At 43.5% G+C, this 144,179-nt stretch overlaps 1 protein-coding gene across 2 annotated transcripts; it reads right to left on the reverse strand.

The window, feature by feature from the left end:
- Positions 1 to 16,928: 16,928 nt before the first annotated feature.
- LOC132828443 (ras association domain-containing protein 8-like) lies at positions 16,929 to 103,057 on the reverse strand. 2 transcript variants are annotated; one of them, XM_060845573.1, is made up of 5 exons: positions 102,731 to 103,057; positions 69,335 to 69,602; positions 62,743 to 63,647; positions 42,865 to 42,991; positions 16,929 to 20,469 (listed from the first exon to the last, which is right to left on the reverse strand). In XM_060845573.1, the coding sequence occupies exons 2-5, from the start codon at positions 69,435 to 69,437 to the stop codon at positions 20,360 to 20,362; spliced, it is 1,245 nt and encodes a 414-aa protein (XP_060701556.1). In that variant the 5' UTR covers positions 69,438 to 69,602; positions 102,731 to 103,057; the 3' UTR covers positions 16,929 to 20,359. The 2 variants fall into 2 exon arrangements, with proteins under 2 accessions (XP_060701556.1, XP_060701557.1); XM_060845574.1 differs by having other exon boundaries at positions 62,854 to 63,647; positions 102,731 to 103,056.
- Positions 103,058 to 144,179: the final 41,122 nt, after the last annotated feature.

Raw genomic sequence — 144,179 nt, forward strand, 5'->3', positions numbered from 1 at the left:
AAACACAGCACATATACCACCTGCAAGTTCCCCTTCAAGCCAATTAACCATCCTGACTTGAAAATAAATCGCGATTTCTTGAGTGTCATTGGACCAAAATCCTTGATCTCCCTCCTAAATGGCATTGTAGGTTCGCCCACAGCATAGGGACAACAGTGGCTGAAGAATTTTATTGAATTTATTGTCACGTGTACCAAGGCACAGTGAAAATTTTGTTTTGCGAGCAATATAGGTAGACCACATAGTTAAATAGCACAAATAAGTAAATAATAGGTAAACAGCGGCTAAAACAAAAACACAGGTACAGGCGAATGCTAAGACTTTGTTAGTCCATTCAGTGTTCCAACAACAGTAGGATAGAAACTGTTTCAAAACCAGCTGGTGCATGTATTCAGGCTTCTGTGCCTTGTCCCCAATGGTAGAGGTTGTAGAAAAGCATTGCCCGGGTAGGATGGATCTTTGAGAATGTTGGCAGCCTTTCCTTGACAGCAGGCCTGGTAGATGGATTCCATAGATGGGAGGTTGTCCGAGTTGAGTTCACCACTCTCTGTAACCATGTCCGATCTTGAGTGGTACAGTTGCCATACCACCGATAACCCTGTCAAGGGTGATTCGGAATGGGAGATTAATGTTGGCCCAACCGGCGATGCCCATATCCCATGAATGAATAAAAATAAGTCCTGCATGTGGTGAGGCCATTCAGCTCTATCATGTTGGTGTAAGGACTTGTGATTATGCACAACCTTTCACCACTTAAGGACATCTCAAAATGTTTTAATAGCCAATGCTGTAATAACTAGAAGGTAAAACCAATTAGTGTTGATTTAGGAATAAACATTGGCCATGGAGAGCTTCCCTAAAAAGGTATTAAGGCGTTTGGATAGGTATCTGAACAGGAAGATTTTAGAGGGATATGGGCCAAATAAAATCATAGATTCATAGAGATGTACAGCATTGTGAGAAACAAAGCTCACTCACTTCAATAATTTCAGTCCGAGACAAGATCTGAATCAGTAGTGCCCTTTATTTCACACTTGCAAGTGGGTGTGATGTCCACAAGGCAGGGACAAAACACACTGAATTCAACAAATACTCGATATTTATATAATTTGGTTCCTTTTTTTTTCTTATTTCATTATTTCCCCCCCCCTGTTCACATCCTCCACTTCCCTAAGACCGGTACCCATTACTCCTGTTTATCTCTTGTCTTATCTGGCCTTGTCTGTGACAAAATGCTTATTCCTGTTCTCAAGGCCATTTGACCTCATCCTGCTGTGGGCACATCCTTGCCTTACCATTATTTACTCCCTTCATCTGTGCCGCCCTTCTCAGCGTCTTATCATTAAGACTGTTTTAATTGGAGTTTGTTCCTGTGTTTCTGTAAAAGTGGGAAACAGATGTTTATACAGGCATATTTAGTTTAACTGCCTGTCTTCACAGCATCGTATCTAGTGCCTGTATTTTTTACCATTGTTTTGCAGTCTCGTTTCTTTCTGCATACATTTTTAGCTAATACAAAAAAACAATTATGCATTTCCTCCACATAGTTCCCATTCTTGTTGACTTAGCTCCTGGCTGAAACAATTACATACTGATGTGATTTCATTCACCTTGTATCAGAAATTATAATTGCAGAATTGCAGAAGTAATATTAATTTACCTATATCCCACAGCATGGAAACAGACCCTTTATTCCAAGTCGTTCAGGCTGGCCAGATATCCTAACCTATTCTAATCCCTTTTGCCAGCACTTGACCCATATCCCTCTAAGGGAAAGGATATTCCCTCCTGAAGAAGGGCTCATGCCCGAAACGTCGATTCTCCTGCTCCTTTGATGCTGCCTGACCTGCTGCGCTTTTCCAGCAACACATTTTTCAGCCCATATCCTTCTAAACCCTTCCTATTCATGTACCCATCCAGATGCCTTTTAGATGTTGTAATTGTATCAGCCTCCACCACTTCCATAGAATGTGGCAGCTCATTCTATGCACGCACCACCCTCTGCGCGAAAAAGTTGCCCCCTACCGATCCTTATGGCACACTACAGGCCTCCAGTCTGAAAAGCAACCCTCCACCACCATCCTCTGTCTTCTACCTCCAAGCCAGTTCTGTATCCAAATGGGTAGTTCTCCCTGTATTCCATGTGATCTAACTTACTGGCAAATGGGACTAGAAACAGTTTAAGTAACCTGGTTAGCATGGATGAGTTGGACTGAAGGGTCTGCTTCTGTGCTGTATGAATCTAAGACTGTCTGACTGACAGGGTACCATGAGGAGACTGCTAAGAAGAAGGAGCCAACCCAATTTTGTAAATCTTTCAAAGGTTTCAGCACTTTATTCACCAAACTGTTGTAGAGCTGCTCAGAGGAATTTAGCACATTCAGAGGTCAGAACTGCTAGCCTGAAATTTAAATACTCTGAATCTAACCATGATGGCTTACAGCCTCTCTCTCTTTTTTTAACATAATATCGAACCTGAATGACCAACCTTTGTCTTCTTCATTAGGTTTAAGTGCCAGCTTGTGGGAAAAATGGGATTTTGGTCTAATGGTCTGGATGATTATTTAATGTTTTTTAAGAGTTTGTGTCTCTAACATTCTTGGAATTTTGTAAATTACCTTTCATTGTTAATAAATAGCTGGTCTAGTTATATGTAAAACAAACTGTGTCAGAAGTCTTTGAAATAGGTAGAACTCGGGGTCAGATGGACAGATGATGGACAGATCAATTGGGAGATGTTATTGTGATAACTTCACAAAACTTTCATCGCATGCTGCGACCCTGTGGTTCTCCACTTTGTGTTTGTGGTTAATCAGTGTTGTCCATGACAGGTACTAGGTGGCACAGCAACTGTCCATGCACAAAGTCAAAAGTTTTCAGTGCCATGTCACTGTGAAGCAGTGGAATGTCAGCTGCCAGGAACAAAGAAGACTCAGCCCATATCATCACACTGCAAGTTGGTGCTGTTTGGAACCAATACCTGAGCAGTTATTCAGGGCAAATTTAGCCCCAACCTGTGAATAGTAAAAAGGACAGCAATGACTGTGGTTGCAACGCAACTACAACATCAGGAGCACAACCAGTTAACCTGTGACTGCATTTTTGAGAGAATAGTACTACTTTTTTCAAAACTGCCTTACTCATGACCTATCATAGGGTCAGCAGTGCCTTGTGGTTATGTGGATTTAGTTCCAAGACAGCAAACCTCACCTACCCAAAAAAAAATTCAGCTGAATCCCCCTCCCCATGCAAACACTATGAAAGCTTCTACTTAATTCTGTATTTCTGCATGTGTGTTTGCCATTGACCATATATGAATAGTGGCATCTGTCGGCAGTTACTGAAGTCTCCTGGCCAGTTTATGCATGCATAGGTGGTCATATGGACTGACCTATTTTTGTTTGGCCCAATTATTCTGTTTTTAAAGTTGGTGTTTGAGATAGTGCCAAAACAAGAAATATAACCTTATATGAAAATTAGAGCTCAAATTTTCATGCGGGATGTCAGTAGTCTTTCTTGACAAAACATGATGGAAATCTGTAATTCTTTTCTCCAAAAGGACGTTGAAGCTGGGAGTCAGTTGAAAATGTCAAAGTTGAAACTGATCAATTTTTATTGGGTAAGTGTATCAATAGAGATGGAATCATGAAGTTGAGATACCGATCTGGTAAGATGAATGAAAAGTGGAACAGGCCGATAGTGATTGTAATGAGGTTAGCCAGGTGGGCCTCACAGGATGTGAGTTCTCTGATAGGGGCTGTTAATCTCGTCCAATCAGGGAGCCCTGGCTGACAGATACAAACAAATCCTGTCACTCCCAGATCTGGCTCTGAGGGAACTGGAGTAGTATCAAGGACTTTCCATGTATAAATAAAGCGTGACTTGGTGATGAGATACTGGTCTCTGTGGAGTTATTTCAGTGGTGATAGAGTGAAGCATACTCACAAAGAAATTCGCTCGCAACTGTCGTCTTTGAGTTGGGGTAAGCATTTCTGGCATCATCATGTTGTTTGGGAAGTTGAACTCGTTCAATCCTGCCATCAAAGATTGGGCTAGCATGTGGAAAGAATGCATTATTTTGTCTGGGCAAATGACACTGGGGAAATGAAAAACAATGAGTAATTCTCCTGACAGCTTGTGGATTTGCAGTTTTTTTCAGTTATTAGGAGCCTAACTTTCCCAGAGACACCAGATACTAAAACCTTTCAAGAGTTCATGGATTTGGTTAAGGAATGTTACGACCCTAAACCTTCTCTAACTCTGAGACGCAGTCTGTATGAGTTGGCAATTTGAGAACCAAAGAATCAGTATTGGAATTTTTGACGAGATTCAGATGACTGGCAGAGGTCTAGTGACTTAACCCTTAATGAGATGTTAAGAGAGAATTTGGTATGTGGGATTAATGATGTAACCATGCAAAACCGCCTGCTAGCTGAAACCCAACTGGACTCCAAACAGGCACTACAACTGGTTTTGTCATTAGAAAATGTGGCAAGTGGAGCTTATGAGCTACAAGGTATATTGATGGAAGTGGACACCCTCGCCAGGCTAACTGAGCTTGGAGGGATCCCACTTGAGTGAAGACAATAGCATAACCTCAAACAGGACATATCCTGAACAGAGGGACTCTAGGTCAGTCCCCAGTAAAATCCTGATATAAAGCCAAGCCGCAGCCAAATGGTTAAAACCTTCTGCAAGTTCTGGGCCGGCAAGCCATTGCAGTTGCTGCCAGCATGCAGCAAGAGTCCCACAGGACCTAAACTGAGTAAGACAACTCATAGAACATTTTCCAGTAGAGTGCATAATCCTGGAAAATCCACCTATATTTGGTTTGGAACAGTTAAGTTGCTTAGCAACATCCAAATCAGAACCAATCAAATAAGCGTCTAGTTAGATGGTCACCCGGTTCTAACGGATGTCAGGACTGGGTGGCTGTATCAGCGATTTTCAAGTCGATCTTTAATAAAATTCACTTTGGACTCCAACCCTCAAGTTTACACAAGAACTGGGCTAGTCTGAGAGTCTGTACTGGAGAACTTTTACAGATTAAGGATACAACTTCAATTCCAGTCTCTTAGGAGAAGTAGCTGGTTCAGTTACCACTGATTATAGTAAAAGACTCAGGTCTAAGCTTGATGGGTCGAAATTGGTTGAAAAAGATTGACCTTGATTGGCTTAACGTTTCTCGATTTACAAAATGGCTGCCTGAGTGGAGTTCTAATTAAATATCCAAAAGTTTCTCAAGAAGATTTGGGGTCTATCTAAGCAGCCAAGGCTACCTTGCAGATGACCAGGAAGCATTTCCATGATTCTGCAAGGCCTGCCCAGTGCCATTTGTCTTATGGACAAAAGTAGAGCCAGAAATCAAAAGGCTGGGAAGTGAAGGAAACATCAAACCAGTCTTGTTTGTGGAATGGGCAGCACATAAAGGTCGGTTTGCCTTTATGGAGATTTTAACCAAACAGTAAACCCCGTTTTTTGCATCTGGATAAATACCCAATCCCTCACATAGATGATTTATATACAAAACTGGCAGAGAGACTGTCCTTCACAAAGCTGCACATGAGCTATGTGTACTTGCAATTGTGGTTAGATTACAATGCCCAGAAGTATGCTACAATAATAACCATAAGTGTTTGTACCGATATACAAGACTGCCATTTGAGGCATTGTCAGCCTGTGCAATTTTTCAGTGGCCTACCCCAAGTCATGATTTATCTAGACGACATACTAATAATAGAGAAGACCAATAAGGAGCACTTTGAGAGCTTGGACATAGTCCTTAGATGTTTCTCCCAGGTGCATGTAAGCCTTAGCAGGGAAAAGCATGCATTCCAGGCACTCTAAGTGACTCATTTGGGCGACCTGTTGGAAAGTAATGTGAAAGCAATCGAAGGTCCAGCTCCCGCATCTGTACTGGAGCTTAGGCATTTCTTTGGGTTGGTGAACTATTATGGAAAGTTCATACGTCACCTGGCTTCCATCTTGACACCTTTTCATCAACTCCTAAAAAAGGGTCAGCCTTGGAAATGGTCACATAGCCAAGCCATAGCTTTCAGGGAAGTAAATCCTTGAAAGTATTGCCAGTGTATGATCCCAAGCAAAATCTGCAATTGGCATGCATTGCCTCCCATATGGCATCAGGGTAGTATCAGCTCATAGGTGGCCCAATGGAGAGGAACACCCAATAACATATGCATCTAGGACTTTGGCTAATGCAGAGCGTATATATGCCCAAATAAAGAAGGAAGGTTTGGCGGTCATATTTGAAGTCAGGAATTTCCACCAATACAGAGATTTCAGGGAGCTAGGGTGGAAGCTGAGAGCTAGAATAAACAGAGTTATTATCTCTGGATTGTTACCTGTGCCATATGATAGTGAGGCAAGGAATAGAGAGAGACATCAGCTAAACAAGGGCTGCAAGGATGGTGCAGGAGGGAGGGTTTCAGGTTTTTGGATAATTGAGGCTCATTCTGGGGAAGGTGGGATTTGTACAAACAGGACAGTCTTCACTTGAGCCAGAGGGGTACTAATATTCTGGGTGGGATATTGCTGGTGCTATTTGGGTGGGTTTAAACTAGCTCAGCAGGGGGATGGGAACCGAAGGTGTAGCTGCAGTGCACAGGAGGATGAGAGTAGGAAGGACAGGGACAGGATTTCAGGGTCACAGGAATGTGCTGGCAGACAGCAAACTGGTTTGAAGTGTATCTACTTCAACGCCAGAAGTATCCAAAATAAGGTAGGTGAGCTTGCAGCATGGATAGGTACCTGGGACTTCAATGTTGTGGCTATTTCAGAGACATGGATAGAGCAGGGACAGGAATGGATGTTGCAGGTTCCAGGGTTTAGATCTTTCATTAAAAACAGGCAAGATGGTAAAAAGGGGGGGGGGGGGGGGGGCGTGGCCTTGTTAGTCAAAGATAGTATAATGGTGGCTGAGAGAACTTTTGTTGAGGACTCGTCTACTGAGGTAGTGTGGCCTGAGGTTAGAAACAGGACAGGAGAGGTCACACTTCTTGGAGTTTTTTATAGACCTCTGCAGAGTTTCAGAGAGGTGGAAGAGAGGATTAGCAACATTATTCTGGGTAGGAGTGAAAGGAACAGGGTGGTCATTATGGGGGACTTTAACTTCCCCAACATTGATTGGAAATGTTATAGCTCTAGTACATCGGATGGATCAGTTTGTGTCCAATGTGTACAGGAGGGTTTCCTGACACAGTATGTCGAAGGGCTGACAAGAGGGGAGGCCATACTGGATCTGGTGCTTGGTAATGAACCAGGCCAGGTGTTTGATTTAGTTGTAGGTGAGCACCATGGAGAGAGTGACCATAATTCAGTTACGTTTAGTTGAGCGATGGAAAGGGATAGGTACATGCCACACGTCAAGAGGTATCGATGGGGCAAGGGCAATTATAATGCAATTAGGAAAGAATTAGAATGCATAGAATGGGGTAGCAAAATGCAGGGGATGCAGACAATCAAAATGTGGAGCTGGTTTAAGGAACAGATATTGCATGTCCTTGATAGGTATGCCCCTGTCAGGCAGGGTGGAAGCGATAAGGTAAGGGAACCGTGGTTTACTACAGAAATTGCATCTCTTGTTAAAAAGAAGTAAGAGGCTTATGTGTTGATGAGGCAAGATGATACAGATGAGGCGATAGAGAGTTACAGATCAGCTAGGAAGGATTTAAAGTGATAGTGAAGAAGAGCAAAGAGAGGACATGAGCAGTCTTTAGTAAATAGAATAAAAGAGAACCCTAAAGCTTTCTATAGGTATGTGAGGAATAAGAGGATGACTAGGATAGGAATAGGGCCAGTCAAAGACAGAAGTGGGAAGTTGAGTGTGGACCCTGTAGAGATCGGAGAGGTGCTAAATGAACATTTCTCATCGGTGTTCACTCAGGAAAAGGAGGGTATTGTAGAGGAGAAGAATGACGTACGAGATATTAGACTAGAAAGGATCGAGGTTAGTTGCACAGGTGTTATCAATTCTAGAAGGAGTGAAAGTAGACAAGTCCCCTGGGCCGGATGGGATTTATCCGAGGATTCTCTGGGAAGCTAGGGAAGAGATGGCGGAGCCTTTGGCTTTGATATTTGAGTCGTCATTGTCTTCAGGTTTAGTACCTGAGGACTGGAGGATTGCAAATGTTGTGCCCTTGTTCAAGAAGGGCAGCAGAGATGACCCAGGTAATTATAGACCAGTGAGCCTTACTTCTGTTGTAGCAAAGGTTTTAGAAAGGATTATGAGAGATAAGATTTATAATCATCCAGCAAGCAACAATTTGATTTGATAGTCAACATGGTTTCTTCAAGGGCAGGTCATGTCTTACAAACCTCATTGAGTTTATTGAGAAGGTGACCAATTATGTAGATGAGGGTAGGGCAGTTGACGTGGTATACTTGGACTTCAGTAAAGCCTCTGATAAGGTTCTACATAGTAGGCTGATGGAGAAAATGCAGAGGCATGGGATTGAGGGTGGTTTAGCAGTTTGGATTAGAAACTGGCTTTCTGAAAGAGGGCAGTGAGTGGTGGTTGATGGAAAGTATTCAGTCTGGAGTCCAGTTACTAGTGGTGTGCCACAAGGATCTGTTTTGGGACCACTGGTGTTTGTCATTTTATAAATGACTTAGACGCAGGCATAGGTGGATGGATTAGTAAATTTGCAGATGACACAAAAGTCGGTGGAGTATTGGACAGTTTGGACGAATGTTAAAGGTTGCAGAGGGACTTAGATAAACTGCAGAATTGGGCTGAGAGGTGGCAAATGGAATTCAATGCAGCTAAATGCGAGGTGATGCACTTTGGGAAGAATAACAGGATGGCAGAGTACTTGGTCAATGGAAAGATTCTTGGTAGTGTGGATGTGCAGAGGGATCTTGGAGTCCATGTGCATAGATCCCTGAAAGTTGCCACCCAGGTGGATAGTGCTGTTAAGAAGGCATACGGTGTGTTAGGTTTCATTAGTAGAGGGATTGAGTTCCGGAACCGCAATATCATGCTGCAACTATACAAAACGCTGGTGTGGCTACACTTGGAATATTGTGTACAGTTCTGGTCGCCCCATTTCAGGAAGGATGTGGAAGCATTGGAAAATGTGCAGAGGAGATTTACCAGGATGTTGCCTGGTCTGGAGGGAAGGTCTTATGAGGAAAGGTTGAGAGACTTGGGACTGTTCCCTTTGGAAAGAAGAAGGCTAAGGGGGGAGTTTGATAGAGACATACAAGATGATCAGAGGATTAGATAGGGTTGACAGTGAAAGACTTTTTCCTAGGATGATGACGTCAACTTGTACGAGAGGACACAACTACGAATTGAGGGGTGATAGATTTAAGGCAGATGTCAGAGGTATGTTCTTTACGCAGAAAGTCATAAGGGTGTGGAATGCCCTACCTGCTAAGGTAGTCAACTCATCCACATTAGGGTGATTTAAACAGTCCTTAGATTTTGGGATGATTTTGGGATAGTATATGGGGACAAGCTGAGAACAGTTCACAGGTCAGCGCAACATCAAGGGCTTAAGGACCTGTTTTGCGCTGTATTGTTCTATGTTCTATGTCTTTATGGACAAAAATGTGTAATAGTAATGGACCACAGAAGATAAGATTGTGCTGCCCATTCAGTTCGAATTCAGCAGTGGGCTCTAGTACTAAGTGTGTATAATTACAAGTTGGAACACCGTCCGGGAGGGTAATTAGCAAATGCAGATGTATTGAGCCACCTCCAGCTGGCATTTACTCCACCTGTGGGACTGCCACTGGAAGAGTCCACAATGGTTTTAACATTTCTGGAAACCCTTCCAGTCACAGCTGACTATATCTGACGTAGAAAGATTCAGTCCTGGCCAAACTGCAGCATCTAGTGGATATGGCGGAAACAAAGGGCTGTCACAACCAGGATTGAAACGTTTTTGGACATGGAGAGCTCAGATCACGGTAAGAGGATGGCATATTAATATAGAGACGAGTTGGACCAAAAAGTCTTTCCATGCTGTACATCTCTATGACTCTATGACATCTTATAGATAATACACACTGCTGCTTTTGAGTTTCAGTGGTGAAAGGTGTGAATGTTGAATGCATTTGTTTATTGAGTGTTATTGGAGCTGCACTCATCCTGGAATTGGAGAGTACTCCATCACACTCCTAACTCGTGCCTTGACAGGCTTTGTGGAGTCAGGAGGAAAGTTATTCGCTGCAGGATTCCTAGCCTCTGACTTGGTCTTATAGCCACAGAGTTTATACAGCTTATCCACTTTGGGTCAACTCCCAGAATGCTGAGAGATATTCATTACTGAAGATAACTAAATACAAATTGTTCATAATCCAAATTTTAATGGAACAATAGGAATTTCTCAATTGCAAATAATTCTAAAACAGTACCAAAAATGCTTTTCGCAACACCAAGGACCCAGAACCGACACACATAATCTGACATTACACTGAATGTTGTATTATGTCGGAGCATGGTGACATCACTGTGACTTTGCACCAGGGGCTTGGAAGGTGTAATGGATTTAAATAAAGGACTCTATTCACTGGTCTGCTTGCCAATAGGCAATTGAACACTGGGCGAAAGTAAGTACTGCAGAAGCTGGAGATCAGACTCAAGATTACAGCGGTGCTGGAAAAGTACAGCAGGTCAGGCAGCATCCGAGGAGCAGGAAAATTGACATTTCAGGCAAAGGCCCTTCATCAGGATTGTAAATGCGAAAGTGGGCTGAGAGATAAATAGAGAGCTGGGGGTGGGGCTGGGGGAAAGTAGATGGGATAGTGATCCCTGATGAGGGGCTTTTGCCCAAAACGTCGATTTTCCTGCTCAGTTGAACACTGGGTTCTGACAGATGTTTTCCTCTATTACTTCTGGAATGTAAATGTTGACTTGCCAATTTGAAGTAAAGATGGAGTTGCACGTAAGGTTAGTTCAGCCACAGCTGGAGTACTGCGTGCAAGTCTAGTCACCACACTATAGGAAGGATGTGACAGCGCTGGAGAACTGATGCCCCTCCAAAGGTTAAAAAGACCCTTGCTAATTGATTGTAGACAGGTGATAGTACATGTCGTGAAGTGTGACGCTGGAAAAGCACAACAGGTCAGGCAACATCTGAGGAACAGGAGAGTCTATGTTTCAGGCATAAGCCCTTCATCAGGAAAGTGAAGGGGAAAGAAGGCTGAGAGATAAATAGAGAGCTGGGGGTGGGACTGGGGGAAAGGTAGGTGGGATAGTGATCCACTTCCCACACCTCTGCCCTCAAATCACACCCCTCCGACTGCAACAAGGATAGAATCGCCCCTCCACAGTCCTCACTTTACACCCCACAAATCTCCAGATACAGTGCATTATACTCTGCCGTTTTTGCCACAGCAACCACCTATCGCCATCCCAGCCCCACCCATACCCTCCCACTTATCTCTCAGCCCCCTTCCCCCTCCATATTCCTAATGAACACCTTATGCCTGATATGTCGATTCTCCTGCACCTCGGTGGCTGCCTGACCTACTCTACTTTTCCAGCACCCCAATGTTTGACTCTGACTCTCCAGTATCTGCAGTCCTCACTTGCTCCCAGGTAGCAGCATACGCCATCCTGTATGAAGAAAGACTGGATCGGCTGGGCTTGTACTTGCTGGAATTTAGAAAAATGATGGGGAGTCTCATAGCAACATATAAAATTCTATTGGGACTGGACAGGTTACATGCTGGAAGAAATTTCCCGATGTTGGGGAAGTCCAGAACTGGGGGGGGGGGGGGGGGTCACAGTCTAAGAATAAGGAGTAAGCCATTCAAGATGAAGATGAGGAAGAATTTCTTCTCTCAGAGAGTTGTGAAGTTGTGGAATTCTCTCCCACAGGGGGTTGTTGGGGCCAGTTCATTAGACAGATTCAAGAGGAAGCTGGGCGTGGCCCTTACAGCTCAAGGGATCAAGGGGTATGGAGAGAAAGCAGGAGTGGCATCCGGAGATTGCATGATCAGCTACGATCATACTGAATGGTGGTGCAGGTTTGAAGGGCCGAATGGCCTACTCCTGCACCTATTTTCTAATGTTTCTATGTGTGGTAACTGGTCTCAGTAACACTGGGCTGAAGAGGGGAATAATTTGCTTGAGTCTCTGCCAGACTTCACCAGTTGTGAAACACACAGCAATGTGCCCATCTGTGGGGGCAGGGTGAGAGAAAGATTGGCAGCAGCAACCCCCCCCATGTGTTAAATGGTCAACAGCTTATAACCTCACGGGTGAAGAATCATCACAATGGACAGCTATGACAGTATTCTCGTGACCTGAATGGGAAAACAATGGGGATGGGGAAGAGATGAAATGTCCTTCACTTCACGCTGAATTACAAACAAGTCTAAGGGACACAAACAAGTTGCTGGAACAGATGGTATTGTCAGCGCTAACAAAGAGCACCTCATCCATACAGCATGCATACAGAGTTCCCCCATCATTCCCTAGGTTTGGATTTACAGTGGTGGATACAGTAGAATGCCCCATGTACATTACTAGTTCTGCAGGGAAGCATCTCCTGAGCCTTTTCATTGAACACTGCAGGACACCTATTTGTCAGCTGAGATCAGAATGTCAGCCAGTCATCATGATTCTGGATGTTTAATTCAGTTTGAATCTGACCACCAGACTATATTGCAATCTCTCCAAATTGGTCCCGGCAGGATTTGTACCACCTGAACTGTCACTTGGATGTCAGATCTTGGCAACTTCTGTGTCCTATATTGTCTTTAATTAGCCACACGGAAAATGCATCACATGCCCCACTAACTGCAACAGTGAAGCTTCCAGAGGTAAATCAACTGGGGAAAGACTTAACAGTTCATTTGCATATAAGAATGTTAGTGTTTGCAGGAAAGAAATTTTTCTGAGTGCTGAGTCTTTTGATGAGCTGACTTGGCAAGGGCCAAACTCTAAAGTTCTTGCTATGATTAAATGTTAATTGTTTGCTGAACAGCATCATGTGATACATCACCCTCTTGTGCATTTAGACACTCTGTGTTGAATGTTACAGTTTTTTTGGCTAAAGTGCAGGTTGTGTAGAGGTTTCTGGTTGGTTTTTCACTGTGAGACCTGGTGTATTGCCTCATAATAAATTAGTAAACATCCTTCATAATTAGCTACAACCCCATCCCTCCCAAGGTAACTTTTTGTCCAATTCTAGCCCCATCTTGCCACATGTTGTTCCCAGAACAACTCAGTGGATATCTGGGATTTATCAGAATCCCTTGCACCAGCTCCATCTTCCTGACATTTGCCCTAGACTTGACAGACTGGGGGAAATTGTCACCTTTTTCTGAAGGCAGCCATTTGGAGGTACCACTGGAGTCAAGGGATGTTTAGTTCCACCAGGTACAGTAGAGGAGTTTGTGACACCAGTGCATGCCAGCCTAATCCAAAGTTTCCTTCTAGACCAGTGCTGTCTCAGCCAGTTGGAGGAATGCTCAGTACAGCAGGAAGATCAACGATCTTCTCCACTTCACCAGACTATCAAATACCTCATGCCCACTTGATCTCTGCTGCAGTGTCCATCTCTCACGGTTGTCTGTAATGTTTCTCCACATGCTCAACCAACCTCAGTGTCTAATACCACTAACTCTGCATGCCCTCTGTGCTGGCTACCCGTTCACTCAGGACACCTCTGAACCTGCACCAACAGTAACAGCTGTGGCATTCATTCCATCTCCTGTGATACACACCTCTCTCTCTTATTCTGGAAGTAAAGCAGTCTAGAGGAGAGCAGATGAGTGGTGGGCTACTCAACATTAGGCTCCTCACCTCTTATTTGGAGAACATCCTGACTGTGACTGCCTCAACTGACTGACTATGTCCAAACCCCTGTGCTGATGCCAGAGGCGGCCCTGTGATGTGTTGTTTTTGGATTCCACGTACAAAGGCTATTCTTAGGCTTCCTGGAATTTATGATTGTACTAAACAGTAAGGTATGACAGAAAGAATGTGAGTCTAAACTCTCTGAGAGAGCAATGCAGAAAAAGGCAAGACAGTATGAGACAGTGATGCTGTAAGTATCCAGGTTAGCTTTGAGTGAATGCTATGAAAACATGTGAGCAGGCCAGAGATGCAGCCCGGTGCAGTCCATAAGCTGCGTGCATGTTCTTAGATGCACAGTGTTCTTGCTGTAGCATTACAATGATAGTTGCTGGTGCAGCCTAAGGTGCAGCATTGAAGTGTAGAAATAACCGATAAGTGGATTGAAGATGTATCACGAGGGGTCTCACAGACTGGCACATTCCCCTTTGTTGGGGAGTGTGTGTGGTTGGAGCCCATGGAACACGGTCTGATATGTTGGTGCCTGCTGTTCAACATGGAGGTCCTTTGGAGAGAGTGGTGAGTTGAAGTTGTGAGATACCCACCCTGTCTTCCATGTCAAGGAATCTTGATATCCGGCTTGTTTGGTGTGTTTGGTAAGATAGAAAGCTGTTTATTAATGAGATGAGTTGGGCTGTTCATAAGCTATAATCCCATTAATTACAAACTCACTGCTGCTTAGTAAGAAACTCACCTCACTGCTTGACAAATACATGAAGGTTGGAGTGAGTTTTTACAAAAATGAGATAGGCCTCACCTGACCACTTTGGTGATTCTGCCCCAAATTCCACCATAGCTCCCATCACTCCGGCTCCTATAAGATTCCACCTGAGTTTCCAATGTTAATGTGACTGAATTAAGTGGCGGATGTGTTCATGAGTATCAGAAATTACATGTCAGACCTTACCTATGTTCTCTTCAGAGATCTGCTAGTAAATGTGTTTCTGAGCAGAAAACTGCATTATAAAGAGGAATAAAGACAGATTTGTCAAAAAAAGAAATAAGATTGCATCAGTAAAACAGGCCATTCATCCCTCCTGCCTCTTCTCCAGTTAGTCCACATGATACCATTAATCCGCCTTGACTGGTAATCTGTAAGACACTTGCCAAACAGAGATCAATCAATCTCAGTTTTGAAACTTACAATTGAATTGTGTGAAGAAGTGCTTTCTAGTAGCATCCCTCGGCCCCAGCTCCAACTTTAGCATTACACCCTTTGTATTGCATCCTCCCACCACAGGGAATACTTTCTCTTTATGTATCTGAACAAATCATTCTCTATCTTTCACACATTTTAATCTTCGACACTCACAGTTGAATACAAGCATAGTGTGTGCAGCCTGACCTTATTATTTAGCTCTTTTAAGCCCGGCATCATTCTGGTGAATCTGCATAGTGCTCATTTCAAGATAGTTTTCTGTTGGTGCACTACCCAGATTTGAAAGTGGTAATCCCAGTAAATGGAGGTCCTCTTTTACATTACTACATCACTGCAGAGATTGAGGCTGGATCAGCAATGCTGTTAACTGGTGCTCTATAATTGCTCATGTTGTTCCTTTAGCTGTCATTGAAAGTGACTGCTGTCACAAACATCTACACCAGTGGCTCTCATCAGGCTCCTGCGATTATGCAGCAATCTGTCAGTCAAGCATGTCTCGGCTGAATGCAGGCCACTTGTGCACTGCTAATGAGGGCTGCTCAAAGCTTTTCCTTCAAACTGAATGGCAGCAGCCTGCCCCTCAGCAAAGACCTTAAACAAGAGCTGCTTTTAAATGTGAGCCAACTGCAGAGGTGTTGAGACCTCTGCACCTCGACAGTTATTGTGCAAGTGAATGAGCTAGATCTCCAAATAATATCTCTGCAGACATTTTCTCATACTGTGAGTGTCATTACCTTAGTGCCCAACAGTCCTGGCATTGCACATGATTTATTCATTGAAATTTAGCCGTGTATGCCCAGGTTGCTTGTAAGCACACATATGGTCACAGAGCTATCATTGAACATGGAACTCAGTCGTGGTTGAATACTCTGCTATATAATCTACTGATTGTTCGAAAAGTAAGATGCGTACATTTATGAAAATACGGGAACTTAAATGTACATTCAGTTCCCTTGCCAGATCAGATGATGTTTCTCAGTATGTCCTGCAAAAGTTTAATTAAGTCTTTGTTTTGGGGAATTGAGTTCAGCCTTGGCACTTAGATTCTGCTTTCAGTGAGGGACCAGATGTCTGGTGATGGGTAGCATCAGGAAAGGGAATTGGACAGTCCCATTGGGTCTTTCAGGTACAGGGAATATTGTCATGGTCAGGCTGGAGAGGAGCAGAGCCAGAGTGACATAGAGAGTGTTTTGAAGTAGGAGCAGCCTGAGGCCTATGGGAGTGTCTGGGGACTAGATGAGGAGAACTGGAGTAAGAATCCAGCTGTAGAGATCTACAAGGACTGACTGAACAGATTATGGAGTCATCCTGAATCAAAAAACTAGAGATAGTGTTTGTGATCTAAATAGCAAGGGAAAGTGTTTCATGTATTTAAAGAGAGTTTGGCATTTAGAATACTAGGAGTATGATACCCTCAATTTTATTGTTCCAGAGTGTCTCAAGTCCTGTTTTAAAATCAAACCCATGTGCAAATAATGAGGACACAAATAAAGGGAAAAGCTCTGGAATCATAGCCCATCATCACCCAACATCAAGGTGTACTGACTATTCTTTAATGAGCAAAATTGAGAACTTGGCGTTCTCGATTTTGTTTTTGTAGATTTTCAAGGTCAATCAGCAAAATGGTTTTTTAGATTAGATTAGATTACTTACAGTGTGGAAACAGGCCCTTCGGCCCAACAAGTCCACACTGACCCGCTGAAGCGCAACCCACCTATACCCCTACATTTACCCCTTACCTAACACTACGGGCAATTTAGCATGGCCAACTCACCCGACGCACACATCTTTGGACTGTGGGAGGAAACCGGAGCACCCGGAGGACTCTCGCAGACACGGGGAGAACGTGCAAACTCCACACAGACAGTTGCCTGAGGCTTTCTGGTGTGCTTTGTAATTTTTTTAACATTTTAGCATACATGCACATACCATGTCATGTCATGTTTTTATGTTTATTAACAGTCACAATATCACAGATTTATGCACAGAATCTGGATTCTATGCTTACTAGACTTACTGTACACATTGCTGACTGTGTAAAGACACTGCACTGATTCCATTACAGAAAGAATGACGATAGATGAGGTATGTACCTTTATATTAGAACATCATATGTTGTGATGCCAAGTCTCAGGCTTAAAGATACAGGCCTGACTGATCCACAGTCTATGCCAGAATACAACATTGTATATTGTGAGAAACTTCATTCGTTTGAGCTAAGCTTTTAAGTTAGTGTATTGTAAGTTCAATATTGGTGGAGGAAAGATCACTGTGTTGGAACTTCTGTTCTTCCATACTGCATTATATACTGAATCTTCCTTACTGTTCAACTTGGATAAGTAATGCAGCATGAATTTACATAATATTTATTATGGACAGCAAGTTAGGACCAATCTCTAATATTCAATTAGTTTTTTCAGCTACAGTGCAACAACTCCTGGAGGACTGCTCTGACGCTCTGAGACTGAATATTTCCATTGCACTGTTACAGGTACATGTGCCTGTCCAAAACAAAACTTCTGGGCTTTTCACTTCTCAAGACAAGATCTAACATTGCTGGAGATCTTTGGAGAGACTTTGGTTACACTTTAGGATGCCCGGGGAGTGTCTTTGAGGAAGTAAGATGCTCTTTGGGAGAGGTATGGCCTTCTTTGGGAGACATCACACGTTTTTGGAGATTATTAAAGGTAGACATCAATGTGCATGAGAACTGAATAAATACATTGAAACTGTCAAACTGTCAAAATAACTTTCCTGATGAAGGGCTTTTGCCAGAAACATTAATTTTCGTGCTCCTCGGATGCTGCCTGATCTTCTGTGTTTTTCCAACACCACACTCTTAACTCTTATTTCCAGCATCTGCAGTACTCACTTTCGCCCTGTCTAAAGAACTGTCAAGTTGTCAAAGAAACTATGGAATTCATTGGAATGTCAACCTGTCAAGGGAACTGACAAGTTGTCAGAAGAACTGTCAAGTTGTCAAAAGAACTGTCAAGTTGTCAAAAGAACTGTCAAGTTGTCAAAAGAACTGTCAAGCTTACTGAATTAAGTAACTGAATGAAGTCAAATGTAGTAAATGCTTTTTGTTCAATAGGTGTGCTTCATAAATGGTAAATTCACGATTAACACTCAAGAACTTTAAAAACTATTTAAGTTCAGCATGGGTGCGGCAGTCTTCCCATATTGAATATGTGGTGAGTTGGCATAATGGGTACAAAGGGTGTTGCCTGGGGAGGTCCTTGGTTGGCAGGAGAAAATACTATGTTGGCATGGAAATATGAACAGATACGGTAGGCTAAAGGGCTATGGGCAAACAAGGAGGTCATGAAAGCCATGGAAGTGGGTGGGAAACATTAGATGGCATGGGTGGGACATAGGGATTATGTGACGGGTGAGAGCTGGAAGAATATTTTATTGTTTTTTTTAATGCAGGGACAAACTGTTGAAGCACTGAAGCTGGCATTTCAGACAACCTATTTCTACACACAATAATAGATTGCCCCCAAACTCTTGCTGGGGTGCCATCCCTGGCACCAGCAATAACCCTTCCCCCAGGTGCCCTGAACCAAAATCTGACAGGCCAGAGCAATTTTGAAATTTGTAACTTTTTCAACTCTGCACTTGCAACTAAAATAATGAAAATTCAGGCTTTGACATGTGTGAGCTCACTGAATTCCCTTCTCTCCCAAATCCATACTGAGGACAGCCAAGAAATTCCCAACATTTGTTAGAGCAACAGCAATGAAAATCAGAAGGCAAGTGAATGGAATAGAACCATTTCACATGAAGAGATTTATGGATGTTTTATACACTCCTCAAAGTTTCGTCACATCATCTCCTAGTTCCTCCCACACAATCTGAACAAATCTTTTTTTCTTCCAGTTTCATTGTTATTATAACTAATGATAGTTATGTTCAAAGCATGTATTTTGATTAATCTGTCAAAGAACTGGTGGATGGAATGGCCTCTTTCTGTGCTGTTATATGACTTAGGCATAAAGGAAGACTCCAGGACACTCTTGGAGTGTTTCTAAACACACAGTTCAGGAAGACAAGCTAGGCAGACAGAACAGTAGCTTTAAGAATGAATTATACTGACATGTGACTCAATATTTCACAATTAAGCAATCTGAAATGATCCAAATTGTTTTCATATATCAAAGAAATTGCTGGTAAAGTGATAATGTTTGAGCTTTTTTGCTTCCTTTGGATGTTCATCTATGTATTTTTTGTGTCATTAGCACTGAGCTTTCAGCTGCTCTTGTTATAGAATGGATTAACCTTTGGAGTTAATCATGAGAAAAATAAATGTTAACTAATTATTCAGTACATTTTGCATTTGCAGTGTTTTTATACTGCATATCCCCGCACTGGTTTTACATTTCATGTGTTGACAAGATTTGAGCTGATTACAAGGATGTGCAGTGAATAAGAAAATTGAAGCCCTATAAGTCTGAAAATGTGGCTTTCAGTCTGAGTACGTGATTTATGTATATGCACAGGAACTTAGTAAACTGCAGGAGAACAGTGAACCTTCAGTTCCTGATCCTAACACATCTCTGGGTATTCATGTACGATATGTATCCTGTTAGCCTCAGTTTCTGCATCACACTTATAAGAAAACAGTTAATAGATAGACTGTGTTATTGCAATAATGTAATGTTTGTCCTTTCATAAATACAACTTAGAGAACCCAATGGACTAACAAGGTACACACAGTTTCAGATGTGAATGCACTGTATAATTACTTAATAGTCAAATACACACCATGTGACCTGCTATCCCATATCTGTGCACTGTGCTCAATAGAGGCCCCTCTCTATATTTATAATCTTCTCTGTAACCCTCTGGACATCAGCATTCATGTAATTCTGACCCCATGAACTTCCTGATTCTTATTTCTCCACCATTGGTGGCCATGCTTTCAGCTTCTTTGGGCCAAATGCCTGAGTACATTTATTTTAATTAAAGTTATTTTATAAACACAAATCATTGCTGTAGTTGACCCAGTACAGTGCACAATCTCTGTACTGTACTGGTGACAAATGCATTCTACCAGCTTCAATATTATAAGTGTTATGTTCAGATTCATTCTCACGTCTTTCTGGATGTGATTGAACTGCACTTAGGGTCGTGCCCATGCTGTTGTGTGTCCAGCCCAGCAACAAGATGCAACTGGATGCAGGTTACCTTCATGTGGCAGAAGCCTTAAAGCATGTCCCCTTCTAAAGTTTCCAATGCTTCAGTTATGCATCTTATTTGCCTGGAACCTATCAGCAGTATCAGAGCCAAGTCTGCTATCACAGGCTATGCATGCGTTGGAGTGATCTGTTGGACTCATACGAGTCCAGAACACAATAAAATGAAAGTTATACGTAGATCCCTTCTCGGTTAAAACTGGAGACCATTAAATACTGGAGAACCTTGGCCTTGGCAGGGAGTATTTCATTTTCAGGAGAGTTTTGATGCAGCCGAGACTCTGTGGAAGGAGAGAACAAACATGGATGAATATACAAGTTAACACTAATGTCAGGATAGAACAAACAATGACCAAAAGAGGGAAATGCCAGCATCTTTCTTGACTAGTATCAGCAATTTAAATGGAAATAAACATAGTGCCACGGGAGCTTACATTATTCTGAAGAAATGCAAGAATCTCTGATCAATACTCAAAAGATATTGCTGTGAGTGGTAAACAAAGGGTGCCTGCTCTTTGGTAAATGTGTATTTTCCTGTAGAGCTTCTATGGAGTTTTGAACTAAAACAAAAACGCTGGAGATCACAGCGGGTCAGGCTGTACCCATGGAGAGAAAACAGGCCCTTCTATGGACTTTTGCTGAACAAATTGCTACCAGGAAGATATCAAGCAGCATGGTGCTCTCTCCAGGGCTTTTGGGGCCTGTGTAATCAGGGAAAGTAACTACGTAATTTAGACAAAAATAAAAATTGCTGGAGAAACTCAGCAGGTCTGGCTGCACCTGTGGAGAGAAAGCAGAGTTAATATTTCAGAAGAGAGGACACTGGACTTGAAACATTAATTCTGTTTCTCTCTCCAAGATGCAGCCAGAACTGCTGAGTTTCTCCACCAATCTCTGCTTTCCTTTCAGATTTCTAATGTGCGCAGTTCATTGTTTTATTATACAACGGCGTATCTTCCTGCTGACACTGGTGACTGTGTGCAACTACACACATGAGCTCATTTAGGAGTGTGCATGCGCACGGTTCCAAACTCTAACATCATCACATAGACTTTAGGCATGAAATCATGTGTAAATGCAGCACTCTGCATGCTCAGGGAAACATGCACATGTTTGAACTGGAGTTAAGCAGTGAGGTTGGGGACGCAGGACAGAAACCCCAGAGTGAGAAGAGAAGCTGGTAACATAGGGAAGTAACAAGGAGAACCAGTTGCCATTGTAAGCAAACACTGCTGTAGAAAAATCATGAAAGAGCCGCACAGGTTCTGAACTAGGAAGTGTAAGTGGGAATAATTAGGTGAACATCAGATCAAAAAGAGAAAACGTAGCAGAGAGACAAGGAAGCAACAGATTAAGAGATACATAAAATCGACAGAAAGAAGAGAAATAAAAAAAGAACATCTTATAATCTCTGGCATCAGTTAAAACTGATTGAACGGGACTGAGAGCCTGAAGAGTCATATTGTCATACAGAATGGAAACAAGTCCTTCAGTCCAATCAGTCCAAGCCAATCATGTTCCCAAACTAAACTAGTCCCACCTACCTGCATTTAGCCCATATCCCTTCAAAATATTTCTTTTCATGTGCTTATCCAAATATCTTTTAAACATTGTAACTATACCTGCATCCACCTCACATGCATAAAATATCATTTTGAAGTCCAGAGGTTCATTAATTACTTATCTGCCAGTATTTGTCTGTGGGACCTTGATATATGCAAATTAGCCACTATACTTGGGTATTCAGCAATAGTGATTACAGCTCAAAAAAAATGTATTAGTTGTGAAGCACTTCGGAATGACCTGAGGTGTGATAAGGTGCTACATGAACGCACTTCCTCTGAAAGTACATAATGGGCGTGTGCTCACTTTTCTCAAATCCAAATGCTAACCATGCGCATGTCGCCATAAGAAAATTAGGTAGATCCAAGACAGGGAATTGGGAGAAATTCAAAGATTATGGACATGGTAAAAAAATGTAGCTAATGTGGTTCAAGAAGAGTGATCACATGAATCATCATAAATCTCTTATTCAGAATATATGCAAAGACAAAAGCTTACACAGTTCAAGCAAGACAAAATATGTCACCTGTGATACAAAAATATTAACAAACATTATCACATTGCCTCTGCATTGAACTGTTACACCTTCAATGTTGTGCTCAATCCTCTGGAATGGCCTTACATCTTTGAATTCAGAAGCAAGACTGCAACCACTGTGGCAAAGTTTTACTCACAGTGTATTGCATTATAGAAAATGTTTATACTCTTCAGAAAGTCATTGCTTCAGAGCTAGCGCCAGACATTGAAGGTGACAGATTACTTCGGCTAGCGGACAATCATTAGTTGTTGAGGATTGATTGGTGAAACTTTGGATGAACTGCTGCCTGCAGGTTGATGTATGGAGCTTCACACAACCATCGATTTTGAAGCAAGGTGTCACTGAATCAAAGGAAGAGTGTGAATATACCATGCGTGCACACTGTTCTGACTCTTGAGTGAGTCCTTGAAGTGATGATAACTGTTTTGAAACTTTGAACTCAATTCAATCACAGATGACAGCTGCAACTTTGGAGCCATCTCTTACTTGGAATCATTCAAACTGGTTGTCATGCAGAACAGGCCAAGTTACATTAATACACAGGGTAAGGGCCTTCTGAGCAACTCTCGCCTTCTTCACTTCATTATCGGTGACCATGCTTCAGCTTTCTAGGCAGTAATTTCAGATTTTCCTTTCTGCCCCTCCACCTCCTCCTCTCAGGCTCTGTTTAAAACCTACTTTTTCAACCATGCTTGAAGTTATTGGGCCTCAGATCACTCTCTTTGGCTTGGTGTCATTTTTTGGCTGATTTACACACCTAAGAAGTGCTTTAGGATTTTAAATATTGCAAAGTTGAGTTTCCATTTTGCAGCATGCCTTCATGGTGGGAACGCTTGCTCAGGTTCCAAGATCCAAAAATGGTGAGTCTGATTATTGTAGGTGAGGAGCAAGTTTCCCAGGACAACATGTACATGAAAAATTATCCCCTGCCCCCAAATTCCCTTTAAATATAGAGTCACTGGTATTAACATCACAGGGCATCGAGTAGACTAACATGCCAATGCTCGGCCTTCATTGAATTCTATATAAGAAGTGGATCAGAGTTGCAATTTAAACAGAAGCAAACTGTATCATAACCACTGGTTGTGCATTCGTAACTTATCAATTAACATGATGATTCTGAAAACCCCCTCCATTTTGGAGTAATTATGCTGTATTTGGAACAGATGGACATATCCAAATTTGTTGGTGGCTTTACTGTTTGAATTTGGGGAGCAGTCTTCAGTGCTGGGCATCAATGAAAGAGAAAGGGAGAGGTAGCGCTGTCTGCCGAAGTCCTGGCCAGTTTCGACTCTGTAGCTACACAGAATACCGGGGTTCTTCAAAGCATAGAGCCAGTAATGACCGAAAGGCCAGGCTCCTGAGAGCAACCAATTCCAGGACTACTTTGGTAGGCTCTAGAGGACCTCCATGTCCATGCTGGCAGGGACTCCAGTGTCAGCTCTCTTGATGGCCATTCAAAATGCACTCACCCAATTTGTACTTCGAACACAGGATTGAGACATGGCTGTGATCTGCCAGTAGGTGGCAGACCTGCTGACCCATTGTCACAGTGACGAGGGGTTTCTCCAGCATAATTTAACTTCCCGTAGTTTGACATGGATAAATCCTGCCCCAAAACAGAGCTTCATTTTCATGTTGGCCTGTACCTAATTTAAGCAAATGCTAATAAGTCTATGTAAAGCCCAGAGTAATTGTTTAGCCATGGGACACTGCATTAATAGCTGAAAATGTGTTGCTGGAAAAGCGCAGCAGGTCAGGCAGCATCCAAGGAACAGGAGATTCGACATTTCGGGCATAAGCCCTTCTTCAGGAACAATATACATGCATTCTCTTCTTCATTCAAAAGGCTCCATCTAGGTTTCTAGGCTGCAGTGTCCATCTCTCCTGGCTGCAGAGCTCCTGGACAATTGTAACCCAAAGAGTGTGCAATGCCTCAACAGGAGGTTTGAACAGTTTGCTGGAGTTCCTTCAAGAGTGGGACTGGAGGATTCCCGCTGATCCAAGAAGGTGACTGTTCTGCTTTATTAACTTGAATGTGGCTTTTTGGAGGACGCCCTCCCTCACCTTCTCATTCCCTCATCTCTTCCACAATCTTTCTAGAATTATCAGGCGATTGTTTTCTGACCAGCATGGATATGATGGGCTGGAGATCTTTTTTTCTGCCCTGCAGATTTCCAAGATTCTCATTGCTCTTCAGTTAATGATTTCAATTGTTTTATATTTGTGTGTTGTCGGGGTGGGGGAGGGGGTTTACTCTGTGAAATTGACCCCATTCTGACTTCAACAGGATGATGTCATCTGTTGGAAGGAAACCAACACCATCGTGACCGAAAACCCATGCTTCATTATTCTACTGAAGTTGGGCTAGTGTGCAGGCAGTCTACAAATAAAAAGTACCAAACTTTGATGACCTTGCAAATTTTCCATATTCCCTTTTTTAACTGGAGCTCCCATTTTAATACCTGTCATTTAAAATGTATACTCTAACATACACCACATGAGCGTACAACCTACAATAGACTATCTGATCCCTTGAATGTTTTCCACTATTCAAGAAGATCATGGCTGTTTAGATTATCATCTGAACTCCATTTTCGTGCCTACCCTGATGCCCTCAGTTCCCTTGTTAGTCCAAGAACCTCTTTACCTCTGCCTTCAGGCTATTCAATAACCCTGCCGCTGCCACTCAGGAGGTTATATTAGTTGTACAGCCTAACAAAATAAATTCCAATATGCACAACACCTTTCACATGGTTAAATACCCCAATGCACATCAGACCAACCTTATTAGGTGAATGATATTTGGACATTCCTGGAGATATTAAGGAGGAATAACCTAAAGCCTGGATCAAAGATGTCGGGTCTGCTCAGCAGAGACTGAGCCATTGAACATCTTCAAGGTGGAGTTTTAAAATGTGGTCTTTAAAAAAAAGGAGAGAGTTTGGAAGATTTAGGGTAGGAATTCCAGAGCTTAGGGCCTCAGCACTTGAAGGCATGGCGACCAATAATGAAAAGATGAAAAGTAAGAGTGCACTACAATTGGCGCTAGTTTCATGTCCCAAATAATAATAATTGATTTGTAGTCATGAATAGCATGAGCGATAACTTTACCATGGAATATATTACATCCGAGTACAATGTAGATCCACACATTGCAACAACCTATAGACTATGGTCATGTTTGATGTCATTGTCCCTGCCCCATTATCCAAAGATGCTGAGGTTATTTATTATAAATATATAATATAAATATTATAAATAATATCATGTTATCATATAATTCAGCACAGAAGAAGTAGGGACATGGAATAGTTAAAATTAGTACAATTAATATTAACTGAATTAACAATTTTGAAAGAAGTGCTTTAGTTAGGTGGACCCCCTTTTAGCATGATGGGATACTTGACCAAGGCAGTCTACAAACTTTAAGTTTAATAACTTGAGTAAATATGTTATCCAGGTCAAGAGCTGAGATAACAAGGGACATCTGCTGGACTTGCATAATTCAGTTTATTGATTAGATTATGGGCTGTAATGTTGTGGTTGATAATGAATGGCCATTCCAAACATTGTAGTAAAACCAGGAAATTCTGAGCTATAAATATGTGCTGCACACCCCGTATCATTGAGGTGTTCTTTGAGTGACCAAGACCTTTACCTTTGCCTATAACCAAATAAAGGTCTTTGCTTGCTTAGTGCTATACATTTAAGAGGGGTCTTTTTATCCCCCACAACAACAGGCAACTTATTGAGTTTAGAGTTTTCCTAGTCTCTGTGGTTCACTGCCAAGTTTTGCTCATTTTCACAATGAGCTGCTGCTGTCTTTTTTCAGAGGGTCAGTCAGGATGGTGGACACTGTGGAACTGAACCTCGGAGAAGATTAGCCATGATCTGATGGATTGGTGGAGAAGGCTTGCCAAGCCAGATGGCCTACTCCTGTTCCTATTTCTTATGTTCATTTTAATCAAGTCCAGACCATAAACCTGAAGAAGAAAGGTTGAGCAAGTTGAGTTTGGATTCATTGGAGTTTAGAAAAATGAGAGGCCACCCTACTGAAGTATCAGAGATTCTGTGAGAGCTGGACAGGGAGAATGCTGAGGCGACGTTTTCCTTCAGAGGAGAGTCTGGGACTAATGGGAACAGTTCCAAAATAAGGGGGAGGAGAAAGGCTGGAAAATAGAGTTGCGTCTATTAGTAGATCAGCCATTATTGAATGGTGGAGCAGGTTTGAGGGGATAAATAGTCTACTCCTTCTTATGTTTATGCCCCAGTTAATACAAAAGCATAATGATGCTATTGACCACATTTTATTGATCGTATGGATTTATTCTGGTGAAAACAGCAGCACTGGCTGGGTTCAGTATGTATCTGGGACCTCCTTCATCTAGTTACATAGAAATACAACTCAAAAACAAATTGCTCCATGAAATACTCCGCATTTTGCTTAGCTCCCTGTATGTCTTTAGGTCCCTCTCATCCAGCTAGAAATAGTCTCAGCTTCAATTAGTGACATTCCACAGCTTTATGCTCCTTTGTATAAAAGGCTTCTTCTGCTTTCACACCAATTGATGGGAAGTTGATACAATACAAAGCTATCCTGCAGCCAGTTATCCTGTCATGTGACAGAACCAGGAAGTATTATGGTGCAGACCAATGTGCCGGTATTGGTCTCTCGGCATCTTAACATAGTGCCAGTCTCCTGTCTTTTCTCCAGAACCCCACATGTTACCTCTATTTTAGCAATCATCCAATGCCCTTGAATGCCTTAATCAACCTGGCCTCCACCCACGCTTCCAGGCAGTGTATTCCACAACCTAGAAACTCACTATGTGGAAAAATCACCTTTCCTTACCTCACAATTTGCTTCTTTTGCAAAAACTTTAAAACTGGCACTCTCTATCTTGTGACAATGCTGCACCTTTAACAAGGTTATTTTGTCCTTGATTCCTTTTCAGAGGGGTCATAAAGGCAGAGGTTCTGATGTGTCTGGTTTGTGTGGGTTATAGGGCCAATTTAATTATAGCTAACAGGTACTGCCTCAGGAAAATGGTTTTCAAGTTTCTTTTTTAAAAAACTTGTACAATGAAAGGGGAGAGGCCAGTTCTCCCAACTCACCTTTTTTGTGGTTCGTTTTGGTTTTTCGCCGTCTGGCTGTTCAGAGCTACTGGTCAGTTTAAGCTGAGGAATCCAAAGAAACAGTCACAATGGAAGGAGGTGCCATGTTAAATCTCTCTGCCCTCTCTCTCTCTCTCCTGTCAGAATCTGTGTCTGATTTTACCTTTTTGCCAAGGGGGTGTTCATGGGAATTTGCAGGTTTTTGGAACAGCACCATTAAGTTGGGATAATCTGTTAGGTTAAGTTATTCTATATTCTGTTCTCTTTTGTTTGTGTTTCATTTGGTACTCTGTAAATAAATTCTGTTTTGTTTAAAACCAAAGGATTTTGACCAGCTGCATCGTTCCTGGAATATCTACTTCACACCTGCTCAAAACAACTAGAAAAGTTAAGGTCTGGGCCTTCTTCTTGAAATGTTTTGAGGGGGTCTGGCCTGGTCCATAACACTCTCAAACAAAAGAGAATCCAACTAAATTCCCTTGTTATTTGATGCATTGCTGTTACTGACTAACCATCACATTCTAATGAATCATCATTGACCAGAAATGAACAGCATCAGCCACATAAACACTGTTACTACAAGAGCAGGTCAAAGGCTGAAAAAAATGTGCTTACATTTAAGGTCTCACAAGAGATGGTTATGCGACTAAGATGTAGGTGTAATTAACTAGCCATTAAGTATTATGCAGTAACTGTGTGGCTATATTTCCCCATCAGTAATATAGACTGATGTCAATAAGGAGGATTAGTGGCATTCATCTATTCAAGGCAGCTCAGATGGTTCTACTGGTGATGACCAGATGAGGGACAGATGATAGTGTAGTAGGAATGACAATTGACTAGTCATCCATTGGGGCAGGATAATACTCTGGGATTAAACAAAGACCTGCAGATTCTGAAGATCTGAAAGTAAAACAGAAATTGCTGGGGAAACTCAGCAGGTCAGACAGCATCTGTGGAAACCTGCTGAGTTTCCCCAGCAATTTCTGTTTTTGTAACACACTGGCATATGAGTTCAAATCCCACCAACACTGTAACTGAGGAGTTTAAATTCCATTCACGAACCTGGAAGTGAAGGTTAATTTCGGTAATGATGACCATGATAACTATCGATTTTTTAAATTTAAAAACGCATCAGGCTCACTGTGATTTTTTGGGGAGGAAATTAGCCATCCTTACCCAGTAAGGCCATCTTCTGACTTCAAATGTGGTTACTCTTAACTGCTCTCTGAAATAGCACTGGCAAGCAAACCCATATTAAGGACAATAAATTATGGACTAGCTAGTGAAATCCACAACCCACAAAAGAAAAGAAAATTGACTCTGATATCAATTTACAACTTCTCCATTACTTGTAGATCTTCATTACAATAAGGAGGGCAGAGTTTATTGTAGCAAATCAATTACAAACATTAAACTTCAAAGGAATTCAATTTCATGTGAAATGCTATGGGATTTTTCCAGGAAATCTATTAAGATTCCATGCAGATATTTTAGTTTCATTTTCTCTCCTGTGCATTGTAGAAGCAGCATCGTAATCAAATTAATAATTATGAAGATAGCGTTAATCAAATTGGAATTTGGCTGTAATTCTTTATCTTTGGATTTCAGCAGCGAGGTGGTTGTACTGTCCCTTTAAGAAGCCCACAGCCCAAGGAGAATATCTACTAACAGAACAATATATCATTGACCCTGCTGGCAACATGAATATTAGAATAGGGAGAAAGAAGGACCAATCAAGGCGTGTAGCATGTAATCAGCTGAACAGAACTGTGATTGCAATTATTTTTCACACTAGGCCCTAATTCACATTGGTAAGATTTTCCACACTCGATTTGACATGACCTGAAAGGAAAAGCATAGCATGTTACAATCGTAACACGGTAATGTTGAGTTGTGTTGGAATAGGCTTGAGCTCACCCTCTTCACTATTGGCATAATTTCCCTTCAACAGAAGTAGACTGAGTTGAATGGTTTCCCAAACTGCAGCCCCTCAGCTTTGTTAAGTCTGCCCTGAAAGCTTCGTTTTACTCATTGATCGCAGTGTTTGTATCAAATGTGTCAATAATGTGGTTACAAGTTACTGGTACTAAACATTGTGAATTTAGTGTCCAGACCTGGAATTCTATCCAAGTACATCAACTGCTCTGCGAGGACTGTCAGAAACTACAGAGGGGTGTGAACATAACCCAGTCCATCATGCAAGCCAACCTTCCATCCACTGACTCCATCTACACTTCGTGCTGCCTTAGGAAGGCATCCAACATCATCAAAGACTCATCCCACCCCAGTTCCAATCTCTTCCAACCTTTTCCATTGGGCATAAGACACAAAATCTTGAATACGTGTACCAACAGAGTCAAGAACAGTTTCTTCCCCGCTGCTATTAGGCTTCTGAATGAACCTCTCAAATTTCAAATTTAATGTTGATCTCAATCTTTGTGCACCTTCTCTGCAGCCGTAACATTGTATTCCTCGCTCTGCTCTATTTCCCTATAGACTTCGTATAGTGTGATCTGCCTGTACTGCAAAACAAAACTTTTTACTGTACCTAGGTACATGTGACAATAATAAATCAGATCAAATCAAATCAAAATCAAACGTCAGTTATGTGTGCACATGTGCATGTTTTAGTTGTGATTAAGAGCAACTGATCTTAATTGAGTAAAGGTTAGGGGCACAAGGGGGCTTTTATAGCATTGTGGTAATGCCTCTGCCTTGGATCCAGAAGCTCTGGGTTGAAGTTTGATCTGTCACAATGAAAGATGTCATAACATGCCTGAGCATTTTGATTAAAAATAATCACTTTCAAGTGGTTACGGCGATGGATTTCAAATCCATTGGGGTCCCCCTGCTTAGATTGAACGACAGTTGTAACCATTCCGATTTAAGGGGTTATTATGGCACAGTGCTAGTGTTCTCATCTCCCAGGCCTAGACGTCTGGTTCAAATCCTACCTGCTCTGGAGGTATATCATTACATGTCCAAATAGATCTTCACTTGGTCAGTAGTAGTGCCTACACTGGAAGACCCAGTTTCGAGTCCTACCTGCTCTGAAGTTGTGTCATAACCTTATGCAAACAGATTGGTTTAAAATGTATACAAAAGCTAAGGGATGTGCTGCCACCTCTGGCTCGGTGATTCTGGGTTCAAATCTCGCTTGCTACAGAGGTGTTTCCTTCATCTAAAATGATTGATTATTTTAATTTCCCAAAGGGACAGTCTGTTTGCTGGCTGAATGGGTTATTCATCGTAAACTTATAAACTGGCTCCTGTCTCATACTTTGCCAGATGAAAGTTTAGCAGGATAATCCTAACAGTTCTTGTTGTTTTGATTTGGCCCTTAACCACCAGTGCAGACGACACTAGGTTAGACAGACTCCAGGCAGAAAATGAAGATAAAAATACAACGCAGTTTACCACAGAATTCCTCTAAGAAGATGGCCTGTACTTGTGACCGGGGCAGAATATCGGCTACAAAGAACCATGGGTTGTCTTTCCTGTGCATAGGATGTCACATGTCTGCCCTCGTCGGAGTAAACAACACCTCACCAATAGTGGTTAGCAAATTCTGTGAGCTTGGATCTGTGATGACAGACAATCTGTCTTTAAGTGCAGCACTGATCGATGTTTGGAGAAAACAGCTACCACCTTTTGCTGAGTGATGAACTGTGCCTGGAATAACATCCAGGCTGACTGTTAGGACCAGGACAACTGTGCTTCAAGTAGCTTGATGTATGACAGTGAAACATCGGTGACCCACAGCTATTGTGAAAGGAGGCTCAGCAAACCCTATCTCCACTGTCTGTGCTTCATTCTCTGCACAGTGAGATCACCAGTATTTTCCAAAGCTCTAGGCCCAAGCAGTCACAAAAAAAATTAACTATTCTGATTTTTCTGAACACTCAGTTGCCCAGGTTCAAAGGACTTTGAACAAGATTGGCAGCTCTCCAGTTCTGTAAAGCTTTCCTGAGAATTTCAGATTAGGTAAATCTGAGTAAGTGAAGCAAAGGAGATTGGTCCTCCTGTCCGGTCTCTACAAAGCACCATACTTGGACCAATCCATGAACCCTTGGATGGGGCTCAATTCTTGAGCCACTTTAGAATTTCAAAGTTCTATCAGGGCCTATTGTTTTCTCAGATTCACAAATGAAGGTAAAGCTGTCATTGAAATTACCTGGGAGAGGAAGTGAATTTTCAGTCAGCTCCTGAACAGGAACAGGGTGCTTCAGATACTCACTCTGTTAATTTCCTTTACTTCCCAACCATGATACTCCTGCAGAGAAATCTGTGCAGCTTGAGCCATGTCACTGAGTTGTGCTACTTCCACTTATGGACCTGCATTCCCCAACACGACAGACAGACAAACACACACACACCCCTAAGTCCTACTGGAGACAGATTTTGCAAAACTTCATTAGCCAAGCTCAGGCAACTCACTTCCAATTGTAATTTTTTAATTTTTCAGGGATGTGACCATTATCGGTTGAAGCCTTGAGAAGGTGGTGCTGAGCTGCTTCTTGAACCATGACAACCAATTGGGTTTGGACACCCACAGAGGTTATTGCTACGGCCAATCACTCGTGGTACAGTTTAAGGAACATCTCTGGTCCATATGCACCAACCAACCCCTGTGGACATCCATTTCAACCCCCTTCCCACTACCCTGAGTACATACCCATTCTGGGTAACCTCCACTGCCTACACAAGGTCACCCACAAACTGGAGGAAGAACACCCCAACTTCCGCCTCGGGAGCCTACAACCACATGGCATGAACATTGAATTCACCAATTTCCATACCACCCCTCCCCGCACCCCATCCCAGGTCCAACCCTCTGATTCAATTCCACGCCCTTGACCTGACCCGCCCGTCCATCTTCCTTCCCACCTATCTGCTCCTCACTTCCCACTGACCTATTGCCATCACCTCTTACCTTCACACATCTACCTTTCCCCTAGCCCCACCCCCGCATTTATTTCTCAGCCCTCTCCCCCCTCCGCAGTCTTGAAGAAGGGTCCTACCTGAAACATCGACTCTCCTGCTCCTCAAATGCTGCCTGACCTGCTGTGCTTTTTCCAGCGCTATGCTTTATCAACTCTGGAATGCACTGCCAGAGAAAGTGATGGATGCAGATACGGTTACTAAGTTTAAGTAGATAAATAGGAAAGGTTTGGAGGGATATGAGCCAAATACAGGCGGGTGGGACTAGTTTAGTTTGGGAACATGGTCATTGTGGACTAGTTGGACCAAAGGATCTGTATCCGTGCTGTATGACTCCATACCTTTATAAATGTTTACCCAAGTGTAACAAAATTACCTCCACAATCAGCACTCTGGAGTTCCCCTGTTAACCAATCCCCAATCTCCACATTTATCTGAACTATCTTCACACTCCCCCCACTCCATGTACTAAATTCTTGACAGAAATGTTTTTTCAGGCATTGTCAAGATAAAATATTTTCCAGGCATTCTCAGGATGAAAGAGAATGATCTAGAAAGAAACCTTAGAAGAAGATGAAAAACATAATGGTAAAAAATTCTGTCAGAACTTCAGGGATAAAAGGGCAATCAATGAAAGCTAAAAAAAATAAAAGATTCAAATAGACTTGAAAGAACATGAGCAGAAGTTATTTAATATTCTGAATGAAAACGTTGTCTGAGAATTCCCGAAGGAGGTTTGAGCAATGTGCTCTTTCACATAAATGGGCCTGAAGTTGAATTAATTGTTTCAATGTGAAAGAAGTTAAAAGTCCTAGACTGGATGAAAGGGCTGAAAATATAACTTTAGACTAGTATTGTCTCTTCTTTGCCATAAGACTCTCAGTGTGCTTCAGGGGAAAATTCTAGAATTATTAAAGAAGCAACTTAATTCTGCAATGGACGCAGCTGGGGTGTAGATCATGATGGATTGAAGAATTAAGATGGACCAAATGGCCTTCCTTATCATGTGACCAAGAGCTGAATCTTTTAGCAAAGTGTCATTTTCATTGAGCTTCTTCAAAGCTTTCACTCCAACTCTGAACTCAAACTCACCTCATTGACTACCTACCACACCTCTATTACACTTCCCATCTGATGCTAGCCTGATTCTGCCACTTCCTTGTAGCTGGATGCACGCATCAGCACTGGGATATCTCAGATATACTGGCATCACTTGTTTTGGCATTGTCTTTGATCCTCAGCTCTATACCCAGTCAAGCGTTGGCAGTCCAGAGTAGCCCCTCATCACTAATGTAGTGACACAGCATTGACAAAACAACGCTACCTCGTGCTCCTACGAGGAGATTGAACAGTTCGTCCACTTTACTAACACCTTCCACACCGACCTCAAATTTTCCTGGACCATCTCAGACTCCTCCCTCCCCTTCCTATATATACCTCTCCATTTCTATCTCGGGCGACCGACTCAACACGTACATTCAGTATAAACCGACCGACTCCCACAGCTACCTAGATTACACCTCCTCCCACCCTGCCCCCTGTAAAAACGCCATCCCATATTCCCAATTCCTTCGCCTCCGCCACATCTGCTCCCAGGAGGACCAATTTCAATACCGAACAACCCAGATGGCCTCCTTCTTCAAAGACTGCAATTGCCCCTCAGACGCGGTTGACGATGCTCTCCACCGCGTCTCCTCCACTTCCTGCTCCTCCGTCCTTGCACCCCATCCCTCCAATCACCATCAGGACAGAACCCCACTGGTCCTCACCTACCACCCCACCAACCTCCAAATACATCGTATCATCCTTCGTCATTTCCGCCACCTCCAAACAGACCCCACCACCAAGGATATATTTCCCTTCCCTCCCCTATCAGTGTTCCAGAAAGACCACTCCCTCTGCGACTCCCTCGTCAGGTCCATACCCCCCACCAACCCAACCTCTACTCCCGGCACCTTCCCCTGCAACCGCAAGAAATACAAAACTTGCACCCACACCTCCCCTGTTACTTCCCTCCAAAGCCCCAAGGGACCCTTCCATATCCGCCACAAATTCACCTGCACCTCCACACACTTCATTTACTGCATCCGCCGCACCCGATGTGGCCTCCTCTACATTGGGGAGACAGGCCGCCTACTTGCGGAACGTTTCAGAGAACATCTCTGGGACACCCGCACCAACCAACCCAACTGCCCCGTGGCTGAACACTTTAACTCCCCCTCCCACTCCACCAAGGACATGCAGGTCCTTGGCCTCCTCCATCGTCAGACCATAGCAACACGACACCTGGAGGAGGGGCACCTCATCTTCTGCCTAGGAACCCTCCAACCACAAGGGATGAATGCAGATTTCTCCAGCTTCCTCATTTCCCCTCCCCCCACCTTATCTCAGTCCCAACCCTCGGATTCAGCACCACCTTCCTAACCTGCAATCTTCTTCCCGACCTCTCTGCCCCCATCCCCACTCCGGCTTATCACCCTCACCTTGACCTCCTTCCACCTATCGCATTCCCAATGCCCCTCCCCCAAGTCCCTCCTCTCTACCTTTTATCTTAGCCTGCTTGGCACACTTTCCTCATTCCTGAAGAAGGGCTCATGCCCGAAACATCGATTCTCCTTCTCTTTGGATGCTGCCTGACTTGCTGCGCTTTTCCAGCAACACATTTTGCAGCTCTGATCTCCACCATCTGCAGTCCTCACTTTCTCCTAACATTTCTTATGGGATTGACACTCCCTTCTATACACGCCTATCACTGTTGAAGCACCAGACCCTACATCTGAGATGTCCTTAGCCACATCCTTTCTTATCATCCTCTCTAAGCCATTGCTGTTCCTTCCCTAATGTCCACTGTAGTCTAGCATCTTTTCACTGTTTAATGTGGGACCATCACATACAGGGGCACCTTTGGTCACCTCAAATTCAGTTTTCTTTAAAAATACTGAGTAGAAATCAAACAGATTGCATTAGTCTTTCCGAACAGAAACAAACTCTGGGCATGTCGAGCACCAAGGTGTTTCCAGTCAGCGAGTGATCACTGTACCCAGCTCTTATCTACCGGAACTAGGTGCCTCTAAAGTCCTGTCTGCTCACAGTGCCTGATGCTGCTGTGAGGAGAAAGTGAGGTCTGCAGATGCTGGATATCAGAGCTGAAAATGTGTTGCTGGAAAAGCACAGCAGGTCAAGCAGCATCCAAGGAGCAGGAAATTCGACATGTCGGGCATAAGCCGCGCTCCATCTTGCATAACGTGATGTTCCTCCTGCTCAATCTCCACATTCTCCTCCTTGGAGACTGCTCTCCGCCCTCCTCCTATTTCTTCAGCTTCCATCACATCCCCTTGTTTACTGCCCTGTTGTACAGAGACAGTATGTCAGCATCATGAGGCACACCCTTTCTGGAGCAAATTTCAAACAACCAATCCTCCCATCTCCCCACTTCAGATCCATCAACTGATCTACTCAGCTGAACCTTATCTTCAGGAGGCCTATCACCTGCTTCATAATGGCCCTGACTGACGAATGGACTGCACTGTATATAGGCCCAGCCTCGATCGGGGGTGGAGTGTGGTTTGACTACCAGCCGCCAACCATGGCTGCAGTTGTCTCCCAGTAACCAGCCTAGACCCTCAAACACAGCAGAAACATGAGACCTCTGAAAGATACAGGCATCATGGCAGCTCCTGGGGATCACGCACTCATCTCTGTAAAGTTGTTCTGATGATCACTTGCGCGTTGATGGAATGCAGCCCTATCCTGTTGATGAACTCAGCTCTGTTATGCTGTGACCTTCTCAGCACGATGTGTGTATGGTCTATCACATCCTGCCCCTGGGGAAGCCAACTAGAGTGTGTAATCCCACTACCCGGGATGCAGCACTGACCCCGTCACCGGGGATATGGGATGGGATGGTGTGATGTGGCATAAATCGATCACAGTCTCGATGTGTTTGTGGCTGAATGATTTACAGATCCCACACGGATCTCCCGTGGCTCCTTGGAAGGGGTTCATCCCATGAAAGCCACCTAAATGGTCAAGGGGATCAGATGATCACTCGCTCCTCGAGGTCACAGGTCCCAATCCAGCAGTTGGCACGGCGCTGTGACAGTATCCCGGTGAAAACAATGACAGCAGATGCTGGAAACCAGAGTCTAGATTAGAGTGGTGCTAGAAAAGCACAGCAGGTCAGGCAGCATCCAAGAAGCAGTTTTACTGCTGAACTGCTGTGCTTTTCCAGCACCACTCTAATCTAGACTGTGACAGTATCCTGGGTTATCCTCAGTCTGCAGAGGAAATGGCATCAAGGATGATGGACGCTGAGCCATTGTTCCTCTCTGCATCATGGGGGCACTTTAAACTGAGACTTAGAGAGGGACTGGGTGCAACTACTTGCAGGAAAATCACTCCAGAACAGCGAGAAACATTCTGAAGGGTAAGATTGCAGGGCTAACATGTTCCTGTGAATGTTATGGCTGGTACCAACTAGTGCAGGGAATCTGAATGCCAAGGGATGTACAGGATTAGATTATGGGAAAAAAAAAGCTTACAGCAGATACTGAGGGTTCGAAACAGCAGATGCCCTTAAGGAGTATAGAAAATGTGAGGATTGTTTCAACAAAGAAATTTATGGGCAGCATGGTGGCTCAGTGGTTAGCACTGCTGCCTCACAGGGCCAGGGACCTGAGTTCGATTCCAGCCTCAGGTGACTGGCTGTGTGGAGTTTGCATGTGCTTTCTGTGTTTGCGTGGATTTCCTTCGGGTGCTCCAGTTTCCTCACACAATCCAAAGATGTGCAGGTTAGGTGGATTAGTCATGCTACGTTGCCCATAGTGTTCAGGGATGTGTCAGTTAGGTGCATTAATCAGGGGAAATGTAGAGTGGTCGGGGAATGTGTCTGGGTGGGTTACTCTTCGGAGGGTCAGTGTGGACTTGTTGGGCCAAATGGCCTGTAGGGATTCTATTGTATTCTAAATTGAGAGAGTGAGAAGAGAACATGGAAGAACTGTGATGGGTGACAATAAGGAAAATACAAAGGCATTTTTGAAGTTTATTAGAGGTAAGAAAACAATCAGAGAAAGAGTAAGGCCCATTAGGCACCAAAATGGCCCTCTGTGTGTGAAGCCAGAAGACAACACTGGGGTTTAAGTGCATACTTTCGTGTCTGTATTCTCTCTCTCGAGGAGGACAATGTTAGATATAGAAATCAATGAGGGGGACTGTGGTATACTTGAATGAATTAGTATTGAGAGGAGGAAGATAGGAATGATTTTAGTCACAAAGAGACAGTAGGAGATTATAAGTGCTATATGAGCACTGAATCTTTCTCCCAGCTCCACCTCACTCACTAAAAACACCCGGGAATACAGGAGAGTCTTTCATGTTTCCTACAGATCGGGGAGGGAAGGAACCAGTTCCATATCTTGCCCTTCGGAAATGCAGACATTGACTTTACTCACTCTGGCTGTTGTTGCAGCCATTTTCCAGTCACAGGTCACACTCGTAAATGGTCATAAACACTGACCTGAGTCAGCAACGCCTACCTTCCATGAAGTAATAATAACAACAAAAATGTCTTTGAAGCAGCAACTACCCTTTTGACAGATTTAACAATCCCAAGTACATCCTGGCTGGCCTTCCTATGATCAGACATTGTCAACTATTCAGTTTTTGCCAACTAACAATCCCACCCCCTCTTCCAGTTCTTGGACCATCACCTTGTAGGTTACAACACCTCATCTGCAAATTCAAGTACTTTTTAAATGCTATGAGAGATTTTTGTATACATCATCCTCCCAGACCATGACATTCAGCTCTTGATCACCCTCCTGTGAACAAATTTTAAAAAACCATTGATATGAGTTGTAAATAGTTGAGGAGCCAGAATTGGTACCTGTGGTACCCCATTAAGTATAATTTACCAACCTAAAAATGGCACATTTATCTCAACTCAGCTTCCTATTACTTTGTTAATCCCCTCTCCATATTAATATATTATCCCCAACACCATTAACATCTGCTGGGAAACCTTACTTATATTTCTGATTTGGAGATGCCGGTGTTGGACTGGGGTGTACAAAGTTAACAATCACGCAACACCAGTTTATAATCCAACAGGTTTATTGGGAAGCACTAGCTTTCGAAGCACTGCCCCTTCATCAGGTGGTTGCAGATTATAAGATCGTAAGACACAGAATGCATAACAAATGTTTACAGTGTGATGCAACTGAAATTACATATTGAAAAAGATCTGGATTATTTGTTAAGTCTCTCACCTTTTAGAATGACTATGTTGGTTTCAGTTCTTTCATATGTAAATCCCACAACATTTTTAAAGTTACATTCGCAAGTCAATTTTAACAACAGGTACCATGTTGGCCCAGATGATGCATTGAAGGTGTGAGGTGCCCTGTGTGAGGCTGTCTGTGCCCCAATGTTCAGACTGATTCTATTTCTAAAAAAAGAGATTTACAGAATCTCACATGGATTCATGCAGTTTTTGTGCAAAATAAAATGTAATTCCGCAAATACAAATTCACTCCACAAACACGTGCATGCGTGTGCTTGTGTGTTGTCTATCCTATACGCTGCAGGCAAGGATGCTCTGAGGCATGTACATTGGCGAGACCGAGCAGAGGTTTTGGCAAGAGATGAATGGACACTGCACAACAATCAACAGACAGAAGTATTCTCTCCCAGTCAGAGAACAGTTCAGTGGTCTGGGACATTCAACCTCGGACCTTCAGGTGACCATTCTCCAGGGCGGACTTCAGGACAGGCAACAATGCAAAGTGGCCGAGCAGAGGCTGATAGCCAAGTTCGGTACCCATGGGGCTGACCTTAACCAGGACCGTGAGTTCATGTCACACTACAGGTCACACCACTGCACAACACACACACACACACACACACGTACACACATAAGGTTGTGGGGTGAGTTTGTGCTTGCAGAATTATATTTTATTTTGCTCAAAAACTGCATGAATCCATATAAAATTCTGTAAATCCATTTTTTAGAAATAGAATCAGTCTGAACATTAGGACACAGACAGCCTCACACAGGGCACCTCACACCTTCAATGCATTAATTGGGCCAACATGGCACCTATTGTTGAAGTTGACTTGAGAACGTAACTTTAAAAAAGTTCTGGGATTTACATATGAAAGAGCTGAAACCAACATAGTCATTCTAAAATATGACAGACTTAACAAACAATCATTATCAATATGTAATTTCAATTGCATCACACTGTAAACTTTTGAGATAAATTCCATGTCTTATGATGTTATATTCCACAACCACCTGATGAAGGAGTAGCGCTTCAAAAGCTAGTGCTTCCAAATAAACGTGTTGGACTGTAACCTGGTGTTGTATGATTTTTAACTCTTCTAGAATTGGTTTCATTTTCTTTAGCATGAACCAGGAGAAAGAAAAGACCTCCAAAATGTAGAGTTATCAATTCTTTCTCTTCTGATAAAATAAGAAGAAACTTTACAGCGTTACGGATCTCTCTTAGTGAAGACATCTTAGGAACCCAAATATGGTCCTAAATATTATATATCTTACTGTCTCATGAATCCTGAAAACTCAAGTGTTACTTCTACTCAAAGATCTAAATAGAGTAGTTTTATTTGTATTTTCTACCATACAAAGCTGGTACAATAAAAATGAGACAAGGTGCTGTCTGAACGCACAGACTACATGAGATTACAGTTATACACAGGGCAGCATAAAGTGCATTGAAAAGTGCAAAACATGCAAGACAGAACAGTAATTCCTGACAAGACAATAGATAAAATGGTGGACAAATTACAATGTAACAATGAATGATCATTATTAAAACATTATTTTAGCAGCAATTCAAAAAGTCATCCAAAAATTGCAAACAGAATAGAGTGTGATCATATAGCATTAAGGAGCTTGATGACTTGGGGGGACAAACTATTGTACAGTCTGGCCATGAGAGACCGAATGCTCCGGTATCTTCTGCCAGATGGCAGGAGGGAGAAGAATTTGAATGAAGGATCTGTGGGATCTTCCACAATGCTGCTAGCCTTGCAGATCCAGCGTGTGGTGTAAATGTTATAATGGAGGGAAGAGAGAGTCTAACGGATCTCCCATTTGAACTAAAGTCTGGACTGAAAATTTCCCATCATTCCACAGGTATCAGAATGTTCAGCTTGTTGACAGGAACTTGGTGTTTTTATACTATTTAATCCCTCAGAGTTCTGAAGAAGAGTCACTGGACCTGAAACTTTAACTCTGTTTTCTCTCCTCAGATGATGCCAGGCCTACTGAGTTTCTCCAGCAATTTGTTTTTATTTGTTTCAGATCCCCACTTCTTTGTCTTATCCCATTTTATCTTCTGCGTTCAGACACTCAGTGAAAATTTTTTTTCTCCTTTTCTGTGAAAGTCACATCATCTCTGCAGTGATGTATTGCCTTGTATGCCACGTGAATCTATTCATTAGGGCTTAAGGGGACACAGTTTAATTTTAGAATATAGCTTAGTTGTTAACCAGTTTTATCAGTTGTTTAAATAATAAGTTATATTTATTATAAACAAATCATTTTTGAGTTTCTTTAATCATTTTGGTGGAGGTCTCTTTTATTCTGGATGGTAGTAATAATGGAAAACAGTTTGACCATTTGATTGATTGATTTATTGTTGCCACATGTTCCAAGAGACAGTGAAAAGTGTTGCTTTGTGTGTTATACAGGCAGATCATACCACACAAAGTACGTCAGGGTAACACAACAGATTGCAGAATACAGTGTTACAGCCACAGAGAAGGTGCAGAAAGAGAGAGAGAGATCAGAATTAATATTTGGAAGGTCTGTTCAAAAGTCTGATAACAACGGAGAAGACGTTGTTCTTGAATCTATTTATACATATGTATAAACCTATAATCTTCTGCTCGACAGAAGAAGGTGGAAGTGAGTATAACTAGGGTAGGAGGGGTCTTTGATTATTTTCTTAGAATCCCTATAGTATGGAAACAGGTCCTTCAGCCCAACAAATCCATACTGACCCTCCGAAGAGTATCCTACCCAAACCCATTCCCCTACATTGACCCCAGCCAATGCACTCCTGAATATTATGAACAATTTAGCACGACCAATTCACCTAACCTGCACGTCATAGGGCTGTGGGAGGAAACTAGCGCACCCAGAGGAAACCCATGCAGATACAGGGAGAAAGGGCAAACTCCACACAGACAGTCACCCGAGGCTGGAATTAAACCTGGATCCCTGGTGCTGTGAGGCAGCAGTGAGCCACTGTGCCACCCCAGTTATGTTGGTTGTTTTTCCGAGGCAGTGGAAAGTGTAGATGGAGTCAGTGGAAAAAGGCTGGTTTGCATGATTCCTGTCTGAAAGCCTTTACAGTCTTGGGCAGAGCAATTGCAATACCATGCTGTGGTGCGTACAGATATAATGCTTTTTATGTGCATCTATAAAAGTTGGTAAGAGTTATTGTGGACATGACAAATTTCCTCAACTTCCAGAGAAAATAGAGATATTGTTGTGCTTCCATGACCATTGTGGTCCAGATTGTTGGGGATCATCATTCCCAGGAACTTAACATTTCAATGATAAAATGAAAATACTGACAATAATTTGCCTCATAAAAAAGGGTGGCTTGATAATCAAGGCATACTTCTTGTCAGAAATATGACAGATTTATCTTGTACCAAGTCCCCAATTCTGGGACATTATGCTCCTCCATGTGCTGATGATGGTTATCTTCAGTCGGTGCACTAGTGGCTTTTATTTTGGAGCTACAGCAGACTTTGAACTCTCGCTAGAAAAGGTCCGTGCCACTGAACAGTAATTGGGGAAAATGAACCCGCATAAACCAGACATACGCTGCACAATTCACATTAAAAATAGATAGCAGAACGCCTGCTCAGTAAACAGATGGCCTAGTTAGAATAAAAGTAGGCAGCTTGCAACTCAAAACACGCCAAGTCACTCGCTAATCACAATGCTCCTCACACCCAGCACGGCTGCTTTGTTAAGATTGAGCAAGTGCTCTGTCACACCTTCACGACAAGATAATGTAACCGTTGCTAAGGCTCCAAAGTTAGTTGCTTTGGTGAATTTAAAAAAAACTACAGCTTCTTTGTAACTGCTGTGGTTCTTTGCTCCAGTTGAAATTTCAACTTGAAAAATGGTGAAAAAGAATTTACGCAGAATTTACGCAGTTCCCCTTTAATTGGGCTCACTGTTTTCTGGGATACTGCAATTACCTGGAAATGCTGGGCCCCTCCCTAATAGTACTAAAAGTAGGCAGTCCTTTCCTATATCCCAAGCAAGCCTGCAATTCAAGTAGGCAGCTCCCCAATATCTTCTCCAGGGGCATTTGCAGTAATTACTAGCCCAGAATGCAAAGCCAACATCCTGAAGGTTTTGTTTTGGATCACGGCTTTTGTCTTGCCTATTTATAATAGTGATTTTTCTGATGGATTACATGGAAAGAGGAGTGTTACCTGTGGAGAGCAGTAACCTGTAGTTACTCACCAATAACCTGAGTAGGTCCCTCCTGGGCTGGGAGAATGCTGACCTTTGTCCCTGTCTGCTGAATGAACTGGAGCAGGTTTACCTGTCGTAGCTCTCTTGTCAAATCTTCCAGCTCACAGCGTTTCCTCTGGGTGGGGAAAAGATAAATAGTTTGTTTTACATCTATTCAAATGGAAGGACGTGGTTATCCATAGTCCGACATCCAGTAGTGTTCAACTGTTCATGTGTGAGCATGTTTAATATTGATGCTCACTGTGTTTGATTGATTAAGCTTGTGTGTAGAATCAGGCAAAAGTGAACAAACTCACATAACCAGTCACAGAACTAATGAGCATTATAGTCAGCAGAAAAATACTACTTTTTGGAGAGTTAATTTACAAAAACAAATTGAACAGATGTGGGTCATACTCCCTTGAGTTTATTGAGGGTAGGGGGAGAGTAATGATTACAGCATTAGAGTTTTATAAGGATTTGGTGTGGGAGATATGGAGAACTTGCCTCTTCTTGTAGAGGAATCAAGAGCAAAAGGATAGAATCTTCAAAGTAAAGCCAATACACTCAGACGAGAAAACAAAAAGCCACTCTTTCACATCAAAGTTCAAGGAATATGGAGTAGCTATGCACACAGGGAACATTAGGAACTTGAGATTTATAGGTTTTTAATTTTATTTAGTAAAGGTATTGTGGGATTGGTTGTAAAAAACAAACATATGGAGTTGAGATGCAGATTAATTAGGGTCTAATTGAATGGTGGGACATGCTTGAAGGGCTGGATTGTCTTTTCCTGATCCTACGTTACTACCTTCCTTCATTAATTTGACCCAATGGACAGTACTCAATGTTGCCTAGAGACCTGCAATGAAAGCTCATCCTTAGTCGTGCATTCCAGGCAGTTGACATAACTAAGACTTGTCAGATTTTTTAAGAATGGCCATCTAAAGGCAATAGGACTAAAACTATCGGTTTGAAACCAATAACAGAGAATGAATTGGCAACCTGTTTTACACCGTGGCTAAGTTTACATGGAACCACTGAAGACAAGAGGAGGCCATTCAGTCCTTTGAGTCTCCTCTGTCATTCAATATGATCATGACTGATTATTGAACTCAGTCCCCACTCCCACTTTCTCCTTATACCTTTTGATTCCGTTAGCACTAAAAACTAAATCTAACCCTGTCTTAAAAATATCCAATATTTTGGCCCCAACTGTTTTCTGTGGCAGAGAATCCCACAGGTTCATCACATTCTGGGCGATGAGGTTTCTCCTCATCTCAGTCCGAAATGGCCAACCCATGGACTGTGACCCCTGGTTCTGGACTCCCTGGTCATTGGGAACATCCTTTCTATGCTCCCCCCAACAACTCATCTAGAATTTTCCAGGTTTCTATGACATTCTCCCTCAATCTTCTAAACTTCAATGAATGTATTTTCTAAGCAAGCCATAGCATACAAACTGAATGGCAAAGGCTATCAGGATGGGCAGAAAAGTGGAATTGAGATCGCAGCCAAATCAGCCATGACCGTATCAAATGGCAAGGCAGGTCAATGAGGGCAAGTGGCCTACTTTGGCTCTGAAATGTTCATGTGGGTCTTCCTCACTGGCCACTCTAGTGAGTTTACGCTGGTGTTTGTCAGTTCACATGGAAGAACCACACAATTGCATCATGTGAGATACAAGTGTCCACTAATGTCAACGTAAAACCAGCTTAGTGCTGAGCTCTGACAATCTCTTTGTATGAAGCAAACACAATGGCTATAGCCCAGAGAGATAACTGGGTGAAACTGATATTTTTTGTTGAAGACAGTGACAGGAAATCGCGACTCCCAGGATTTGACCAGACACAAACAAAAAGGGCATTTCTACTGAATCATCACAGAACCTGCCATTGGATTGTTAACCCTGCTTGGATTTACACCTGACAATTCATTATTTGGGCCTTATAAATATCTCATTCGTTTGAATAGCCATTTATCCTGTCTCTAACATTTTTACAACTAAAAAGAAATGAAGTTTTGTTTTGTAACACCTGACAGTGTAAAGAAGATTCATTTTTGATTTCTGACAATTTTTGAAAAGTCCTGATGGGAAGTAATTCTGAGTTACTCACATCCATTTCAACAGTTCATTCCCTCCATATCAAATAACAAGAACTGATAAGGGCTGTGAGGAAGGATTAAAATCAACTTTCTAATATATCATATTGCTGCTGATGATTGATACAGAAGATCTCTGTCAACTCCTTCGACAAAGTTCAGTCCACAATATTAGCAATTGGATGTTACAGGAGAAATCCCAAATGTTACAGCAGAAATAGGTTTATGTATTGCTAACCCCGTACATTGCAAATTATCTTTTGATAATTTATGAACTTCCTGCTTTAAAACAGACAGCTTAAAACCTTACTTGATAAGTTGAAGATAGAAACAGTGACCATATAGAAAATGGCGCCTGGCGTGTCGGGTAAAATGGTCAATGTTTGTGGGGCATTGGCTGTATTGACCGACATGCTGAGCGAGACACAAACTGCTAACACTGCAACTTGTAAGGTTCCCTGAAAAAAGTCCGAATACACAAGTCCATAGTACACCCACCAAGTCAAGGGGCAGTCACCAGAACAATGCTGATATCTGAATGTTTAACTTTCGAGTGATTCTGGTATCTGAATGTTTAACTTGAGAGCAGTACAAGAATGCTGATGTCTTAACTAAAGAAAATGTTGATAGCTTATCTTCAGAAAAATGCTAATGTCTTAACTTGAGGTAATGCTGACGTCTGTATGTCGGACTTAGAACATTCCTGATGTGTACGTTTACATTTAAGTATAACTTGATTAACATACTTCGTGATAACCCCATGACACGGGATTCTGCCTTGCGTGAGAAGTTATGTATAAATATGACAACGTTCCCAATTGAGAGCGAGAGACCACTGTCTAGCTCCGGCGTGGGCTAGAGTGGATCTGCTCCCAAGCTTGTTTGTATACGTGTATACTGGCAATCTTGAATAAAGACAGTACTGTTGACTCTATTAATCAAGTGGTGGTTCTCTGTTCTCGGACAGGCGTTCACAAGAAGCCAGCAAGCTTGGGCTGAGCTTCCACATACTTACTGCTGTGTACATGTGAGAAAGTATTATTTAAAATGAAGAAATATTATGGTGAAGGTGCAAGGTAAATAGTCAAAAATTTCAACTCTACATTTTTGACTGTAAGATAAAGATTACGAAGGTGAAGACAATTTGCTTTGAGGACTTACAACCTTCTCCATTGCTTGATTCTGGATGAGGACAAGCCATTGAGCCACTCACACCAGTTAGGAGACCAGTCATCAACAATTACAGTCATCAACAACCTTATTTAGAATTGGTCTTCTTCACTTTTCTAGTTTTCAAGGACCTGCATGCTACAGACCAGCTCCAACAGAGACAATGATGGGGTCAGCTGTAAGTTAATATACAATGCATTTTGCATTGGTATTGAAATGCTGAGTGTAGGGGCCCTAGGCCATTATATGATTTTAACATCAGTTATTTTAAGTAATATATCACCAGTCTATGGGTACCCAGACATTCTACAACCTCTGAACTGTGAGATGTGTTAATTTTAGCATTTTTATGATGTGGAGGTGCTGGTGTTGGACTGGGGTGGCCAAAGTTAACACAACACTGGCTTATAGTCCAACAGATTTATTTGGAAGTACTAGCTTTCGGAGCATTGCTCCTTCATCAGATAACTAGTGGGGCAGGATCATAAGACACAGAATTTATAGCAAAATATCAGAGTGTCATGCAACTGATGTGATATATTGAACAAACCTAGACAGCAGTCTAACTCCCCACAGGAGCACTAACCTTGTCTTGGAAAATTTGACCATTAACATTCCAAAGAATAATGGTAATTCTTAGAATTCAGAATGCTTCAAAAACAGAAAAACACAGACAAAAAAACTGATGAAAAAGAGTAAAAAACTCAAAAGTAAACAAGGCAGGAATATAAAAATTATTTATGAAGTCTTGAAATACAATATTAAAAGGAGGAGGGTAGCTAAAGTAAAGATTGATCCCTTCGAAACAGAGACATGATGAATTTGCATGGGTACTGAAATCACAGAGATGTTGAACAGATATTTTGTTTCCATCTGCACAACAGCAGAAACAAATTACATAATGGAAGGCAAGGACAACTGAAGGCCTCAGAATAGTGAGGTACTTTAGGGGATTCATATCAGTAGAGAAAATGTATTGAAGAAATCTATGGAATTAAAAACCAAAACAAAGTCCCACAACTTGAGAGCCTACATCCTAGGTTTCTAAAAGCTGCAGCCATTGTAGGTGGAACTGGTCGTGACTTTTACAAAATTCCCTAAATTTTAGAATGGTCCCAGAAGGTTAGAAATGAGCTAATGTAACATCAGAATTCAAGAAAGGAGAGAACAAGAATTAAGTGCTACAAGTTGTTTATCCTGACACTAAATTAACTGGGAAGTACGGGAATCTATTGTTGATGGAATCTCAACATTGCGCTTGGAAATTCATAGCGTAATCAGAGTTGGAAAGTGTTACAAAAGAGAAATTTGATGGAAACGTGAGCAGGAAGGAGGACACAAAAAAACTGCAAATAGATGTGGATGGGCCTCGTAAGTAGTACCAAAATGCCAGATGGATTATAATGTGGGGAAACATAAGGTTATTCTCTGTGCTGTAAAAAGACATGGAACCTTTACAATATTGATGCTCTGAGCCATTTGTGTGCACTCATCTAAGGAACACAGGAAGTTGGCGTGCAAGCAAGTACATCAGGCAATTAGGAAGTCAAATCACATGCTGCTCTTTCTTACAAAGGGATTGGAGTACAAGGAAGCTTTGCTACAATTGTGCAGGAGAATCATAAACCCATCATCAGGAATGTTGGGGGGCAGGGAAGCAGGCTGAGAGATAAATAGGAGGTTGGACTGAGGTTGGGGGAAGGAAGCTGGGAAGGTGATAGGTAGATGGAGGTGGGGGGTTGATAGTGATAAGTCAGAGGGGAGGGTGGAGCAGAGAGGTGGGAAGAAAGATGGACAGGTAGGACAGTTCAAGAAGGTGGTGTTGAGTTGAAGGGTTGCATCTGGGGTGAGATGGGAGGACGGGAGATGAGGAAAATGGTGAAGTTGACATTGATACCATGTGGCTGAAGGGTCCCAAGGCAGAAGATGAGGAGTTCTTCCTCCAGGTGTCAGATGCCTTGGATTTGGTAAGGAGGAGGTACAGCACTTGCATATCCTTGGCAGAGTGAGAGGGGAAGTTGAAGTGGTCAGCCACTGGGCAGTGGGGTTACTTGATGCATGTGTTCCAGAGATGTCCCCTGAAACATTCTGTGAGTTGGTGTCCTGTCTCTTCAACGTAAAGGAGAACACATTGAGAGCAACTGACACAGTACATGAGGCATTTAGATGTGCTGGAAAATCTCTGCCATATGTAGAAGGATCCCTTGGGACTTGGATGGAGGTGAGGGGGAGGTGTGAAGTGGAGGTGTAGGCACAGGTTTTACACTTCTTGCGGCAGCATAGTAAGGTGCCGGAAGTGGAAAGTGGGTTGGTGGGGGCCATGGACGTAACGAGGGAGTCACGGGGGGAACGGTCTGTGCGGAACATAGATAGGGGTGCGGAGGGAACTACATCTCTGGTAGTGGGATCTGACTGTAGGTGGCGGACATGACAGAAGATAATGCGCTGTATCTAAAGATTTGTGAGGTGAAAGATGAGGATTGGGGTGGGGGGGTGGGTTTGTGGGGTGGGGGTTGGTGGTAGGGTGTCCTATCCTTGTAGCTGTTGGAGGGGTGGGCTTCAAGGGCAGAGGTGCGGGGTGGAGGAGATGCGCTGGGGGCATTGTTGATTATGTGTGAGGGGAAATTATGGGATGCTGCCTGACCTGCTGTGCTTTTCCAACACTAACTTTTCAACTCTGATCTCCAGCATCTGCCGTCCTCACTTTCTCCTACAATTGCTCAGGCTTTGGTCAGAGCAGAAATACAGAGTTGAGTCCAGTATTGATCTCCATATTCAAGGAATATTTCCTTGTCTGGGAGGGGTGAAGCAAGAGGTGATTACGCTGGTTCCTGAGATGAGAGCGTTGTCCTTTGATGACAGGCTAAGCAAACTGGGATAATTTTCTCTGGAACTGAGAAGGACAAAAGTTGATCTCAATGAAATAAATAGAGCTTGAAGGCACTTGATCATGTTGACATTGAGAAGCTGTTTCCACTGCCTTGGGGAATCTAGAAACCGAGGCAAAGTCTCACAATATGGGATTGACCATTTTGGATCCAGATGAGAAATTCCTTCACTTGGAGGGCTGTGAATTTTTGGAATTGTCAGCCTGGAGTTTTGTGGATTCTCCCGCTGTATAGGTAATTGAGATTGGCATGGGCAAAATGTTAGACATGGAGAGCAGGTGGGAAAATGAGGTCTACACTGAAGATCAGCCGTAAGGCAATTCCTATTGATATGATTGCAGGCTACTAATCTAGAGACCCAGCTAATCTTCTGGGGATTTGCGTTTGAATCCTGGCATTGCAGATGGTGAAATTTGAATTAAATAAATGTTTAGTATTAAGACTCTAACAATGACTGTTGGAAAGAAAAACCATCTGGTTTAATGGTGTACTTTAGGGAGGGAAGCTGCTGTCCTTACCTAGTATGGCCTATCTTTGATTTCAGCCCCACACCAATATGATTGGCTATTAATTGTCCACTGTGCAATCAGGGATGGGTAATAAATGCTGGCCAAGCCAACAATGCCCACATCTGTGAATGAATTTTTAACAACGATCTTATTGAATGTTGGTAGAGGTGTGAAGGGGGTTATGTAATCTACTCCTGCTTCTGTTCCTTATGTTTTATATTGTAGTCAGGTGGCCAGCAGCAGTAATGGCTACTAAACTGGGTAAGACATTTGGCTGAGTGCCAGAGAAGTTTCTGGCAACCAAGTAAATTTTCGAGATAAGTTAGCAGAGCACCTCATGATCTGTATGCATCCTATGGTCTTTGTTTACTATGACCAGCCTGTACTTCTCACAAACAAAAGCTTTTCACTGTAATTAGGTACATGTGACAACAATAAATCAAATTAAACAAAAGGATTGTTTCAGGAGAGATCTTTGAGACCAACATTTCAGAGAAACGTGGCCTGAAGTTATCTTCGGAGAAGACAGAGAACCATGAAAGACGATCTACATAAAGAGCAAAGTTGGCCACTTCACTCCAATTGGGGTAGTATTTGATTCAAGCCAAACTTATAGAGTTAAAGTAAGATTGAGGGCTAAATGTGAATTGAGTTAAAGCTAAGGTAAAATGAACTAAATGAGGTAAGTTAAAGTTGAAGTTAAGTTAGAGGAGGTAAGGAGGAAATGTTGCAATGAATGTTTTTATATTGCGCATTATACTGAGAGTTAAAATTATGAAGATTTGTTTAGTTACATTCTGAGTCATTCCTTGCTTTTTGTCTGCCACACAAGGGAAGAACACCTGGGTAAAAGGTTTAATTACTACTTTTCGCGCAACAATATCTTGTCCAAGTATCTCTTGCTTAGGAGAAAGTGAGGACTGCAGATGCTGGAGATCAGAGTCAAAAATTGCAGTGCCGGAAAAGCACAGCATGCAAGGAGGAGGAGAGTCAACGTTTTGAGCATAAGTTCTTCAGCAAGAATGTTGTGGGGGGAGCCCAAGGGGGCTGAGAGATAAATGAGAGGGACTTGGAGCTGGGGGAAGGTAACTTGGAAGGCAATAAATAGATGCAGGATGGGGAGTGATGGTGATAGGTCAGAGTGGCAGGTGGAGTGGATAGGTGGGAAGGAAGATGGACAGGTAGGGCAATGCCGGGTTGGAGGGTTGGATCTGGAATGAGGTGGGGGGAGGGGAAATGAGGCAACTGATGAAATCAACGTTGATGCCATATGGTTGGAGTGTCCCGAGGCAGAAGATGAGGTAATCTTCCTCCAGATGTTGGGTGACTTGGATATGGCAATGGAGGAGGTCCAGGATCTGCATGTAGGAGGTGGAGTTGAAATGGTCGGCCACAGGGCAGTGGGGTTGTTGGATGTGTGCATTCCGGAGATGTTCTCTGAACTGTTCCACAAATTGGTGTCTGGAGTCCCCAGTGTAGAGGAGACCACATCGATAGCAACAGACACAGTAGCTGAGGTGTTTGGATGTGCAGGAAAACCTCTGCAAGATGTGGAAGGACCCTTTGGGGCTTGCTGTCAATTTCAATTCACACAGGAAGTTTTTAATATGTTAGCGGTGCTTTACAAATGCAGGTTATTGCTATCCATTTGAATACAATGTAAATGTGGAGAGGAAACAGCAAGCGAGGAATTGTACGTTTTGAACATCTGGGTAAGAGAACGAAGGAAAGCTCTGACCAGGCTGACACTGATAGGAGACAAAGAGATTGATATGGGCTTTACAACTCAAATTGAAACCTCATCAGCATTTGCAGACTGCACGTTCATAAAGTGCACAATAACGCTCTGATTGCATTACCATTTAACCGAATGTTAAAATGGCCTCAATGACAGCACGTACACCATGAATAGAGACCATTAGAGTAATGAGCACCTGAGAATACAACACCTCTGAACTAATCAGCGGAGTCCGTTAATCTCCTTTGTAAGCCATTCATTTTATCTGAAGTGCCTTAGGGTTAATTTTCACCTGCGAGGATATATTAAGGAAAGAGATTTGAAATCTTGTGGTAATTATAGATCTGTTGCTGGGCTCCTTGTAGTATGGCAGAAACCTCTAATGTGGTCCTTTGTTCTGAAAGACTGTATCAAAGAGGTCAGTGCCAAGCTATTTACCCTGACATCGGTGATACTTATAGGAGCCAATGGGCGGCTGATTATTAATGTATTTTCAGGCAAAGAAGAAGCATTGAGATATACAAGAAAATGCAACTGCCAAAACTCTTGGTGGGGAAAAATAGTCTAGTTTTAGCACTACTAATGTAAAGAGGAATTGAATTTGAAACATTGGAACTTCTGTTATGAAAATCAAGTGAGATCATAGTTTAAGCTACTGTGGAAACAGCATTTATACCTCATCCTATCGGGATTCTCAGATAATTCACAGCCTGTGAGTTACATCTGATAAGGAGGGACTGCAGGCATAATTAACAATTTAACAGCAACAGTGAAAAGTAATCATCCATTTTTGACTGCAGGAGAAATATTGGCCAGAATGGGGGGAATACACTCTCAGCTCTTCAAAGAAAGGTTCAATCTTTTATATGCACCTGAAAAAGCAGATAGTCTGCTGTTCAACATTTCATTTGGAACAGAGTAATACAGCACTCCACTCAATCATCTGAGTTTATCTGATCACCTCTGTAATGTAGAGTAACTGACAAACCTCTGACTCAGAGACCGACAGTGTTAGCAACTGAACACACGCTGAGCATTAACTCCAGGAAAGAAACAAGTGAAAGGCTACACAATCAGCGCCTGATTTTGACCTTCCTTGCCCAGTAGGAACTGACATTGACAGTATAAATGAGATATTCTAGCACCTGCCACATAAAATCAATGGCACCTTTTTTAGGTTGAATACTTATTCCCATAACGTCTGTTATATAAAGTAGTGGCTTTGAAGGGGTTAATATTCATGTTAAATTGACTCTTCCATTCTGCTGATGTCACACTGTTATGATCCAGGACCAGATTGCCAAATTTATGCTACAATCTGGTTAGGAACCAATGCGTTTATTTTTAAATTAGACAAAGGATGGGATTCGGGGGATTTATTATGAGAATATGCCTCAAGATTTCATCGTTTTGAATAAACAACAATAAGCTTTACTTTACAATGTTAGAACAGTCACAATCTACAGTATATAAGTAGCTAATTGCTAACACCCAAAAATAACATGCAGTAAATGTCGATGATAAACTGATTAAACACTAGGCACATCAAATAGCAAATGCAATGAACCCTCTTCAATGACCCCCCCAAACTGTCTTGAAAAATTGCAATAAAATTCTCCCCTTTTGCTGACAGAATTCAATATTGCCACCTATTAACAACTCTCAGCAATGAGCAGACTGCTGGCTTGCTCAATACAAACAGGACAAACCCTCCCAGAAGATTTCATCACACATCTCATCTTGTGGGTGAAGGCAAGGAGTTCTACTCTACTTTCGGAGGAGCAGATAGTTTTGTTATCAGCCCCCAAGGTTCGAGTAACTATGACTAACCAAATGTAGCTGTACTTCTTGGTGTCATTCAATAACCCTCCTTGCACTATCTAAGAACAGTGTCCCTTATTTGGATATTGCTAGGTGGTGTGTTGTCTACCACTAAATATTGCATTGGTTGAAGACAGAGCAAAGACAAGAGAGAATTGGAGGCAGCATACCACCTCAAACAACTCTCACCCAGTATCTGGGTATAAACCTTATCAAATACAAGAAGATAGAAACATAGAAAGTAGGAGCAGGAGTAGGCTACTCAGCCCTTTGAGTCTATCCGCCATTCAATGTGATCATGGATAACCATCCAACTCAGTCCTCTATTCCTGCCTTCTCCCATATGCTTATATCTCTTTAGCCCCAAGAACTATATCTATTTCCTTCTTGAAGACATTCAGTGTTTTGGTCCCAATTGCTTTCTGTGGCATAGAATTCCACAGGCTGATCACTATCTGAGTGAAGAAATTTCTCTTCATCTACATGGCCTACCCTGCATCCTTAGCTGTGACCATGGGTTCTAGATTCTCATGGTCATTGGGAATATCCTTCCTGTGTCTATCCTGTTAGAATTTTATAGACTTAGGAGGAATGGTCATCTGGGAAAATACCAGTTTCTGACCAGTATTCAATCCTCAACCAATGTAACTAAGATGTGGAGGTGCCAGTGTTGGACTGTGTTGGACAAGGTCAAAAATCACACAACACCAGGTTATAATCCAACAGGTTGGCTTTCGGAGTGCTGCTCCTTCATCAGGTGCTGGTGAGAATGGAAGACCTTTGACACAGACTTTATAAGGAAAAGATCAAAAGGTCATACAACTCATGCAAACAAATAGCTCTTAAATCTTTAATCAGTTAGAATTGAGGTACCGATTTCGATTGATTAATGTGCAAATCTGAGAATTTGCATTTGCAGATCTGTATATGCAGATATGTTGTATTTTGTTCAGAAAGCACACAATTCGTAGTCAGTCAATGTGGCATTTTATAAATTCCTATTTTGGAAATAAAACCAGACTGACTCCAGGTTAAAACACAGACAGACTCCAAACAAGAACTTGCACCTAAAAATACATTCTCTGACCGGAGGTGTCACCTTCTTTATAACACCTAACCTCAGGGCAGTGACTTGAAAGAAATTCTGCGATTTACGTATTAATTAATCAAATTCTAACACCTCCATTCTAACTGATTAAAGATTTAAGAGCCATCTTAGGTGTGTTACATTTGTTTGCATGAGTTGTCTGACCCTTTGATCTTTTCCTTATAAATTCTGTATCTGAGGTCCTCCTCTCTCACTAGCACCTGATGAAGGAGCAGCGCTCTGAAAGCTAGTGTTTTCAAATAAACCCATTGGACTATAAACTGGTGTTGTGTGGGTTTTGACAATGTAACTAAAGCAGATTACCTGGTCACTCTCATACTGCATGAGTTTGCTGTTCACACTGTTGCGTTGTCGCATCATAATAGTGCCTGCACTTCAGAAATGTTTCATTGGCTGTCACATACTTTGAGACACAATGAGGTGCTAAAGACCTTTCGATCTTATTTTCAGTTGCGATTCAAATGTACAATACTGAAGCCCAGAAATAATTAATAGGGTTGAGGTTCTTTAAGGCTGAATGTACTCACTTGAAAGTCTTTTGTCTTTAACAGATGTAGTAATCTATTTTTTAAATTCAGTCATGAGGTGTGGGTGTCGCTCTCTGGGTCAACATTTATTGCTCATTGCTGGTTGCCCTTGAGAAGGTGATGAGGTGCCTTCTTGAACTGCTGCAGTCTATGTGCTGTATGTAGACTCGCAATAAAATAGGATGGGCATTCCAGGACTTTGACCCAGTGACAATGAAGGAACAGTGATATAATTCCAAGTCAGGATAGTAGTGTCTTGGGAGCTAACTTGTAAGGGGTGGTGTTCCTAGTCATCCATTGGCCTTGTCCTTCGAGATGGAAGTGGGTTTGGAAGGCATTGTCTCAGGGTTTTTGGTGAATTTCTATAGTGTAGATAGTATGCGTTGCTACTACTGAGCATCGGTGGTGGAGGCAGATGTGATGCCAATCAAGTGATGCTGCCAAGACTCCGTAGTGTTAGAGCTACATTCCTTTAAATAAAGGATCGGCCATTGACTGGTGCATTCACCAAGGCAATGTGTCTACCAATCAGTGTCCAACAGCTGACTAAGCAGCACCCTCTTCTCTTGCAGTTTAAATTGTTGTTTTCTTTGGGGTTTGTTATTCTTGCAATTCTGTCCTGATGAGTGCAAGATGAAAATCTTCAAAACGGAGTAAAGGAGGAGAGGAGATAAAGGGAGGGAGGAGAGGAGAGAAATAGTGGGGAGGTGAGGGTGGGTGAAAGGATTATGGGAGTGAGGAAAGAAGAGATGGAGAGGGGAGTAAGTGAGGTGAGTGTGAGTTGGGGTGGGTGAGACTGAGGATGAGGTAATGAGGAGGAGAGGGTAATGAAGTGGGTGTGGGAGAATGTGAGGTGGGTGTGAGGTGAATGAGGTTGGGGTGAGTGAGAGATAGGTGTGATGTGAATAAGTTCAGTGTTAGCGGGAGGGCCCAGTGAAGGGAAGGAATGCTATTTTCAACAATCCAGTCAGTACAAAAGTCCTCAAAAGCTTGAGTGATAATAGAATTCAGGAGGTGATGTCTTTAAAGAATGATTGTTTTGATGACTGAAAAATGAATCATAACTTTATTTACATAGAAAGGGGTCATTACAGGAAACTTGTCATGTACAAACAGACTCATACAGAATGCAGCAATAAACAGTAGCTGACATTATACATCATTAGAATTACCAAGAAACAATTGTGTGTTAATTTGAACTGTGTTGATCATACTGTGAAAGCAGCTGAAAAGTGTAGTGCTGGGAAAGCACAGCAGGTCAGGCAGCATTCGAGGAGGAGGAGAGTCGACATATCGGGCATAAGTCCTTCATCAAGAATGTGGGGGGGGGACGAGGGGGTGGGGGCAGAAGGGGGCTGAGAGATAAATACGGGGGTGGGGGTAGAGCTGGGGGAAAGTAGGCAGGAAAGCAATAGGTGGATGCAGGTGAGGGGTAATTGTGGTCAGTCGGAGGGGAGGGTGGAGCAGATAGGTGGGACGAAAGCTGGACAGTTCAAGAGGGTGGTGCCGAGTTGGAGGGTTGGATCTGGGATGAGGTGGGGGGGGGGGGGGGGGGGGGAGGGGAGATGAAGAAACTGGTGAAATCAACGTTGATGCCATGTGGTTGGAGGATCCCAAGGTGGAAGATGAGGCGTTCTTCCTCCAGATGTCGGGTGGCTTGGATTTGGTGTGAAGAAGGCTCAGGATTTGCACGGCCTTGGCAGAGTGGGAGGGGATGTTAAAGTGTTCAGCCACCAGAGGGTGGGGTTGTTCAATGCTTGTCTCCCAGAGATGTTCCCTGAACAGCTCCACGAGTGGGCATCCTGTCTCCCCGATATAGAGAAGACCACATCAAGAGCAACAGGCACAATAGATGAGATGGGTCGATGTGCAGGAAAATCTCCGCCAGACTTGAAATTATCCTTTTGGGCCTTGGACAGAGATAAGGGGGGAGGTGTGGGTGCAGGTTTTACACCTCATGCAATGGCAAGGGAAGGTGCCAGGAGTGGAGAGTGGGTTGGTGTGGGGCGTAGACCTAACGAGGGAGTCACAGAGGGAATGGTCGCTGCGGAATACAGAAAGAGTTGGAGAGGGAACTATATGTCTGGTGGTGGGGTCTACTATAGATGGCAGAAATGGCCAGGGACAATGTGTTGTATCCGGAGATTCATGGGGTGGAAGGTGAGGACTGGGTGGTTCTATCCTTGTTGCGATTGGAGGGGTGGGGTTCAAGGGCGAGGTAGAAGTAATGGAGGAGATGTGCTGGATGGCTTGGTTGATCACGTGGGAGGGGAATTTGCAGACCTTGAAATAGGAGGCCATCTGGATGTTCTGGAATGGAATTGCTCTTCCTGCGAGGTGGAGAAATTGGGAGTAAGGAGAAGGGGAGGGAGGAGGTGTAGTCCAGGGAGTTTATGGGTTTGAAGTAGATGTCCATGTTAAGTTGGTTGCTGAAGATGGAGACGGAGAGGTCCAGGAAGGCAAGGCAGGTGTCAGAGATGGTCCATGTGAATTTGAGGTGAGGGTGGAAGGTTTTGGTGAACCATTCAACTTCCTTGTGGGAGCATGAGGTGGCACTGATGCAGTCCTCAGTGTAGCGGAGGAAAAGGTGGGGAATGGTGCCGGTGTAACTACGGAAGATGGACTGTCCCACATACCTAATGATGAGGCAGGCATAGCTGGGGCCCATGTGGATGCCCATGGACCCCCCTGGTCTGTAGAAAGTGGGAGGATTCGAAGTAGAAGTTCGAGGATTCGAAGTAGAGGGTGAGGACCAGTTCTGCCAATTGAATGTTTATCAGTTGAGGGGTAACTGGTTAGGTTAGCAGGAGAAGAAGAAATGGAGGGCTTGTAGGCCTTGGTCATGGGGGATAGAAGTATATAGGAACTGGATGACCATGGTGAAGATGAGGTGTTGGGGTCTGGAAATTGAAAAGTCATGGAGAGGTAGAGGGTGTGGGTGATGGCCCGAATATATGTGAAGTGTTCATGGTCCAAGGATATGGGACAAATTTGAGAAATGAGGAGGTGCCGTGAGTGGGGCAGGCAGAGACAATCAGTTTACCAGGGAAGTCATTTTACATAACTCCTGAGGTGATGAGTTTGTGGATGGTCTGGGAGGTGTTGGTTTGGTGATGGGAGGTGAGGTCGTGGTCGAGGGGGGTAGGAGGAGGTCTCAGCGAGTTGACGCCTGGCTGCAGTGGTGTGGAGGTCAGTGCACCAAACTACCACTGTACCCTCCCACCTTGTCCACTGGTTTGATGGTGAGGTTAGGGTTGGAGCAGAGGGAATGGAGGGCATTGTGTGGGTGAGAGGTTGGAGTGGGGGAGGGGGTTGACAAGTTGAGGTAGTCTATGTCATGGTGGCACTCGAAGATAAAGAGTTTGAGGGACGGTAAGCGGCCAGAACGGGGTGTCCAGGAGGAAATCATACAGTGAAAGCCATTCGGTTTCTGGTAGTGTCAAGTGAGATCTAGGAAAGCTGAACTTGTCTAGATTTAGTCTCTGAAATCATATTGTGGCATCTAAACCCGGGGGGGGATAGTGAGGGAGACAGGGAACAAGGGTTGTGTGGTACATCTCAGTGAGCACAGCTCGATGCAAGGCAAGCGAAATAAAATACCTAGTCCCTGTTTAGTTTAAATATGTTTCCATGAGGATACTTCCCAGCAGCACGGGCTGGTCACTCAGCGGTTAGCTCTGCTGCCTCACAACGTAGGTGTTTTCAAATGACTCCAATTTGATTCTGGCCTCGGGCGACTGTCTGTGTGGAGTTTGCACATTCTCCCCATGTCTGTGTGGGTCCCCTCCGGGTGCTCTCGTTTCCTCCCATAGTCCACAAATGTACAAGTTAGGTGGTTTGGCCTTGCTAAATTATCCCCAGTCATAGAATCCCTACAATGTGGAAACAGACCCTTTGGCCCAACAAGTCCACACCGACCCTCTAAAGAGTAACTCACCCAGACCCATTCCCCTACCATACTAGGGGAGAAAGTGAGGTCTGCAGATGCTGGAGATCAGAGCTGAAAATGTGTTGCTGGAAAAGCGCAACAGGTCAGGCAGCATCCAAGGTACAGGAGATTTGACATTTCAGGCATAAGCCCTTCTTCAGGAATCCTGAAGAAGGGCTTATGCCCGAAACGTCGAATCTCCTGTCCCTTGGATGCTGCCTGATCTGCTGCACTTTTCCAGCAACACATTTTCACCTCTATCATACTACTCTATATTTACCCTGACTAATGCACATAACCTACACATCCCTGAACACTACGGGCAATTTAGCATGGCCAATTCACCTAACCTGCACATCTTTGGAGTGTGGGAGGAAACCGGAGCACTCAGATGAAACCCACGCAGACACAGGGAGAATGTGCAAACTCCACATAGACAGCCGCCTGAGGCTGGAATTGAACCTGGGACCCTGGTGCTGTGAGGCAGCAGTGCTAACCACTGAGGCACCATGTGTAGGCTCAGTGGATTAGCTACAGGGTTCAGGATGCTCCAGGTTTGGTTGGCCACAGAAGCCAGCTACTGGTACTGGCATGCTTGGTGCCAGTCTACAACCTGGATACATGGGGAAGGTGGGCAGCAGGAAAAGTATCTACCACTTGCCAGGTCCACAGAATGAAAGCGGACCAGAATTGTGGTGATCCTATGTAAGATGGGATAAGCCGAGGGAGAGGGGCATTTCAACACCAGTGAAATGAAAATTCGACAAGGAGCACACCAGTGCCAAACCTTAAAGCTCTATCAAGCCAAGCCGGAAAGGACAGGGCAATTGCAGGTTCAATCATTAGTCCTGCCTCAACTCAGGTCAGGAAATGAAAATGGAAATAAGTGTTCCTGAGCAAGGGAGTGGTTGAGAATTATGACAAAGCTAGAGATTGAAGTCCAGAGATCAGGACTGGGAAGGAACGTGAACAAGCTGGAGGGTCGAGGTACAATGTGTGCTTCATGGTCAAATGACCTATTGTCCACATTCATACTGTGAATGATTGCAGATTGCTATGGAACCTCAATCCAATACACACCCCCACCAACCCCTTCCCCCCAAGAGAGCAAAGGGAGGGAATGGAAGAGGCGGAGAAGGATGGGAAAGAGGGAGGGAGTGTGGGAGAGAGAAAGGAAATCATAGACACCCCACAGTGCTGAAGCAGGTCATTCAGCCCATTGAGTCCAAACCAACCCTCCAAAGAGCTTCCCACCCAGACTCACCCCTCCCCACCCTATCCCTATAACCCTGCATTTCCCCATGGCTAACCCACCTAATGGGAGGGAATTGGAGAAAGAGACGGAAATGGGGAGCACACACAGACTGACAGGTGGTGTTCAGACCACACCCAATCTAATGTAATGGCAGAGCATGCTTGATGGACTGAATGGCCTACTCCTGCTCCTAAGACCGTTGTTTTTATGTTCAAGACACCATGCAAGTATGGGCAGTCATCAAACATCTAGCAATGTAAAGCAATTTAGGTTTGTTCTGTGTGAGTAGACTCCTCCAGTAGCTCAGGAGAGGAACACATTGTGCAGTGTGCTACTGGAATGTACAGGAGCTGCAGGCTGACTGTCGGAGCTGGTTAAATCCTCTCAGATAAGGCTGAACACTGTCGGGTTCCAATCCACCCTGATAGGCCTGGTATCCTGATCACCTTAAAACACTGCCTCAATTGAGTAAGGAAAGAAAGTACAATAAAACCAGAAGGAAGCGTTATCTTTTGTTTCCATTTTTCTTGAATACTTTTGCTTTTTATTCATCCAAATACTAGAGGGAGGGAGAGAAATGATTGGCTGTCTTCCTGTCAAGAATCAACCAATTGAACAACAAAAAGAGTCTGCCTACATCTTGTTTCTGGGAAGAGAGTGTGCCATGAGGACAGAAATATTGAAGGGTCAATGAGTAGGATGGTTGGAGGCAGGAAGTCATGGGATGACACCTTCCTGAATAACTCCAGAGTTGGCAACTGCAGGTACAGGGGCAACACTTGGTTTCCAGACTGAATACATGACCATAGTATTGAATGGCGGAGCAGGCTAGAAGGGCCAAATGGCCCACTCATGTTCCCACTTTTTCTTCTGTGTTTAGTATAGACCCAAAGGCTGGCATTTATTTAAATGAGGAACCCCACCACTAAGTCCCCATGCTGTCTGAACAATGCTCTGAATACCAAGCACATGATTGGTCCACTAACGCTGTGACAGGCACAGGATCCAAGGCTGCTAGCATTAGCAGTGGAATCAGTATGTACATCCCACCACATACGAGTTCATGTTAACCTGTGATTGGGTCACACTGTGTGTGCTATCACGCTCTCTGAAATACACTCTACAGCCTTCCTGAATCAAAATTGAGTTCAACAATTATAGGGCTTGAGGCACCTTCTCCCTTGACCTTACCCCAACCCCCAGCCAACAGGCCTTGTTATCACATGGTCTGCTACTACACACAACCCATTGTTAGCCGCCAATTGTCCCCATTAGCATCCATTCATTCTCCCAGGCTAACTGTTTCCAACCCTTTTCTGTCTAACTATTCTCTCTCTTTGGGTTCCATCCCCACTTTTTTACTCGTTGCCCCCAACTGCCACCCCATTTTCTCTCTAAAAAAAGCAACTTTTTCCTAGCTACCATCAATTCTGAGGAAGGACTCGCTGAACCCGAAACGTTAACTCTGATTTCTCTCTACAGATGCTGCCAGACCGGCTGAGTTTGTCCAGCAACTTCTGTTTTTGTCTCTGACACACAGTCAGAATTTGGCAAGCCCAAGATAACATGCTAAAAGTTTTTCACACTTAAAACTCTCCCACATTGAACCAATCCTGTCCTTTGAGATTATTTTTCTGATTGTTTTGGAATGTTAGGTTTGAACCAGAATGGAGCACTGGTGATAGCTCACTGGACAAGAGGCAAATACAGTAGTCAATGCTCCCCCTATGGGTATTGTCAGGCACTGCTCTGTACCACTGGTCCCCCAAAGGAAATTTCCTTAAGATGCTTGTCCCCCACTCCCTCTAAAAATGTGAAACATGCTGACTCCTGCCTTCCAATGAGATCACAGTGGCTCCGTGGTTAGCACTGCAGCCCCATAATGCCAGGGACCTTCAGATGTATAGAGTTTGCACGTTCTCTGTATGGGTTTCTGCTGGGTGCTCCAGTTTCCTCCCACAGTCCAAAAGATGTACAGGGAAGGTGGATTGGCCATGCTAAATTCCCCAATGTGTGCAGGCTAGATGAGTTGGCCATGGCAAATGTGAGGTTATAGGGATATGGTGAGGGGGGGGGGTCTTCAGAAGATCCATGCAGACTCGATGGGAGAATGGCCTGCTTCCACACTATAGTGATTCCATGATCAGTTCTGGTTAATAACAGGATTAGGGAGTGTGTGTGTGTATGGTCAGAGATCAGCACATATTGAAGACGAGCAGGTGAACAGCTGTTGCACACGTAGGGCCCTGTGATCTCCTGGGCTGATTCTCATTTGCCAAAACAGGTTGAGGGGGACTATTCTGGGGGTCTTCCTCCCTTTATTGGTCCCAAATCTCAGGTGATTCATAGCTGGGTGTGTTTGGAAACAGAGAGTGTGAGATGGGATAGAAACATTTAGTCAGGGTGTTCCTGTCAATAGAGATGTGGCACAGGTTTATCAGGCCAGCTGATCATTTCCTGGTGTTATTACAATGGGTACAAAGCCCAGCTTCCACCTCAGAGTTTCCTAATTCACTTCCTTGTTCTGGGTAGGGGCATTCGGTGTCATGAGCTGGACCCTCATTATTGGTGTGTGTGTGTGTGTGTGTGTGTAAGATAAAAGACCATCAGAATCTTTGGGAGAGGATGGGGATGTGTTTTCAGTTGCCCCTTTGATGTGGCACAGTCACATTGAGGGTACACCTATCTTGGGTACATGTGGACACAACATGTTTATTTGCCAAAAGGTCCAGCAAAAACAACATCCTTTCCACAGCTCTTTAGTCTCTCAGCAGTGACAAATTATTCATACAAATACAAAAATGTCACTGGGATTGTCCAAAATCCTCCTACAGACTGACCTGAATTTCATTTTCCACCCTCTCAATGACCTTCTCCACCAGCCTTACATCCTCCTCCAATCGTACAGCTTTCTGAGATTTAACAGTTATTTCCTCTTTCAGTTCCTCTACCTTGATCCTGATGTCATGGCAGGATTTGGCCTCTTGCTGTTCCCTCTGAGACCTGACCACCTCCAGGTCGGCCGCCAGACCCTGGGCTTTCAGCAAGCAGTTCCTCAGTTTCTCCTCGCATTCCTCAAGCTTCTCCTTCACTTCTTCCAGCTGCTCCCGGAGTTCTCCCCCGTGGAGCTGCTCAGCCTTCAGTTCGTTCTCCCAGAATTCCACCTCCTCTGCCTCGGCACTCCTCTCGTCTATCAGCTCCTGGATCCTGACGATCTCAGTGTGGGTGCTTGGCTCATGGTCTTCCTGCAGCTTTGCGATTTCTGCTTCACTCGCCTCCAGCTCAGCTTGAAGACTGGTCAGCTTCTCCTGCTGACGCTGGAGTAGCTGGTTCAGCTCCTCTCCCGGACGGTGGTCAGAATTTGAGGCCTTCTTTTCAGGCTCGCTGTCTTTGCCTTTGACCTTTCCTTCCTTGCTCTTCCCGAACGACCCCAGCCACTCTCGAGCCCCTTCAGCAAAATTTAGGGACTTCCTCTTGGCTTCCTTCACATGACTGTTTTTGTCACTTTTATTCCGGAGTTTTGCTAATGGGGGAAGGCTCTGTCTGTGAACGTTCCTCTCCGGTCCTCTGTGTTTGTCTGATACAGGCCACAGGTTGAGGGAAGGCCCAGTGCGATTTAGTATCAGCTGAACATCCTTAGTTTTCTGGCCCCATTTACTGAGGGATGACAAGAGTTTCTCCTCTGGTGTGAAATGCCTTTCAATATCCTTCCACTTTTCCTTCAGAGTGTAGCGTCCAGTCCGGCCTGCAAATTAAATGGAGAAAGAGAGTTGCTAATGCCAAGTTTCTGTAATATGAGGAAAGTGAGATGCAGCTCACAGTTTTCAATAAATAGAAAGAAAGGAATCTGCATTGATATAGCATCTTTCACAACTTGCATTTATATAGCAGCTCAGTAGACCTAAGGCTGTATAGACAAGCTTGCAGGCAGTTTTTCCACTCCCTGTAGGTTGGCATGAGGATGGTGGCTAGTCACCCTGTGATGTCTGAAGAGAGCAACAAGGTTAACGTTATGAGTCTGATATGACTCTTCTTCAGAACTGAGGAAGACCCAGTTCTGAAGTAGCCATGCCAGATTTGAAAGTTTCACTCGGTTTCTCTCTCCACAGACACCACCAGGGTCTATGGAGTTTCCATGTGCTCGTTTCAGATTTCCAGCATCAGCAGCACAGTCTGTTCTGGGATAACGTGCGTTTCTTCAACGCGGATTGACTTTAAAGGGATTGAGGAGTTTAGACCTTTATTTGTAGAATGTGAACTTTCCTTACCTGCATTGGCTGGAACACTATACTGGCCCCATTAGTCTAAATGGCATGGCTATTAAGTGATTGCTTATAACATGAAATTGTGTGAAACTATTTGTGTTATATCAGAATTGATTGTATTTTGCCTTTACCCACCAGGTTTACTCTCTCCTGCCAAGAACATGCCTTTGTTGGTGGGGGTGGGGGGGGGAAGCGGAATATTGGATGAGGTCTGTAAAATGCAGCCTCAGATTTCCAGTGCAAAACTCAAAGCTGACACTGTCTGAGATGCTATCTTTCAGATGGAAAGTTAGCCACATCTGATCTCAGGTCTATCTTAGAAGCCCTACAGTATCAAACCAGGTCATTTGGCCCATCATGTCCACACCAACCCTCCAAAGAGCATCCTACCAAACCCCCCTCCTTGAAACATTGCCTTTCCCATGGCTGCTCTTCTTAACCTAACCCATCCACGGATACAATGGGCAACTTAACACGGACCATCCACCTAACCAGCACTTCTTTGGACTGTGGGAGGAAACCAGAGCACCTGAAATCTATGTAGAAAAGCACTGGAAGCCTGGAGGTTGACTAATGTGATGCCACTATTTAAGAAAGATGGTAAGGAAAAACCAGGGAACTATAGACTGGTGAGACTGACCTCGGTGATAGGCAAGTTGTTGGAGGAAATTCTGTATTTGGAAAGGCAAGGACTGATTAGAGAAAGTCAACATGGCTTTATGCATGAGAAATCATGTCTCACAAACTTGATTGAGTTTTTTGAAGAAGTGATTGATGAGGCCAGAGCGGTAGATGTGATCTATATGGACTTTAGTAAGACGTTTGACAAGGTTCTTCATGGGAGACTGGTTAGCAAGGTTAGATCTCATGGAATACAGGGAGAACTAGCCATTTGGATACAGAACTGGCTCAAAGGTAGAAGACAGAGGGTGGTGGTGGAGAGTTGTTTTTCCATCTGGAGGCCTGTGACCAGTGGAATGCCAGAAGGATCGGTGCTGAGTCCACTAGTTTTTGTCATTTATATAAATGATTTGGATGTGAGCAAAAGAGGTATAGTTAGTAAGTTTGCAGATGACACCAAAATTGGAGGTGTAGTGGACAGCAAAGGAGGTTACTTCAGAGCACAACGGAACCTTGACCAGATGGGCCAATGGGCTCAGGAGTGGCAGATGGAGTTTAATTTAGATAAATGTGAGATGCCGCATTTTGGGAAAGCAAATCAGAGTAGATTTATACACTTAATGGCAAGGTTCTGGGGAGTGTTGCTGAACAAAGAGATCTTGGAGTGCAGGTTCATAGCTCCTTGAAAGTGGAGTCGCAGGCAGATAGGATAGTGAAGAAGGCATTTGGTATGCTTTCCTTTATTGGTCAGAGTATTGAGTTCAGGAGTTGGGAGGTCATGTTTCAGCTGTACAGGACATTGGTTAGGCCACTGTTGGAATATTGTGTGCAATTCTGGTCTCCTTCCTATCAGAAAGATGTTGTGAAACTTGAAAGGGTTCAGAAAAGATTTACAAGGATGTTGCCAGGGTTGGAGGATCTGAGCAATAGGGATAATCTGGATAGTTTGTGGCTGATTTCCCTGGAGCGTCGGAGGCTGAGGGGTGACCTTATAGAGGTTTATAAAATCATAAGGGGCATGGATAGGATAAATAGTCAAGGTCTTTTCCCGAGGGTGGGGGAGTTCAGAACTAGAGGGCATAGGTTTAGGGTGAGAGGGGAACGATATAAAAGGGACCGAAGGGGCAACTTTTTCACACAGAAAGTGGTGCGTGTATGGAATGAACTGCCAGAGGAAGTGGTGGAGGCTGGTACAATTACAGCATTTGAAAGGCATCTGGATGGGTATATGAATAGGAAGAGTTTAGAGGGATATATGGCTACTGCTGGCAAATGGGACTGGATTAGGTTAGGATATCTGGCCGGCATGGACGAGTTGGTCGGAATGGTCTGGTAACATTCTGTACACCTTAATGACTCTATGTGGAGCGGGTATGCAAATTCCACACAGACAGTCTCCCAAGGGTGGAATCAAATGTGGATCCTCGGTGCTGTGAGGCAGCAGTGCTAACCATTGAGTCACCATGTCTATCTTAAAGATTGCATGATACTATATTTTGAAGAATAGCAGGGGAATTAATATATACAAAATTTGCTTTTCACTTAATATTGCAAAAAGTGACAAGGTTATCTGATCATTATTACATCTGTAAGAGATGGCTGGGTGTAAATTGTTTGCCATATGTCTTACAACAGTGACACTGTTACATTGGCTGTAAGGTACTTCGAGCCATCTGGCGGTTGGTGAAGGCCACTATATAAATTCAAGTTTTTTTATGTTGGTCGGGCTGGACTGTGAGACAGTAATCATACGGTCTGTTATGCATGAACACATTCCTGATGAGTTCATTAGCTGGACCATTACACAATGGCTGAGAAATGACCAGTGATTCTATCAGCAGACCAATACCAATAGCCCCTTTGTAAACTCTTTCTTTGTCTAGTAATTCAGCTGAGGTGAGGATATATTTGAAATAAACCTATAATAATGCCTGCGTTAAATTGCAGCCTGTGGAATCCATTACAACTATGTCAAATGTTCCTTTGTCTGCTGTTGGTGTCCAGAGCAATTCTACTCCTTGGTTAATTGTCCAGTTTAGCTTCCAGCTCGGGTGTTCTGATTTTGTTGAGTAAGGTGCAATGCCTGCTGTTTCCAGCAGATGGGGCAGTCATCACCTTGGTTGACCACTGTGCGGCTACATTGGACTAAAATGGTAATGTTGGCAGCAAGGGGTTAGTATCAATTAGGAGAAAGTCAGGACTGCAGATGCTGGAGATCAGAGCTGAAAAATGTGTTGCTGGAAAAGCGCAGCAGGTCAGGCAGCATCAAAGGAGCAGGAGAATCGATGTTTCGGGCATAAGCCCTTCTTCAGCGATGGGTTAGTGTCTTGAATCCCCTCTGACGGTCTACTGTTGCGCCAATCTAACTTTGTCAGAAATATGGAGGACGGTCCAATAGAACTCAGGATTCCGGGGACAACTTTTACTTAAACTGCACCAGAGAAACTAACTGAATAGTATCACATGTTTGACTTTTCATTAAAACTTTCTATTTAGGTTAACATCTTCTCAGTTTAAAGGTTCTTCTCTCCGTCAGAAACAATATTGACAGCTTTACTATGAATATTCATTACAGTCTGTTTCTCAACATATAAAGAAGGGCACACATCATCTTCCTGACATTAGGCCTCAGGCTTCATTTCAGTAACTGGAATAAGCTGCTAGTCTCCCCATAGGCAGACTGCCCATTTGAATCCATCCAGTCTGGGCAGCCTTCTGGTAAATTCCTTGGGGCTGGGGGGCACGGGGAGAGAGAAAGAGAAAGCAGGGATTGTGGCAAGGTCAGTAGATCCCAGGTAAGGGATCCTGAAGAAGGGCTCATGCCTGAAACATCGACTCTCCTGCTCCTTGGATGCTGCCTGACCTGCTGCGCTTTTCCAGCAACACATTTTCAGCTCAGATCCCAAGTAAGCCCCAGGGTAATCAAGCCTGTCCTACCTGCTAATCTTCCTTCCCACCTATCCGTTCACTATCCTTTCTGACCTATCACCTTCATCTCCACCTCCATCCACCTATTGTACTCTTGCCTACCTTCTCCCCAGGCCCACCCCCTCCCTCCCATTATCTCTCCACCCCGGAGGCTTCCTGCTTCCTGATGAAGGGCTTTTGCCCAAAGTATTGATTTCCCTGCTCCACGGATGCTGTGCTTTTCCAGCACCACTCTAATCTCGACCCTGATCTCCAGCAATTGCAGTCCTCACTTTTGCCTAATCAAGCCTGTGTTGATTATGAGGAGAGAATATCTGCTCCTCTTAGTGCTACATGACCAGGTCGTTGGTCATGCCAGAATTAGAATTCCCCAATTTCAAAAAGGGGTTGTATAACAGGGAACTATTATAAGCGGGAAACCAAATGACAGTTTTTAAATGTGTCCAGGGGCACAATTCAATATAATGTGTCATTTGGGCATCTTTTTGACTTACACTTTATTCTCACCAAGCTGTCCTTTTATTCTCACCAAGTTGTCCTTTTTTGTTTCCATTTTGTCATCCTCCTTCAGCATGGCAAAGGCAGAATAATTCCCCTTTTAAAAACCAGAGATTTTATTGCCCTCTGTTGCCAGTAACATGTAAAGATGAAGCCTCTTTCATCTCCCAAAAACCATCAGAGAGAATTAGCAGGGAAGTAGATCCATTTTGGAAGCACCCCATCGAACAGAAATCCCTCCAACCTTCTGAGTGTGTCTCTCAGAATTACGGTTCCTTGCCTTTATAATCTGAAGGGGTCAGAGTCAGGGGCAAAACCCACAATCACATCTCTTCCCATTCCCCACAAAAAATGGTCCACAGTAATTGTGTGAATTGACAAGAGCACAGAAATAAATGTTAAATGGAGGAAGTGGACCATTGAGTCTGCTCTACCATTCACGGAGATCATGGCTGATCTAATAGTCCTCAACTCCACTTTCCTGCTTTTTCCCCATAAACCTTGATTTCCTTATGGATTTAAAAATCTCTTGATCTCAGCCATGTATATACTTAATGACTCAAACTCAATAGTTTGAATTCCATAGATTCACTAACCTTTGAGCAAAGAAATTCCTCCTCAATTTAGTGTTAAATCGGTAATCCCTTATTATGAGAATATGTCGTAGAATCCCTGTGGGGCAGATCGAGGCCATTTAATCCATCAAGTCTGCACTGACCCTCTGAGGAGCATCCCATCCTATTCCCATAAGCCTGCATTTCCCATGGCTAATGCACCTAGCCTGCACATCCCTGGACACTATGGGCAATTTAGCATGGCCAATCCACCTTGCCAGGACATCTTTGGACTTTGGAAGGAAACTGGAACACCCAGATGAAACCCATGCACATACAGGGAGAATCTCTGAACAATCTTAAAATGTTTCTTTAAAGCCAATTCTCATACTTTTAACCTCCAATGAGTACAGACCACCACCCCACCCAACACCTAAATCCTCGATACGATATTCCAGATGAGAACTGGCAGGATCACCCTCGTCGTATCGAGGATTTAGGTGTTGGGGATATAGGTCAGTCCTCCCAGATACCACCCAGCACCAGACAGAGAATACTTTCCTTACCCATAGCCTGTGCAAGGGCGATGACCACCTCCTGGCACGTGGTCTTCTCATTGACTCCACAGACCACTCGCTGAACCCCGTCCACCCACACCTTCAACTCCATTGTCCAAAAATCCAGCAGGAGATGTGGGGGTGTGGGCTGAGGTGGTGAGGGGTGTGAAGAAGGGGAAAGAGGGACCCACCCCAATGCTGAACCTTTAAGATGACATTCAATGGCTGCTCCTTAGATGGTCACTGAGCATGTGTCTCACTGGCGTGAAGACAGAATCTGGGAAAAGAAAGTTGAAACCAGAACTTTGTAATGAAAGAAATACATTTCGCTGCCAAAATCACAACAGACATCTTTAATGTGATGGTTTACAAATGGCTGAAAATTATTGAATGGACATCCTGTCTCCACCATTTTGCTCGCTATAACCCCAATACCAAGTCATAGAATCATAGAGATGTACAGCATGGAAACAGACCCTTCTGTCCAACCTGTCCATGCCAACCAGATATCCCAACCCAATCTAGTCCCAACTGCCAGCACCCGGCCCATATCCCTCCAAACCCTTCCTATTCATATACCCATCCAGATACCTTTTAAATGTTGCAATTGTACCAGCCTCCACCACTTCCTCTGGCAGCTCATTCCTTCCACGTACCACCCTCTCACTCTAAACCTATGCCCTCTAATTCTGGTCTCCCCCTCCCCAGGGAAGAGACTTTGCCTATTTATCCTATCCAACCCTTTGCAATTCTCAATTATATCCATCTCATGCTTTGTCCTGAACCCCCTTTTGCAGCTATGAGAAAACTGGAGTCCTTAAGAACATAAGATGTCGGAGCAATGGTCGGCCATTCAGCCCATTGAGTCTGCTCCACCATTCAAAGAGATCATAGCGGAAGGGGCATGGGGCGGACCGAGAGCCAGTAGGGGCAGGCTGTCTTGGATTGGCCAGAAGGTGAAAGGGATTATGGGGAGGGGGGGGGGGGGGCTTGCTGGGTTGTTGGCTAGGTCTGTATTTTATGCTTCATTCCTGAAGAAGGGCTTATGCCCAAAACGTCGATTCTCCTGCTTTCGGTTGCTGCCTGGCCAGCTGTGTTTTTCCAGGACCACATTTTTCAACTCTGTATTTTGTGCACTTTTTTAAATGTAATCAGACTATCTTATATGTATTTGTCATTGTTACTGTTTTGCGATGACTGAGAGTGGGATTTAAGGTTTATCCTCATTTCCCTGAAGACAGTTTGAACGGTACGGTTTGGGACCTAGCTTTGCGGCTCCTCTCCCTTGTAATTTACTGTTACTCTGGATACAGCTGTTAATGTTAATTGTTTTGTAAATTGTGTATTGTTTAATAAAATAAAAGAAAGGAAAAAAATCAAAGCAATCACTGCAGATTGATATACTCAATGCCACATTTTGCCCAGTGACATTGACTTCCTCATTGATTAAAATCAGAAAGGGTATTGAATAGTGAGATGGACTTGTAGATCCAGTGGCTAGCATCCCCACCTCTGAACCAGAAATTCCAGGTTCCAGCCCCAACCTAGGACCTGATGACCAAGCAAAGTAGTTTCTTAACGCAGCCAGATTGAGTTTCAAATTGTCAATCTTTCCAACTTGCACCAACGACAGTTGATGGGAGGAGAGAGATTCCTGGTCAACCATATGGTGGGAGAAAATTGGAGCCTCTCCCATCACTGTCCGTAGCTCCAAGCTACAACATGCAAATAAAAATGTACATTGCCATAGCAACTCTGAATCCTTATGGTGAGGGGAGGGGGGGGTTGGTGGTGGTGGGGAGAGTGGGCAATGGGGAATGGGGCAATTGGCTGGGTGGCCTGTGTGGATCATTAAGTGCTAACAGTGCAGGGTTCGATTCCATATTCCATCCTTCATCTACTTGTGTTGGAGATTTGTGTGGGACCTGTCTCTGGGCAGGGAACACTAGAGGAAGACTGAGAAACTTGATCTTTCAAAGGTTGTGATTGTGTTTTGTTGGTGGAGGGTCTGGAAGATGGTGGAGCAATGTGGGTTGATGAGATTGAAGTGTAGATTAACCATGATCTAATTGACTTGCAGAATGGCTAACCTCCAGTCTCATATTCCTTCCAAGTTTGTTATAGTACTGTGCATTTCCAAAGCATTCTCGTGTTCACCTCAGTCAGAGTCATACAGAATGGAAACAGACCCTTCAGTCCAACTAGTCCATGTCAACCATGTTCCCAACTGAACTCACCCAACGTGCTGCAATTGGGCCATATCTCTCCAAACATTTCCTATTCACAAACTTATCCAAATGTCTTTTTAAGTGTTGTACCTGTACTTGCATCCACCACTTTCTCCACACGCGAACTATCCTCTGTGTTAAAAAAATTGCCCTTTTCAAATCTTTCTCCTCTCACCTTAAAAATATGCCCCCTAGTTTTGAACTCCCCCACGCTAGGGAAAAGACCCTTTTCATTCACCTTATCTGCATCCCTCATGATCTTATAAACCTCAATAAGGTCACGCCTCAACCTCCCATGCTCCAGTGAAAAATGTCCCAGCCTAACCAGTCTATTTTTACATCTCAAACTCTCCATTCCCAGCAACACCCTGGTAAATCTTTTCTGAACTCTCTCCAGTTTGATGATATCCTTCCTATTATAGGGTGACTAGAACTGCTCACAGGACTCCAGAAGAGGTTCACCAACATCCTAACATCAACATGATATCCCAACTGCTATACTCAAAGGTCAGAGCAAAGAAGGCAAATGTATCGGTCATTTCAAGAAGTACCTGCTGTCTCTTCCTAAGTCGGTGGATATTTGAGGTCAGATTCCACGGCTGGTGTCAACATTTCACTCAATAAGAAAACAGAGCACCCTTTCCATCACAATTGACCATAACACACACACAACAGGATACTACTGGCGGGCTCAGGGAAATGAAATAACAGGACCGAGGCCAGTATCCCATCACCAAGTCACCCTCTATTTACACGTGGAGTGTTAGACACTGATCCTGCTCCATCAGAGCCAGCTCTCAGAGTGAACAGAACCTCTGACGTTCCTGTTTTTTTTCCTGTTTATTTTTTTTTCTCTTTTGTTTTTATTTTTATTTTTTTTCGGAAGATAGGAAAACACTGGAGAGAGTTCAGAAAAGATTTACCAGGGTGTTGCTGGGAATGGAGAGTTTGAGATGTAAAAATAGACTGGTTAGGCTGGGACATTTTTCACTGAAGCGTGGGAGGTTAAGGTGTGACTTTATTGAGGTTTATAAAATCATGAGGGATGCAGATAAGGTGAATGAAAAGGGTCATCACATCAAAGGGGACACTCCTGCTTGTTTTCTTTTTCTTCTTTTTCAAATTAACCCCCACACTACCACCTAACTGCAGTAGTGTTTATTTTTCTCCAGCACCCATGGTGTGTGTGTGTGTGTGTGCAGGTGCGAGACACAGTGAGAGACACAAAGTGCACGAATCTTTATTTAATTTCCACCACTAGGAAGATAGGAAAACACCCTGGTGGCCAGTGACAAGCAGTGTCCTTCACATCAAAGGGCAATGCTGTGTGATCAACCTTCCTGTTTGTACCTGTCAGCCATGGCTCCCTGACTGGACCAGGTTAACAGCCCCAATCAGGGAACACATATAATATATACATTCCCCCTGGCTGACCTTGTCACAATCACTGCAGGGAAGGATACAACTGAAAATAAAAATACAACTATGTGTTTGATTCATGACTACGGTCAGGACAGAATCACAAATCAATGACTGACCACCTGGAAAGAAGTTAAAAAAAAGGTTTGCGGGAGATCCAAAATGGTGGCAATGCAGTAGGTCTGAGTCTTTGGTGCTCTGCCTAACATTCAGGCAAAATGGGGCGCCCACCTTCACCTCACCTTTTAAACCATTCAAGATAGCTTTTGCGCAGCACTTTTACTCATTTTACATTAAACTTTAACAGTTTGGTGCTTTTTAAAAAATGACTAAGAGTGAAAACTCCCGCAGCTCACAACAGACAGAGACAGCATGACCGAGAGATTGAAAAACTCGAGCAGTGTGTCGGAGGGCAGAGCAACAGGCCGCGGCCTCGGAGACTGCTGCTGAGTCATCCGTGGGTCAGGTACAGGCTCTGGAGTGGTGAGTCCGGACCCTTGAGGAGCACATCGACAACCTCAGAAATATTCGGTTGCTGGGCCTTCCCGAACTGGAAGAGGAAGGCCACTTTGTGGATTTCTTGGAGTGATGGCTCCCACAATTATTGAAGTTGGAGTCGGAGCTGGGCCGGGTGCAGGTGGAGTGGGCCCACCGTGTTGCTGTACGCAGGCCTGGATCGCACCAGTGCCCACACCTGGTTCTAGCCCAACTCCAATGGTTATAAAGAAAAACAAATGCTCCTAAAGGCCTCGAGAGTCCTGGGGAAAGATCCCCAGGCCATGATGTAAAAGGGCTCCAAGATAATGCTGTTTCAGAACTTCTCTCCAGTCGTGGTCTGCTAGAGGAGGGCATTCGATGAGGTGAAAAACGATTGACAGACTTAAATGTTCAATACTCCATGCGATATCCGGCAATGCTGCACTTCAGCCATGGAGGATTACTGGAGAAAGTAAAAGAATTTCTGGATGTTCTCAAATAGACTGCGGGACTTGAACTGCATGGATAATGACGTTATTTTGCCACCCCTTTGCTTACCCTTTTTTCTTTCTCCATCTCTCTTTTACTCATCTTTCCCTGAGGATTGAGAGGGGGAGCCTGTTCTTTATTCTTTCTTTGCTCTCCTTTTTATAGCTCGTGTGGCTTAGCTGATTTTTTTTTTTTGGGGGGGGTAGGGGGAGGTTTTTTTTAGATTAGATTACTTACCGTTTGGAAATAGGCCCTTCAGCCCAACAAGTCCACACCGACCCGCAACCACCCAGACCCATTCCCCTACACTTATCCCTTCACCTAACACTACGGGCAATTTAGCATGGCCAATTCATCTAACCTACATATGTTTGGATTATGGGAGGAGACCGGAGCACCCAGAGGAAACCCATGCAGACACGGGGAGAATGTGCAAACTCCACACAGAGAGTCGCCTGAGGTGGGAATTGAACCCGGGTCTTTGGCACTGTGAGGCAGCAGTGGGGTTTTGAGTGGGGTTTTTTTTCTTAGTTGCCTAATACTTGCTGGGATTATAATTTTGTAACTTTATATATTTCTGTTTTGTATTGTTTTATTGAACATATCTTGGTGTTGGTGTGAGGGAGGGCGCGGTGGGTAATTCACTTTTAACTCTGGTTTTATAAGACACGTGAATTTATTTCCTCCATTTTGTAATGCCTGGGCCAAGAGCAGGGCCTTAGCTAGGAGAGGTTATGGTGGGGTTCTTGAGAGGTAGTAGTGCCCCCTGGGAGCAAGGGGGAAAATCTTTCAAATATGTTTTAGGAGTGGTTCTTAATTGTGTTGATGTAATTGTTTTAAAGAGTTTTTTTTGTGTGTGTGAATTTTCTATGGTCTTTATTCAACATCTCTTGGGTGGGGTTCTTCCACCTGGTGGGTTTTGGGCTTGCCTGGACAATCATGGCTAGCTATTCATTTAGGTGGTGCACCTGGAATGTCAAGGGGAGCCATTCACCAATCAAAAGGAAAAAGATATTATCAAGTCTTAAGAAATAAAGGGTTGATGTAGCTCTTTTACAGGACACACATCTACTCGATAAGGAACACTCGAAGTTACAACAGGGTGGGTTTGATCAGGCACTCTTTTCATCTTTCAGCTCAAAAAAAGGGGGGGGTAGCCATTCTTATTCGGAATAATCTTCCTTTCCAAATGTTAAGCCAGATAAAAAATGAGTCTGGACGTTGTATATTAATCAAAGCCTTAATATATGGAGAGGAAATTGGAATTTTGAATCTTTATTGCCCCCCAGGCACACCCTTTTAAATTTGTAACGGAAGCATTCTCTAAGTTAGTGGCTTTTGGGGTCTGCCATACAATTATAGGGGGAGATTTTAACTGTATTATTGATCCAGAGACAGATAGGATACCGAGGAGCACTACGGGTATATCTCTGATATCTAGACAACTAGCAGATCTGAAAAAGGAGCTCGGACTAGTAGATATGTGGAGGTGTCTTCATCGCCAGTGCAGAGATTTTACTTTCTATTCTAACCCACACAAGTGCCATACCAGAATCGATATGTTTTTTGTCCCCTTGATCCTTTTGAATTCGATACTGTCAAGCCACAGTATATATGGAAGTCAAGACTAAGGATGATGGGAAAGGCCCCTGACATTGGCGTATGGATCCTTTCTTAGTGAAGGATAGCAAACTTATGAAGTATTTTTCACAGGAATTCAAAACCTTCTGGGAAACTAACTCAGGTCCGGCCAGTAACCCATTGATGATGTGGGAGACCACTAAGGCATATGCACAAGGCTTGGTCATCTCATATTCTGTGACCCGGAAAAGACAAAAGGGAGAACAACAGCACCTGCTCGAGAATCGCTTGAAGGCAGCTGAGACAGTGTATGTTGACAGGCCCTCTATTACTAAGCTACAAAGGATCACAGCCCTTAGGGCAGCCTTGAATATGGCACTTACCCAAACAGGAAAGAGGGAAATATTATTCACAAAGCAGAGATTATTTGAATATGGCGACAAGCCTGGCAAATATCTACCATACCTTGCCAGAAAGAAAAAAGGTTCCCCAAGCCATTCCAACCATTAAAGAAAATGCTGGTACCCTGACTTGTGATCGTAAAAAGATCAATACAGCCTTTAGAAAGTTCTATTTTGAAATATTTAAGTCACAGGACTGTGAGGATAGAACTGGAAAGATGGAGTCTTTCTTTAAAAATCTGGCCCTCCTGGGCCTAACCTCGGAGCAGGTGTTGCTCTTGAATGCCCCCCTGACAACCCAGGAAGTACAGGAGGTGGCTGGGCAGCTTCAGGCAAAGCGCCTGGACCAGATGGATCCCAGGCTGAGGTCTACAAAATATTTATAGGGGAACTGGCCGGGCCACACATAAATATGTATAACTGCTTTCTGCCTTCATTGAGAGAAGCAAATATTTCTCTTATTCTTATGAAGGGAAAGGCCCCAGAAGATTGTTCTTCATATAGACCCATATCCTTGTTAAATGTGGAGTTTAAAATTCTTTCAAAAATGTTAGCACTAAGGCTGGAGAGTTTTACCATCCATTATAAAGGAGGATCAGACAGGGCTTATAAAGGGTCACAGGTTAACTAATAACATGAGAAGAGTGTTAAATATGATATAAAGCCTGCCAGCAGGGAGCGATACTGGGATTAGTTGTCTCTCTAGATGCAGAGAAGACATTCGATCAGGTAGAATGGTCTTTTATACGCCGGAACAGTTCGGTGTTGGACAGGTCTTTACTAAATGGGTTTCAGTATTATATAATGATCCCAAAGCAGCGGTGATTCCAACAGCTTCAGTTCGGATAGCTTTAGGGTTAGCAGGGGTTGTTGTCAGGGATGTCCTCTTTTACCATTATTATTTCCACTAGTGATTGGTCAACTAGCGGAAGCTATACGAACTGACCCTAACATAATGGCTCCGAGTGTTGGATCGGGCAAGCACAAAATCACTATTTGGATGATGTCCTTCTTTTCTTAACTGATCCTTTGACATCTGTGCCCCGCTTAATTCAAGTGGTCAATCTATTTGGTATGTTCTCAGTTTACAAAATCAATTTTATGAAATCGGACGCCATGCCATTGGGAGGTCTCGCTAATGTATCCAATTTACTGGACGGATGTTGTTTTCCCTTTCGTGGTCACTAGGAGGTTTTCTATACTTAGGTGTTTTTATTACTTCAGTACTTGGTCAGCTCAGAGGTTAGGCCCGGAAGGGCTAAATTTTTAAAGAAAGACTCCATCTTTCCAGTTCTATCCTCACAGTCCTGCGACTTATATAATTCAAAATAGAACTCTCTAAAAGCTGTATTGATCTTTTTACGATCACAAGTCAGGGTACCAGCACTTTCTCGATAAAGCCAATTGCGTACACTTAAAGAAAATAAGACAGGACCTTCAATGCTGGGGAGATCTCCCAATATTCATGCTAGGCAGAGTAGCTTTAGCTAAGATGAATATCCTACCTCGTCTTCTATGTCCTATGAGAATGCTCCCCTTGATGCTGCCAAGACAGGTGTTGTGTAAGCTCTACGGCTGGCTCGGCTCCTTCATTTTGGAATCGTAGATGGCCCCTTATCAAATTAGAAAAGCTGCAGCTCCCACAAGTAAGGGGAGGACTGGACTTTCCAGATTTCAGGAGGTACCAGTTGAGCTCCTTATTATCCTATGTAGCTGATGGGTCTCTTGTGACCCACAATCAATCGGGTTAGATATTGAGACCTCCCAAGCAAAATATCGCCTCATCAATCTTTTATTTAGGGACAAGATAAGAGTTATTATGGACTATTGTAAAAGCCCTATTGTACTAAATACAATTAAAGCCTGGAGGATAATGTGACAAGATGAGGGTAAACTGCAAAAAGCCTCCCTTATAACCCTATAGTGGGAGCATTGGGTTTCCAGCCAGGGCTAACGGATACGACATTTAAAACTTGGGAGTCCAGTGGTATCTCCTCCTTGGGGGACCTGTTCGATGGGGAGGTTATGATGTCCTTTGAGCAGTTGCACCAGAAGTTTGTACTGCCTAACAAGGACCTCGTTCGGTATTACCAAATACGGGACTTTATACAAAAGAAGACCACACTGATAGTCAATCCTTACAAATCGGACAGGGAAAGGAGAGTGCTATGGCCGATGGGGCCGCCCTCAGTCAGTACTCTTTATCACTCACTATACGATAAGGTCTTGAAGGACATGGGACAATTATATAAAAACTGAAATCAAGAATTAGGGTTTGAAATCTCTTTAGAAATGTGGGAGGACGTCTGGGAAAATGCCAGAAAGATCTCTATTTGTAGCAGAACCCAGGCTACTCAATTAAAGATACTTCACAGGGCTCACATGACACCTGAACGACTCACAAAGTTCAAGGCAGGAGCATCCCCAATGTGTCCTGAACGTAAAATAGAAGTTGGTACTCTCACGCATTGTCTGTGGACATGCCGTAAGATCGGCAGGTATTGGAATAGAGTAGCAAATGCCTTGACAGAGATTGAGTATGGAGATTAGATTGGATCCAACATCCCTACTTTGGGGCTCTCCAAATTTTCCCTCCTTGGACGTATACGGGAGGAAATTATTTACTATCCTCTCCTTTTGTGCAAGGAAAAATATTTTAGTGAATTGGGCAACTGACGGTTCCCCCAGGATAGTCATGGAATTTATCCCCCTTGACCTCCTCACAAATATGGTGCACCAAAAAACGGAATTATTTTATAAAACATGGCAGCCCTTTTTGACCTACATCGACACAGATATTTCAGCCATATTGTCCAGGGCTTTTGTTTAGCTGTGGTAACGGTTCTGGCTGGTTCGGGGAACCCCGGGAGGAAGAATTCCATGTAAATACAGGTTCTATTAAGACTTGGTGTAAATCTATTTTGAGCATATATTTAATTATCTAATGACTTTGTTGTTTACTGTTAGTAATGTAATATTGATTTTGTTGCACTTTGGATGCTGCCTGAACTGCTGTGCTCTTCCAGCACCACTAATCCAGTAATGTATGATATCCTATTTTATGTTTTGGTTGTTTGTCAAATAGATTAGTAGTTAGTTGGGTTTCTTTTTCTTTTTTTAATTTATTTAATTTTATATTGGTGTTGTTATCATATTGTAAAGTGGAATATACTAGTTTGTATTATTTTTGTAATTTTATAAAAAAATCTTAAAAATTTTCTTTTTCAATAAAAATATCTATATTAAAAAAAAAGAGGTTTCCATTAACAACCAATGAGGTTATTTTTAAAGACGTAGCCCCTGTTATAATGTCAGAAGCGTGAGAGCCAGTTTTCACTCAGCAAATTCTGACCAACAGCATTGAGATTGAGCTCCTTATCTAAGGAAAGATATTGTGGCACTGGAGGCAGTCCAGAGATGGTTCAATAGGTTGGAACCAAGCCCTCCTCCACTACCAAATCAATGCCACCCACCGACTGGAGGAAGAACATTTCATCTTCTGCCTTGGGACCCTTCAACATCGACTTCACTAGTTTCCATATGTCCCTTCTCCCCCACCTCATCCAGATCCAACTCTCCAACTTGGCACCACTCTCTCAACCTATCCTACCTGTCCATCTTTCTTCCCACCTATCCGCTCCGCCCTCCCTACTGACCTATCACTATAACCCCTCCCACCTGCATTCACTTATCATCTTGCCACCTGCCTCCCCCAGCCCATCCCCACCCCCTCCATTTATCTTTCAGCCCTCTTAATCCCCACCACCCCCACCATTTTTGATGAAGGAGTTATGCCCGAAACACTGATTCTCCTGCCCCTCGGATGCTGCCTGATCTGCTGTGCCTTTCCAGCGCCACATGTTTAGTCTCCCACCAGGTAAAGAAGAGTCTGGTTTTGAGGGAGAGATTGAGTAAGTTGGGCCTGTGCTCATTGGAGTTCAGAAGAATGAGGCCTTATTAAAAAATACAAGATTTTTAGGGGACTTGATAGGGTGGATGTGAAGAGGTTGCTTCTCCTTGTGGGAGAGTCTAGGATCAGGGGACATAATCTCAGAATAAGGAGTCACATATTTAAGATAGAGATGAGGAGGAATTTCTTCTCTCAGATGGTAGTGAATCTGGGCAATTCTTTACCACAGAGGACTGTTGAGGCTGGGACACTATGCACATTCAAGGTTAAGATAGAGAGATTTTTCATCACTAAAGGAATCAAGGGTTATGGGGAAAAGGCAGGAAAGCTGAGTTGAGGATTATTAGATCAATCATGATTTAGTTGAATGGCACAGCAGTCTTGATGGGCTGAAAGGCCTATTTCTGATCCTACATTTCTAGTCTTATGGGGATAATGACCAGCTAATCTGATTGAGTGATGTTAGCTGACGGATAAATCTTGGGGAACATGGGAGATTTCCCTTTATCTCCTTCAGAACACTGCAATGTCCACACAAGTAGGTGATAGGACTTTGAGTGTCTCAATGGAACGATCATATGTTCTAAAGGGTGGCACCCACTCGGTGCTGCAATGGACCTCGATTGTGTGCTCAAACCTCCGGAATAGGAATGAAACCCACAATTGAGTGATTCCGCATGACTGACTAATACACATCCATCAAAACATCAAAGTACAAAATAAAAGACAAAGCAAACTCCAGCGTTCTTTTTTCCAACTCTGCTCTGTGAAGAAGATATTCACAAGCAGCTACCCTTCGATAGAACCTTCCCTCAGCAGCTGCCTTCAAACGTGCCAATATATGTCTCTAGTTAATGTATGGTGTACTTTTAAAAGACCTGCTCATGATAGTATGACTGTATCATAGCATGTGATTTGAAGCTATAAAGATCTCTGACTCCATCTTAGACTTGGGCCACTTGAAGCATAACACATTGTTTGTAACCAAACAACCTGAATATTAATTCTGACATTGAAGTGCCTGTGGCTGTAATATTTATACTTACCAAGAACTGCAATAAACATCTATTCTAAGATCACTTTACCTGCATCTAGGTCTTATGTTATGGAGGCAAATGGAAACATTGCCACATTAGGAACAAATACCTTGCTGAAGGCAAAGCCTGCTTCTCATTGCTGACTTCAGGTTTCCCACATGAAGTGAAATAGAATCTATTTGGAAATTGGAAACTCCAACTACTCTACCTGGTACTTGGTTCTGACAGGAGATTCCCAGAAGGACAGGGGAAATGTCCTCCAACTACTCTACTTCGAACTTGGTCCTCACAGGAGATTCCCAGGACAGTGGAAGTGCTTTCAGGATGTCTGGATCCCACACATCAGCCAGAGTCTTCATGACTCTGTGAAAATCAAAACAGTCTGTCAGCACTATCAGAGAAACCTGTTCTGAAGAAGAACCAGGGAGGACTTCCTGGGATCCTGCCAAATATATATCCCTCATGCCATTAACAAGTCTATCCCATTGCTCCTTGCTGTGTATTTTTTTTATTCATCCATGGGATGAGAGCATTGCTTGCTGGGCCAGCATTTATTGCCCATCCCTAACTGCTCAGAGACAACCACATTGCTGGGGTCTGGAGTCACATGTAGACCAGACCAGGTGAGGATGGCAGATTTCCTTCATTAAAGGACCAGAGGATTTTTATTTCCCCTTGACAATGGTTTCACGATTGTCATTGGCCTCTTCTTTCCAGATTCTTATTGAATTCAAATTCCACAATCTGCCATAGCAGGATTTGAACCCTCCCCCAGAACATTACCTGGGTCTCTGGATTAATAATCTAGCAATAACACCACTAGGCCATCACCTAGTTAACTTACAGTCTATGGCTGTAATATTTATGCGTACCAAGAACTGTGATAAACATTTATTGAATATTCTCAGACCATGTTACCGACATCTAAGGGAGGCTAACACAAGCATGCTACTTTAGGAACAAATATCTTGTTGAAGGGAAAGCCTGCATCTCACTGCTGACTTCAGGTTTGCATGCGCAAATTCAACTGCTGTGTCTCTGTCTCTGACTACACACAGTAACATAAGCATAAACGTAAGTCTTTCTTACCATGGCCACCAAAAGACAAACTAGTTTTATGAAACAATTGGTTGATTCATGGTCAATGTCCCCATCCTTTGGGAAATATCCTTAATGCATCCTGGCTGAGATCTTATAGGTGATCCTGTGCCAGGCTAGACTGGGAAAAGCACATTTGGGAAGTTACCGACCACATTGGGAGACTCCAACAGGAATGTGCAGAGGGAATGCACGTTTCAGCCATGACAGAACCCATTGAAGGGAGGTCCAAGCAAGTCATCCCAAACCTGAAGAGCTGCCCAAACAGGAGAAGGACTCTGTCCTACTTGGAATTGGAAGCTTAGAGGAAACCTTATTCCGACCATGTCATTTTAGAATCTCAATTATTTGTAAGATAGTGTTGAAGAACAAAGAGACCTAGGAGTTTGGGACATGATTCTTTGAAATTTGCATCACAGTTAGATTGTATGTTTAAGAAGTCATTTAGCACACTTGCCTTCATTGATCAGATCTTTGAGTATAGGAGTTGGGGCGTTATGTTGAGATTATACAGGACTTTGATGAGTCCTCTTTTGGAGTACTGTGCCCAGTCCTGGTTGCCCTGTTATAGGAAGGATATAATTAAACTGGAGAAGATTCAGAAAAAATTTATCAGGATGCTGCTGGGGATGGATGGATTGAGACATAAAAATGGACTGAAAATACTGGACCTTTTCCACTGGAGTGTAGACGGTTGAGAGGTGACCTTTTTGTGGTTTATAAAACCATAATGGGCATAGATAAGGTGAATAACAAGGGCCTTTTCCCAAGTGTGGGGGAGTTCAAAACTAAAGGACATATTTTAAGGTGAGAGGAGAGAGATTTAAAAAGGACACAAGGGGCAACTATTTTACCACAGAGTAGTTTGTCTGTGGAATGAACTGTCAAAGAAAATGATGGATGCAGGTACAGTTACAGCATTTAAAGGACATTTGAATAAGTACATGAATAGGAAAGGTTTGGAGGGATATGGGCCCAACGCAGGCAAGTGAGACTAGTTTAATTTGGGAACATGATCAGCATGGACTGATTGAACTGTTTGGTCTGTTTCCATGCTCGATGACTCTGAGCCTATAAAATGAGCAATGCACACAATATTCTTAAATTGTTACTAGTGTCCAGGATGTTAGTAATAGCTTGTAGATCCCATGTGAAGTTATTGGTTGATGTTGAGAGATGGGGATTCTCATTCCTGACAGGATATCTAGTGCATGACTGTGCTATTAGTACAGTGACCCATGGTAAATGTATCTATGTGAATATGCTTCAACAAAACACATGCTTCATTTATGTTGCCCTGACCAACAGATAGTACAAAGTCCCTGAGGCAGAACTGCATTGAGTGATGGCGCATTCCCACTACAAACTGGCACTTGGTTAGAATTAATTGGAGATAGATCTTAGGAGAGAGTGCTGCTCACTCCTTTAAAGGAGATTCTCTCCAGATAGGAGCAGCGTTGACTCAGTGTGCTCTGAACTCTTCCTCCACCGCACCATGCTTCAGAGAAAGATTGTCCAGCAAACTCAAGTGTGGATTCACAACCATGACCGACTTCACTAGACTGAATACTCAGCATGAAAAATCTAGAAGAGGTGCTATATCCCATTGCCAACAATGGGACTAGCAGAATTCTGTGATAGGGTCTATTTTCAAGCTAAGGCTGTCACTAGAAACAATGATGTTTGCAAATAGTTATGTTAGTTCAAACCCACTCTGCTCAGCTAAGGCACTGAATCCTGATCCCTTGAGAACAGGTATTCGATTCTACAATATCACTTTGATTTATAGGATGGGGGGATGGGTCTGGGTGGGTTACTCTTCGGAGGGTCAGTGTGGACTTGTGGGGCTGAAGGGCCTGTTTCCATACTGTCGGGATTCTATGATTCCAATGTGATGACACAACAATCTAAGGAATTTGACTGTACCAAAAGACTGGCCACACCATCACCTGCAGTCTCTTGTTGTCTAACAGTTCAATGTTAATAATTCTACATTTGTCGAAGGTCAGAACATAGTGCTCTGAGTTAGAGGTCAATCAAAAATTCCATCAGGAGACCATCCTTTGGTCAGATTTTGAACAGCCAAATACTCAGTTAAACACCACACTATATAATAGTTTATATATCTTTCTATACTACATCCAGTTAGTATCTACAGCACTCCTTGTAAAATTTAAACATGACTTTCATCACAATTTCCAATGGTAATATACTATCGCTAGACTAATTTACTAATTCAAAATTTACAATAGCAACTTGCATTTGTGTGGTGCCTTAGGATTCTGGGTAATTCAAGGTGGATGATGGGAAAAAGTTGTGGATGCAACAGCTGCTCCTCTTTTTTTAAAAAGGTATTTTAGGTGTTGGAGCTGATTTCCTTGAATTCCAGGAGGACTAATTACTGTTGCACTGGTTTGGAACTTTGGGGGAAAAAAGATCAAAACAACAGTACTTTAAAAAGAAGGAAGAGAAACAAAGGTAATGACCACATGGTCAGCAAAACAGAGAGAGAAAGAAACTTACACTGCTGTCTGACACAGAAGTGAATCTGCACAGTTACTGCCTCTGCTGTTTGAATTCAAGTATTTCTGGCCATTGGGATGCATCAAAGAAAAACTAACAGACAGTGAAATTCACAGCTGACCTTGGAGGCCCCTGTGTGGGTGAGCTCATAGCACAGGAACAGATAAATGTATGGCTTTTAAGTGTAACCTTGAAGTCTTTTTTTAATAGTGAGTAGAGTGGATTCTTTTTGGTTATATGTTTTATTGAGATCTGTCTCTTCACTATAATTTTAAAAGAGAAAACTTAGGTGCTAAGTTAGCCCGGAGCAGTGTTTTTTTTAAGAGCAGTTAGACTGTGCTATTTTCTGGGTCTGTAGATTGTTAAGGTGCCTCTAGTAGAGTGACGTGCTCTTCCTGTTGGATGTGGGAGATTAGGGAGAGTTTCAATGGTACTGATGATTATGTCTGCAGGAAGTGTCTTTGGTTGCGAATCCTATCGGATAGCATGGATTGGTTGGAGTGGCAGTTAGAGGCAGAGGAATTTACAGGAGCTGGGGATGTGATACATGGCAGTTATGGGAAGGGAGAAAAATCACAGATTCAGTCAGGTAGATGGATTACTGCCAGGAAAGGTAGGAGAGGGAGGCAGGTAGCGCAGGATATCCTGTGGCTATCTCCATCTCAAACAAGTATGTTATTTTGGAAAATGTAGGAAGTGATGGACTCTCAGGGGAATGTAGCACAAACAGCCAAGTTTCTGGTACTGTGACAGTCTCTAATGTAATGAGAGGTACATCAGGTTCCAAGCGATCAATTATGATAAGGGAGTCTCTAGTCAGAGGCACAGACAATTGTTTCCGTGGCTGACAGCGAGAAATCAGAATGGTGTGTTGCCTTCTGATGCCAGGATCAAGGATATCTTGGAGAGAATGCAGAATGTTCTCAAAGGGGAGAGTGACCTACAGGAGGTCATTATACACATTGGAACTAATGACAAAGGAAGGGAAAAGGATGAGATTCTGAAGGGAGAATATAGGAAGCTATTTAAAAAGAATGTTCTTGAAGATAGTAATATCTGGATTACTCCCGGTACAACCAGCTAGTGAAACTAATAGAATTATGGTCTCTGGCCTGAAGGTGCTCCCCCAGACACCTGCCCTGCCTTATTTCTCAAGAGTAGGTCAAGTATTGCACCTTCTCTAGGAGGTATATCCACATACTGAATCAAAAAATCTTCTTGTACACACTTAAATTCTTCTCCATCTACACACTTAATACTATGGCAGTCCCAGTGTATGTTTGGAAAGTTAAAATCCTCTACCATTACCATCCTATTATTTTTATAGATTACAGATGTGTGTGTCTGTACATCACACTGTACACTTTTGCTATAAATCCTGTGTCTTACAATTGTGTCCTCCACAATCACCTGAAGAAGCAGTACTCCAAAAGTTAGTGCTTCCAATTAAATCCGTTGGACTATAACCTAGTGTTGTGTGATTTTTAAACTTATAGAAATTGAGGTTTTGGTTAAGAAAAAGAAGGAAGCATATGTCAGGTATAGACAGCAGAGATCGAATGAATCCTTAAAGTATAAAGACAGTAAGAGTATACTTAAGAGGTAAATTAGGAGTACAAAAAGGGGGCATGAGATAGCTTTGGCAAATAGAATTAAGGAGAATCCAAAGGGATTTTATAAATACATTAAGGACAAAAGGGTAACTAGGGAGAGAATAGAGCGCAAAGATCAGTAAGGCAGCCCAAGTGTGGAGCTGCAGGAGATGGGGGGGGGGGGGGGGGGGGGGGGGGGGGGGGGGGGGGGGGAGATACTAAACGAGTATTTTGCACAGTACTTACTGTGAAAAAGGACATGGAAGATATAGAATGTGGGGAAATAGATAGTGACACCTTGAAAAATGCCCATATTACAGAGCACTAAGTGCTGGATATCTTAAAATGCATAAAGGTGGATAAATTCCCAGGACCTGATCAGGCGTACCCTAGAACTCTGTGGGAAGATAAGGAAGTGATTGCTGGGCCCCTTAATGAGATATTTGGATCATCGATACTCACAGGTGAGGTGCCGGAAGACAGGAGGTGGGCTAACGTGCTGCAACTATTTAAGAAAGGTGGTAAGGACAAGCCAGGGAACTACAGGCCAGTGAGTCTGACACTGGTGGTGAGTAAGTTGTTGTAGGGAATCCTGACAGACAGGATTTCAATGTATTTGGAAAGGCAAGGACTGATTGGGGTAGTCAACATGGCTTTGCGTGGGGGAAATCGTGTCTCACCAGCCTGATTGAGTTTTTTGAAGAAGTAACAAAGAGGATTGATGAAGGCATATAATGGAATTGTTGTTATTTTAATACATTAAGGGTTACTCACTGTACAAAGTGAAGTATTCCTATTTATTGAATGAGGTAAATGTTATTCCCGGTGTGATTGTACAGAATTCTCTTTAATCAGCAGGAAAAGGGTTACTCACTGAAATCAATGTATTGTCAGATGACTTTAGATGATTACAGATTACACCAGAACACTGAGGACCTGTCAGGAGGACTGAATAATTCAACAGGTTACTTAGGTCTCTGAGAAAGGTCATTATTCATCAAGCCTGCAGCAAGACCCCTCCCCCGTTTGGGAATTGATGAACTGAAGAAACTCTCTGCTGACAGAGTCTGGCTTTTCCACACTTCCAATCCAGGAATAAAGCACAGACATCTTAGAGCTCAGTAAAAACATTGCCTTCTCTCTAATCTGACAGCTACTACATGGATCCTCTTTTTAAGAGACGTAGATCATTTAACAGCAAATGATTTGAAACATTTCCGAATGCTGATTACATCCTTTAACAGCTTGAGCTTGCTATATGATTGAGAGATCAGCAGGAGTAGGTCACTGATCTGCTCACACTTATTCCATTAAACAATAGTTCATTTGTCCACCATTCATCTGTCAATACCCTCTGCTCACTAAAAAAAATCGATCAAACTTAATCTTGAAAATGATGGTTGACCCTCATCATTGAACATTTTTTGAAACAGTGAGTTTTAGACTGGAACAGTATTTTGTGCATAATAATGTTTCTCGAAGTAGTGAATACATCAGATAGACAGGACGTCACACTGACAGCAGTGAAATACTGGGAGTGCATCCTCAGCTATTGACTGGCTGTGTATAAAAGCTAGGGCTTAACTTGTCAACTGGGCCCACATTGTCTAACTGATAACCACCCCATGCTGTTTTCTGCGGCTCTCCAATATTTGAATCCTTTCTTCATGTCCAGAGTTGCAAACAAAAACCATAGAGGAATTAAATCCTTTTTTCTTGCCAGCTGTCAAAAGATTAACAAAGGAAGGGCAGTGTTGCTTTGTGCTGACTGACCTTTACCTCACTAAGCTTTCTGTCTCTCTGTGCTACAAATTGTAAATCGCTGGGATTATGAGTATGAAAGAAATGCCAGAACTGTAATACTGTGACTATCCAGAGGAGTTAAAGCTTTAAAGAGACTTTGACATCAGCTGGGAGAAGGCAGAGACCAGACCTGTCCATCATTCCAAAGTCGGAGATAAATTTCTCCCAAACTCTCTATTACTGGTCTTACTCATGACAAAGGATTTGTCTGTTTGGTTTTATGTTCTTTTAATTGGAAAATCTGGTTGAAGATCCAAGGCCCTCAGTACAGCCCTCAAATTAATGAGGATAGATTGCCGGGGTGAATAAGCACAGAGTTCAATGAACCTTTGAATTAGTAACGAGACGGAGTGACTTCCTCAGTGTTGCCATCCCATGGAGGAATGAGTTGGAGAGGCTGTCTATACACTTCGGGTTAATTTTCAGCCTATTTTTTTCACCCCTGAGGCTTCTAGCCTCATTCCTGATGAAGGGATTTTGTCCAAAGCGTCAACTTTCCTGCTCCTCAGATGCTGCCTGACCTGCTGTGCTTTTTCAGCACCGCTCTCTCAAGATTAGTTTTCAATGGCAAGGCATTGTCATAGAAAGCCCTCCAACAGAAAGGAAAATTGGGAGGTTTTCTATAACCAACAACTAAACTGCAACATTGGTGTTAGACATGAAGTCCCATCCACTGAGAGCCCCTGGAGGAAGTATAAACTGAATCAGCCTCCTGCAGAGGCCAACATCTTTGAAAACAGTGCAGTCATTTTCACATCCCTTTCCACTGACAGGATCCAAGAAATGAAACCTACTTTGCACAGATGTGCCTTTTCACAGATGTGAATTGGTTGTGAATTAACAGGAGAGTTCCCAGCAGTAGCTGTGATGCGTTTGATTGCTGATATGGTCGTGTCTCACAAGACCTACTTCTGACAGATCCAGCTGGAGGGAGGTGAACAGGGAACTGAGCAAAGCTGTCAATCTGAACTAAAGAGATTGAGATGGGGACAGTGGTTTAAAGTCAGTTCTAAGAGAATATACTGACAGAACCCCAATACCACAATCAGTCAGGTATGACCAGTCTGGTTGAATTTGGGGTGATATGGGGGTTCAGTGGTTAGCACTGCTGCCTCACAGTGCAGGGATCTGGATTCGATTTCAATTTTGGATGACTGTGTGGAGTTGGCGCATTCTCCCCAGGTCTGCTCAGGTTCCCTCCCACAGTCCAAAGATGTACAGGTTAGATGGATTGGCCATGCTAAATTACCCCTAGTGTCCAGGGATATGTACATAGGGTGGGTTGGCCCTGGTGGATGAAGGGATAGGGGGCTGGGTTGTTCTGAGTGGGATGCCCTTTGGAGTATCATTGCAGACTCGATGGGTTGAATGGCCCGATTCCACACTGTAGGGATTCTGTGACTGAACCAATAGTAACTCACAGGATTGTAAAGTACATTGGTCAGCCCTCTAAACCCTCCATCCTCCCCAGTCACTGACAGGCTCTTCAGTCAGCATCTGAGCTGTGACCATGTGGCCCAGAGGAGATGAGAGTCATTCAGCAAGGGGCATTTAGATCAGCTGAGGGAAGACTGGACTCACAAAAGTGGACAATGTCCTCCACGTGGAGCTTTCCCGAGCAGAGGAATTTCATGGTGACTATGACCACCTAGCAGTTGGAGAGAGCTTTCCAAAACCTGGGCAATTCACCTCATCTCTGCTCGTAACCGAGAACCACCAACCACCCCGCCCCGAGTCCATTACAGAGACCCCAGCCGATATTGAGCAACAGAGGATAACAAGAGGAAGGTGGGACGATTAACTGTATTGCAGTCCAACTTTGCATTATATTCTGTGTTTCAAGATAGCACCAGAACATGGCAGCACTTTGCGTTTTGCACTTGAGAAAACACTTTTCACTGTATTTTTGTATGCAAGTGGCAATAAAGGAATCTAAATCTAGATTGACACCATTGAGGCCAGGTGCAGGAGATGGGCTCAGGATTACAGTCACATTACCAATCCACTGGCTGTGTTCACGTTGGGGAGACAGCGTGAGATCTAACGTTTCCGCTATCAATCATTATTGTCTTTTGATGCAATGCTGGCAATATCAGCTCTTATATATATTTTGCAATTATTCATTCTCAATATCACTGGTTGGACCAAAATTTATTCCCTATCCCTTGTTGCCCTTGAGAAAGGTGTTGATGAGCTGCCTTCTTGAACTGCTGCAGTCCTTGGCATGCAGTTAGACCCATGAAAAGTTTAGGGATGGAGTTCCAGGATTTTGACCCAGCGACACTGAAGGACTGAAGGTATATTTTCAACTCAGGATGGTGAGTGGCTTAGGAGGTGAACTTGCAAGTGGGTGGTGCTCCCATGTATCTGGTGCCCTTGTCCTTCTAAATGGAAGTGTTCATGGGTTTGTCAAAGGAATTTTGGCAAATTTCAGCAGTTCATCTTGTAGATAGTACACACTGATGCTCAGTAGCATCAGTGGAGGGAGTGGATGTTTATGGATGTGGTGTCAGTCAAGTGGCCTGCTTTCTTTTGGATGATATCAAGCCTCGAGTGTTGTTAGAGCTGCACCCATCCAGGTAAGCGGGGAGTATTCCATCACATTCCTGACTTTAGCCTTTTAGAAGGTGGATAGGCTTTTGGGAGTCAGGAGGTTAATTATTCACCGGAATATTCCCAGCCTCTGACTTGCTCGTGTGGCCATAGTATTATGTGACTTGTCCGGTGTAGTTTCTGGTCAGTAGTAATGCCCAGGATGTTGACATTGGGGATTCATTGTTGGTAAAGCCAGAGTGTCAACAGCGTGACAGTTAGCTTGTCCTTTGGTGGAGGCGATATTGCCTGGCACTTGTGTGATATGAATGCTACTTGCAACTTGTTAACGCAAACCTGGCAATTACCCAATCTGAGCCGCATTGGACATGGACAGTTTTAGTGTCTGAGGAGACATGAATGCAGTCGCTAAACATTGTTCGCCGATGATTGCACGTTCCCACTTCTGATCTTATGACGGATGGGAAATCATTGATGAAGCAGCTGAAAATGGTTGGGCCTTGGACACCGCCCTGAGGAGCTCCTGCAGGGATATCCTGGAGCAGAGATGACTGACCTTCATGACCACTGCCATCTACCTATATACCAGACATGAGTCAAACCAGCGGATATGTTTTTCCTCCATTTGTCCTTGACTCTAGAATTTCTGGTACTCTTTGATGCCACAGCTTAGTCAAACATAGTCTTGATGTCAAATGCTGTCACTCTCACCTTGCCTCTTGGAATTCAACTCTTTTGTCCATGGTTGAACCCGGGCCATAGTGAGGTTAGAAGCTAAGGGATCCTGGCAAATCCAAAACTGGCATCAGTGAGCATGGGAGTGGAATGAATTGACTGAAGACTGGTATCTATTACGCTGGGAACCTCTGGAGGAGGTTGTGATAGATCTTCCACTTGGAAATTTTATCTGAAGATTGCTGCAAATGCATCAGCCTTATCTTTTGCACTGATATGCCTGGGTTGTTCCATCATTGAGGATTTTATATTTGTGGAGCCTCCTCCTCCAAAGAGTTGTTTAATTAGCCAACACCATTCACAACTGGAAACTGATAGGACTACAGATCTTGGATCTGATCCGTTGGGTGTGGAATCGCTGAGCTCCATGGTCGTTTATGCAGTTTGGCACACAAGTAGTTCGATGCTGTAGCTTCAACAGGTTGACATCTCATTTTTACATCTGGGTGCTACTCCTGGCCTGCCCTCCTGCACTCTTCATAGAACTAGGGTTGGGGAAATTCCATAAGACCAGAAGACTATGAGACATAGGAGAAGAAGTTGGCCATTCAGCCCATCGAGTCTGCTCTGCCAATTCAATCATGTCTGATAAGTTTCTCGTCCCCATTCTCCTGCCTTCTCCTCATAACCCTTGACCCCCTTGACAATCAAGAACCTATCCATCTATCTCAGTCTTTAATACACTCAATGAGCTGGCCTCCATGGCCTTCTGTGACAGTGCATTCCATTGATTCACCACTCTCTGGCTGAAGAAGTTTCTCCTTATCTCCAGCCATGAAATTGCAGATTGTGTGGAGTACTCCTCATGGCCCAAAGTGCCTATGGGTGATCAGACTTGAATTTCTAGATCTGTTTTAAGTTTGTCCCTTTTAGCACAGTGATAGTGCCACACAGCACAATGTATTGCTTATATGAGTGTGGGACTTTGTTTCGACAAGGACTATGCTGTGTTCACTAATATTGATCCTGCCATGGACACATGTACATGCAGCAGATAGGTTGGAGTGGATGAGGTGAAATATGTTTCCCCCTCTTATTGGTTCCCTAGCCACCTGCCACAGACTCAGCTAAGTTCTTTAAGACTCAGACAATGTAACGTTGCTGAGTTACTGTTGGTGCTGAACATTGAAGTTCCCCACCCTGTGTATATTCTGTGCCCTTGCCACCCTCAAAACTTCCTCCAAACTGCATTCAACATGGAGGGGTTCAACTAAGGAGCCTTCCTGCTGATGAGATTTCCTGAGGGTCTAGAGTCAATATTGAAGTCTCCCAGGGCAGCCTCCCTCTTGACTGCACACCACTGCGCTGCAGTTTCTAATGGATCTGTCCTGCTCCTACTGCCTTTCATCAGGAATGATGAAAAGATTTACAGCCAATTATGAATGCATTTTCCACAGCCAACAGATGGAATGTGAGCCTCAGGCTTGGAGGCCACTTGAGATACAACCACTGCATCACAAGACCTCTTTATTATCTCAGGCCTCATTTATTGCTATACTTCCAATCTAGCCTTTGATCCTCCAATCTTTATATACATGCATTTTACTAAAACTCCGCTGTCTGTATTCTAACTCGCACAAAGTCCACATACTCACTGACCTACATTGGACACCTGGTTCAGTAAGTTCTCAATTTTAAAACTCTGTGTTGGTCTCATCTCTGTAACCTCCAGCCCTCAGACCCTCCAAACTGCTCCTTCAATTCTAGACTCTCGGAACATCCCTGATTTTACTTGTGACACCTTCAGCAGCTGGCCTTTCAGCTGCCAAGACTCTGAGCTGTGGAATGTTCTACCTAAAACTAGACTCCTCTCTTTTCGCTTCAAGAAGAAGGTCCTTAAATCCTACCTCATTAACAAAGCTCTTGGATTTTTCTAGAGATGAGCGATGCAAAGGCTGCACGGGAAGGTTTATGCTCCTCCTGCTTTTGGTCGAGGGTGAGTGGAGCAGCCTTTGGTGGCAGCAATGCCAGAATGAGCCGGGCATAGCTCCACCCCAGCCCGGGGTTCCCTGTCAAGCAAAGAGCAGGTCCTGGGCTGACTTAACCTCTCAGGCCAGGCTGAGGCTCTCCGTCTGCAGCTAGGCCTGAAGGAGGAGAAAGGTGGTCTTGGCCTGGTGTGGCTGTCTCCCGGTGTGGCCATCTACCCATGTGGCCGTCTCCTGGTATGGCCATCTCCTGGTATGGCAGCCCCCTAGTGTGGCCGTCTACCCATGTAGCAGTCCCCTGGTGTGGCCGTCTACCCATGTGGCTGACTCCTGGTGTGGCCCGTCTACCCGTGTAGCAGTCCCCTTGTATGGCCGTCTACCCATGTGGCCGTCTACCTGCGTGCCCGTCTCCTGGCATGGCCGCCTCCCGTAAGACACAATTTATAGCAAGCATTTACAGTGTGATGCAACTGAAATTATATATTGAAAATAGATTGTTTGTAAAGTGTCTCATCTTTTAGAATGACCATGTTGGTTTCAGTTCTTTCATATGTGAATCCCAGAGCTTTTTTTTGAAGAAGTTACATTCTCAAGTGAACTTTAACAACGGGTGCCACGTTGGCCCAGATGATGTATTGAAGGTGTGAGGTGCCCTGTGTGAGGCTGTCTGTGCCCCAATGTTCAGACTGATTCTATTTCTAAAAAAGGCATATACAGAATCTTACATGGATTCATGCAGTTTCTAAGCAAAATAAAACATAATTCTGCAAAAATCACTCCATAAACATGTGTGTGCGTGTAGGTGGGTGTGTGTGGGGGGGGATATAAATGTCTGTGAGAGAGTGCGTGTATGTGTATGAGTATGTTTGTGTGTGTAAAGGGGTATAAGTCTGTGAGAGAGTGCGTGTGTGAATGTGGGAGTGTATGTATAAGCATATGAGGAAGAGTTTGTGAATGAGAGAGAGTCTGTAGGAGTGTGTGTGGTTAGTGCAATGGGGTCACTTGTAGTGTGACATGAACCCAAGGTCCTGATTGAGGCCATTCCCATAGGTACCGAACCTCTGCTCGGCCACTTTGCATTGCTGCTGGTCGCAAAGTCCGCTTTGAAGGGCAGTCACCCGAAGGTCCAAGGTCGAATGTCCTGGAATGCTGAAGTGTTTTCCGATTGCGAGAGAACATTCCTGTCTGTTGATTGTTGTGCGGCTTCCATTCATCTGTTGCTGTAGCCTCTGCTTGGTCTCATCAATGTACCATGCCTCAGCGTATGAGATAGACAACATTGGCTGAGCCACATACTCATACATGGTGGGTGGTGTCCCCACATGTAATGGTGGTATACATGTCGACACTCTGACAAATCTTGCAGCGTCTGCCATGACAGGGTTGCATGGAGTTGTCCTGAAAGCTGGGCAGTTTACTGAAAACATTATCTGTTTGAGGTTTGGATTTACATATGAAAGAACTGAAACCAACATGTCATTGTAAAAGATGAGAGACTTAACAAACAATCCAGGTCTTTTTGTACATATAATTTCAGTTGCATCACACTATAAACCTTTGCTATAAATTCTGTGTCTTACAATCTTATTCTCCACAACCACCTGATGAAGGAGCAGCGCTCCGAAAGCTAGTGTTTCCAAATAAACCTGTTGGACTATAACCTGGTGTTGTGTGATTTTTAACTTTGAACTGGGACAGAGGGGATGAGGAGTGCCATCCTGAATGGGGTCGAGGGAATCTGGAATATCAGCACGGGCTGGGATCGTTGTCCCTTGAGCTGCACATAATCCATGGCACTGGACTAATGGGGCTTACAGCATGATGTGAAATGTGAAGGAAAAACAATAATGCAGCAGTAGAGATGTCCCAACAGTAGCCCTCCTTGAGTCGGTATTTTCAGGAGAGGATCTGCACTCCAGTATGATTCAGTGTGTTAGGGGCTGACTGGTTGCGAGTCAGTGTGTTCAGGTGTATCAGCACTGAAAATGCAGCTCAGGATCAAAGCACAGTGGATGTACATAGTGACGCAGCTATTTAATACATCACACCGTTGTGTAGAATGCAATTTTTTACAGCATGGAGCATAATATTGCTGGCCAAAACTCACTGCAAACTGAAACAGCACTTAGCTAAATGTCGTGAGCTCGCAGTTCAGTACTCTCTGAATAGCCTCTCTAAAACAGGGGCAGGTCCTTTGGAACTATCTGCTAAACACATCAATTAAAAGCTTATTTGTGCATTGATGTTGTTTTTTCTTTCTCCCCCCTCAGTTCTATGTGTGATGTGCAGCCCTATTCCAGTGAGAATGAGATTGTTCTGTCTGACTGTGCTGTCTGAGGAAGTGCCTGAGACAGAGATTATACAGCCCTCTGCAGAGCTAATGGTTGTTTATTTTAACACTGGCTGCTACTTTGGACTTCTGTCTTCATTCAGAACTTTCAAATAGCGCTGATGATTTTGACAGATCTTTGGTAAGATCACTTGAGGCCCTATAAATCACAGTCCAGCTGACAGTAAGCTGCTGGTCACCTGAATTCTCCCCATTTTCACAATAGATTCTGAGTGGTGCTGCCTCTCCAATTGTTTAACAAAGTCCCGAGGAACAGAAGTGGTTCTCTAATGTAATTGGGCTATTGAAGAGACAGGGTGTGTGCAGCTGCCTTGCAGATAGTGTAGAAACCAGCAAGCGCCCGAAAGGTGCAGATGGTATTGTCTGTAGACATATGGGAACCTGCTGCTTGTAGCGATAATATAAAGAGCTGAACAAATGAACAGAATGACATTGGAGTGCCACATGGGCATGAATTAGCTTTGAATTGAATTAGAGTCGAAGACTGTGGTGCTGGAAAAGCACAGCCGGTCAGGCAGCATCTGAGGAGCAGGAGAGGCAATGATTCGAGTGTAAGCTCTTCATCAGGAGTTGATTTAGCTTTATTGTCACAAGTACTCAAATGAATACAGTGAAATATTTACCCTTATCGCGCCATCTTGAGTACAAGGTACCTATTACAGATACTTCGGTACAAGTTCTTAGGGCCATCATCCTAAGAAATTCCACAATACTCATTTTTGAGGGGTTGATTCCTGCTGGGATCCTGTTTGCCTGGTCAGTTTATTTTTGCTGTTTTGCTCATCTGCAGTACATCTCTGTGAATAGCCACGTTTCCTGCTGGCTTGCATTAACAGCTCTACCACCATCACACCTCCACCCCGCACACTGACAGTTCCCGTACCCCTGAATTCCCCCACCCCACCTCCCCCCATCCACTGCCCTCCTGTCAGTCCCAGCAGCATCCCTTCCCTCCCCCACCCTTGTTCAGATGCCAAAGTGCTCCTTAATTTTAGTATCTAAGTGTTGGTGACATTGGGCTTCTCAAAAGAGAATAATCAAAAAGTTACCCTCAAACACTTTACAGTCAGTAAAATTCAAATGCGTTGTAGTGGCTGTTGTAATGTAAAATTCACAAAAGCAGATCACAGAGTACTGATAGAATGAGGAAAGCCATTCAGAAAGACCCTAATGTCTTCCCATTAATCCACTAATTGTCTTTCAAACGATTCCGGATATTTTGCCTCCATTATTCTATCCTAAGTGTCTCCATGCATTGATCACTCTCAGACTGAAGAACTTCCTGATATCAGATGTAAAATTGTAATTTAATACTTTGAATTCATGTCTGTCCCAATACCATATTAAACCACTGTAGTATTCTGGATAACCTAGTCCCATATTATTTTACTACATTTATGTTTCGTCACCAAGACATTCAACAGTGTCTGCTGATTCTCACCTTTCTCCTCCCTGTTAATTCAATGGGGACCTAACTATTGAACAGCTCAGGAATGGAGTCCTACAGCACCAACACAACGTCACTTCGTTTTGCCAACCACAACTAGTTAATTAACAAGCCTAAAAAATGAGATTTCCAGCACCTGGAGTTCTTCCAGTTTTTATTAGGCTTAAAAAAAAGGAGTTAGAAGGCACCTATAACCACAAGCAGTGGATCTGCAATGATCATTAAAAGGAAACCTGCAAGATAATTAACAACTATTTCCAGGAACAATAAGCACAGGAGTTAACAAGGGCTGAAGAACTCAATTGCCCCAGTAAAAATAAAAACCAAAAGAACTGCGGATGCTGTAAATCAGAAACAAAACAGAAGTTGCTGGAAAAGCTCAGCAGGTCTGGCAGCATCTGTGAAGAGAAATCCAAGTTAAGGTTTCAGGTCCGGTAAGCTTTCCTCAGAGGAAGGTTCTGAGGAAGGGTCACTGGACCCAAAATGTTAACTCTCACTGCAATCGCCCCAGTTACAGCTTATTGTAAAATAATGATTTTCAGGTCTTTAGCATAGACAATTATTAATGCACTTGTGGTCTGTTATTCTGTTGGATCATTGACCTGAGTTAGCAATCGAAATCCCAACAGTGATGAAGACATAGAGTCATAGAGATGTACAGCATGAAAACAGACCCCTCGGTCCAACCCGTCCATGCCGACCAGATATCCCAACCCAATCTAGTCCCACCTGCCAGCACTCGTCCCTTATCCCTCCAATCCCTTCCTATTCATTTACCCACCCAAATGCCTCTTAAATGTTGCAATTGTACCAGCCTTCACCACATCCTCTGGCAGCTCATTCCATACACGTACTACCTTCTGCATGAAAAAGGTCTCTAACCTTCACTGTAAAACTGTGAGATCAACATTGACCAGGGATCAGATCTGGGCACTTTCCAAGGTTCCACAAGCTCAGCCACTGGCTCATGAGTCAGAGTCATTTCGCACAGAAACAGACCCATCAGTCCAACTATTCCACACCAACCAAGTTTCACAAACTAAAAACTAATCTCATTTGCCTGGGTTTGGCCCATATCCTTCTAAACCTTTTCTATTCATGCACCTGCCCAAATGTCTTTTAAATGTTGTAAGTGTACTCTCCGCTTCCTTTGGCAGATTAGATAAAGTTGATGTTGTACCACTGTCTGCCAGTTTGACAATTGTTGATAGCTTCTAAATGTCTTCCTGAATGTTGGCAGCACACTGGGTTGCAAAATCTGATGCTTAACATCAAGGAAATTTCACACAAAAGAACAATTGTAGATCATTTCATATGAGAAACAATGGTGTGTATTTGATAAATTATTTCATACCTGTTTTTCACTATAGTGAAATCATATTTCATATTTATAATAATATCTGTGGGATATAGCACACATTATAGTATAAACAAGGTCAGTCAACACCATGCTGCCCCAAATGAAGGAACTTCATTCAATAGAGCCCAGATTGTCTATTATTAATGCAGGTCCAGTCACTAATAATATTAAATGGAGTCTGTCATTTATTATAATATTTACAAACCCCATCTTTCTCTGCAATATACAGAGGTGCTATTATTGACTATAATATTGTGGAGAATCTGTCCTTCCACTATAATGTATACAGAGTATGTCACATAATATATACAGAGTAATATATACAGGACCTGTTTTCCTGTAGTATAGCAAGTCAGATTATTCACTGCAATATCTATTGGACATGTTATTCCTTATTACATATACAGCATCTAGCATTCACCAGAGTATGTGCAGATCCTGTCACTCAGTATAATATTATCGAGAGTCTGTCATCTTTATTTATGCAAGGCCTGTTATTTCCTGCAAATAAAGCCTGGGATCTCTCAAGTGTAACATCTGTGAGAACTTGTTCTGCTGTGTAACTTGGTTGATTTTTGCCAGTTTGATGTCAATTTGCAATGCTGAGGTTGGAGAGAGCAGCAGGAGCTGGACAGAGTTGGCATGTGAATGGGCAGTCATTCCAACCGTCATTCTGGATGCCCTGAGACCTACATTATTGGGTATAATACACACAAAGGCACTCAGTGCCAGTGCTGACCTTGGCTCTCCTGCAGCACGGGTCAGGAAGTAGCAGGCATGCAGCTGACAGCTTTTCACCCACGGTGGATGGAGAACAGTTTGTACAGCAGCCACATGTATAAGCAATGGGAGGGGTTGAGGGGTGATTGGGTGGTACAGGCTGCCCACCAGAACTGTGCAGTCAGAAAGTCAACCCATAAATGTGAAGGGACCGCTCAACATGGCAGTCATAGAGATGTACAGCACAGAAACAGACCCTTCACTCCAACCTGTCCATGCCGACCAGATATCCCAACCCAATCTAGTCTTACCTGCCAACACCCGGCCCATATCCCTCCAAACCCTTCCTATTCATATACCCATCCAAATGACTTTTAAATGTTGCAATTGTACCAGCCTCCACCACTTCCTCTGGCAGCTCATTCCATACATGTTACACACTCCGAGTGAAAAAGTTGCCTCTTAATGTCTCTTATATCTTTCCCCTCTCATCCTAAACCTATGCCCTCTAGTTCTGGACTCTCCACACCCCAGGGAAAAGACTTTGTCTATTTATCTTATCCATGCTCATGATTTTATAAACCTGTATAAAGTCACCCCTCAGCCTCTGACGCTCCAGGGAAAGCCGTAGCCTATTCAATCTCTCCCTATAGCTCAATGCACCAGAGGAATAAGTTCCCCTCTGGTCATGCGTGGCCATACCTCAGTGCCCTAACAGATAATTGCTCAAGTGACAGAATTTTACTTGGAAGAGTATAAAAGGCTGACTGCAGCGACTCTTACCCTAACTTTGGTGGAAACCCCTCCCTAACAGCATTGTGGTTGTACCTACACTGCATGGACTGCAATGAGAGATGGGCAGTAGATGCTGCTCTGGGCAACAATGCCCATGTTAAAGCTGACAGGACGCTAGCCTTGCTTGTGCTCTGCCTTTATTAAACATGTCGCAGAATAGCTGCCTGCGTCATGGCAGGGGTCACCTGACTAATGTCAAGCCAGGAAACACATTAGTACATTTTCCATCCAAATAGCCCACATCCTGTGTAAAAAAAAAACTTTAAAACAACTTTGATGGAAACCCTGGCCAATTTTGAACATTAGTGTTTTTTCTCTAGAATGCACAAGAGTTGAAAAAATAATGACCTACCCCACACTAGTGTTATCCAAAGTGTCAATGAGCAGACCCTTTCTTCCTACCTTCGGCTCCCATGTTATCTGCACTTGTCTCTTACTGAAGATACAAGATGACATTAGCCAAACCACAATTCCCCTCCCAACCCACTGCACAACAAATATCCCCAGTCTGTATCTATTCAGATCTCTTTTGGATCTATTTCAATCCCCTGACAAACAGCCCCTGGTGCAAAATACCTCTTATTTTCTTTTGTCAGAGCATTGTGCAGCTGTTATTGTTTAATCAGATGTATTTCAGCCTATCCAAATTCAATGCCAATTTGCAAACCTCATGAAAACATGAGCCCATAATCCAGGCTGAAAAGACCAGTCCCAAACCGAAGGAGTGCAGCACTGCTGGTGATCCCCTTTTTCAGGTTAGAGAGCTCTCTCAGCTGAACATAAAGAACCCAAGGTAGCATTTGGAAGAGGAAGAAGAGGAGGAAAGTTCTCCGCAATATCCTGACCAATTTTATCCCTCGGCCACTATTACTGAAACAGATTATTTGGTCATTGTTTGTGGCAGTTTGCTGTGCAATTCCTATGTTTGAAAGTGGCTACAAAAGTACACAATTGGCTCTGAAGGACTTTGGAGCTGTAAATGTACAAGGCGCTAAGTAAATGCACATTTGCTGTCTTTGTTTATGGTCCCTTCTGAGACCACCCTCTCCTTTGTTTTTCACTGTTCCCAAGATCCATTTAATGAGCATTAGAATTAAGGAAGCCAGGCTGCGATTTCAAGTGGTATCACACGGTCAGATTTGAACCTGAGTATTTTTACCTTGGTCTATTTTGGGATCACAGGCATGGATGTGATTTTTCAGATGGAGGTGTTTCCTGCTCCACCCTTCAGAGAGTTGGCCAGGTATGTAATCTCATCAATACGAGTTACCTCACAGCCATTTAAAACCCAATGGGGTGTGAACTATCTCAGGATGAGCTGGCTGCCCTTAAGTGAGGAGGAAATCACACCTGAAAGATTTGCTGGTCAATCTCTCTATCGTCTCCACAGTGCCAGGTTTGAGCAGTGGACACAGCTGGGACTCCAGGCACACCCAGAATTTCATATGCTGAAGCAAAGTCTGAGGTAAGGGCAGGACTTGACAGACAAGCTCCCGGGTGAAGCATCAAAGGGCCAGGATATAAAGGGCAGCGGAGGAGATTTAAAGGGGGAGGAAGGGCATGTTCTTGATGGTTGAAGTTGCTTCCGATGGACACTGGGGACTTCAAAAGTAAATATGCCAGCCTACCCTACCAAGTTGCTCTTTTGACAATGGCCTCCGCTTACCACTGATCAATGAGTAAACAGGTGGGATAAGGAATTTGAGTGGCCATTAATTGGTCACTTAAGGGCCTCAATAGGCCTCAGGGTGAGTAAGCCTCCCAAAGTTTTCAACAGCCCTATAGAACGTGAGACGGCTCAGGGACTAGTAGGGCAAGCCATAAGCCCCCTGCTTTCAAATACTTGGCAAAGGCATGTGAAATCTCGCACCAAGTCACCATCATGGTCAATCTCACTGACTGTGTTTACTAGCTCCTGAACAGCAGCCCTGGTCAATCTGGTAGGTATTCACAATAGATTAGATTAGACTTGGATTAGACTTACAGTGTGGAAACAGGCCCTTCGGCCCAACAAGTCCACACCGACCCGCCGAAGCGAAACCCACCCATACCCCTACATTACCCCTTACCTAACACTACGGGCAATTTAGCATGGCCAATTCACCTGACCCGCACATCTTTGGACTGTGGGAGGAAACCGGAGCACCCGGAGGAAACCCACGCAGACACGGGGAGAACGTGCAAACTCCACACAGTCAGTCGCCTGAGTCGGGAATTGAACCCGGGTCTTCAGGCGCTGTGAGGCAGCAATGCTAACCACTGTGCCACCGTGCCGCCCACAGAAACAGGAAGTAGCCCACTACTGCAAAACCAAGGTAAGAGGGATAGATCATCTCCAGCCCAGACAAACAGCAGGCAGTCCATATCTACACCCACTGCAGAAGTATGTTTGTCTCCTCTGATCCAATTATAGATTTGATGGGAACAAAAACAAGGAACTCTCTCCCATTTACACCAATCACCAGCAGATATCTAACCTCTCCCCCCAAGGCTTCACCAACCCAAATAATGTGGCGCCAATTATTTTTCCTTTGGGTACATCATTGACCTCCATTGACCTTTGCTTCCCTAAGACATAACATTGATAAAGATGGTGTCCCATTGCTGCACAATTAATCAATCAGAATGGGATCACACTGGATCCCATTGTTTTCCAATCAATCCACACAGAATTCAGACTGTTGCACCATTTCCCAAAAATACAGCATGTGCTTCAGACTATCACATAGTAGCATGCTGCTGAGGACTTTATACCAGTGATCAGCGTTGTTCTAACTGTGCCTTCTCAACCATGCTAAACATTTCAAAAGAAAACTAGATATCAAACATGATAAAGCCATTATATGTTGATGACATTTTTAACGGTAATAGGAATACTATCTGTGAAATCCTGCTCAATCTGCATTCCTATATATCACTCACTGTGGCGAGTAGATGTTATAGGTATTTCCTCTGTACTTACCAGAGTACTGTGGATCCCAAAAGAGGTTTCTTCCACAATGTCACGCAGTCCAGTGCACAGAATGGAAAGGGCTGGCCTTTGGCTGGGACTCACTCTCTCTCTGTCTATCTCACTGCAGGTGTTTCCGACTGTTCCACACCACTTACTGCCAGGAATCTTCAACGCAGCAGTGAGAATCCTAGGACCCAGCCATGACTGGTGACAGGCACCAGCCTCCTTAGTCACTAAGAACCTGTGCTTTTGGCTCAGCTTTGTCTGTACTGTGGAGCAAGGTGGCTCCTCAGGAGCTGATAGTCAAAAAAGAACTATCTGAACTGATTGACTGTTGTGCCTGGGGCTGGGGCAGGGGAGGTTTGTTGGCTTTCAGCCAGATGCACGCACTCAATCCAGTGACAGTCGTGGGTTGGCCCACAAGAGTAATTAACAGGAATTACTGATTGAGAGAGCTCCCTACTGCAGCCTAAACAGAAATAAATGGCCTTAACCCATTAAACACTCTGACAGTGCTTTATCAGTAAAATGAGGAGGCTATATTGTACACAGTCATTAACTGTTTCTGCTCTGCAGACAGCAACGGCAGGGAGATTAAGTATCACCTTTTAAATAATAATAAAAACACATTATCCACTTAGTTCATTGTGGGGGTATGAGTTTGCTTTGTCAGCTGTGACTCAGTGGGTATAACTCCAGCATTTGAGTCAGAATGTTGTAGGGTTCATGTCCCAGATAATGAACCATAAAACCCAGGTTAGTTTTGCAGTACTGAGGGAACGCTGCCTTGTGGAATAAACTCTTTTCAAATGAGACATTAAAACAAAAGTACCACCTCCCTTTTGCAGTAGATGTAAAAGGTCTTATTGCATGTTTGAAGAAGTCATAGGAAGGAAATTATTAAACTGGAGAGGGTTCGGAAAAGATTTACCAGAATGTTGCTGGGGATGAAGGGTTTGAGCTATAAAAATAGTCTGGAAAGACAAGGCCTTTTTTCACTGGAGCTTGGGAGGTTGAGGGGTGACCTTACTGAGGTTTATAAAATCATGAGGGACATAGATAAAATGAATGACATTTTCCCAAGGGTAGGGGAATTCAAAACTAGGGGCCATATTTTTAAGGTGAAAGTATAAAGATTTTAAAAAGTCACACGAAGCAACGTTTTTACCCAGATAGTGGTTCAGGTGTGGAATAAACAGCCAGAAAACGTGACAGATGCAGGTACAGTTACAACATTTAAAAGACATTTGGATAAGGGCAGAAATGGAAAGCTTTGGAAGGATATGAGCCAAATGCAGGCAGGTGGGACTAGTTTAGTTTAGGAACATGGTCAGCATGGACTGGTTGAACTGATGGGTCTGTTTCTGTGCTGAATGACTCTATGACTCTACATTACTCCTCAACTAAGATAATTAAACCTGATTATCTGAGCATTATCTTATTGCTGTTGGTGGGAGCTTGCTATACACAAATTGGTTGCCATATTCCCGACATTAAAACAGCAGCTGCATTTCAAAGGTGATTATATGAGCTGCAAATAGGTGACACATGAACACATATGAACAAAGAGACACTTTACATTGTTCTTAAGCAGCTGAAAGCAGCAGCAGCCAGTGTCAAAGACAGTATTACTAAAAGCTCTGAGGAAATAGTTTCAGCTGAAAGTCATGGTGATCCAGGACTTGGAGCTCAAGATAATCACTGGACTGTTCCTGTTGCTTCACACGAGGACCTAAAGCACCTGTTTCGCTCTATGAACAGAGTGAAACCTGAACCTGTAAGGTTGCAATTTTAGAACTGGTGTAAAGTGCTCATTTTTCAATTAAAAAATTTGCCAACCAATCAGAAAAATCCTCTCAAACAGTATAAACATTGTTTTCCCTTTACTATGCCCCTGATGACAGCAGGATGAACAATGTCAATACAGTATGCCTCTTTTTTCTTCAAAAGCAAGTCCAATATTTACCTAAATTGAAAATGAAATACTGTAGAAGCTGAAAAACTGAAATGAAAGAGATGTTGGGAGTTAACATTTCACATCCGAAAGACTCTTCTTCTATTACATTAGGGGCTAGTGGGCATATGGTGGCTCAGTGGTTAGCACTGCTGCCTCACACCACCAGGGACCCAGGTTTGATTCCAACCTTGGCTGATTACATGGATTTTGCATGTTCTCACTGTGTCTGCGTGGATTTTCTCTGGGCACTCCGGCTTCCTCTCATAGTCCAAATCTGTGTGGATCAGGTGGGTTGGCGTGCTAAATTGTCCATTGTGTCCAGGGATGTGCGGGCTAGGTGGGTTAGCCATGGGAAATGTAGGGTAATGGGGATAGGGTGGGGGAGCTGGCTCTGGAAGATGCTCTTTGGAGGGTTGGTGCAGACCTAATGGGCCTAGTGTCCTCTATCTGCACTTTAGGGATTCTATGAAATATGCCAATAAATATATCTAACTGATGCACACTGAAAAAGGGAGAAAAACATTCCAGCTCTGTGGGGGAGTTGAACTAATTAGATTGGTCGTTCAAAGAACTGACACAGGCTCAATTAGTCAAATGAATTTCCGAGTTCTTTTGATTCAGTGTGGCAAAACCAAGGGCCTGTCTAAGGACAGATAAGTTGTTCTTTGACTTGTCACTGCCATCAAAGGAAGGTTGTCAGTGTTACAAGGGAAGGGAAACACTTAGCAAACATTAGTACCAGTGCTAGTGAAAACAGACTCAAATTTCCATTGCCTGAGCTGTGGGATTTAACCCATGGCTATTGAAAAGCAAGACACTCTAATGACCTCTCCATACCCCATTTAGGAATTTGCATTTGAAAAGGTGCAAATGGACTGATTAACCTTCTTCTTGCACAAGTGAAGGGACTGCCAATATCCTGAACACAATTGGCCCTTTTGAGTTATACTCAGAGGCCTTAAGCAGACATGGTTCGACATTCTTTATGTCTGTGCTCAACGAGACGTACATGGTTACTATCCCCAGTTGCATGTTTCTCCATCCAGTGGGAAAATTGAGGAAGAGATTGATAATAATGGGAAAAAAACTCAGCACCAAGAAGCATAAATTTCTAGGCAAAAGAGGCTGATTTGTCAGAAGCAGCGGTGTTGTTGTAATGTTGAATGGACTAGTAATATAGAACCCAAGGCTAAGGTTCTGGGACAAAAACAGAAATACTGGGAAAACTCAGTAGCATCTGAGGGGAGAAAGGAGAGTTAACGTTGAGGGTCCAGTGGGCCCTCGTCAGAACTTTACTTTTTTTTTGTCTCATGTTCTGGGAATTGGCTTTGAATCCCACCAGAGCAAATGGTGAAATTTGGATTTGGTAAAAATCTGGAATTAAAAAGCTAGCCCAATGGGGTAAAAGTCCATCTGCTTCACCAATTTAAGGAAGGAAATCTGCTGCATTTGAACTGGCCTACATGTGACTCCAGACCCACGCCAATGTGGTTGAACCCTAACAGTTAGGGATGGGCAAAAAATGGGTCTAACCAGCAATGCCCAAATCCCGTAAAGGCATTATAAAAATGCTCCAAGACGTCACTGGAATATAAAGGGTAGTGAGTTAGTAGGTTTGCAAATGACACCAAAATTGGATATGTCGTGGACAGCAAAGAAGATCACCTCAGCATACAATGAGATGTTGATCAGATGGGCCAATGAGCTGAGGAGTGGCAGATGGATTTTACTTTAGATAAATGTGAGGTGCTGTATTTTAGAAAGGTGAATCAGGGCCGGACTTATATACTTAATGTAAGGTCCTGGGGAGTGTTGCTGATCAAAGAGACCTTGGAGTGCAAGTTCATATTTCCTTGAAAGTAGAATCCCAGGTAGATAGAATAGTGAAGAAAGCATTTGGTATGCTTGCCTTTATTGGTCAGTGTATTGAGTATAGGAATTGGGAGGTCATGTTGAGGCTGTACAGGACATTGGTTAGGCCACTGGAATACTGTGTGCAGTTCTGGCCTTTGTGATATAAGAAGGGTGTTGTGAAACTTGACAGGGTTCTGAAAAGAGTTACAAGGATGTTGCCAGGGTTGGAGGATTTGACCTATAGAGAGAGGTTGAATAGACTAAGAATATTTTCCCTGGAGCTTTGGAGGTTGAGGGGTGATGATATAGAGGTTTATAAATCATGAGGGGCGTGGATAAGGTAAATGGACATGGTCTTTTCCCTGCGGTAGGTAAGGGAGTCCAAAACTAGATGGCATAAGGAGAAGGGAAAGATTTAAAAGGGACCCAAGGGGCAACTTTTTCACACAGAGGGTGGTGCATGTATGGAATGAGCTGCCAGAGGAAGTGATGGAAGCTGACATAATTATAGCATCTAAACGGCATCTGGATGGGTATATGAATGGGAAAGGTTTAGAGGGATATGGGCCAAATGCTGGCAAATGGGACTTTATTTAGCTTATCTGGTTGGCATGGACGAGTTAGACTGAAAGGTCTGTTTCCATGCTATATATGTCTATGACTCCAAGTGATGATACACTTATACAGGGGTTTAGTCAGATTTCACCTGGAACTGTGTTCAGTCCTGGCACCAAAGGTCAGGAAGAGTACATCAATCTTGAGGGCTGTGGTGCAGATTCGCCACAATAATATTGGTACTGAAAGGATTAAATTCTGAGGATAGTTGACATAAACATAGCTTGTAATGCCTTTTGCATAGATGTTTGGGGACTGATCTGACTGTGGTGTTTAAAACAATGAAGCGATAAGAAAAGTATGAGGAAACTGTTTCATCTGGTGCGGGAACAAAGACAACAAAATCCCAAGAGTAGAAATAGATCATTGAGGAGGCACAACAGGAAGCACGTTCTCCACATAAAGGGCAGGAGGAATTCTCGCCACTTGAAGGTTGGCTGTGGAGAGGAATTTTCGAGACATATATCGATTCTGAGGGATAAGGTATTCAAATTGAGCAGAAATAGAAACTGAAAATGACGGAAATGCACAATGGGTCAGACAGCACCTGTGGAGACAGAAACAAACCACTGGCCACCTCAGACCTGAAATGTTAATTTTATTTTTCTTTCTCCATGGTTGCCATGGATGCTGAGTATTTCCAGCAGTTTCTGATCTCCAGCATCTTCAGTATTTTGTAGCAATGGGGAGTGTAGGTAGCTTTGATGTGCATTTCATAATTGAACGGAGGAATGGACTCAAGGGGTCAAATGATCTGCCTGCATTCCTTATGTTACTTTGTCAAGTGAGTTATTAGCTGGTGACGTTTTGATGGTTTTCAATACATTTTCAACAATTGCAAAATAAACCTCAAAAATTAATCCCAGACCTTGCACTTAACAAGAACCATGTCTGCACATGAGCGCGAGCTCTTTTGACATTCTGATTGCAAAGTGGTTGAAGTGCACATTGAAATATTATAGGTTTGTAAGAGGGACTGAATAAATTCAAGTCTTCTTTTTGCTTTTGCAGGATTCCTCCTGATAAATATCCTGCTTACCAGAGATGGAGGTTACTTCTAATATCAAGCTCACCCTCCGTGGTATGTTTTTAAGACCAATCTGAGGCAATCAATGCCAAATGGCAGTTACTAAAACCAGCCAAGAGGTAAGAGCCAAAAAGGCCAAGTAGTATTATCACCGGGCTTTTAATCCTGAGACCGAGGTAATATTCTGAGGACCTAGGTTTGAATCCTGTCATGGCACATGGTGGAATTTGAATTCAATAAAAATCTGGAATTAAGAGTCCAATGATGACTGTGAGTCAGTGATTGGAAACATCCATCTTATTCGCTAATGTTCTTTAACTGCCATCCTTACCTGGTCTGGCCTACAGGTGACTCCAGACCCACAGTAATGTGATTGACTCTTAACTGTCTTCTGGGCAAATAAGGATGGGTGACAAATGCCAGCCTTTCCAGTGAGGTCCTCATCCCATGAATGAATTTTTTTTAAATGCCATTCAGCTCATCATGTCCTTGCCTATTGACAACCATAATGTACATTCCAGTTCTTCATGCATCACCTCATAGGTCACAGCTCTTCCTCTTCCTGGAATGTCCAACCCCTTTTCCTCAAAAAGTAAGTCCTGCATTTCTGTAACATTTTACTTGACCATCAGCTGTCTCAAAGTCCTTTCCAATGTTTACAACTTGCTTCATCCTACCTATCTTTGCAGAGTCAGCAAATCTGGCTGCAATACACTTGGGTTCCCTTATTCACGGAGCCATCACCACCACCTGCAAGCCCTCCTCCAGGTCACTCGCCATTCTCTATTGCTGGAACTCTATCGCTGATCCTTCTCTCCTGCTGGGCCAAAATCCTGGACTTCCTTCTGAACAGCATCATAGGTATCTGCAGCAACACCCCACTCCCCACCTCCACCAAATACCCCACCCCCCTCAAAGACTGCTGTGGTTGATGAAGGCAGCTCACCACTATCTTCACAAGTGCCTTTAAGGATGGGCAATAAATAGAGTCATAGAGATGTACAGCACGGAAACAGATCCTTATCTCCAACTTGTCCATGTCAACCAGTATCTAAATTAACCTAATCTCACTTGTCAGCATTTGGGCCACATCCCTTTAGACCCTTCCTATTCGTGTACCCAACCAGATGCCTTTTAAATATTGTAACTGTACCAGCCTCCACCACTTCCTCTGGTAGCTCACTCCATACATGCACCACCCTCTATGTGAAAAAGTTGCCCCTCAGATCCCTTTTAAATCTTTCCCCTCTCACCTTAGTTTTGGACTCCCTAGTCCTGGGAAAAATACCTTAGCTATACACCTTATCCATGCCCCTCACGAGGTCACCCCTCAGCCTCAGATGCAGTAGGGTAAATAGCCCCAGCCTATTCAGCCTCTCTCCATAGCTCAAACCCTCCACCCCTGCAACATCCTTGTAAATCTTTTCTGCATCCTTTCAAGTTTAACAATGTCTTTCCTATAAAAGGGAGACCAGAAGTGAATGCAGTTTTGCAAAGGTGGCCAAACCAGTGTCCCATATATACGCATTATTATGATACCTATAGTATATCCCAAAATAGTAACAGAAGAGAAAAGTGGTAGGAAGTACCTGAATGGCCTAAACATTGTAAAGGACCAAAGGGTCTGTTTCTGTGCTTTTTGTCTCTATGACTCTATGACATGTTTGAAGGATCAGATAGTCTTTTCCTGAGCCTCATGTGTGCAAAATCACCCAGGGCAATGAGAATTTCCTAACACAGTGGTTTCCCTCATCTTGTTGAGAGGCGGCAGTGCAGCATGTGACAATGTGCACAGCTACTGTTGACTCTTCCACCATTTCACCCTGGCACTCTTCGCTTGTTTATGTTGTGATAAACCTCTGGTGAAAGTGGGACTAGTACTCAGGCCTTCTGGCTCAGAGAAAGTGAGGACTGCAGATGCTGGAGGTCAGAGTTGAAGACTGTGGTGCTGGAAAAGCACAGCAGGTCAGGCAGCATCGGAGGAGCAGGAGAATCGACGTTTCAGGCAAGAGCCCTTCATCAGGAATGAGGCTTGTGGGCCAAGGAGGCTGAGACATAAATGGGATGGGGGTGGGGGCGGGAGGGGGCGGGAGGGGGGTGTGCTGGTGGAAAGGTAGCTGGGAATGCGATAGGCAGATAAGGTTGAGGATGAAAGTGATAGGTCGGAGAGGAGGGTGGAGCGGATAAGTGGGAAAGGCGGTGGACAGGTCAGGACGGTGGCGCCAAGCCAGAGGCCTGGGACTGGGATAGGATGGGGGAGAAGAAATGAAGAAACTGGTGAAATCAACATAGATCCCATGTGGTTGGAGGGTCCCAAGGCGGAAGGTGAGGCGTTCTTCTTCCAGGCATCGCATGGTTAGGGTTTGGAAATGGAAAAGGCCCAGGACCTGCATGCCCTTGGTGGAGTGGAAGGGGGAGTTGAAGTGTTCAGCTACGGGGTGCTAGGGTTGGTTGGTGCAAGACTCCCAGAGATGGTCTCTGAGTTGGCGTTCCGTCTCCCCGATGTATGGGAGGCCACATCGAGAGTAACGGACACAGCAGATGACGTGTGTGGAAGTACAGGTAACTTTCTGTTGGATGTGGAATTCCATTTTCCTTTGGAGCCTTGGATGGAAATGAGGGGGGAGGTGTGGGTAGTGGTTTCACACTTCCAGGAGTTGGGGTTGGACTGGTGCAGTGGGGGGGTGGGGTGGTCTGGTGGGACATGGATCTGACAAGGGAGTTGCAGAAGGAATGGTCTCTCTGAAACACAGGTAGGGGTGGGGAGGGAAATATATCCCTGGTGGTGGGGTCTGTTTGTAGGTGACGGAAATGCTGAAGGATAATGCGATGTATCCAGAGGTTGGTGGACTGTTAGGTGAGGACCTGGAGTGGGGGGTTCTTGTCCTTGTTGCGATTGGAGGAGAGGGGTTCAAGGGCGGAGGTGCGGGAAATGGAGGAGATGTACTGGATGGCATTGTCTACCGTGTAGGAAGGGAAATTGCTGTCTTTGAAGAAGGAGCCATCTGGTGTGTTCTGTGATGGAATTGATTCTCCTAGAAGCAGATGCGGTGGAGGTGGAGGGATTGGGAATAAGAGATGGCGATTTTATAGGAAGCAGGGTGGAAGGAGGTGTATCCAGGTAGCTCTGGGAGTCAGTGGGTTTGTTGTAAATGTCTGTGTTTATTCGGTTGCTGGAGATGGAGATGGAGAAATCCAGGACGGGGAGGGAGGTGTCCTTGATGGTTCAGGTGAACTTGAGGTCGGGGGTGGAAGGCGTTAGTGAAGTTGATGAACTGTTCGAGCTCCTTGTGGGAGCACAAGGTGGCACCGATACAGTCATCAATGTACCAGATGTAGCCTGCTCCTTTGATGCTGACTGGCCTGCTGTGCTTTTCCAGCACCACACTCCTGACCTCTGGTTCAGAGGTAGAGGCACTGTCAATGTGCTGCAAGAGGCCTGAATCTGCTTGATATGAAACAGGGTAGTTTGGTGCCCCTTTCGCCCTTTGCTGATCTGCAGACAACTCCTGCGGTCTCAAAGGCTGAGCGCCCACTTTGCAACTTGAAAGTTCTCCATCTTTTACCTACATGGTGACCCACTTGGCATGTGAAGTGTTGAATACCTTAGAGTATGAAGAAAGCACAAACTATCTCAGGAGAAAAGCTACGAAAGAAGCAAATTTAATACTTGATCAATCTCAGCAAAGAATTTTCTGGAGTGAATGATAGAGAATATGGAACTTGCTTTTGGAGATGACCTCTCACTGCTTCTGGATGTCTTAAAGCAGTTCACAGCCAGTGAAAGACACAGTGAAACAAAGTTTGGTTGAGATCTATTCAGGGAGAAAGTGAGGACTGCAGATGCTGGAGATCAGAGCTGAAAAATGTGTTGCTGGAAAAACGCAGCAGGTCAGGCAGCATCCAAGGAGCAGGAGAATTGACGTTTAACGCTTGACCCCTTTTTTTTCAGCCATTCCTGAAGAAGGGCTCATGCGCTAAACGTCAATTCTCCTGCTCCTTGGATGCTGCCTGACCTGCTGCACTTTTCCCGCAACCCATTTTCAGCAGTTGAGATCTATTCAGCCCAGGTCAACCTGTGGTGAGCTAAACCAATCCAAGGAACTTTGAGAAGGAAGATGCAAGCTAGCTAGATGCTCATATTCACACTTGCAGCTGTAGAAACTGGCAGATGAATTACTTGGGTTTGGCTGTGATGCACGTTGCAGTCGAATAGTTATCAACACTGAGCATCCAGCCTTGTCAACAAAACAGTAGTCAGGTCAGACTGTTGGGGTACTTTCACAAAAACAAAACTTAATGGTCAGTGGAAACTTGAAAACTACTTTGAAATTTTATAAAAATGAAAATTTAACATCATTTTCCAAGGTGACAGTGACTGTCAAAGCTGACAAAGAATGGCTATTTAGTGTAGAGGAGAAAGTGAGGTCTGCAGATACTGGAGATCAGAGCTGAAAATGTGTTGCTGGAAAAGCGCAGCAGGTCAGGCAGCATCCAAGGAACAGGAAATTCGACGTTTCGGGCATAATGAAGGGCTTATGCCCGAAACGTCGAATTTCCTGCTCCTTGGATGCTGTCTGACCTGCTGCGCTTTTCCAGCAGCACAGTATTTAGTGTAGAGAACAGTTAACTAAGTCGAAAACTTCAAGAGAATTTGGAGTCTCCCTGTTCTGCTCGATTCAGAGAACTTACATCATCTCTGTACTTCAAAGTGTGATATCCGTTTAAACTGCGGCAGCAAATGTCTGGAGATCTGTGGTTTTTCTTCAGGAAATGAAAAACAATAATGATGCTGTATTTAACCTTTTCATCAATTGCAATCTGAAAATATAGTAACAGCTGGAATAGCTAGAACAAGGTATTGCAAAATGTTGACAGTCAGATTTCTAATTTAAGAAAACACTATGACATCTCAGTGATTAAGGTGAGAAAGTTTTCCTGCAGAATGTTGTTGTGTTCATTAGTGAGTCATTACTCATACTGAACAGAAAAGGCACTTATCTTGTAATTAGTCATTAAGGAGCTACTTGAGCAAAGATTAATGTCTTTCTTGAGGTAATGAATGAAAATTAATGACCATAATTTGACATCACTGTGAATTGAAGTTCTCCCGAGCTGAGCACTGTCAAGCTGTTTACAACAAGATGCCACTGTCAACCTATTTAAAACTCTTGTGGTGAAATAAGATATGCCAGTTAATCAGAGTGTTTGTGCAAATGCTAGGACTTTATTTTGCCGCTTTCTCTCATTAACATCTCTCCGTTCAAACCATCCTCACAAAGAGTTACGGATGTTAGAGATCCATGGATGTTAGAAACTCCCACATCTCAGTGTGAGCTACCAATCTTCAGCTGCCAACATCTAGGTAGTGGATGACAGAAAGGATTATAAAACAAAGAACTATGGATGTTGAAACAGAAACAGAAATTGCTGGAGAAATTCAGCAGGTCTGGTGGCAACTGTGGAGTGAAAGCAGAGTTAATGTTTTGATTCCAGTGTCATTTTGAAATGTTAACTCTGCTTTCTCTCCACAGATGCTGCTGGACCTGCTGAGTTTCTCCAGCACTTTCTGGTTTTTGTTACAGAAAGGATACATTGGCCTTGGAGGTAATGCAGTCCAGATTCAACGAATACCCTTGCTAACTTTTATAGGTGCGCCATCGAGAGCATTCTGTCTGGGTGTATCACTACCTGATACGGCAACTGCACCATTCAAGATCAGAGAGGGTTACAGAGAGTGGTGAACTCGGCCAGGACAATCACAAAGGCCAACCTCCCATCTATAGACTCCATCTACCAGGCCCGCTGTCAAGGAAAGCATTCTCAAAGATCCATCCCACCCTGGCAATGCTTTTCTACAACCTCTACCATCGGGAAGAAGGTACAGAAGCCTGAACACACGCACTAGCCAGTTTCAAAATAGTTTCTACCCTACTGTTGTTAGAGTACTGAATGGACTCACAAACTCTTAACATTCGCCTGTACCTTCGTTTGTGTTTTTGCCGCTGTTTACCTATTATTTCCTTATCTGTGCTAATTAATTCTGTGATCTGCCTGTATTGCTCGCAAGACAAAGCTTTTCACTTTGCCTTGGTACACATGACAATAAATTCAATTCAATTCAGATTCACCAGAGTTCTAATGGTAACATGTAATTATGTAAAATTGGCTTTTATTTCTTGACATTTCAAAAGTTAGGATAAGACTTTGTTGAAGTTGAGAGGAATTTGGACAGGATTTTAAAGGATGGAGACAGAAAAGCTTTCTGCTGCAGTGGGGAGTCCAGGTTAACAGGATTTATACCTTAAAATCTGAGCAAAATCAGACAGCAGTGAAGGAAGGAAACACTTCCTAAGTAGAAATGTGGCCTTCTCTACCATCAAAATCAGGATATAAAGTCAGCTGACAAAAAAAACCTGAAAGAACTGCAGATGCTGTAAATCAGAGCCAAAAAAAATTGCTGGAAAAGCTCATGACGTCTGGCAGCACCTGAGGAGAGAGGTCAGAGTTAACATTTTGGGTCAAGTGACCCTTCCTCAGAACTGATGGCAGTGAGGAAAGGTTGGTGTATATGCAGAAGCTAGGGTGGAGGGAGAGGGGAAAGAGTAAATGACAGGTGGGGATAGACACCAAAGAGAGAGAGCTGTAGCTGGACAAAGGAGTGGACAACAATCTCACTAGGAGGGTGAATAGCTGTTAATGGGGACTGTTAGCTGCTAACAATGAGTGGTATGTAATAGCAGACCATGTGATAACAAGGCCGAGTGATGGGGTTTGGAGCAAGATCATGGGAAGAGCTCCAGCCCTAAAGTGATTGAATTCGATATTGTGTCCTGAAGGTCATAATCCAATTAGCTATGGTTTTATATCATGGCAGAACTAAATGGTTTTTTTCTAGTAATGTATGTAATGGCTGCCACAGACTGATCACAAAGGTACTTGCAGCAGAAATTGTGGTCACATGATATGACAAGCCAGCCAATACACTAAGTACAGTTGCATTCTTCTATTTTTATAAAAAAAAGTATGTATTTTCATTTGCAGTTACAGATTACTTATATTATGCAATATACATGGTCAACAATGAAAACTGTCATTTATTAACAAAACTATGTATTAAACTAATTTTTACTTCTGTCAGTTTCTGCACATAGGTAGCCTTTAAATCCTATAGGACTTCTAAAGACATGCATGCACATCGTCGTCAACTTTCATCTGGTGTGTGGTCATTCCTGGGGATCGTTGCTACTCTGAGAAGTGTTATTCCTGTGTGAAGGTTGTTGCTATGTTTACTGCTGTTGCTGATGCGTTTCTGTTGCTGGAGAACAGTGGGTCTCTGGGACTGTTGGTTGTTCCCTGTGTAGGTGGTGAGATCACATCTTCTTAATCAGTCATCTCCAGTGAAGATACAACTTCTCAATTTGAATATAGATGCAAAGTTGCAAAGATATATCTGGTTATTCATATTCACTGCACATGATTGGCATGAAAATTGTTTAATGCAGGTCCCAAATTTTCACATGGGCTAACTCTTGTTAAGAGTGTTGAATGTTTTCTCTCTGTCTGGCTCTTCAATGCGTGATTTTGACAACAACTGGGCAGTTTTACCAAAGTTAAGTTTGGTTTTCTATTCTTTCATCTTGACTCATGTCATAGAGTCATATAGCACAGAAGCAGGCCCCAACAGTCCAACTAGTCCATGTCGAATATCATCTCAAACTAAACCATTCCCACCTGCCTGTCCTGGCCCATATCCCTCCAAAACTGTTCCTATTCATATATCCATCCAGATGTCTGATACTATTTCTGATTTCAATATTCACAATTGCAAGAGTGGGTTGGGTGTTGTCTGACATTTGACTTTGGAATGGACTATTTTCCATCCCTACAATGGGTGTGTTTCTCCATCCAGATCTTGCTTTGTTCAAGCCCGTGCTGGATTTGTTCAATTTTCTTATGACCCCTTTGGCAATTTGCATTGTCCCCTCAGTCTTCCCATTTTACTGGGGATAATGTGGAAATGGTATTTGGTGTTGAATTTCACAATCTTTTGTGTAGTCGCTAAATTCTTCACTTGTGGATTAGATTCCCTACAGTATGGAAACAGGCCCTTCGGCCCAACAGGTCCACATCGACCCTCCGAAGAGAAACCCATCCAGGCCAATCCCCCTAACCTACATTTACCCCTAACTAATGCACCAAACACTATGGGCAATTTAGCATGGCCAATTCACCTGACCAGCGCAGCTTTGGATTGTGGGAGGAAACCAGAACACCCGGTAGAAACCCATGCAGACACAAGGAGAATGTGCAAACTCCACACAGACAGTTGCCCAAGGTGGAAATCGAACCCAGGTCTCTGGCGCTGTGAGGCAGCAGTGCTAATCACTGAGCCCCTGTGACATCGTTGCTCATCTCAAAATCTGAAATGTTGCGATGACTAAATTGTGCCTCTGTCATAGTCATAATCATAGAGACACAGAAATGTACAGCATGGATATAGATCCTTCAGTCCAACTCGTCCATGACGACTAGATATCCTAAATTAATCTAGTCTCATTTGCCAGCACTTGGTCCATATCTCTCTAAACCCTTCCTATTCTTGTACCCATCCAGATGCTTTTTAAATGTTGTAATTGTACCAGCCTCCACCACTTCCTCTGGCAGCTCATTCCATACATGTATCACCCTGTGCATGAACAAGTTGCCCCTTAGGTCTCTATACTCCCCTCTCACCCTAAACATGTACCCTCTAGTTCACTGCTAGTCATTGACATCAGCTGATCTAACTCTAGTAGTCAGAATAGTAGTCGATGGTGACAAGGTACTGTAACCAGATTTTGTGAGGGTGATGAGATCTACTTCAAGAATTGCATTGCATGTTATGTGCCATAAGTGACTTTTTGGCTTGCTTATCTTGGTATTTGTTGCAAGCATTGGACTGGCTGATGTGTTCCTTCATTTTGTTGCTCATATTTGGTCAGTACAGTTCTTCTCTTGCCCTCCTCAGACTAGACTCAATTCCTTGATGACTTTCATGGATGCACTTCAGCATCATTTTGCTCATCTCCTTAGAGTAATGACCTATCTCCTGTGTACATGATGCCATAGTGGATTATTGTTTCATTTCTGTATGCTCAATAGAACCCCCTAGTAACAGGTCTGTTCTTGATGCCTTCAATCCTCCTTTTATCATCTCATCCTGCAGAACATGGGAAGTTGTATCTCATTAAATAACTTGCTTAATTTGAACGAGACAACTGAATTTGAAAGACAATGTCTGTGCTGGCTTGGTGACTCTCAGAAATTTCAAGTTGTTGCTTCTGATTGAATCTGGAAGCTTTCATTCTTCCCCTTAGCCTCAACTTTCTTTGTAGGGAATGCTGCTCGTGACAGCACTTTGACAGCGTACATGTGCTTCCTTTGATTATTTGTCACATCCAGCTGCAAACAAGAAAAAACCTTCTTTGAAGACACTTTGGAGAAGATAGGAGCAGTTTCAGAAAGATATTTTGAAATGATTGTGCTCAGACTCCATTGTCACTTTGTCCCTCCCAATCAGGTACTAATTAAAATGCTCACAACAAATAAATAGACTGCAACTCATTTCCTGATTGTAGCATTGTTCAGATTGCATTAACCCTGAATGTAAATACAATTGAATTCACCAGTGGGAAGGATTTGCAGTAAGATCACACTGGTGCACCATGAGTTTGATAGAAAATAGTTTTTTGACTGGAATGTTTTTCTCAAGCTCATATCTTTTGCATTTGTTATGGACATCCTCACCCCTTATTCTCCATTTTAAGGGGCAAAAAGGTGAGAGACTCTTCCCTTGGCGTTATGTCCTGAAAAACGATGAGATCAAAATCGGTCAGCTGGGCTGCGTTGATCATGTTTATGGAACTGCAGTGAGAAACATTCACAGTCCTTCAGGTCCTGCTGCAGTTGCTAAATGATGTCTTTGGACAATGATTCTACTCATCTCGCTTCTTGTTGGAAGCACTAAGTGGCAGGCTTTGGATTGCCGTTATTATTTCATCATTGCTCCTCAGGTCTTTGGATAAAAAAGTCAGCGGTAACAGTCGTTGCTGCTTTAATTACTTTGTCTTCCATGAATGACAGTTTCTTTTTTTTTTATCAAGAGATGGAAATCGCAAAATGATGCTTCCGTGCAGGTATTTGCTTTTGCTGTTGGTTCAGAATAAGATGACTGTTGAGCTTTCAAAATGGCCGTCGACCCACCAGTTTACCATTGTGTGGTGTCATTCTAATGCCCTCTTTTTAATAATTGATGTACTTTGGGGGCATGTTAGCCAAGTGCTCTTATCTTATACAATCGTGAACAGGAATGTATTTCTCCATGCTGTTTGGAAGTTGTATATTTTTGGTTTCTATTTGGATGTTCCAGGCTCATCACTCATCATTATTGCTTCAGCTTGTTTTTTCATGATGTCACCAGGCTACAGGTTGGTCTGTAGATTTGAAATTTGCAGATTTGTTAGATAAGCAACTGAAGAAACAAAACACAGAGTTCACTGTCCACAGAGGAAGGGAACAGGAGCGGAACTAGCTGAGCTGATTTTGCGGAAGTCTACCTGGGGCAAGATCAGCTGAACAGCCTCTTATTTCTCTAACGCTGTAATATACCAGCTTCACACATCAGTTCCTAATACATTTCTTATTAATTTGTTTGCACTGCCACCACAAAACATACTTTAATCTGCAAAGATAGATCTCTAAACCAAGCTGAAAGATGAGGCAACAAATAGCTCAGACTGTCAATAGTGTGACAATCGCTGTGCACAGGAAAGGGATGAGATTCACTGTCAGAGACTCAATAATTGACCAGTTGATCACTATCTAGGTGTTGGAGGCAATAGGTGTAGAATAATCTGTCAGAATTGTTGGGTGATCTGTCTCCAGCAGTTTTATTCTGCTTCTGTCCAGCTAAGTATTTGCATGTGCAAAAAGAAATTAAGCTTCTTGCAGTTAGGATACTACTTTTCCCCCACTACTCAGGCCTCCTTTTCTTTTATTTGGTGCCCTCTGTCACTGATCTTTCCACTCGTTCTTCTACAGATATTTCTCCATTTTTCCAATATATTGTTCTCATTCAGCCTGGAATGTCTTTGGTCCAGCTGATGATTTGCAACCTGAGAGCTTCTGCACATATTGATAGCTGTCTTGACAGTAAATTTCCCCATTGTCAACGGGTGTTTCTCACTGCAGGATCTCCTATGCTGAAGACAGTCCTGTCCCTGATGAGATCATCTTACTATTGTCCAAGTTCTCAGGATTCAGCTGGATATATCATTGTGGCCACATACTGATCTCCTATCCCCTTGAGCTCTAATGTTGAACCCCTACTGTTCATAAGTAAGATTAACCCGAAGCTTAAAAAATTTCTCTTGTCTTGCTTTTCTGCTTCTTCATGAGATTTCTGTTGCAGTAGAATTTGTAGTATTCATTTCACTGTACCAAGAGAAGAGTTACAAGGCTATTATGCTCAAATTGTAAAGTAATTCTATTTCCATTTCATAGTTTTGCCACTGTGTGTGGGAGAAATCCAATTTTATCTCAAATCTCCTTTAATAAGATTGCAACATCCTTATGTGGTATTCAAATCCCTCCTTGGGCACCTTTGTTCTCTAGCACTATATTCCTGTCCAAGCCTAGATCCTGCTCAGAATCCTGAGTTCCTCCCAATCTGTACATTTGTGCATCCCAACATCCATTGCCCTATTTGTCCTTCAGTAGTTTAAGTCCTAATTACTTCCCTAGACCTTGTCACATGTTCATCTCCCTCTGTTATGTTAAACTGCTACTTAAATCCTGGTTTTCCGAGCAAGTATTTTGATCAAGTCTTGACCTCACAGGCACTACTCCCATTACAGTGCAATGTAAATAAACCCCTGAGGAGTTCCAGCACATCTGTTGTATATATTTCTATTTCTATCTATCTAGCATGGAAACAGACTCTTCGGTCCAACTTGGGTGGCACGATGGCTCAGTGGTCAGCACTGCTGCATCACAGCTGCAGGGACCCGGGTCTGATCCCAGCCTCGGGCATCTGTCTGTGTGGAGTTTGCACGTTCTCCCTGTGTCTGCATGGGTTTCCTCTGGGTGCTCTGATTTCCTCCTGATGAAGGGCTTTTGCCCGAAACGTCGAATTTCCTGTTCCTTGGATGCTGCCTGACCTGCTGCGCCTTAACCAGCAACACATTTTTAGCTCTTTCCTCCCACAGTCCAAGGATGTGCAGGTTAGGTGAATTGGTCATGCTAAATTGCCTGTAGAGTTAGGTGCATTAATTAGGGTGAAATGGGTCTGAGTGGGTTACTCTTCGGAGGGTCAGTGTGGACTAGTTGGGCCAAATGGCCTGTTTCCACACTGTAGGGAATCAAATCTAATCTTTACCAACCATGTTTCCAAACCAAACTAGTCCCACTCACCTGCATTTGATCCACATCCCTTCAAACCTTTCCTATTTCAGGTATTTATCCAAACACCTTTTAAATCTTGTTACTGTACCTGTATCTATCACTTCCTCTGGCACCTCATTCCACACACAAACCACTCTGTGTAAAAAAAAGCTGCCTGTCATGTTCTTTCGAAATCTTTCTTCTCTCACTTTAAAAATATGCCCTCCACCCCTGTTTTGAACTCCCCCACCCTAGGGAAAAGACCTTTGCTATTCACCTTAACAATGCTCCTCATGATTTTATAAGCCTCTAGAAAGTCATTCCACAACCTCCTATGCTCTAGGGAAAAATGTCCCAACCTATCCAGCTTCTCCCTGTAACTCAAACCTTCCATTCCTGGCAACTTCCTGGTAATATTTTTCTGAGCCCTCTCCAATTTAATAAAATCCTTCATATAGCAGGGTGACCAGTCTTGGGAAACGTTACCAAACTGCAGTACAGGTCATTGAATTCAATTACCTGCAGAGCTTTGCACACCAATGCTACAGGCTAGCTCACCCTCTCTGTCCCAGAAACACTTACTTATTCTAGCATCACCTGAGAGCATTGGCTTCTCTACTGGACTCTCCAATTTTCATAACTTACTGAAAGCTGAAACCCAACATTCTCACCTCATTTTGGTCAATTTCCACTGATTCTTTTCCCCGCAGCATGTTGAACTCAACATCTTTTCTCCTTCTCTAAAATTCCCTGGAGACCAAAGTCAGTTATAGAGCTCCCATCACTCTTTTTGTGAAGATATAACTGTCCAAATCCTCCAAATTTGGCCCATTCCAACATGACCATCCTTGGCTTCCTCCGTTGCCAAAATGAACCACGCACAAATTGGAGGGTCAACGTCTCATCTTCTGCCTGAGCAGCCTACAGCCCGGAGAACTCAACACTGAGTTCTCCAATTTCAAATAAACTCCCTCCCCATCCCCCGACTTCCTTCCCAGTTTCCCCCCCCCCTTCCATTTTTCCCTGCTACCAACCGGATTCATTCCTCCCATTGACTAACCAGGTCATACCCTCTATTTGTCTTCACCTATTCCCAGTTCACCACCCTGCCCCCTGCACCCCCCCCCCCCTTATCTGCAGTTCGCCCCACACCCACCCTAGTCTTGGAAGAAGGGTTATACCCACAGCATCAAGTTTTTCCATTCTTGATGCTGCCTGCATTGTTGTGTTCTTCCAGCCTCCTATTTTGAATTCCAGCATCTGCAGTATTCTGTCTCTAGATAGAACCGAGGCAGAGAATGTGGCCCCTGAGCCAATCAGGACAGACATTAGCCTTTACAAAATATCTCCAAACTAAACAGGATAAGCAGCATAAACAAGTTGAGTGTTACTCATCTAGTCCATTAGGGTGGAACACAAACAGGATGTAGTATTGGCCAGAAGCAAGGAAGTCCAACATTAGCGCTAATTACTCTGAGGTTCACTGTTAGTCAGAGATACTGTTGATCTTTGTGATGTGAAATGCCGTAATGGGGAGGCCAGCAAAGGCTGAACTCAGGTCAGAATGATAACCTACCATGTGCTCCCACGCAGCGAACACAAACTCAGTGGCTTGAGTGGGTTGGGGGGGGCGGTATCAAAAATAAACTTGCAACATAAAGATAAAGTCAATTATTTCTGATTCACTTCCTGGCTCCAGGGCAAATGATGCAAGTTTCCTAAGTCCCAAAGACTGAAGCGACTGAGTGACCTTTCTGAGCAAGAGAGGAGTGCAGTAGTGCAGCCCGTGAGCAATGGAACAGTACACCATAGCATCTAATCGATGTTGAGAGTTAGCTCGAGACAGTTTTAACCTCAACATAAAATAGGTGCTCCTGTTTCAGTCAAGCAATCCCTGCACTCCACTCACCAACATTAATGCTCAGGTCATGCTATTTATTGATAAGAAAGAGTAATCATCTCACCCCAGGACAAATTAATACTGACACCCCTCCACCATTGTCCTCAAAGTCCATTTCAGGGATTAACCATTCCTGGTGTGACTAATTTCCTACCATTAGTTTCCAACAGTTATCCTATTTATATAGGTGAATTGGGATCGTTGGATTTACCTTCTCTGTGCTATGTTGAACTCGTCTACCTATAGACAGCTGGGTAATATTCAGTAAAATGTTTTGGGTACAATGGGTGTTTTCAGAAGCACAGATAGGAGAACTAAATTGGCCAGAAGCAAAAATTCAGTTCCCCAAGAGATAAAGTTGTGCTATTAAGTTTTCAAACTTTTCCAGGTCATTTTCTTGACCGCTATGGTTAGGAATCACTTTTGTGTTCCTTGGCACACCATGAATACTCCCAAGCGCCCCTGCCTGCTGGAATACCATTCACAGGCACAATCCTGTTGGTGAGGAACAGGAAACTCATGGGTTCACAAACCTGTTTAAATATGAGATGTCCACCTGGCCAGGCAGTCTTCCTCCTCCAAGCTCCAGGGAGTTCAATCTTCCTCTGTTTTTTTTTGACTCCTTCACACCCAGGCTGTTTCTTTGTGCAAACACTTACAGTGTAAGGGATGAACTCTCAGTGGGTCAACCAGCTCGTGAAAACTCTCAGTCATGCAAGGTATTGCTTGGTGTAAGCAAGCGGTGATAGTGTTTGTGGTAAATGCTGATTGGGCCCACAAGCCTGGGCAGCCAAACTGGCTGATACCTGCTCAGTGACTAAGGCAGACAAGCGGAGATCAACTCAAAAAGGGGCCCACAATAAGTAGGGAAGGTTGTGGCATAGTGGTAGACTTAGCAATCTAGGCTAATCATGTGGGTTCAAGTCCTACCACAGCCAATGGTTAAAATTTAAGTTCAGTAAGAGCCTGGAATGGAACTACTGTCAATTGTTGTAAAGACCCATCTTTACATCTTTTACAGAAGGAAATCTTCCATCCATTCCTGATTGAGTCCACATGATTCTTAAATGCCCGAGCAAGCCACTCAGTTCAAGGGACTAACCTAGCCAGTGATGCCCACTTCCTACAAACAAGTAACATGAAAAGGGTGTTCTACCTACAAATGTGAACAAGAATGTGGGTTCATTGGACGGGAACAGTCGGGAATGAAGCTTAGACACTGGGGAATGGAGGGAACAAACTGGGGTTGCAGAGGGATGGGTCACGGGAGGTGATGGGAACAAGGAACATTGGGAGTTGCATATTTAAGCTGGGGTACAGAATCCTGGGGAAGGAGAACAAGCAGATGTAAGGGCATTGGATGGGGAACCGGATGATAGTGGTATTAAGAAGAAATGCTAGAAGATATTGTGGGAGAGAGTGAAAGGGCCAATTGTTATAGAGGGAGATTGGAGAAAGACTGAGGGAAATGGCAGCAGGAAGGAAAAGGCCATCCACAGTGATGGGGGGAGATGTGTAGCATAGATAGAGGCTGAAGGAAAAGGATAGACCCACCATTCTTTTCAAAAGAAGATCTCTCAGAGAACACACAGCGCAAATGGAGAAAGGCTGTGACTTCAATTTTCAAGTGCTCCCACACTGTGCAAATTCATCCAATACTGGCAATAAAAGCAGAATGAGAACAATACTATTGTGCAAGCCTTCAATTAAGGGCACTTACTGCTGTAATAAGGTGAGTAATCTTTTTCAGCGCCAAACAACATTCTAACCATCAAGTTGTAAGTTTGCTCGCTGAGCTGGTGGGTTTGTTCTCAGACGTTTTGTCACCATCAGTGAGTCTCCAGTTAGGTGTTGATGTTCTGTCCCACTTGCTATTTATCTGTCTCGGTTTGCTGTGGTAGGTGATGTCATTTCTGGTTTTGTTTCTGACAGGTTGGTAAATGGGGTAAAAATCTATATGTTTGTTAATGGGGCTCAGGTTTGAATGCCAGGCCTGTAGGAATTCCTGCTCATTTGTTCCAATGTAATGTTTGTTGCAGTCCTTGCAGGGTATTTTGTATATGATGTTGGTTCTGCTGGCTGTTGGTATAGGGTCCTTTAAATTCATCAGGAGCTGTTTCAGTGTGGTGGCAGGTTTGTGGGCTACCATGATGCTTAGGGGCCAGAATGGTCTGGTCGTCATCTCCGAGATGTTTTTGATGTATGGCCGGGTGGCTCGAGTCTATGGGAGTGTTGTGTCTTCTTGTTTAGGCCTATTGTGCAGACATTGGCGACTGTGCTTATCGGATACCAGTTGCTCCTAATTACATTTTATCGGTGTTTTTCCTCAGCTTCTCATAGTTCCTGGGTGCTGCAGTGTGTTGTGGCTTCTTTAAATAATGTCCTGATGCAGCTCCGTTTGTGGGTGTTGGGCTGATTGCTCCTGTAGTTGAGTATCTGGTCAGTGTCCATGACTTTCCTGTAGATGCTGGTCTGCAGCTCTCCACAGGCTTTTCTTTCGATGGGATGTCTAGGAAGGGGAGTCTGTTGTTGCTCTCTTCCTTTTTGGTGAACTTCATACCGGTAAGAATATTGTTTATGCGTCTGTGGGTTTCTTCTAATTTGTTGCATTTCATAGAACATAGAACATTACAGCACAGTACAGGCCCTTTGGCCCCCTATGTGGTGCCAACCTGTGAAATTAATCTGATGCCCATCCTACACCTTTCCATTATTACCCATGTGTATATCCAATGCCCCATTTAAATGCCTTTAACATCGGTGAGTCTACTACAGTTGCAGGCAGGCTGTTCCACACCTCTACTACTCTCTGAATAAAGAAACTAACCCTGATAACTATTCTAAATCTATCACCCCTCAATTTAAAGTTATGCCCCTTCATATTAGCTTTCACCATTCAAGGAAAAAGGCTCTCACTGTCCCCCAATCTAACCCTCTGATTATCTTGTACGTTTTGATTAAGTCACCTCTCCACCTTCTTCTCTTCAACGAAAACAGCCTCAGTTCCCTCAGCCTTTCCTCATAAGACCTTTCTTCCATAGCAGGCAACATTCTCATAAATTTCCTCTGAACCCTTTCCAAAGCTTCCACATCCTTCTTATAATGCGGTGACCAGAACTATACCCAATACTCCAGGTGCGGCCTTACCAGTGTCTTGTACAATTGACGCATGACCTCGTGGTTCCAAAACTCAATTCCCCTACCAATAAACACCAACACACCATATGCCTTCTTAACAACCCTATCAACTTGGGTGGCAACTTTCAGGGATTTATGCACCTGGATACACAGATCTCTCTGTTCATCTGCCAAGAATTTTACTCCACAACCACCTGATGAAGGAGCAGGGCTCTGAAAGTAGAGCTTCCAAATAAATCTGTTGGACTATAACCTGGTAGTGTGTGATTTTTAACTTATTACATCTCAGTCCAACATTGGCATCTCCAAATCACAAATTTTACCATTAGTCCAGTACTCTGCATTCCTGTTACTTCTTCCGAAGTGAACTATCTCACACTTTTCCGCACTAAATTCTATTTGCCACTTCTCAGTCCACCTCTGCATCTTATCTATGTCCCTTTGTAACCCACAACATCCTTTGACACTATCCACAACTCTGCACACCTTAGTGTCATCCGCAAATTTACTAACCCATCCTTCTATGCCCACATTCAGCTCATTTATAAAAATGGCAAACAACAGTGGCCCCAAAACAGATCCTTGTGTTACTGCACTGGTAACTGATGAACATTTCCCATCAACCATCATCCTCTGTCTACTTTCAGCTGACCAATTTCTGATCCAAACCACTAAATCACCTTCAATCCTGAAACTCCATATTTTGTACAATAGCCTACTGTGTGGAGCCTTATCAAATGACTACACCACATCAACCGCATTACTTTCATCCACCAGTTTTGTCACCTTCTCGAAGAACTCAATAAGGTTAGTGAGGCATGACCTACTCTTCACAAATCCGTGTTGACTATCCCTAAGAAAATTATTCCTTCCTAGATGATTATAAATCCTATCTCTTATAACCGTTTCCAACACCTTACCCACAACTGAAGTAAGGCTCACTGGCCTATAAATACTAGGATTGTCCTGACTCCCCTTCTTAAACAAAGAATCAACATTTGCTATCCTCCAGTCTTCTGGCACTACACCTGTCGACAATGAGGACAATAAAGATCGAAGCCAAAGGCTCTGCAATCTCCTCCTTGGTTTCCCAGAGAATCCGAGAGTATATCCCATCTGGTCCAGGGGGCTTCAGATCTTCCAAAATTACTAAAGCCTTCTCTTTGTCAACCTCAATCCCATCTAATCTTGCAGCTTGTGTCTTCATATTCTCACTTACATTTCCTTTTTCCAATGTGAATTCTGAAGGAAAGTATTCATTAAGCGCTTCCCCTATGCAATCAGATTCCACACACAACTTTCCACAACAATATTTGGTTTGCCCTAATCTTACTGTTGTCATCCTTTTATTCCTAATATACCTATAGAAGACCTTAGGGTTTTCCTTGATCCTATCCACCAACAACTTCTCATGTCCCCTCCTGGCTCTTCTTAGCCCTCTCTTTAGATCTTTTCTGGCTAACTTATAACACTCAAGCCCCCTAACTGAGCCTTCACGCCTCATCCTCACATAAGCCTTCTTCTTCCTCTTGACAAGAGCTTCAATTTATTTAGTAAACCCATGGCTCCCTTTCTTGATAATTACCTCCCTGCCTGACCAGTATATACTTATCAAGAACCCCCAGTAGCTGTTCCTTGAGTAAGCTCCACATTTCAAGGGTGTCCATCCCCTGCAGTTTCCTTCCCCATCCTAAGCATCCTAAATCTTGTCTAATCACATCATAATCGCCTTTCCCCCAGTTAAACCTATTTCTTTGCAGTATGTACCTATCCCTGCCCACTACTATTATGAACATAACTGAATTATGGTCACTATTGACAAAGTGCTCACCTACCTCCAAATCTAACACCTGGCCCGGTTCATTCCCCAATACCAAATCCAATATGGCATTGGACCTTGTCGGCCAGTTTACATACTGTGTCAGAAAACCCTCTGGCAGACGTTGAACAAAAACTGACCCATCCAAACTACTTGAACTATTGTATTCCCAATCAATATTGGGGAAGTTAAAGTCCACCATAACAATTACTTTGTTACTCTCGCTCCTATCGAGAATCATTTTTGTTATCCTTTCCTCTACATCCCTGGAACAATTTGGAGTCCTGTAGAAAACTCCCAATAGGGTGACCTCTCCTTTTCTGTTTCTAACCTCAGCTCAAACTACCTCAGTGGATGACTCCTCAAACATTACCTCAGCTGCTGTAATACTACCCTTGATTAACAATGCCATACCGCCCCCTCTTCTACCATCTTCTCTCTTACTGTGTGTTGTGATGACAAAGGTGTCATCCACATAGTGGACCCAAAACTTGGGCTGGATCGTGGGAAGGGCTGTTTGTTCTAACCTCTGCATGACTGCTTCTACTAAGAGTCCTGATATTAGTAATCCTATAGGCATCCCATTGATTTGTTTGTAGTCTTGTCATTGAAGGTGAAGCGGGTTGTGAGGCACAGGCCTACTAGTTTGAGAATGCTGTCCTTGCTGATGGAGTTGGTACTGTCAGGCGTTTGAGTCCTTAGTTCATCTAGCAGTGAGGCCAGTGTTTCTTTGGTGAGGCTGATGTTTATTCTTGTTTATTGATGTTTATTGATGGCCATCACGTCAAAGGAAACCATGACCTTGTCATCCTCTAGTTTGGTGTCTTTGACAATGTTAAGGAATTCCTTGGTGGAGTGGATGGAGTGGGTTGAGTCTTCTCCTGGGTGTTTCAGTTTGCGTTGCAGTTCCTTTGCTAGTCTGTATGTCAGTATACTGGGAAGTGAGACTGTGGGTCTGAGGTTGGTCTCTTGTTTATTTATCTTTGGTAATCCGTAGAAACGGGATGTGTTGGATGCTTCTGGTTTCATTCTTTGGGGGGCCAGTCTTGTTAATTTCACCTGTCTTGTGTCATTTCCTCAGGATTTGCAGTAGTACAGTTTTCTAGCTGTGGTGTCGGGAACATCGCCACCTGTAGGTAAGTATCGGTATCTGCGAGTAGTGTGTTTGCTTTTTCAATATATTGTGTTCTGTTCAGGATGACAGTCATGTGCCTTTTGTCTGCAGGTAGGATTACGATATTTCTATCTTTTCTGAGTCCTTCCAGGACTTTCCTTTCAAATGTATTGAGGATGTTCCCTTCTTTCTTTCTGCTTAGTGTTGGTGCTACTGTCTGTTTGATGGCCTGCTTTAATCTGTTGTATTTCAGGGTGGATTCCAGTGCTGCTACCAAGTCCTTTTTATCCGTATCCCTGTAGTTGAAGTTCATCCCTTGTACTAGGATGGCTTTTTCCGTGTCTGTGAGTGATCAGTCAGACAGGTTCTGTATCCAAGATTCTGAATTGTCCATGTTCTTGCTATTTGTGAGCTTGGCCAGTATTTCTTGCAGGGCTAGTCTTTTCTTTGTCTTGGTCTGCTGTTATTTAGTGTTAATGGCTCATTCTAGTGTACGTGTTCACTTATAGTCAGTCACATTAGTGTACAGATAAATAGCAAGCAGGACAGAACAGCGATGCTTCACTGGAGGCTCATTGATGATATTACCTAGTGTGGTGACGAAACATCTGAGAGCAAGTCCACCAGCTCAGCAAACAAGCTTACAATCTGATGCACAACCTGAGCTACAAATCTTCACCAAAATCTCACCCTAACCATGTGGCGTCATTCGTTAACCTTTGAGAAGAAGAGTACTAAGAATCGCCGGCAATTATGGTGCTGGGATGGTGGGCGGCAAGATGGTATTATTCCACATTGAGCTGAAGAAGAGCTTTCAATTGAATTGAATTGAATTTATTGTCATGTGTACTGAGGAACAGTGAAAAGCTTTGTCTTGCGAGCAATACAGGCAGATCACAGAGTTAATTAGCACAGATAAGGAAATAATAGGTAAACAGCGGCAAAAACACAAACGAAGGTACAGGCGAATGTTAAGAGTTTGTGAGCTCATTCAGTATTCTAACAACAGTAGGGTAGAAACTGTTTCGAAACTGGCTGGTGCATGTATTCAGGCTTCTGTACCTTCTCCCCGATGGTAGAGGTTTAGAAAAGCATTGCCAGGGTGGGATGGGTCTTTGAGAATGCTGGCGGCCTTTCCGTGACAGCAGGCCTGGTAGATGGATTCTATAGATGGGAGGTTGGCCTTGGTGATTGTCCAGGCCGAGTTCATCACTCTCTGTAATTGTCTCCGATCTTGAATTGTACAGTTGCCATACCACGTGGTGATACATCCAGACAGAATGCTCTCGATGGCGCACCTATAAAAGTTGGTAAGGGCATTCACCATCATGCCAAATTTCCTCAACGTCCTGAGGAAGAAGAGAGGTTGTTGGGCCTTTGTAACCAGTGCGTCCACATGGAACGTCCAAGAAAGCTTGTTGTGGATGATCACTTTCCACTCTTGTCAGGATCTTGACACTTTCCACTCATTCCACCTCTGTGCTGTTAATGTGTAGGGGGGCATGAGTAATATCCCTTCAAAAGTCAATAATGAGTTACTTGCTTTTGCCAGCATTGAGAGCTAGGTTGTTCTCAGTGCACCATTTTTCCAGGTCTTCCACCTCCCGTCTGTAGTCTGTTTCGTCGCTATCTGAGATTCGATTGACTATGGTGGTGTCATCAGCAAAGTTGTAAATGGCATTAGTCTGGTATTTGGTGACGCAGTCATGGGTATACAGTGAGTACAGTAGGGATCTGAGTATGCACCTCTGGGTCACTCCAGAGTGTTAGTGAAGATGAAATATTGTCCCCAGTCTTCACTGATTGTGGCCCGTGAGTCAGGAAACTGAGGATCCAGTTGCAGAGAGTGGGACTTAGTCCGAGATCACTAAGTTTAGTAACCAGTCTAGTGGGGATAATAGTGTTGAAGGCTGAACTGTCGTCAATGAGTAGGATTCTTATGAGCTTTAAGTCTCCTTCATGTGAAAGTTAAGGAGCGTTGTGCAGTCTGTCCATTGGAAGGCACTAGGGCTGTATTGAGAGGACATGACAGCAGCGGGAAGGGTAAAAACATTGTTGTGTCACCAGGTCCCCGCTTTCTCTCCAAAGGTGGCTGCAGGCCACAGCTTTCACTCAACACATGAGCAGCTGGATAATGGCCAACTGCTTCCTGACACTCACACACTGTTTCTTATCCTTTTCAAATATTTATTCAATTCCCTTTTGCAAATTACTATTGAATCTGGTTCCACCACCATTTAAGGTCACAGTAAAATGGTTTCATGAAAGTCATTTCCCCATGAGTGTTTTTGTCAATATTCTGTATCTTCTGCTTACTGACCTTCCTGGAAATGGGAATAGATTTTCCTTATTTCCTTTAGTAATCAACCTTCATTAGTTTGAACATATCTATTCAATTTCCCCTGAAGCTTCTCTGCTAAGGGTAGCTATCCTAATTTCTCTAAACTTACTACATAACTGACATCCCTCATCCCATAATTCTGATAAATCTCTTCTGCATCCTCTCCAGGCCTTGACGTAGTGGTAACCAGAATGATATCTACCTGAGGCCCAACCAATGACGTATAAAGAGTTAATATCTTATTTGAACTTTGTTCTTTTCCGTCCCATAATTAAGGAACACTGACAGTATCTCTCTACTATTCCCCAACTAAGATCGGCAAATCAACATACTTAGTAATTGAATCTAGGGTTCTGTAAAGTGTACTCATATATTGGTCCACCAGGGAACCAAGTTCAAATCAGTCTTAAATACAAAATGAACAGTAGACATCAAATACTTAGCCAAGATGTTGTGTTGGCACTGGTTCCATACTTTTTGCCATTTAGGAAAATGATTTGGATGTGAATATAGGAGACATGGTTGGTAAGTTTGCAGATGATATCAAATTTGCAGGTGTAGTGAACAGTGAAGAACAGTTGGTGGCACGGTAGCACGGTGGTTAGCACTGCTGCCTCACAGTGCCTGAGGCCTGGGTTCAATTCCCGCCTCAGGCAACTGACTGTGTGGAGTTTGCACGTTCTGCGTGGGTTTCCTCAGGTGCTCCGGTTTCCTCCCACAGTCACAAAGATGTGCGGGTCAGGTGAACTGGCCATGCTAAATTGCCCGTAGTGTTAGGTAAGGGGTAAATGTAGGGGTATGGGTGGGTTGCGCTTTGGCGGGCCGGTGTAGACTTGTTGGGCTGAAGGGCCTGTTTCCACACTGTAAGTAATCTAATCTACAAAAAAATTACCTCAGATTAAATAGAACCTTGATCAGATGGGCCCATGGACAGAGGAATGGCAGATGAAATTTAGATTACTTAGATTAGGTTACTTACAGTGTGGAAACAGGCCCTTCAGCCCAACAAGTCCATACCGACCCACCGAAGCGCAACCCACCCAGACTCATTCCCTTACATTTACCCCTTCACCTAACACTACGGGCAATTTAGCATGGCCAATTCACCTAACCTGCACATTTTTGGATTGTGGGAGGAAACCAGAGCACCCGGAGGAAACACACACAGACACGGGGAGAATGTGCAAACTCCACACAGAGAGTTGCCTGAGGGGGGAATTGAACCCGGGTCTCTGGCGCTGTGAGGTAGCAGTGCTAACCACTGTGCCACCGTGCCGCCCATTGTGCCGCCCATATTTAATTTATTTAAATGTGAGGTGTTGCATTTTGCTAAGGCAAAGCAGGGCAGGACTTATACAGTTAATGGTAGGGCCTTGTGGAGTATTACCGATCAAAGAGGCTGAAGGATGAGGGTAGACAGGGTGATGAAGGTGTTTGATACGCTTGCCTTCATTGGTAATTACATTACGTTTAGGAGTTGGGATCTCATGTTGTGGCTGTACAGGACATTGATGAGGCCACATTTTGAATACTGCATTCAATTCTGGTCTCTTTGCTATAAGAAAGATATTATATAGCACATTCCAGCGCAGTACAGGCCCTTCAGCCCTCGACATTGCATAAACCTGTCAAACCAATCTGAATCCCATTTAACCTACACTATTCCATTCTTGTCCATATGCCTATCCAATGACTACTTAAATGTCCTTAAAGTCAGTGAGTCTACTACTGATGCAGGCAGGGCATTCCACGCCCCTAATACTCTCTGAGTAAAGAAACTATCTCTGACATCTGTCCTGTATCTGTCACCCCTCAATTTAAAGCTATGTCTCTTCCTGCTAGCCATCGCCATCTGAGGAAAATTGATCTGCCTGTCCACCCTACCTAACCTTCTGATTATCTTGTATTGCTCAATTAAGTCACCTCTCAACCTTCTTCTCTTTAACGAAAACAGCCTTAAGTCCCTCAGCCTTTCCTCATAAGACCTTCCCTCCATACCAGGCAACTTCCTAGTAAATCTCCTCTTAACCCTTTTCAAAGCTTCCACATCCTTTCTATAATGTGGTAACCAGAACTGTACACAATACTCCAAATGTGGCTGCACTAGACTTTTGTACAGCTGCAGCATGATCTCATGGTTCTGAAACTCAATCCCCGAACCAATAAAAGCTAATACACCATATGCCTTCTTAACAACCCTATCAATCTGGGTGGCAACTTTCAGGGATCTATGTACATGGACACTGAGATCCCTCTGCTTATCTACACTACCAAGAATCTTGCCATTAGCCCAGTACTCAGCATTCCTGTTACTCCTTCTAAAGTGTTTCACTCACACTTTTCTGCATTAAACTCCATTTGCCTCCTGTCAGCCCAGCTCTGCAGTTTAACTATGTCTCTGTGTAACCTGCAACATCCTTCATCACTATCCACAACTCTACTGACCTTAGTGTCATCCGCAAATTTACCTCCCAACCTTCTATGCCCTCATCCAGATTATTTATAAAAATGACAAACAACTGTGGAACAAAACAGATTCTTGTGGTACCCCACTAGTAACTGAACTCCAGGATGAATATTTCTCATCAACCACCACCCTGTGTCTTCTTTCAGGTAGCCAATTTCTGATCCAAACTACTAAATAATCCTCAATCCCATGTCTCCGTATTTTGTGCAATAGCCTCCTGTGGGGAATCTTATCAAACGCCTTACTGAAATCCATGTACACCACATCAACCACTTTACCCTCATCCACCTGTTTGGTATTCTTCTCGAAGAATTGAACAAGATTTGTGAGGCACGAATAAGGGTTGTTAAGCTTGAAAGGGTTCAGAAAAAGATTTACTAGAACGGTGCCGGGATTAGAGGGTTTAAGCTATAGGCAGAGGCTGTAAAGGATAGGGTTATTTTCCTGAAACATTGGAGACTGAGCGATGACCTTACAGAAGCTTACAAAATCATGAGGGGCATGGATAGGGTAAATAGCCAAAGCTTTTTTCCAGGGTCGGGGAGTCTAAACTAGACGGCATAGGTTTAAGATGAGAGGGAAAAGATTTAAAAGGGACCTAAGGAGCAACATTTTCATGCAGAGGCTGGTGTGTGTGTGTGGAATTTGAGCTGCCAGAGGAAGTGGTAGAATTTGGTACAATTACAACATTTAAAAGGCATGTGGATGGGTGTATGAATAGGAAGGGTGTAGAGGGATATAGGCCAAGTGCTGACAAGTGGGGCTAGGTCAGTTTGGGATGTCTGGTCAAAAAAGACGGTTTGGACCAAAGGATCTGTTTCCGTGCTGTATGAATTTATAACTCTATGACTCTCTCTCTCTCTCCACAGTTGCTGCCAGACCTGATGAGCATTTTCAGTATGTTAACACCAAAGAAAATATAGGACATTATCACATCAGTCAGGAACACCCTAAAGCACTTCACACAGAATTACTTATTCCGAGGCATGTTCTGTTTTCATCCGTTGGTAAATTCTGCTGTTTTGTAAATTGTCATGGTGATACATCAGAGCCTGAAGTACTCATCAACATGTTGAACTATTAATTATATATATTTTTAAAAAACAGTTCTGATATTTGCAAAGGATGACTACAGATAGAAATCCAATGGCTGAATGGACAAGAATTCATAGAATCATAGAATCCCTAAAGTGCAGGTCACTTGACCCATTAAATCCACACTGACCCCACAAATTCTAGAATATTTTACCTAAAGGAATTAAAGAAGCTTTAATACATTGCAAACTTGATTAGTAATCTCTCTGGGTTATTTTAGACAGTGACTTTAACAGGGAAAAGACAATAATCTGGGTGAGAGACTAGAGTATACAGGGACAGGATTTAACATCGAGTTTTGGACCTGGTTTATGTGTGCCAAGTGGATTGGGTGTGCTGGTGGGATGAGGTACTGTGTGAGGGTGAACAGTGGTGTGCTGCAAACGTTATAGTGGAAGGGACATGCACTAGTAACCCTGACATTGCAGCTAAAGGGAGTTATCGTCCTGAGTGCTGGAAACTAGTTAGCAAGCCAGCCTAAACAGGTCAAGGAAATTTCACTGAACCTGCAAAGGCAACAATCTCAAGATTGACTGCTCAATGATCACTGCTCCACTATGTTCATATTGTGACTGATCTTGATGCACATCCAACCATCTTCTGATTTTAACTTTTTTTGGAATCACTTTCCATTTCTAATCTGTGTTTATGTGCATTACATCCTCATTTCTTTTCATGCTTCATAACTTATAAACCCACTCTTTTGTTAAATCAATAAAGGTCTGTTAAAATTGGCTTCTTTTTAAAACTGAAATTCATTCGGTCTGCAGGAAAGGTATTCAAGAAGGAAGGGTAATTTCTTTGATTACCCTTGCTGTGACCAACTGAGGGAGACAGTGAATAAAGTCCTTCCCTCCTCACCCTCCTAAACTGATAGTTTAATGATTGGGGTTGTCTTGTATGAAAGCAAAATACAGTGGTGAACTTCAACTGGGATTGGTTATAGATGCATAGGATGGGAAAGGAAACTGCAGAGGATGGGCACAATTGAAATGTGGAGCTTGTTCAAGGCACAGCTACTGTGTGTCCTTGATAAGTATGTATGTGTCAGGCGGGGAGGAAGTGGTTGAGCGAGGGATCCGTGGTTTACTAAAGAAGTTGAATCTCTTGTCAAAAGGCTTATGTTAGAATGAGACGTGAAGGTTCGATTAGGGAGCTTGAGAGTTACAAGTTAGCCAGTAAAGATTGATAAAGAGAGACAAGAAGAGCCAGGAAGGGACATGAAAAGTCATTGGCTGATAGGATCAAGGAAAACCCTAAGGTTTTCTTTCGGTATATCAGGAACAAAAGAATGACTTGAGAAAGTTTAGGGCCAATCAAGGATAGTAGTGGGAAGTTGTGCATGGAGTCCAAGAGGATTGGGGAAGTGCTAAATGAATGTTTTTCGTCAGTTTTCACACTGGAAAAAGACAATATTGTAGAGGAAAATAGTGAGATGGTGACCAAACATGAGGGTAAAGTGGTTGATGTGGTGTACATGGATTTCAGTAAGGTGTTTGATAAGGTTCCCCACAGGAGGCTATTGCACAAAGTATGGAGGCATGGGATTGAGGGAGATTTAGAGGTTTGGATCAGAAATTGGCTACCTGAAAGGAGACAGAGGGTGGTAGTGGATGGGAAATGTTCATCCTGGAGTTCAATTAGCAGTGGTGTACAGCAAGGATCTGTTTTGAGTCCACTGCTGTTTATCATTTTTATAAATGACTTAGATGAGTGCATAGGAGGATGGGTTAGTAAATTTGCGGATGACACTAAGGTCAGTGGAGTTGTGGATAGTGCTAAAGGATGTTGAAGGTTACAGAGGGACAATGATAAGCTGCAGAGCTGGGCTGAGAGGTGGCAAACGGAGTTTAATGCAGAAAAGTGTGAGCTGATTCACTTTGGAAGGAGTAACAGGAATACAGAGTACTGGGCTATTTGTAAGATTCTTTGTAGTGTAGATGAGCAGAGAGATCTCAATGTCCACGTACATAGATCCCTGAAAGTTGCCACCCAGGTTGATAGGTTTGTTAAGAAGCCATATGCTGTGTCAGCTTTTACTGATAGATGGATTAAGTTTCAGAGCCATGAGGTCATGCTGCGTCTGTACAAAACTCTGGTGTGGCCACATTTGGAGTATTGCGTACAGTTCTGCTCACTGCATTACAGGAAGCTTTGGAAAGGGTTCAGAGGAGATTTACTAGGATGTTGCCTGGTATGGAGGGAAGTCTTGTGAGGAAAGGCTGAGGGACCTGAGGCTGTTTTCGTTAGAGAGAACAAGGTTGAGGGATGACTTATTTGAGACATATAAGATAATCAGATGGTAAGATAGGGTGGACAGGGAGACCCTTGTTCCTCGGATGGCAATAGCTAGCACAAGGGAATATGGTTTTAAGTTGAGGGGTGATAGGTATAGGACGGATGTCAGAGGTAGTTTCTTTACTCAGAGAATAGTCAGGGCGTGGAACGCCTTGCCTGCAACAGTAGGAGACTCACCAACATGAAAAGCATTTAAATGGTCATTAGATAACCATATGGATGATAATGGAATTGTGCAGGATAGATCGGCTTCAGATTGGTTCCACAGGTAAGCGCAACATTAAGGGTTGAACGTTCTGTACTGCGCTGTGATGTTCTATCTTCTATCTTCTAATTTTAATGGGTTTTGTTGGACTCGATTTCCATTTCTAATCTGTGTTTATGTGTGTTATATTCTCTTTTTTTCCATGTTTCATAACTCATAAACCCACTCTTTTGTTAAGTCGAAAAAGGCTTGTTAAAGTTATCTTCTTTTTAAAACTGAAATTCATTCGGTTTGAAGGAAAAGCATTAGAAAAGGAAGGGAATCACATTTTGGTACCTTTGCTGTGACCAACTGAGGGAGAGGGTGAATAAAGTTCTTCCCTCCTCACCCTCCTGACCTGGTAGTTTAAAGATTGGGGGTTGCTGTATGAACCTTAGCTAGGCCTGGTCATAATGACAACGAGATTCCTCAAGTAGGATTGTGGCAAATCACCAATTGTGGTCATAATGTCAGAATGTAATCTCAAGATAACAGTTAGGCTAATCGGTATTCTGCACTAATTATTTGCAAATGCCGTGGCAACTTTAGGCAGGGGGTGGATGTCGAGATTATACATGAAAACCAAGTATTGCATTTTCCTCATGAGCTTCGTGAAAATGGAATAATTGGCCTAAACGGGAACGTGGGCATCAAAATGGCTGCCAACTGGCCCAGTGACCTTGGTTGTTGGTGACTGTCACCTCTAAACCAGAATGCATCTGTATATGTGGACGTCACTGTTGTAACAATCTTTGTGCACCATAATGTCACCGTCTTGGTACATAAACGTGCTCTGATCAAGGCTGAATTTCTGCACATTCAGGAGAGCCTGGGACTGAGAATTCTGGAGCAGGGGGAAAAAGCCTAATGGAGGAACAAAGGCTGGAATTGGAGGCAAATGTTAGTAAAGTAGACCTGGAAACTGAGTAGTGTAACCAGGTAGCTCCTCAAGACAAGCAAGCTCTGAGCTTAATTTAGTCCTCACTTGGGGGGTGGTGGAGTGGGGTTTAAAGTGGGTGGAGTGCTAACAACACTGCCCAGTCTGGTTAAATACATCTGTTTTCCAACAGGAAGCCAGCCTGCCAAGTGGAGTGTCTGTGGTAGTTAAGCAGGAGGCTGGAAGAACACAGCAAGCCAGGCAGCAGCAGGAGGTGGAGAAGTCGATGTTTTGGGTGGAACCCTTCTTCCTTCTGCACTGTAGGGATTCCATCATCATTGATCTCCCTTGTGCACTGCTGGGCATCCAGTCTCACCTGGTACACAGTATTGACACAGCAATTTGGATCCAAACTCCCTGGGATTATAAAATGTGATGTGGCCTTCTGTGGCAGTTCACAGGGAAAACAAAGACTATGATTCTCTCCACCAATATTCCCAGTTCTGTGTCTATGAAACAGGGAGTGAACGTTCCTCTGAACCAGGTCCCTCAGTGATAAACTTTAGCACCACAGTATGAAGAAGGCCAGTTCCTGGCTTGCAGCATGTAACCTAAGTATTAAATATAATGGCAGCAGCGTGAATACCAGAAAGAGCTGACATTGGTCTGCATTCCCACCTCCCTGACCAGACAATTCCACAAGAAGAGGAAGTTGGTTGCACAATAAACGCAGTGAAAAGTCGAAGGCTGAATGAGCGAATTCAGTCTGAGCCATAGCAGACAAAACATCATCAATCTCACTCAGCAACAACTGAACTGCAAGTGGGAAAATTCCCACACCCATGTCAGGATGAAGTGTATCTGCTTCATCTCAAACTAGTCAGCACTTCCCACTGATGCCCAAATCCAGATTTCTTCAATCTACCTTTCTCACTCTATCTTTTTAAATGTGATGCTCATATTCTATTTAGGAGTCAAAAGGGATTTGCCTGTGAAGCTCTAAGTGCTTTTTCCCTGTGAACTTTATAAACAGGCTTTAGTTGTTGAATGGCCTTTTAAACTCAGACCTGAGGTACTGGGGCTGGTATCTATGACCTTACCCCCAGCAAGTCAGTGCCTTTAGAAAAGCGAAGGGCATTTAAAAGAGGCTGGCAGGTTGGCTCACAGCTGCTCGGGAGTGGGTTCAATTCTAGCCTCAGTTCATTGTCTGTGCGGAGCTTGCTATTTCTCACTGTGCCTTTGTGTGGGTATCCTCTGGGTACTCCTGTTTCCTCCCACAGTCCAAAGACATCCAGTTTAGGTGGATTAGCCATGGGAAATGTAGGGTTATGGGGCTGGGCCTAGGAGGAATGCTCTTCAGAGGATCAGTGAGGACTCAATAGGCCAAATGGCCTCTTTCTGTGCTGTAGGGATTCTATAAGAGTCGGGTTTTTGTCTCATTCTATCAGTCATTCCTGTAAACCTCATCATCATATTGAACCCCCATTTATTGTTCAGCTTTGTTTTCCAGTCACCTTTGTGGCCAAGAGGACTCTCATTGGGGTATTCAACTTCTTCAGAAATCCAGAGATTCACCATTTCAATGCACAGGTTGCCCCGGATCTACAGTGAGAACGCCTGAATCGATAGTGCAGTACAGCACTGTCAGAAATGTGGCCTTGTAAATGAGACGTTCAACCAACTACTTGTCTATTCCTCACAGGTAGAAAGTAGATGGGCAGGAAGCTGGAAGTACACAGCTACCAGGCAGCATCAGGAGGTGTGGAAGTTGACATTTGGGGTATAACCCTTCTTCAGGACTGGGGCTGGGTATACGGGGAGCTGCAGATAAAAGGGGGTGGCAGGGCAGGGTGGTGAAGTGGGAATAGGTGAAGACAGGCAGAGGGTATGATCTAGTTGGTCAATGGGAGGAATGAATATGGTTGGTGGCTGGGAGGAGTGGCAGTGAGGAGGAGGGCCTGGAAGGGAGTAGGTGGAGGGAAAGGGAGGTTATTTGAAATTAGAGAACTCAATGCTAGTCCTCTGGGCTGTAGGGTGACCAGGCAGAAGATACGGTGTTGTTCCTCCAATAGGTGCTGTGGTTTGTTTTGGCGATGGACAAGGCCAAGGATGGTCATGTGGGAGGAGTCTAACCCCCCCTCCCCCCCACCCACCCCCAGTCCTGAAGAAGGGTTACATCTGAAACACCAATTTCTCCACCTCCTGATGCTGCCTGGCTTGCTGTGTTCTTACAGCCTCCTGCCTGTCTACTTTGGATTCCAGCATCTGCAGGGGTTTTTTTTGCCTCACAGGTAGAAAGACAGTGCACTTCTCTTGGTAAACTGCCCAATATTTATCCCTCAACTGATGGCGCTCAAACATATCTGACCATTGATGCTCATGTGTTTGTGTGCTCCAATTGGCTGCCACACTTTCTCCAAGGTAATAGTAATTATACTTCAACCGATATTTCCCCGTTGGAAGAACATTGAGACATCCTGAGTTCTTGAGGTGCAACAAAAATGCAATTCCTTCTTTACCAATCTGTTGATTTTGGTGCCTTTAAAGTGTAAATTACACTAGCTAAGTGAGTGGAAGGATTTGGTCTGGAAGTCTTCACACTTGACTTGCCGATGACACTAATGCAAGCTGCAATCAAAATCACACACTCACAATCGCGCAAAAATAACAAGAGAGGCAAAAACAGGTTGAGATAAGATGACATTTTGTTGGGTCCCTGACTGGCTCATATCCCAGTGTAGTTTGACAGGTGACACAATCCTCTGAAACAGGGATAGGAAGCAGTTTGTCAGCAAGGATCAGTTGAGAGACAGCAGACATCTGCTTGGACTCTGCTCCGTGTGTGCATGGAGCTTCTGTCAGGGACTGTTGACAACGTACATGCTCGAGTTCAGGAAGCCAGGGGGTCTGTTTTTGTCCTGAGCTTGTCTGTGTGGAGCTTCCTCATCAGGAGGACGGCTGGGAAGGAGCCTGCAAGCTCACTCCTCCAGGCTGCTTCTCATTCCCTCCTAGGATGCTGATTCTTTGAAGCAGTGCTCAGTGGAAAGACTGCGGCTTTGAGTTGTTTTGCTAAGGCTATGAGAGCGTGACGGGGGCCAAGTTTCCCATCAAATATGACAGGCTTGACAGGCAGCTCTCTCTGGCAAAGCAGCCTTCTGTTCCTTCCTGGCTCCTCTCTGGGTTGCTCAGCACTCAATCAAGCAGCCACTTGTTTTTTCCTGCTGTGACAGGCTAATCAAATCAGATGCGCCATCGAATTTAACATCATCTTTGAATCATGGAAAATCTGCCCAGAGTATCAAATGATATCTATCTTCTGTGTTGCTCTTTGCAGCGTGTATCTGGGGATGCACTCCAATCATTCATCAAAAAGAAACTCTGTGGCCCTCCCATCCCCGCCAGCGAGGAGAACGAGAACAGCAATGTCATGGGAAAGCTCTCACCTCCGAGTCACACACTAGGCTGACCTGGAACCCTACACAATTCATACAAGCAGCAAGCCGGCCAACAGCACTGTCACTGCTCACCAAAGAGGCTCACCAGCGTCTCCTGGGGGCTGCTGTGATCATTGCAACCTTGCCAGCCCTACCACACACATCCTGTGCACAAAGATGAAAATCACACAACACCAGGTTATAGTCCAACAGGTTTAATTGGAAGCATCAGCTTTCAGAATGCTGCTCCTTCATCAGTGGTTTTGGAGCAGTGTTTCGAAAGCTAGTGTGCTTCCAATTAAACCTTTTTGGACTATGACCTGGTGTTGTGTGATTTTTAACTTTGTACACCCCAGTCCAACACCGGCATCTCCAAATTGTGACTACCTGTGCTCAAGCAGTGTAGAAAAAGAGCAGACAGTGCTAGAGAAACTCAGCAGGTCTGGCCGTATTCGTACAGAGGAAGCAGAGCGGGGCCCACTGACCCTTCTTCAGAGGTTGCAATCGATTGTTTTCCAGGTCTGCTTTTATTTTGGCTGAAGGGGAATCATTTTACCAAATTGAATGCTGCGAAATCTCAGTGGTACTTGATTTATTAATTCATAGGATGTGGGCGTCCCTGGCATTTATTACCCATTTCTAATTGCCCAGAGGGCAAGTTAAGAGCAAAACTCATTGCTGTTGGTCTGGAGTTATATGTAATCCAGACCATGCGAGGTGGGAAATTTCTTTCCCCTAAAAGGCCTTGGTGAACCTGATGGGTTTTTACAACAGTTGACTGAATTCTTGCAGATGTAAAGCTGGGCACCACTTCAACAGCTGTGTGTCCGCTGTGGCCAGTTGCTGCGGATATTTTACCTGGATGTGCTGAGTAACCGTGGGTCAATTGCGGCATTGAGGAGCCCTTCCTTCTGCCCCTGGGACGTTATCCCTGAGGAGCATGTGCCAGGGCCAACTCACCATGCACCAGAATAATCTGAGAGGACTGGCAATCTTGTTCCCAGGTGCTAACAGAGAATTACAGTAATGTTACCTGGATTGTGAGGGTCGATTGCTCAGGTCTGAAGCCATATTTAGCCTATCGTCTACAGGATGAGCATCAAGAAGCGACAGCAAAAAAATCTGCATTTCAAACTATAAATTCTCAAAGTAATTAAAAGTTTAAAGTTTATTGCTTCATTACACAACCATGTTGAAGCTCTATTTCGAGTCAGTGTTGATTGTGTTTTGTTATATTCGAGTTGGTCTTTATAATGATGCTATGAGAAAGTGAGGACTGCAGATGCTGGAGATCAGAGCTGAAAATGTGTTGCTGGAAAGGCGCAGCAGGTCAGGCAGCATCCAAGGAGCAGGAGAATCGACGTTTCGGGCATGAGCCCTGGAGATCACAGTCAAGATTAGAGTGGTGCTGGAAAAACACAGCAGGTCAGGCAGCATCCAAGGAGCAGGAGAATCGACGTTTCGGGCATGAGCCCTGAAGAAGGGCTCATGCCCGAAACGTCGATTCTCCTGCTCCGTGGATGCTGCCTGACCTGCTGCACCTTTCCAGCAACACATTTTCAGTTTCATAATGATGCTGCCCTGCTCCTTTCTCTGTCCCTTCCCCACGTTCCTATATTTGATGTTTCAAAGCTCAGATTTGTGCATGTTTTCCCACATTAGCCGTGCTCCTTCACCTTAACATTACTGGGAACATACAGTGTGATCCAGTAATAGCTAATCCAACACTTGGTCAGAACACTGTGCCTGCTTGCACATCGTAAACTTGGATTTATATCACATTGTTCAACTTGGAATCGGCAAGATGTTTATGAAAGAATGATTTACCATCATATATACCTCAGGAGATACAGTGAAAAGTGTCCTGTCACTACAATGTTGCACCAATTTGAGGTACAAAAGAGTAAAAGGAAACTACTTAAATTCATTGGCCAGGAATCAAAATATGGCTCCAGGACTGTTCCAGGTCCATGCTTTGGGACTACAAAGCCAGGGGTCCTGCCCTGGTCACTGCTGACACAGTTCCAGTCTCCCTGACACACCAGGAAGATAAAGAACGGAAAAAAAGATGAAAAGCAGAGACAGAAAAAAGGCTGCAGCCGGCCTTGAGTGGACAGACCACCCTGCCAGCGCTGTCATCCTGAATATTATTCAGCTGGACAGGATTCAGAAAGGATTTACCAGGACATTGTCAGGAATGGAGGGTTTGACTCTATAACTCGATGTCAAGATTAGAGTGGTGCTGGAAAAGCGCAGCAGGTCAGGCAGCGTCCAAGGAGCAGGAAAATCGACGTTTCGGGCAAAAGCCGCTCATTCCTGATGAAGGGTCTTTGCCCGAAATGTCGATTTCCCTTCTCCTTGGATGCTGCCTGACCTGCTGTGTTTTTCCAGCACCACTCTAATCTTGACTGTGATCTCCAGCATCTGCAGCCCTCACTTTCTATAACTCGATGTGCTGAGACACTTCAGAGAAGCAAGATCTGACCAAAAAAATACAAAGAATCAAATATTGTTGGGAGGAACTGAAACAACTTTTAAAGAGGAGCTTAAGAAGGGAGAGGGACAGGGGAAGTTCAGAGCTGAGTGCCAACGTGACTAAAACAGGGCCCCACCAATGGGTAGAGAACTGAAGTAGTCAGTGCACAAGACAACAGAATTGAAGCAATGGAACCAATTTCCAACACAGTCATAAATCTGAAGATGTCTACCCCCACCCCCACTCAGTCTCTTCATACCTACATTTGGGATTCTTGGTTTCCCATAAATTCCAGTTTTCTGGTGCTTTCCACCTTCTCTTCATCCCTCTACATATCTATCCCCCATCAGGATGGTGTCTGCTCCTTCCATATAAAGAG

Source organism: Hemiscyllium ocellatum, chromosome 26 (genome assembly GCF_020745735.1).
Source record: "Hemiscyllium ocellatum isolate sHemOce1 chromosome 26, sHemOce1.pat.X.cur, whole genome shotgun sequence".
Lineage (NCBI taxonomy): Eukaryota > Metazoa > Chordata > Chondrichthyes > Orectolobiformes > Hemiscylliidae > Hemiscyllium > Hemiscyllium ocellatum.

Coding starts and splice junctions, on each gene's coding strand:
- LOC132828443 (XM_060845573.1), bottom strand. CDS start 69,437: ATGGAGTTGAAGGTGTGGGTGGACGGGGTTCAGCGAGTGGTCTGTGGA. Junction 63,648..69,334: donor CGCCCTTGCACAGGCTATGG/GTAAGGAAAGTA, acceptor TTTAATTTGCAG/GCCGGACTGGACGCTACACT. Junction 42,992..62,742: donor GGGTGGAAAATGAAATTCAG/GTCAGTCTGTAG, acceptor TTCCCCACCCAG/AGGAAACGCTGTGAGCTGGA.